Raw genomic sequence first — 144,179 nt, forward strand, 5'->3', positions numbered from 1 at the left:
TCAGAGCGGGCCATACACTTGTTTTGCAAAGTTTGATGCAAATTTGTCTATGGTTTGAGCAACTTAACCATAACTACATGGCCACTAATGCGGGCCGTGTAATATATTTGCCATTCTTTGAATACAACTGCCTGAGTACAAAGTGTTATTATATACATGTATAGATTTTACTAACCTTATTTTATATAAAGAAGCTGTGTTATCAACTATCATAGTGTGTGGACATTCTTTTGTGGGGGTCTCATTACAAGTTAGGTGGAAATTCAGAGGTAAATCCTCAAAAAAAATAGCCCTGAGAAATTACTGTTACGACCACTTGCTGAGGCGGAATATTCGCCTGATTACAAGTGGTGGTGGTGTAATTCCCATTTATTTTGGGTCCATTGGACCCAATGGGTCTTTTTTTGCAGAATTACTGTGGTGGAATTACTGCCACAGTAATTCCTCCAATTCTACCGATTTTTCAGCATTGACTGGCAAGATTTACTGCTGGGGTTTTGCTGAAGGTAAATGTTCCACTCAAAACCAAAACCCATAGTTTGGCGTAGTGGTAAAATTGGCAGTAACTCAGTTACTGCCAATTTTACCTCTTACCACGTAACTCGTAATGAGGCTGTTCAACTGGCCTGCATCACCTCCTGAGTGCTTAAACCTTGGTTGCTCATCCAAGCTACCATATAGAGAACCTTGGCTGGGGTGTTCTGTGCTTTTGTCCCAACAATATAGAAGGCAGAAGTACAAATACCCCCTTCCAGTCTTTACACTGTATATAAACTGACATTTGGAAACTAGGTTTTGTTGTTTTAATTGTTGGTGCTAGTGCTTTAGTGAGGGTGAATTCTTACCCAAAAAGTTGTCCTTTTGCAAACCACAGCAATCTGATCTGATGATGCAAACTAATACTTGAGTCAAAATGGCTAGATTGGAGTGAACCAAGACTACAACACATACCTGCATTCGTTCTTTTAATGAAAGCCCGGGTTGTGAACATGGTGTTTCTGTTGACATAAAGCCATTGGATGAGGATTCTACTTGAGTGGCCAACTATAAAAATAATTCGTATGGTAATTAATTGGCTGATAAAACAATGCACAGATTAAAGGTATGAAGATGACTGCAACATGCTTCGGAGTCTCTAATTCACAGGCTGTGACACAAAACAAACTTGAGTGAATGAGAACATTTTTTAAGCCAAATGAGGAAAGTAGAGAAAAAACGATCATCTATTAGCAGCCGATGATAACATGCACATGAATGCATGGTCTCTTCTTCTAAGGGCCAACCGAAGTTAGATAGGTCAGTGGCTGGGGCAATTTGCATGCTGATGTTGTGTCCAAGTATTCAATGGCGGGAACTGTGAACTGTTTGTATACAAAAGGCTAATGGGCTTTTCTGACAAAGACAAGCCAGTAGTCATTTCCTGTATTAAATGTCAAGCTGGAAACTTCAACTGTCAGGGCTGCACAGCTGGAGAATAAGAAGCAACCCCCTACGTGATTAATCTTAATCGTTTAAAACAAGGAGTTTTGTGACACAATTCTGGATAATTTAGTATCAGTTACAAGTGAAGTCGGGAACTTGTCATGTTTACTTCCAACATTTGAAATCAAGTGGTACCATTGGGGGCAGAAGGCAGGCGATCCATTCAGCATAGATCTCCTGCGACATTCCTGGATACAAACACATTATATCTAGATGGATGGGAAAAAGAAAAACATAGATACATTATCAAAAACCTTTGTCTCAATTCAGAATCTAGGAAATAGTGCACCTGTTTTTAATTGAGAAATAAACTGACAATAAAGATACAGTTGAAGACTAAGTTAAATAAGGCCTCACTTTTCAGGTTTTAGCTCATGAATATTGCCAAGCCAATAACCGCCAGATGAATTTGATATATTCCTTGGTAATGGCTTGTAGAAGAGTTACACGTTGATTATGCTGGGGGAATACATCAGCTTTTTTCGTGCTTCCATGTAGATAGTTAACTTTATTGACCTTTTAATTTGCATAGGAGATACAGTCTTGGTCCAATGTATGATACATTTATATTATTGATTGATAGAAGAATTAGAGAACACAGACGAAAACGATGAATAAATGAATGTTTTATTAAACAATGAGCATTATCTGTTTAAACAATGTCATCTCTTAATGCTTGCCGTAAGGGTGCAGAAGTAAGGCTTGGACACAATGGTGGCATGTTTTGGGATATTGAATATCATTACGAGGTGGGCGGGAAGGCGTTAACGGCACCGGTAAAGGTGCCGGCGCCGTTAACCCCTTACCGCACTATTACGAGACTACTCGTGGGACCCGCATAGGGCGCCTGGTAAAACCAGGTGCCTTTAGCGGGTGCTGCTAGCAGAACAGGGAGCTAATAATGGGCCTGTTATTAACAAGCCTGTTGTTAGCTGCCTCCCTATTCCCATTGAGCCCTATGGGGACTCGAATGGGAATGGGGATGTGTTCCCTGAATGAGGAAATACCGGGTCCTCCAAGGTTGGAATAGCGCTGTATTTCCCCAGTCAGGGAACCCGGACCCGGTATGGGGTATGCGGGTAACCATGCCGCAAAAAGCGGCATGGCTACCTCCAACCTTATAATGACCCCCATAGACTTTTATAATAAAGGTAGGGGTGAAAAAATGCATATCTATCCCTAAAGCTAGCAGGAGCTTCCCTACTTCAAAGGAAACAAGTGAAATGGTCAGGAAGTCACAAACTAAAACGTCTGTCATTGTCGCGTCCCAAAAACCTACTTCTGTCCCTAACACTAATAATCTTAAATAACTGTGCAAGAATGATCTCTTCCTAAAGTAAAAAGTGGTCTTTGTGTTCTCAGTCAACAGAAAAGTTCCCAGTTTCGCTGGTAATAAATGCAAAATAATGTTCCAAAATGCAAGGTTCCAATGTTAGGGTTGTTCCCCTTTCCCCTAGACTTCTTAATATACCAAAGTAGCTTGATAATCCACAAGGATATGTTCCTTAGCTTCACAGTTTGTATATCCTCTCAGCTTGGCATGCTCCTCAACCAAGCATAGGATTCCTTTTTATCAGTCCCAGGGTTCTTGACCCTTTTATTCTCAGCATCTCATACAGGTGTGAGTCGCAGATGCACACTACTTTACACGGCTTGGTTCACTCTCCTGCCAAGCAAGTGATCTCTCTTGGACTGGCTCTTTTCTTCTCACAGGATCCCAGACCCTCCTTGCTTTTTGCATTTGTTTCTCATATGGTGCAGAGTCACAGGATCGCACTGTTGTGTTGTATCCACTTGGTTCACTCTCCTGCCGTGTATACAGAGCTCTCTTGTTTTCTTCTGGATCCCAGATGCTCTCTTTCATCAGGTTCCCAGACCCTCTTTCTCTTGGATGCAGGTTCCAGACTTGCACCCTTGCATTGTATCAGGTTGTTTCTACTGTCTCTCAGTAATTTCAGGGTCTCAGACCCTTTCCTTCCAGTTCCTGAGGTCACCTCGATGTTCCCCCGGACCTCTCACAGCTCCTGGGCAACCTGCATATCTGTTTGCTTCCTTCATGTAGGTACCAACGGTTCCCAGACAGCTGTATCCCTTCTAGAGGCTCTGGCAGCATTCGGGTGTCAAGTGGGGCATGCAGCAGCATTGCAGGCTGATACCTTGCATGTTCTGTCTCTTCTGCGCTTTATGTTGCATCAGCCGGTTTCCTGCATGTCTCTGCCTGAACCTGGACTTCGTCCGAACTCCAGCATGTGGTTGAAATATTGCTTTGGCCCAATCACTGTTTTTTGGAAACTAGAACGCTCACTTGGTTCCTAGTGAGTGATACTTGTACTCCAGGCCATTTCTTTATCACTGTACCAGCCTTAAAGCTATATGCAGGGTACTTTGCCTTATCTGGGTTTTTGGTGTTGTCATACAGGCTGGATGGACTGACTTGATAACAAAATATATTAGTTCTATCCAAGGAGGGGGCAGGAGGATTTAGAGTTGGAGAAGGGGTTCAACATGGTAAAGCAGGGTGATACTACATTCTGCGGTGATGGTTTTACCTAATCCCTAGCTACACACAAATAGCACAGATTATGGAACTGTGCCTTGCACAAACAAAAGATGGATATCCTGCACATATATCAGCATTGCACACACAATCAAGATATCGCACACGGGGAAGGACTACGAGATTATGGGGCGTTTTACATGTGCATCTAGCAATATTGTTTACTTGATTATGTGCATGAAATGTCCCAGGCGGGGCTACTACATAGGGGATACCTAGTAAAACTCTACAAAAACGTATGAACCTTTATTGTCACAGTGTCAAGCGTTGCACGAACGAGAATAGAGTTGGTGAGCATTTTTCAGAAGCTAATTATACCCCTGATGATCTCAAAATTGCTGTACTCCAGGGTAATTTAAGCATTGACAAAGTCACAAAGACCTATGAATTTAAATGCATTCACATTTTCAATACACTAGCAGGGGTCTTGAACAGACATCATAGTTTCATGAGTCACCCTGCCAACTAACAGACTCTTGCTTTTTTCACCCATAGAGATACAGAGATCACAATCTGTGGACCTGCCACTTTTCATCATTTTTCCAAAGACATTCACAGGCATTCAACTGACACTGCACCAGCCCCACCAACTTGTCTAAGGAATATTGGGTCTCATTGTGGGCTGGCTGGCGCAGTTATAACGTGCTGGTATTAACGTATACTGGCACATTACTGCGCTGGCCAACTACGAGTTTGCCGGTGAGGTGGTGGAATAACCTCCAGCTAAAAAGCTGGAGGTCATTCTGCCAACTTATCCGCAAACATCTCATGTAATACCATCAGAATCCAGCTTGTAGTCCAATGTGACTCCATGAAATCGGGATTAATAAATAAATTACGCGGCCCGCCTGTAGCGGCCGTGTAGTTATGGTTTAGTTGCTAAACTCATAGGAACAACACTTTTTCGGTGGCTTATAACTTCGCTCTCCCTGGAGGAATCCTCACCAAACTTTACAAAAAAAGTATATGGTCATTTCTGAATGTTTTCACAAAGTTGGGTGAGGTTTCGTGCAGGGGGTGCAAAGTTATAGGGGGGGGTGCAATTTTTTTTTCCCATAGACTGAATGGGGAAAAACTTTGCACATGGCTATAGCCCGAACGGCTAGACGGATTTTCACCAAATTTGTGGCAGGAGTGGGGGTTTGGGTCAGAAAGCGTGCTTTTGTGTCTTTTGTGGGAATCAGACCAGTACTTTTGTTGCAAACAACTGAAATGTATGTCTCTAAAAATTAGTGATATCTGGGTCCGCTCCGCAGACAGAAGTGTCATTGCCTCGCGGTACGGCGTGCTGTCGGAGAACTTTGGACACAGCAGGTGGTTCGCTGGAGGGAAGCGTGCTGTGCGTCAACAATTTTTGAGAAACGCGGCCAATTGTGTCTCGGAGGACAGTGCGACGGCGGGAGGGTTTGCAAAATATACCGTACGCCATGTTTTGGCCGCAACAAGGGGGGGAAAGAGTGGGGGAGTGAGAAGTGGTTAATATGACATATGTAAATAGGTGAAAGAAGACACAGGAGTGGCTGCAGTATTGATGCGTATTGCGCCAATTCGCGGGTACCTAGACATCTGACAACTGTGTATGGTGATTTCAGGCAGCTGTCGTAACGGTCATATAGCTTCTGCCACGACCTGTTTGCGGCGACCACTTTCCATGGCGAGTGTTGGCAGGTGAATTTCAGAAGGGGAGTAAATTCCACATGGCATAGGGTGGGTGGGAGTACGGGTGCCTGTGCTATGCGGATGGATAGCAGTGGTTGGGGACATGGTGGCATGCATGGGTGCATGCAGGTGGGGTGGGTGTGTTGAAGGATTACACTATTGGGTGCATGGCTGACAGCCGTAGGCCAGAGGCAATGCTCTCAAGAGCCTAGGGCTTCAGCTCACCCACCACAGCAATGCATGTGTGACTCTGTATCCGGTAGAGGTGGGTGCTTGCATAGTGTGGAGCACATTGTAGACGTGCTACAGCAGCACAAGTGTGTTGAAAAGGGTGTTTTGTGCGTTCCATGGTTGTGGTGATAGTTGCAACATGCTACAGTATTTGGTGTACGGCAGGAGATGGTTCAGTGAGAAGTTGTGTAGTGTGGGCACAGGGTGCACTGTTTATGTAATGTGAGAATGGAAGAGGGTATGGTTGAAGTGCAGCTTATATGTGCTTGGTTACTGTGCTGTGTGCAGATTTATTGAAGTAGTACCAATGTTGTGAAGCTGTTGTGCATAGGTTGCCAGTGACTCAATAATTTGTGAATGGCAGTGGGTAGGATTGGTGTAGGCTATGGCATGATTGTGGATTCTGCTAATTGTGACACTTTTTGGTGAATGGGTGTTTTATGGTGTAGGGGAGGTGGGTAGAAGTGGTGCTACATATGTTACATTTTTGCATAATGTTAGGTACCGACATAGTCGCATGCATGGATCCATAGTGTTGTGGTGGGTGTGGAAAGAGCTGCACTGTTGTGTGCATGGTGAAAGGTGTGTTGGGTGCGCCTCAGGATCTTTGTGGATGCTTCAATCATGCATTTTTTGGCAGAAGTATCTGGTGGAGGGGCTTTGGAATCAAACGGAACGTGTAATAAGAGTGTGTAACGGTAAATATGGAGTGGTGTACAGAAATTATAGTGTGCAATGCAGAGGTTTTGTATGTGCTTGCTGCATGTATGTTTGAAAATGTGACAACACCCAATGGGGGAGTGCTGCAAAAATGCCTGTGCAAGGGGAAGAAGTATAGTGTGTGTGTTACTGGGCCGTGGCCTTCATTGCAGATGGCAACGCGCATGTGCCATATTCTGCCATTTTGACCATGGTGCACATTGAAATTGAATTGTGGCCAATAGGCAATTAGGTGTTTAGGGTGTGGTTGACAGGAACGGGTGGTAACAATTCATCCCAATACTGTGTTGTGAGGTTGGTCGAGATTGAGAGACGCACAGTGCTTATTTTCGGTGATACATGTGGCGCCATCTGCACAGGTGCTGTGTGTAAAGAGGAGTTGCTGGTAATGTCAGCTTGGAAGGAGTGGACGCTTTCTGGGGCTGTAAGGTTGACTGCAGTTTCGGCAAGATGGTTCGCCTTTGCAGATACGCGTCCTCCATCACCAACGTTGACTTTGTTGTCATGCACCATGGAAGTGTACATGTGGGTTACATGTTGTGTGGACGTTTAATAAGTCACCTGAAGAGCTTGCTGAATGCATTGATTCAGATTTCTGCTTCGCAAGGTCGTTCTCTCATGCATAATACCAAGAGGGGTATGGGCCCATGACAGTGTAATTTGTCCACAGCCAGAGGTCGGAAGGCGTGTTATAAACAGTATTATGCGTGAATTTATGCAGACGGCTGGCATGTTCTCCACCGACTATGAGATTATTAGGTTGCACCATATGCAGTGGTTCTGTAGAAGTGGCATTTATTTGAGCGCCATTGGTAATGCAGTTTTCTTTTACACTGTGTAAGAAGCATTGACTAGAATGTGGTATGTATGTGAGGAGAGGCAAACAGAAACGCATATAAAGAGAAAAAACAGTAGCTTGCACGCCTGTAAAAAAACAAAACAATCAAAAACCTTATACATTTACGATAATACCCCCAATCCCCTACCCAGCTTGCTATTGCTTACCCCACCACTGCCCCACCCTCACTATCATGAAAAAGATGTGGATTGTGCGGGAGTTTCAGGATTACACGTGCCACATCCTGGGTGGCCATGTGGCTGTATGAGGATGGCGAAATTGTGCATACATTTACTGAACTTTGTAGTGGACGTGCTTTGGAATGGCACGACACTTGTATTGTAAATGTGCAACAGTACATTTGAAGTGTTGTACAGGAGTGACAGTGTTGGATGATGGCGGCTTCGATGGGATTGGTGGATGCGTGTGTGCCTACTTACGCATAAGCCAATGAGGTAGTGCTGCAGAGAAGATAGTGGGAAGGGAAGAAGGACTGCTCCAGCTTTGGAGGGGTTCAGCCCTCGCAGTACTTGGGGAAAGGCACGTGCCACATTCTGCACTTCTTACCATGTTGGTCAATGGCTCTGGGTGTGCTTCACAGGAAACGGCAGCATTCACTTTTTCCATTACTTTGTGTACTGCGGCTGGCAAACATGGCAAGATGCACAGTTTTCGTTGTGGGCGATGGCTTTGTGGAAGATCTGTGCGTGTATGCGCTCCAAGAAGACTTGTCTGGCAATTTCCGTTTGGAGAGAGTGGACGCTTTGTGGCGTAGTGTTGAAGCGTGCTGTTTCGGCGGACTGCTTCTAGATGTCAACACGTGGCCTCTTCGGCAACTGTACATGTTCTGATCGTGCACTTTGGAGCCTTCTTTTTGGGTTACATGCCTTGTTCCTGTGTGTTCCGCCAACTGAAGATTATAATGAAAGCAGTGCAGCGCATTTTTCCTACAGCCAAGGTGCTTTTCTCATGTATACCCCCGAGAATAGTGTGGAAGTTTTCCAATGATTCCTGTCACCAGCCAGAGGTCAGAAGGGGTCTCATCAACAGAAGCATGTGTGACTTCTTGAGTGCTGCTGGGATGTTCTCCTGTGAGAATGAGAACATTGGTTCGCCATACATACACCTTTTCAAGGCAAATGGCATGTCTTTGTCAACCAGTGGCAATGAAATGATGTTTCACAATCTACACACTGCACTGAAGACCTTATTGTAAGAATGTGAGCTGACGTTGAAACTACACATTTACGTATGAAAACGCAACAAAAGTGTTTCTTAGGAAGCACTTTAAAAAAACACCCAAAGGCTCTTTTAAGAGCAACCACAACTAACGACGTCCGCTCCCCTGGTTGAAAGTTATTCCCCCTCGCCCGCGTGTGCACAGCACGAAAAGTCAGCAAATATTGTGATAGTTGCAGGGTGGCACGTGTTCATATGGTCTCTGTGCTCTCTCCTTTCTCCTCCTCTCCCATTAATGGTGGCACCCGTTGGGATGTCCTCTTGGCCCCCTTCCGCTCCTCTAAGGCCATCATTAATGTCTACGCTAATGGGACCATCTTGGTCCAAGGCCCTCAGGCCAACCTTCACCTCTTTGATAGACGCTTCCCACACCTCATCAACTTCCTCTCCTCTCCTGCTGTCCCCCCTCCTCTATCCTTGGCTACCTTGCCTCTACCCTCCCTCCCTGCCCCCTCTCGTGCTCCTTCTTCACCGCCTTCTTCAACACCTCCGCAGGGCGTACCTCTGATCTGTACCCCTCCCCGGAAGTTCTTCAAGGGTGGCAACCTTCTCCACATTGCCACTCTAAATTCTCGCTCTGCCATCAAGCACTCCTCTGATATCTGTCACCTCCTTGAGGAACTGGACCTCAACGTCCTCTGTCTCACTGAGACATGGTTCACAGCCAGCTCTGCCACCAGCTTTGACACACTCCTACCTGACGGTTACAAGATCCTCTCCATGCCCAGGCCTAACCGTGCAGGGGGTGGTGTTGCCCTTATCTTCCCTGAGTGGATTCCTGCCACTGTCACTCCTACGCAGACCTACTCCTCTGTTGAATGTCTTGTCTGCCGACTCTCTCTCTCTCCTAGCCATTCCCTTACCGTGGCTACTATCTATCGGCCACCTGGTCAAATTTCCTCCTTCCTCGCTGAGTGGGCTGACCTCTCCTCCTCACTCCTGTCCTCAACCACTCAACTCCTCTTACTTGGCGACTTCAACATCCACCTTGATGCCTCCAGTCCCCCCACTGGTCTCTTTCGTGACCTCTGCGACTCTCTCTCACTCTCTATTCCCCCGTCTGGGCCTACTCACTCTGCTGGGCACACTCTTGATGCTCTGATCTCTTCTGACCTTCCCCTCTCCGTCCCTCTCTCCACTCCTCTCTCCTGGAGTGATCACTTTCTCCTATCCTCCCACCTCACCCTCCCTACTCCACAGGCAAAGCCACCCTCTTCACTGCCACCCACCTTCTCTGTCATCCGACCCATGAAGCGTGTGTCAGTTGAGGCTTTCGCTGCTACCTTCTCGCCCCCCCCCTGCCCCTTCGGCTGACTCCCACCCTGACACAGTCCTCTCCATGCTCCACTCTGCTATATCTGTTACTCTTGAAACCCAAAGCCAAATGTAACTCCTGGTATGACTCGAATCTCGTCACCCTAAAACGCAAGTGCAGGGTTGCAGAGAGGAAATGGCATGCTTCATGTTCATCCTCTGACAAACTGGCCTGCCGCCTGCTCCAAAGGCAGTACCGGCTCTCCGTTCTCACCAAGAAGAGAGCCCTTATCCAAGCCCGCATCTCTGCGGCATCTAACAACTCCGCCGAACTCTTTAAAATCTGCAAGGAGCTGGCCAACCCTGTTGCAGTCTCTACCTCTCCTGTCCCCTCCCAGGCCCTCTGCACTGCACTGGCCTCTCACTTCATCTCTAAAACTCAGGACATCCTGTCCTCGCTCTCCTCCTTTCACCTCCCTCCCTCCCTTCCCGGCTCTTCCTCTGGCCCTTCTGCGGTCACCCCTCCTCCCTCTTTCTCTGCCTTTCCACTCTTCTCTGCTGACGAGGTTTCCAGACAAGTCCGATCTATGAAAGTCTCGTCTAAACAGGTTCACCCCTGTTCCTCCAAAACTATCAAGGACCACATCGACTCCCTGGCTCCTGCCCTGGCTGACTTTTGCAACCACTCCTTCGCCTCTGGAGTCTTCCCTTCCCCCCTCAAGCACTCCCTTGTGCACCCGCTTCTCAAGAAACCCTCTTCCGACCCCTCCTGCCCGGCTAACTATCGCCCTATCTCCATCACTCCCTTCCTGGGCAAGCTCCTGGAGAAACTGGCCATCTCCCAGCTTAACCTCCATGCTGAATCTGTTGGTAGTCTTCATGACCATCAATCTGGCTTCAGAGCTGCCAGAAGCACGGAAACTGCTCTCCTGAACATCCGTGAAGACCTGCTCTTGAACCTCGATTCCAACACTCCGTGTGTTTTCATTCAGCTCGATCTCTCCTCTGCCTTTGACACTGTCAACCATGCCATCCTGCTCAACCGTCTCCGTGAAAACCTGGGTATCACTGGTCAGGCTCTGGCGTGGCTGACCTCTTTCCTTTCAAATCGACCCTCCCAGGTCCAACTGGGGTCCTTCCTCTCCGACATCTTTTTCTCCACCTGTGGTGTCCCCCAGGGATCTAATCTCTCTCCCTGGCTGTTCAACCAGTATCTGGCACTCCTTGCCCACCGCATCGCCGCTCTCTGCCCTAATTTCCAGTGCTATGCGGATGATACCCAGCTCATTTTCAGGCAAAGTGTATTTGTTGACAGAAATGCAGAGGGTGTGGTTATGGCTGTGCGTTTCACGGGTCACAGAGTTGGGCTTTAGGGGATTCCGACATACATTGACTGAAAGTGATTGGAAAACACTTTGCAGTGGTTACTCATTTTGCAATCTATCATGTGCATGTGTAGGGCTATGGAGTAGCTACAATCAAGTGCCTGATTTTGGTTTCTCTGTGTGCCACTTTGGTGACACTCAATCATGCTGATATTATTATTGTTCTTTGTGCAGGGGAAAATGCCCAGTTAATGCGTTTGTTTCATATCTCTTGCATACGTTTCTATCGCATTATGCAGCCACTGATATGGCAGCGTCATTTTCTATTTGGTCAGTGTATGCAGACAGCGCGGTACACTGCAAAGAAGTGTATTTGCACCTTTGTTCGACATGTGCCAATGGCATACTTCACCCATGGGAATATGATGTATCACAGCCTGAATACTTTTCCACAGCTATAACGTTCATCTAACTATGCCAGCTATCCCGATTTCTGCACACCCCATCTAAATTGGCTTGGTGCCCATCTTGAAAGGAGTGATATTTTTTTGTAGTAAGTGTTGCACAATGACTGTCTAGAAAACGCTCTGCAATACGTACAGAAACCTCTTTGTACAGCGACAAATGGATTGAACTACAGTGTTAACCACACTGCTATGCCTCCCATCCTGCATGCATGCATTGGCAATTCCGTTGTTCATCTGTGAAAGGTGTTTTCTGTATTTACCTTTTTTCCTTTCCCAGTTCATTTTCATTTATTATGGTGTTCTCACACACGCCACAGATGGAACGGAAGGAAAGGTCGGGTGCAGAAGGGGCAGCACCTGCATGGATACTATATGGGACGTGCCAGGAGACAGAATTATTGGGTGGCCCTCACCTAAATAGGCACCGGTCATTGTAATGCTCCTGTAAGGACCATTCCAACGCACTTCCAAGTACCTTCCCTCTGTACAGTAGCGCATTGCAGTACATGCACAATTTAATGCCATTTGCATGGTAAGGGTCTGTAGCAAAGCATATGGTTTGCAAAGGTTGTTTTACAGCTACACTGCCCTACAGGAGTGCCCCTCTTGTTGCCCCACAGCAGATGTGACAAATGTTGTACATGAAAGTACCCTACATAATTGTTAGAAGGGCGGTGGCCTGCCCACTGGGCCCTTGTGCTTTAATTTCAGTTGTCGTCAAATGCAGTACAAACTTTATGCTACGCCATTAGTGTTAGGGGTAGCATTCACGGATATACATAAATTGTGTAATACAAGAATGTTTACAACAACACGAAACACAACTTCATTACATGCAGCAGGAATCCATGTTTTTCTGTGCGCCCCATGCAGCTACAGTGCTTTTCTAACCACCACTAAGATTGTTTGAGCTCTGCATATTCTGCTGTTTCCTTACTTGCCTTTACATGCACTAGTATGTGCGTGAGGAAGGTGAACCAGCTTTGCCATTTTGCAGACTTACTACAAACTGTCCCACCTGCAGTTACATGTTTTCTTCAACCGTATGAACGGCAGGCGACCTCTTGATACTTCACGTCACACTGCTGAGTGCAGACACAATTAATCTGTTTCACGGGTCATGGAAAGGCAAGCAGCAACAAATCAAAGTAATGTGACATTTAACACACCCACGTGACACTGTAGGTTGCTGTTCCTTGTTTATCAGTGGCCGGTTTACAGTTAGGAGTGCTTTAGCCACACATTGGTAGGTTTGCAGAGCCACCCACGAAGTCGGCAGCAGTACTTTCAATGCAGCAGCCTACTGCATGAATCCGTAGGGCTGGCGACAGGGGCGATGTTACCAGCATACAGTGGATGACCTATGCATGGGTCTAGGTGTGGAACGGAAACAAGTGCGCTTCCACAAATACTTAAAAGTGCATTCGAAGATGCGGACATGTGATCACTAATGGAGTCCTACGGATACTTGCAGTGTGCTTGCACATATGCCAACCAGGTGCAGTCTCCCTAGGAAACGTCCATATTGCTCATCTGTAGTCCTCTCGGGCAGTAGTGTGCGGCACTGATTTATCATGCACTGTTAACACAAAAAGAGAGCCTACTAACACACTAAACAACATTTACTATGTACATCTGTAATTGCTACGATACGCCAACACTCTGTGATAAAGTAAGGGGTAGCATACACCAGACAATTTGCCCTTTCTACAGGTTTATCATGAGGGCAGCCAAGGAATCAGTAACATACTGTTGTTAATGGGACATTATGGTTATGTTGCCGTACCAAATACCTATCCTCTTTACAGAAAACGCTATGCTAAAGCAACGTTCTCCTTACAGTGCCCTACTAAAAACCTATGAAATTCACTAACAAAAACATTGTTAAAGGGACGTTATGGTTAAGTTGCATTAGCAAAAACCTGTGAAATTCAATGGAAAAATGTTGTTAGAGGGATGTTATGGTTAAAGGGAAAAATGAAAATATTTGACAATTATGGTAAGCTAAGCAACCATAACTCGTGCCACCAATGTGCACTGCAAGGACTAACACCCATGACACCAAAGAGGCCATCACAAATCTCATTCATGACATCACTGATAAAATCACATGTGCATTTAGCTTTAATAGGAAGCCTCCACAAGGGGTTATTATTGTCATGGTGGCAGAAAACTATCAAAGATTATTGGAAGAACTATCATGAGATAAGTCGGTCATGGAGGAATGTATTGCTATACACACCATTGTATTACACACTTCTTCACTGCACATGAAGGAACTCATGTGCAAACGTAGCCATTGTCTGCACCATGCCTCATGGAAGTGTAACCTTCAAAATCTTTCCATGTTACATAGTGAAATCATGAAGGCATTCGTTTTAGAGTGTCAGGTACTGTTAAAAATGTAAGAAGTAGCTACCATTGTTTTTATAACTACATAATTGCACTGCTGCACAGAAACCATAAAGACACCACAATGCATACATACATGACCATAGGAATTAAAGTAAGCTAAAAAGGAGCAGTGTTATCAGAAACTATTCATAACATAACTGATTATCTTCATGCAAAGAAACCAGTGCTGTGTTTTATGCTTTCCTCTTCCCCTATATGTATATGTATCATATGATGTGAGTGAAGTAAGGAAAGTAGTGTAAGAACAAATGAGAAGGGTGCCATACACAAATATAGAACCTTTTGAATTGTTTGTTCCTGACTGTTACTGAAGAAAAGCACCTGGCCTACTTATGGTAGTGAACAAAACAGAGGGAGCCACACATGTGATTTCATCAGTGATGTCATGAATGAGATTTTTGATGGCATGTTTGATGTCATGCACACTGGTGGCACGAGTAATAGGTGCTTAGCTTACCATAACTGTCGAATTTCGGGTTTTTTCGGTTTTACCTGTAACCATAACGTCCCTATTACAACGTTTTTCCATTAAATTTCATAGGTTTTTGCTAGTGCAACTTAACCATAACGTCCCTTTAACAATGTTTTTGTTAGTGAATATATATATATATCACCATTTTCTGCACCGTGAAACGGCACAGTCTTGAGCCGCACTCCCGGAGTGTCGTGCAAAAAAGTCTCAGAGTTAATCCCAACAAAGAGCCAGTTCTCAAAGAGCCAGCTGTACCATAGTTCAATTTAAAATTTCTTCTTTATTGAATACAAAATCTAAAAATTCCATGTTGAAACCTCCTGCCCTCGCCCAGCAACACAAAGGTAAACCCCGACGATGACGCGTTTCACTATGACTTGTAGCTTGTTCACATGAATTCGATTTTGCAAGACACAGTATTTAAATCCTTCCCCTTTGGATAACAGTCACAATAGAGATAGGACTATACCTTTTTTTTCAGTACCAAATGCCTGTTCACACAGTCAGCCACTTGGGAGTGGTTCACTTACTGCACATAACATTTAGATAAAGGAGTTACACAAATCATTCGTCGGTCATTTCAAAATGTGCACACATTATTACTGTATAAATACAAGTTTAGATATATGTCCTCAAAGTGCTAAATTCTTGCACCTATTGGATCGGATTCCGACCACAATTATGTAACCACAGTTATAGTTTGTGTGTGTGTTCGCATTGTACAATGCGAACCTTTACGCATAACATCGGGTCTGTAACATGGCAAGCATAGTGCCTCACTTCAAAGTATATTCTTGCAAAAGTGCTATTAGACGATGCACGTTATTTAGATATCAGTTTTAACCGCGGCATTGTATTGCAATAAATAACCACAAACGTAAACCATCAACACATTCTTCTAAAGTGTCCAGTGCTGGAAGGATAGATGGCAGCCCTTAATCCACCCTGGACTGAATGCAAGTATTAAAATACGACTTGAAATGGGCAGGCATGAGAAATGACAAATAACTGTATATAGGGGTTGGATAACCTGTGTCTGTACATGATTAAAAACCAATCTCACCAGTGATCTCCATCTGGTTAGAAATAAAACAATTCTCTGGAATAAGAGAATACTAAGGGAAAGGTTGACAAATCTTCAGTGAATAATCATTATTCTGATTTAACAATGACAATTGGTAGGCGATGCAACAACCATGTGTATTATTCACCCAAAAAAGTATAAAGTTCCTCATCGATATTGTGTCCCAATGGAAACTTGCTCATGAAATCGATAATGACTCTTGTTTCTCGTTGTCTCAGTAATTTCTCTCTATCTCCTCCCCTGGGTCCAATCTTTACCTGCTGTAACCCAATGAACGAGACGTCACATAGTTTCCCATCATGTTTCTCCCAAAAATGTTTTGCAATGGGGTATGTGTAATCTTGATTTTTGATGGGTCTGATATGTTGCTGTATGCGTATCTTTAATTTGCACTTGGTACTGCCTATGTACCATTTGTTACAAGTGCATTTGAGTGCATACACTATATACTCTGAGTCACAGGTTATTCTGCCCATGATGGCAATTGTTCTCTTGAGTATGGGATGTAAGTATGTGCTGCACTCTTCCGCAAATTCACATATATATATATATATATATATATATATATATATATATATATATATATGGTGGCCATATAGTTATAGTTATGAGTAGAAGACACACAGGAACCCCTCTATTGTTAATAACCTTTGATTCGAGTAATGGATTTGACCAAAATTGTGAAAGAGATTAAAAGTCTGGACCCCTCCGTCCCAGAATGCAAAGTTTCCCAAAGATTCGTTAAAGAATAAAAAAGATATTAAGCATAAAAAAATGTTTTTTTGCCAAAAGTGCAGCCGACTTCCCCTTCATTTTCCAATAGACATACAAGATACGTTTTTGCCAAAGCGCAGAGTCCAAACCGCTGGACGGATTTGAAGAAGGTCTGAAATAACTTGGCCAGGAAGCATTGACTCGCGATCCCTGCATGGTCTGGGGTTAGTCCGTGCAGTAGTTATTTAAATATTTGACAGAGAAGGAGGTGCCTTGTTCTCAAAAATATATAGCAATATCTTGGGGATTTACCCCAAACCGTTTTTTTTTTTTTTTTTTTTAATGAAACTACCTCCATCTTGTTTTTCTCCCAATAAGAGGCTGTGGCCTTGGCCGAGGATATGGGTAAATTAAATGCAGGAAAAAAGCTATTTGCAGGTCAAAAACATGCAAATGCCATCAGGATATAAGGTGGAGAGGTGGCTTGCGGGCACCAAGTGAAATGTGTAGGGATACTAGGGACTGAGTTTGCAACACAAAGCTTTCTGTAGCCTGAACACCCAACATCTTGAAACAAATTATGTCACAGAAACAGCATCTGTTGTGCGTGGAAAGGGAGTGAGCAGGGAAGAAATCTGTGGATTGGGGGAACTGGCACAGAAGATTGGGGAAGAAAATAATTTTTGCTGCGATGGCCAGTTACATGATTGCATTCCAGGTCTCCCATTTATGCAGTAGCCAGGACAGACCCTGCTTAGATTCAAAGTGAAGTAGAAGCCAGATACCTCAGGCCATGCTGCCCAACAAATAAGTCAACATTACAAGACCACTTAAAGAAACGGGCCGGCCCTTTTCTTGCTTTGAAGGTAAGTATGGTCAGTCCCGCTTTGAAGCTAAGCAGGGTCAGATCTGGCTACTGCATGGATGGGTGACCGAATGGGTATCCAAATGATTGAATTTCTTAAAACCGTGCTACTGTCAGTGCTTGAAAGTTTTGCTCTCAGAGACCATTTCTTTCCTTTTGTTGAATTGGATTCGGGTATTTGTAGTCTCTCTGTAAATAATACAAAATAAAATATATATTTTTACAGCAACAGCGGGTTTCCCATTCCGGCAGTCACTGAGACAAACCCTGCTTTGCTTGAAAGCAAGGAAGGGGTCAGCCCCTTAAGGCAAGGATGTTTAATAAATTAGCCCAAATTACAAGACCACTTAGAGAAACATTGCCTAAGGGGACTGGATCCTACTTCGCTTTGAAACTAAGCAGGGTTGGTCCTGGTCACTGCATGATGGGAGACAGTCCACAGTCCCAAATGCTGTGTGTTTTCTAAGTTTTAAACATCTCATAACACATGGCATCCACATTATTTATTTTTATTCCTGTGCTACTGTCATACCCTAAACGTTTTGCGTTTTGCTGAATTGCATTCTGGTAGTTATAATCTCATAGTCAAGATTGGGAGAATAATGCCATAACTGTAAATGTTTTCCCTAACATAGATCTATAAGGATTTATATATTTGAGTGACACTATGTTATGTGTACTTTTCAAGTTATCTTTATAAAGCATAGTATTTTTAAAAGCTAGACATGGGAATGAGGAGGGGAAATGATGAGAGGGCAACTAAGTCATGAGTATTTGCCCACAATGTGGCAAGAGAGTTTGAAATCCTAGACACTGGTGCATTTATTCTTCACTGATTGTTGCCGCTTTTCAGGGCACCAGTAAAGGACACATGTGGGTGGACAGCGTAACTGTTTTTCAGAGGATGGACACAACCCCTTGAGTTTTTTTGAGCTTGGCAAGCTTGCTCAAATCTTTGGCTACCAGGATTTTACTCAGGTTGTCATGTTGCCAGTGCAGACTTTTACTCACAAGACCACAAACACTTGTTTTGTATTGGGATTTAGTTTTCCTGGGAATATTTCACTGCAGATTGCTGGGTTTAAAAGGTGAGCACCTTTTATACTTTGCCAGCATATTTATTGAACCATTTCCTCTCTCAGATAATTTTTCTGGTGTTCATTACTTTTTTTTAAAGTCCAATGCTACTTTGTCTTGTGCACTTTTGGCTAAGGAGTAGGTCTATTGAACTACATTTTTATATTTCACTTTAGGATATATGTTCACTTTGTGCATATATTCATGGGTACCAGCTTTTGATTTTCGCTAGGGGGGCAAAAGTACCTGGGCATATCTTATTTTTGCAGATGGTCATTTTTTACATGCTGCTTAAATGTGGTTTGTTGGGGTTGTGTGATGTATGACAACAGTCACCAAGAGACCAGCCATAAAACAAGGGACTTGTAACAAGCCATAAAACAAGGGACTTGTAACATGCTGCTTAACCAAAGTGTGTGATCCTCAACAAATACTTTTTTTGCAAAGGGCATTAACTAAAAACATTGCAAGTTCTCAAAACCTGCATTCTTTTATACAGAATAAAAGAAAGATATTTTGAATGGGTCTCCCATACATGCAGTAACCAGTGTTAATGGACTTCAATTCAGCAATCCCACTAAGTCAGTGCCTCGTCTGGGACGCCCAAGGGAAGCCCTTATTTATATATTTTTATGACAAGTTATAATCTGGATAATAAACCCTTATATAACGCCCCTCTCTTTGAACCCCCCTGACCTCACTGAGCCAAGAAGTAGGTTTGTTTTGCAATTTAAAAGGTTTATTGAGAAAATAAACAATATATATATATATATATATCACACTTTTATGAATAAATTAATATTTGATAGCACACTTAGGCATATGACAGTGATCAACAATGGATGATGTTACACTAGCACACTGATTTAATTACTTAGGAGTTAGTATAGGGAGGATAAGGTAGCTGAGAATACTATTATGATTTCAAGGAAATGCATTGATGAATAAAAATGCAGTACAGAAATAAACTGATAGGTTTCACAAGAGATAATATGTTCACTTTTCCCCTTGTGGCAATTCACTCCCCCCCTATGCAATATAAGGAGATGGAAGTAAAGCACACAGTTTTCATGGATGCAATCACAATACAATACGAATTTCAGTTCCCCCTAGCAAGTTTAGAGAAACAGGGATGGTTTTAAACACAGGCAAAAGTACTTTTAAAAGTGGTCTGCAAGGAAGGGAAAAATATGCTAAAAATGATTTTAATTCCCTATAGGAGATTCAGAGTAGGTGAAAGCTACTTAAGATTGGTTCAAGTCCACACTATCAATTATTCATGAGGGATTATTAGGTCGAAAATGAATTTTAGCAGTGCAAGCAAAAGACAGCGATTTTTTTGACAGGTGAAGAAATCGGATCAAATCGCAAATCGCGGCACTTTTTCCGAATGCATTGAGCGCGATTAGGGAAAAACTATATGCCGGGCTTGTTGGAAAGCTTAGATTCTTAGCTTTAAAATGAAAGTTAAATCTCGTTCCTAGCACACGCGGTTCAAAAGATACGGATGATTTTGTGGAGATAGATTTTCAGAAGTAAATTAAAGTTTCAGAATGACAGATGTGCTGTGGAAGGTTTTGGATCAACAGGATGGACACACAATTCTATGATGCAGTTCTAGATAGGTGGAAATGGTTTGAATCAGATTATTTTAGACTAAGAGATTGGTTCTGGCACAGTTCTAGCTGAGTATTCACACTATAAATTTGAAATAGGCCGTCAAGGTCTGGTCAGGTATGCTCTCTCTGGTACTGGTTCTGCTCACAGCGATCTGGTCTGGGTCTGCTAGCGGCACTTCACAGCGGTCTGGTCTCTGGTTCTGGCAAACGTTCTTGGCACTGCACAGCGGTCTGGTCTCTCTGCTGCAAGTTCTGAAATCTGGAGTCTGGTTTTCTAAGTTCTGGAGATGGTCCTTCTAGATGTCTGGTCCGGCAAAATGCTTCGCAAGAAAATGGAAAGTGAGTGTGTTGCCTGTCCAAAGCAGTCTCTTTTTATGTGTTTTGAAAATGGGTGTGTGAGTGGGCATAACTAAGCCTGCCCCTCACAACTTGTCATTGGCCAAGCTCTCCTCTCTCCCTTGATTGGGGGAAGGAATGGAGTGTCATCAGGCATCAATTTTATGGCATACAGAAAGAACACTCCCCTTGTCAATTTGCACACAAATCTATTTTTGACCCAAATACATATTTATCTATGTACCATTTTTCTAATATTATATGTCCAGTTAACATATTTTCTGTAGCACCAAACCATCCGATCCCTGTCTTTGTAAGATGTCGTGTCCACTTATGACAGAATTCTGCCCTTTTCATCAAGAACACAACCTCTAAACTTTTCCAGAATTTACACAAACATGCACAAGGAATATGGGCATCAGATGATAAAGTGTCAGATTTTTAACATACAGACATTCGGAGTAATACCTCATTTTCCGCTACTACCCCCCAGAACATACCAGAGAGTCCTAACACCTCTTAAAATGTGCACAGAAAAATCACACGAATAATGATATGAATTATATAATTTTGACAAGTCCATACTATGAATTATCCATCTTTTTAAAATTATGCTCTGGCCCAGAGGGGTGTGGTTTCCCAAAGCACATGGTGGAATTTCTGGTTTGTCCACTTCCTCCGACTCAGGTTGCTCACAGAGGCACTGCTCCTCCCAGTTTCTTCCAAGAGGAAGCCATTTACGACCCCCCCTAATTTAACATTTGCCTGAGCCAAGGAAAGCTCATTGTTCTGTTTCCCTGCTCCCAGGTGCTCCTCCCCTGATTCAATCAGAGAGGTGTAATCTCCTTTTGGTGGGAACAGCAGAAGGCAGCCAGGCCTGCAAATGCAGTTGCTGGGCAAGTTTCAACTCCTGTCGGGGGTAGTTGCCGGGCAGAATTCAATCTCTTCAAGCCAGGCTTCAGCTAAATGTCACTTTTGTTCCAGTTTTCTTCATTCAAATGAAACTTACAATTTTTACACATGCAGCTAGAATGCTGATTCTAAGTTCAAAACTATGACCTTTAAACAGTTGCAACCTATTTGACACTCAAAAGTAGGTCACTCATTTATTTTAAACATTTTGATTTTAGTGGTTTTAAATCCAATTTCAGTTAAGCTGCTGACATCCACAGCTCAGCCAGTTTTGTTATAAACATTGTTTTGGGCTCTTCATCTTTCCAGATTTTGTATGCACACAAGACTACATTCTGCCAAATGTCTGCTGGTGTTCAGTGAGATTTTTGAATATCGCGCAATGTTCAAAATAGGCATTTTTAGCTTGCATTTCAGAGAAACAAAGGTGATTTCAAAGTGATTTTTGAGCTAACAGGCACTGCTGTTTTTCCTTTGGCACCAGGTTTCACTCATGGCGCTTTTGGCCCATCACGCTCGCACTAGTGAGTGGCAGGTTAGGCGACCATTTTGGTGTGCGCAAAAACTGCACGGTTTTCCTGGATTCTGGCGCAATGTGGGCTTTTCGGCCATCTTGGATTTTCTGAGCCCACAGCACCAAATGTTGTAGCCTAATAATTCAAACGTGGGTCAAGACACCCGGCACCCGGACCAACCCTGCTGCCTCAGGCCATGGTGCCTAACAGGTGAAGCACAGTTACAAGACCACTTAGAACAACATGGCCTGAGGGGGACGGTCCCTTACTCACTTCGAAGCTAAGCAGTATTGTGTGAATACTCATGGGTGCCAGCTTTTGATTTTAGCGATGGGTGCAGAAGAACATGGGCTTGCGGTATTCTTGCAGCCGGTCATTATTTCTCCGTTTTAGTGCTGATTAAATGTGGTTAGTTGGGGTTGTGTATCACAACAGTCATCATGAGACCAGTCATAAAACAAGGGGTTTGGAGCACAGTACAGGACATTTCGGCACAGCCAGATAGGCGCATGCCGTTATGTTGCAACCGTTTCACTGCAGGTCCTGTGTGGGCGCGCCCAGTTAGAAGCAGCCAGTTGGGCGCAAGGGCCTCTCGGCGCAAGGATATTTTGGCGTGGGAGGTTGTAATTGGCACGGGATGAACCTGCAGGCACTTTACTTTTTGTACCTCTCAGCGCAAGGATGTTTTGGCGCAAGAGGTCGCAATTGGCATGAACCTGTAGGCACTTTGCATTTTGTAATATTGATTAAACCTAAACAACATTTATTTACTGCAACATTACAAAATAGGATGGGACATGTATTACACCGTTGTTGCAAAATTTAACACGTATTAAACATGAAACTCATTTATTTATTTCAACATTATAAAACAGAATGGAACATCTATTATACCGTCTCTGGGCAACATTATATAACTGAAAAAATGAAATAAAACCACATTTGTGCTGAACGCTGCCTTTGAGAACCCTACTTGCAGGAGCTTGAGACACAGCACTTAATCATTATGCTCCAATGACACTATTGTTTGGATTCTCACAAGTTTCATACTTAGCCTTTTACAATTGGAAATATTAAATTGTAGGCTGTATGAAATGTATGTACCATGAAGCACTAAGCCATTTTGGTGTAGTGTTTGAATGCTGTTCCTTGAGCTTTGGCAGACCATGGTTCAAGACTTACTTTTGTAAATTCAGAACAGTATATTTTGGTAAACACTCTGTATTATGGACTATGCAGTCTTAACAGGCATGCTGTTGATCCGTGTGGCCTCTTTCATGGAAACGTTCACCCAATCACTGATTTTAAGAAGGTCTTTTGAGCTGCACTACCAATAGGTTAATAATAGCTGTGCATCTTCCATTGCACATGAGCCAGCGTAAACAAGACTTTCTTTGGAGCTCAACGGAGGGACTTGCCATACAGTCCCATTATTCCCTTAATATATTGCGCTACTTCTAGAATTTGAAAACGGCGGGGTCAAGTAGGCACCACTCCTCTCCAGCCCCTTATTCTCACTTTCTGATTCTACACTATGTACCTCCTCCTTCAACAATTTACAGATCCCCTACTGCCATTCAGCCCAAACAAATAGAGGTGCAGGAGAAATCATGAATATAGCCAAGTTACATGTCTTATGTACATTGTTATATGCCATACGTCCCTTGTTATTTGGAAGGTGATCATTCAGATTTCTTTTTTACTTTGCATTTTGAGACTTGTCGTACAGGACTCTTGATGGACAAAACAAAACTACAAGTCACAAAAGGCAAAAAAAAAACAGAACTGGCTGGAAATCTTCCGAATTACATGGAGACATGCACACACACACCAACACACACTGACACTGAAACTCACATTTGACGTGTCACAATGCTCACATACACACATGGGTGCACATGCGTGCACACACACTAATACCCGCCTTCATGGAGCAAATGCACACTGCTTGCACAGTCCCTCACACACACCTTCACACCATGTACACACACACACACTCACATCAAACACACACACATTGCATGCACGCCCTCTCAGATGACAGGCACATCCTCACATCACATATTCCCCCTTACACTGCACATATATTCACAAAGAGGACTAAACCGTCTCTGGGCAACATTATAAAACAGTTGTTAAATGCTGGGCCTTGAAATCTGGTGGACCATGGTCAGGACTGAATTTTTTTTTTTTGTTTTATTTAACTAATTTTATTTTATTGAAAGAAAGCAATGCAACTGGGAGGTGGCAAGGTTTGTTGCAGTACAGTCCTGTGATCTTATTTGGCACAAGGGCGTTTAGACATGGCTGCAATGAGAGCCACATCCAAACATCCCTCGTGCCAAAATAACTATATAATACACAGTGGACACGACCGAAGGCCATGGCTTATTGCCTTTTATTATTTTAAAATATACAGTGTACATGGCCAAAAGATGTACAAACTGCTGAAGGTCAAATGCCATGTCTAGTGGTCCATTTATATGTTAGAATATATAGTGGGCACAGCCAAAGATTGTGGCCACTGGCCAGTATTGTGCTAAAGTCCATGGCTAGTGCCTGAGCACTGTATATAATATACAGTGGGCACGGTTGAAAGCTGTATCCACTAGTAAAGGCCAAAATCTATGGTTGGTAGCCTATTAGTGCTTTAAAATATTCAGTATACATGGGTGAAGGTTGCGATCACTGTCCATAACTGAAGGCCATGACTAGTACCCAATCATGTGTTAAAATATATTTGCTCATTCACACTGATCATGGCTGAAGGCCATGCTTAATGCCAGTTACTGTTGTAATGTAATTAGTGATGTCATCAGTGATGGAATCTGTGATGTCATCATTATGGTCATAGGCTGCGCAACAGGGGCGCAAAGTTATGGTGCCTTTCGGTGCATTTCAGGGTTCTGTTGCATTAAGCTCTCACCTCAATGTCACTGCAGCTAAAGTTTATTTCCTTGAATATTACAGGGTCTGAGGTAGCGGCCCTGTAGTTATGGTTAACTTGCTGAACCCAAAGGAAGAGCACTTTTTGGGCGACTTATAACTTTTCCTTCCCTTGACGAATCCTCACGAAACTTTGCAAAAAAAGTATATGGCCCTGTCAGATTGATCCTGCGAAGAATGGTGAGGTTTCGTCAAAGGGGGGGCAAAGGTTTAGGGGGTCCCAAAATGTGTGGTTTTAGCCATTGACGCAATGGAAATATATTCACATCTAGAGCCCAAACCGATTGACGGATTTTCACCAAATTTACAGCAGGAGTGGCGACTTGGTCCGGAAAGCGTGCTTTTGTAAATTTGGTGTAAATCCATTCAGTAGTTTTTTTGAAAATGACCAAAAGTAGGTGAAAAATAATTAGTAATATCTGGTTTCGGCCCACAAACTGACTTTGGTCAGAGGACTGGCAGCCGATTGACTGAGGGGCGGGCATAATGTCTGCAGACATTGGACACAGTCACTGATTGGATGGTGAAGAGCGTGAGGCAGGTCAGATTTTTGGAGATGCCCGCAATGTTGGATTTGCGGACATTTGCCAGTGTCCATGGACATCGCGGTACAAACAAATAAAGAAACACAAAATTTCACTTGTCAAAGTAATGAAACAATATCTGGGGAGGTGAGGGGTGGTATGATAGGTTACTTATAACACGCTTAATATCCAGAGGTTTCTAAGCACAGACCCAGGGATCGAACCTGTGGTGCTCTGTGTCGTTTTCAGCTTCCAAGGCGAGCACGTTGCCCCTGAGCTATCCTCCCAAGACAGGGGTGACGAGGATGGGATGGGATTTGGCCTTAAAAAGTCAAAAAACATGCATGTTTTTTCTCCGATGTCCACGAACAACTCGCAGATATAATTTCGAATGCAGGGAAGTGGGGGTGAGTTTCATTAGTTCACCATGTATGATACTTACTTGGTATGCAGTTAATTGTATTGTGGTCAGTGGCTCCTAGATTATGCGCACTGGGCACAATAACTACAGTAGTAGTATGTATATTGTAATTATAGGTAATGTAGTATGAGTAAGGCCAGAATGATCATAGTAGCAATATGTGTAAAGTAATTTTTCCGTAATGTAGTGGGAGTATAAAGTATTTGTAATATGAGGTATTATGAAATTGAGTCAATGGGGGAAAAAACGTACTGTATAAAAAATAACAAATACAAATATTACAAATAGTTGCAGGTAACAGTTGTGAGACACTTCTGTAAGTGCACTACACGCTCAAACATATAAGCATACTGTTGCATAGTGGTGTGTAATAACACATTCATTGGTCTATGGCACTCGCCTTACCCTTACATACTCCGCATCTAGTATCAATGCAGTTGGCAGCTGTGCTGGTGTGCTCGAAAGGGGGCAGGGTGGATGGAGACGCTGAAGGTGTGGTACACCATGTGCACCAGAAAGGTATCTTATGCACTGTGACTATTGTGGAAATGGACTCCGTAGTGCTGGTGTGTGCAGACCTTCCTTTGAAGACCTTGTTCCTGCAATGACCATATATGTATGAGTCCATTGAATGTTGTCCCAGGCCTATTGCGCTTACCCCATAAACTGAGGATCAGCGATAACCCCCTGAGCCTCTTGTGTTATTACCCCCTACTCCCAACTTTTGATTTGACTGCACAATTACATATATCATAATAAAATGTAATTGATTACATTTTGCAGTAAAAACATGAGGGCAGTGGGTCTATGCCTGGCTTGTGCCGCTTTCTTTTCCCACGACTGTGTGACAATGTTTGTTGTACTTTCATTCTCTTTTTTGTGTCCGAGTTTCATTTTTTTTATTCTTATTTTTCCGTGTGGGTGGGTTGGGTGAAAAAGTAGAAGTGTTCTGCGGTCACAGAATGGCTCCTTTGCACTCCATTCAGAGTGATATGCGAATTGGAGACCCTTGCTGGCAGGGCTCCTTGTATTTGCTTTTTGTGGCCTTAAGCCATTTGTTTGGTCATGGCCTTGCTGCCCTTTGCATATGCATCTGTCCCCCCCCCCCATCCTCCTATGCCACACTTGATTCCCTTACTTTCTTCTGCAGAGTGACACCTGGGCACTTTTGGCACCATGATGTGAGATCCTAACTTGCGTTTTAGTTCCCCCGTTGGTCCCCTTTTTGTATTGTGGCTAAAGGAAAGGGGAGGGGAAGACAAGAAAATTGGACCTTAAGTGGGAAAAAGGGGAATAACAACCACTGTCGGTGTTCTATACTTATTGGCCCTCATTACGACCCTGGCGGAAATTGACTGACCGGTCCGCAACAGCGTAAATAGCGTTTCCGCCATTGCACGAAGGAGCAAAGTGCGGCCAATCACGACCCATCGGGCACGAGCATTACGCCATGGCGGAATCCGAAAGGCTGCGATGGCGGAAATGACCCCAAAACGGCCCTTACCGCCGCCGTACGCTGCACCAGGTGCAATACCGCCACCCATCTTAGCGGTCACCGTAATGAGCGGTCACCGTAACGAGCGTGCACCGCAAATTACGGCCACCGTAAATATACGGAAACGGAAGTAAAAGCATGTGGCCGGAACGGGAAACAGCACGCCGCACAACTATAAAATCCGAATCCCAACACAACCATAAAAAATCCGACCCTGACACACATCCCAACCCGTTAGCAACCCCAGTTAAAAAAATAAATATGGGAAAGGTAGCCAAGAAAGCGTGTGACCGCAAGCGGCAGGTACACTTCTCCCGAGAGGAACTGACCGTGCTCACCGAGACCCTACAGGAAAATTCCGCCGTCGTCTTCTCCAGTCAAATGACCAGGACGGCCCTTGCCAACAAGAAGGCCATATGGGTCCTGGTGGCACAGCGCGTAAGTGCGGTGGGGACAACACCCCGCACGCCACAGCAATGTCGCAAGCGGTGGGACGACCTGCGGATCCGCGTACGCAGCATACTTTCTGCGAACAGGAACATCGCCACAGCTACCGGGGGGGGTTCAGAGTCGCCCATCAAGTTGACCCCCTGGGAGGAAATCTGCGCCTCCACCATAGGAATGGAGAGCATAGAGGGAGTCGGAGGGATGGAGAAAGGAGTGCCGACATCCGGAGAATCAGGTAGGTTGGCCAAGAGAAACAATGCGAAATCCACAAACCACGAACATGTGCAGTACCATGTGACCCCATAGTGCAATACATACTTAGCCCTGACAGCGCCCTCTAAAAGTCAGAATGAACAAACAAATCAATCAAGAAGCCATAAACAACCCCTACATGTGCAGCATGCACCCCCTAACTGCAGGCAGCCAAATGAATGCATCCTCAATCCACACGAAAATGAGACCACCTCCAAGGCCCAGTCCCAAATCAGCCTCATGTACCACCCCAATGCATTTGATACGTTGCCATTCCAAATCCGACAGACCCATAACTAACGCTCGCCCCTCTTTACTCCACCACAGGGTCCGATACCAACGACGAGCTGCAGGACACCCCTACCAGCACGCCTGCAAAGAGGGCCAGGACCAACGTCCCAAGAGCCTCCACCTCAGGTGCAAGGATCAAGACACGGCAGCAGCAGGAATCAAGTGGCAGCACACTGGAGGGGACTGCAACAGGCACCCCAGCAGCCAGCAAGTCCACAACCCCAGCACCACAGGTCCCCCCAAAGAACATATCTAATGGCACCGCCTCTGGTGGTAGCAGCACCATAGGTGACACAGCTGTCATGCCAGCATGCTCCGACACGGAAAACAGTGCTGGCGACGTAGGTACCATCCATGACCTTTCCCAATCCCCCTGCATGTTCCATCCCCTACACCATGACGAAACCACGCAGGGGCACCCTGAAGACGACGACTGGCCAACCCCCACAAGTCCTGTGCCAAGGCAACATGTGTTGAGCAGCCCCCCTGTCACACCACCGCAAATGTCCATGGCCCAGCAGAGGCAACAGTCCCTCGACCTGCTGATCGAGCAACAGCAGGAAGCGTCCACGCTACTCAAGGACCATGCAAATGAATGCGGGGGTTCCAGGGCAGCCATGGAAACATCCACCGAGACACTCAGGGCACAAATAGAGAAAAGTAGTGAGAGCCTCAGGGGAGAAATGGAGAGAAGCACCGAGAGCCTGAGAGCACAAATGGAGAAAAGCACCGAGAGCCTGAGGGGGGAACTGCATGCGACGTCCAAAGACGTCTGTGCTGAACTTGCTGCTGTGCGCCGTGTGCTCTCGGAGCTCTCACAAACCCTCAGAGACATGCATGGACGCGAGCAGGCAGAGACCTCATCCGTGGCAAGTTCCGTCCAGGGCAGCCCCCAACGCAGATCTGGCAGGAACCTGCGCTCCACGGGCAGGGGTGCCCCTGATACCCGTAGAGGGGGCTTGCAATAGCGTCTACCCACGGACAGCATGCATATTTGGACACTGGTGTTGGGGGGGGAGGTAGTAGGGTGGAGGGGGTGTGTTGGGCTTCACTGGGTGGCGGGTCCATAGGGTGTATAAATCAAATCACATTAACAATACAGCACCTCATTATCATCCAATGACATGTGTGGACATTGATATTTGCGTACGAGGCCTTCATAGGCGTACAGTCCACAATGTGCCTGTACTACACACACACAGTGCCACAGGTCCCCTTTCCGTGTAATAGGCACCATGCGTGGTTGCTAGAAGCATGCATCTATGATGCTCTGTCGGATTGCACGTGCATCCTGTGCCTCATGGACTCCTTGAGGTGCCTCCACATCCCCACCCTCATCATCATCATCATCTTCAGGTGCATGCAGTACAGCGTCAGGGGGCATGGGCACATTCCTACGTATGCACATGTTGTGCAGCATGACACATGCCATGACCATCTTAGAAACCTTCTCATGGCTGTATATGAGTGCCCCGCCAGACCTGCTGAGGCTGCGGAAACGAGCCTTCAGTAGGCCGAATGCCTGTTCAATGACCACACGGGTACGTGAGTGGGCATGGTTGTAGTCCTCCTCATGCTCGTTCTGTGGGTTCCGGATTGGTGTAAGGAGCCATCTCTTCAGTGGATACCCGGCATCACCTGTATGAGACGAATAAAGGGTGTCAGTGGAATGATAGTGCTAAGTAGCCCCCCCCCCCCCTGCAAGGTCATTGACGCATCAAATGGGCCACGATGTCATGCATGAAATGAGACTCACCGAGTAGCCAGGATCTGTGCCCTGCGTGTCGCTCCATGTAGCGTGGTATTCTTGTGTTCCTCAGGACCATAGAATCATGGGTAGATCCTGGAAATCTGGCACAACAATGCGTAAATATCTTGTTGGAGTCACACACCATTTGCACATTGATTGAATGAAATTGTTTCCGGTTGCGGTACTGGACCTCCATGGCATGTGGGACAACCAATTCAACATGGGTGCAGTCGATGGCACCAATGCAACCCGGGATGCCGCCAAGTGCATGGAATCCCACTTTAGCGTTGGTAATCTCCTGGTACGTGCGTGGTAGTGTGATGTGGTCGTCGGCGTGCTTCAGGAGGGCATCGTGCACTTGGAAGAGTGTCCGTGAGAACAGTGGCTGTGAAATGCCATGCAACTGTCCCACTGTGTGCTGGTAGGTGCCTGTGGCCAGGAAGTGGAGTGCAGACACCACCTTCAGTAGGGGTGGGATGGCGGTTGGGCTATCTATCATGCTCACGAGGTCAGCATGTGTCATGTCCACAATGGCGATTATGGTGTCCCGGTCCAAACGGTAGAGGGTGTGGATCTGCTCAGCAGTGAGGTTGAACGGATCGGCTCGGAGGCGTGGGATTGCGGGCCGCCTGCGTGGTGGTGGTGGCAGTGCTTGTGGGCCTTGCTGACCCTGCCTTGCCCTCCTCCTCCTCCTCCTCCTCCGTCTCCCCTGTGCGCCCGGTTGTTGTACCTGTTGTTGTTCGTCGTCTTCTTGTAGTTGTAGCACTTGCAGTGCTATCTGGTACCCCAGGCCCAACATCGCTAGTCCTGCCGGTAGCATTTTGGAGTGGGAGTGGTTGTGGGAGGGGTTTGGGTCTGCAATATATGTGCTGTCGGCCTGTATGGCCTCCACCTGTGCTGATTGAATGAATCTGTGGCAGATGCAATCCCTTCTGGTCGAGCACGTCCCGCACGTAAGGCTGCATTTGGCCGCATGGCATCTTGGGATTGGAATCATGTATCTAATCCCGATGGCAGTGTGATGTACTTTGACTGATCTTCATGGTATGCTCCCATTGTTACACATGCTATGATTGCAGCCGCTTACATACCTGTGAAGAGTCAGTGGTATGTAGGGCTCGATCGATGGCCGACCCTCATGCAGCACAGTAACGTACTTCACCGACGGGCGTGGCGTCCCATTTGTGATTGCAGCCAGTTAGCATCATGACACACAGCCGCACTACATTGATGTAATTGTGAATGCAAGCGTTCACAGAAGCCTTTTCGACGTAATGTTGCAAGTGAGGAATTCGAAGGCCAGCATTTTTGGTTTTGAAGTAGCGGCGAGGATACGCCCACAGGTCTGGCTGGAAATGTAACGTTCTATTGTAGAATGTCCTTGGGACATGGCCCATAACGAGCAGGCAATGAATGATATGAATTGATTGGGATGCGCAATAGCGTAGTGGACGATGAGGCAGGACGTTCCCAAATCCATCTTGCTTCACAACACTACAGATCCGGCCAGGGGCACAGTGGTTTTTGCGGACTGCATTACGCACAGACGCGATGGAAGTTTCACATATTATGTGAGTGAATATTCATGCGTTTTCATTGCGGGATGAGGGAATGATGTGTGGATGCATGGACTGATGAATCCGTTTAGGGTCTGCCATGTACATGGGTTTCTTGGTTCACTCCCCTTCCCCTGCGTTATGTGATGCAAGGCTGCCATAGTGGGACATACGTCTCTCTGCCCTTGTCGGATCCTCCCTGTCTCGACGCGCCTTCATACACTTGTGTCTAGGCACGTTACTAATCCCATGTCATGGGTTCTATCTTGACGGACGCATGCACAGTAACCGACGTTGCCAATGGTGTATTTAGCTCGATTGGTTTCGTTGTGATTCGATACTGGATTAGGGGTGTGTATATTCCTTTGGAGTGGGCTAGCATGCATATGGGTGTGGATTTGGTGTGTTGAATGAAGATTGTAATGCATCATGAGTCCCGTAATGCAATCGGTTGATTTGTGTTTCTTTTGGGTGACAGGTATCTCCTGCCCTATTGCAGATGCCATCTCTACGCCACTCCTCCAGATGGTTTTTACTCTCGACTCCTGCAGCTTCGGGTGAATCAGTGGAGCACCATTTCGATCATATGGGACGATCGCCAATGGGCCACATGCCCTTACGCTGTACTGGTGGCTAGGTGCAACATTTCGGCCTTTCAGCTCGACTAGTGCCTGCCTCATGGGACGGACCTGCGGTTCTTGCCGCTTCCATGTTGCCTTTTGGAACGTTGATGTAAGCCCTGTGTGCCATGATGGTACAGGGCGTCACACAAGTGGAAGCCGGTCAATTATTGCAGATGCAGCCCTCGGTGATGATGGTTGTTTTGGTGGGATTTTGCAAATTGATGTGGGGCCTTTGTCATTTGGATGTGCATTTAAATTGTATTCCGATATTTGTCGTGTTGCGTTGTTCTTTGCAGGTGATGTGGCGATTTTCGCTTTGTGGCGGTATGTATTGCGTGATGATCTGCTTTGTGTTCCGCCTTCTGAGTTGAGTTGTGTGGTACAGTACTGGCCGCGTTTGCCTACGTAGCACAGTATGGTCACGGATAGAGGCTGCCATTGTGTCTGTTTACATGATGTGCTGTTCAGGGGCGGGGGATTGGCTTTTGGCCGACTGGTGCCTGTCAGCCAGGTCGATTGGTGGAATGATGGGTTGTTCAGAATGTGGCTGGTCACAGGTGACTGTGTTTGCGTGCGTTTGTTGGAGGGGGACTGGGGTCATGTCCATTGGAATAGCTTCTGTATTGATGCCATCTGTGCCCTGCAGCTCCCATCGGCCCCTCTTGGGATGGGCCTGGCTGCTCAGTCACTCTGCCGACTTGTGTGGTACATGCTTCTGCTGATGGTTGGTTTGTTTACTGGCATGAGTACAGGGCTGGTGCAATCCCCCTCAGGATGCTGTTGTGGATGTTGCCTTGCGCTGGTGGCAAGCGATGGGGGACTACTGTTGTTTTGTGTCATGTGTTCTTGATTTTCATTTTGATGTGTTGTACCTTCACATGCCTGTGCTGCGTCAGTACGGCTATGGTGACATGCCGTACATGGATGCCCACTCACGGGGCGCTTTGAGCCCCTGCATGCTTTTCTACGTTGGCATGCATGGGTGAATAGTGGATTTCACTGGTTGCATAGTGTGAGTACATTGCGCCTGCCAGGAGTTGTGCAATGAGGCCAGGGAGTGGAGTACAGGCACTCAGTGGGCCATTTACGGTTGGTTCGCGTTGCCGTATTTCTCGCCATGGCGGAATGGTACTTTACGACGTGCTTGATGGCGTTCAGTACATGTCCGCTAGGGTCAGAATTCGCGTACCGTTGCGCCATGGCGGTGATTCCGGTTTTGCAAGGCGCGCGTGCGCGTACTTGGTGCAGTTAGCGTTGCCGTTCACTGCGGTGTCGCTAATGGCATCGTACTTTACGGTGACGGGTCATGATCGCAACGAGCGGTGTTCGATGGCGGTATTGCATTTCCGCCATCATTTTTCCATTTCCGCAAGGGTCGTAATGAGGCCCATTGTGCTGTACTGTACAGCTTCAGCACCGCTGTATTCGACATATGGGTCCCCACAGCCCCCGTTTACATTCTTGTATCTTCTAGCTACATATGGTGCCCTTATTTTGCGGCGCTGGTCCTTGTTATAGTCCTCCTCTAACTTTTATCTAGAAGCTGAACCTGTGCAGAGCAATGGCACTGTGCAGGCGGCCTTGGTGGTTGCTTTAACTATGAAATTGAAGATCATTGTATTATTGACAAGGCTGTGTGGCATGTGTTTCCAGAAACGAAACTGACTTGGGCACGCTGTGAACAGTACATGAAGGGTGGCATTGTTATGTGGCCTTCAAAACAGTGGACTAAGAATTTGTGGGAGTAAATTTGTCGACAATCCGCAAACAAATGATAAGATTCACTGCATTAAAAGCAGACATTGGAAAGTAAAGTTTGTATTTTAGAAAACTGTGTTGTCAAGCAGTTTGTCGTGTACATTGGAAAAATTGATTCGCAAAATGCAATGTAAGCATCATTTTACGTGAAAGCTATTGAAGTGTGGAAAGTGAACTGTCTGCCATATGATCAACGCTGATAAACGCTGTGACGCATGAATGTTGAATTTCCCGCAAAGAGTAGATGTACTACATATTACGAGAAACTTTACTTTATATCCAAAATATGAATGTATTTCTATATTGATTTCTAAAGTGTTTACCGAAATATGTTTTTCTGTCCTGTATTTCACATGGTTATATACTCCCGCTGTGTGCGTGTCATGGGTTCAGTCTACCGGCTGACGTTTTTTTCAACAGTGTTTGGAAAATAATTATCAATAACGGATGTGTGATAAACATTGTGTGGGATGATCGCCAGACAACAATTTGTCCTTTTGCCGTTGCAGTAACAAGAAGCAACATGGTTGCATTTAGGTTCTAAAAAAGTACGGATGTGAAAGTATTACATTTATTTCAATTTGAAAGCAGTGATTTGTCCTCTGTAATGGAGTGGCATGTGCAGAGATTATTAGTCGCTTATGGAAAATAATTTTTGGAAGAGAACACAAATACTTTCATTGATGGATCGATGATTGGGTTTGGCAGTAGAAGATTACAGTTTTTAGTTTCAGTGAAAATGTAAATGCTGCGACGTTCGGCAATTATGAACTGGGTTCGAAAAAGTTGACAAACTTTTCATGGACTTACGTGAATGTTTTCATCGTTGTGTCAAAATGAAAAGTATTTTTTACGGTCCCCACTACTGCTGTTTTCTTCAAAATAAAATGTGTCTATCATTTCTGTGAAAAAAAGAACAAAGGTTTTGCGTTTGTTGTGGATGTTTGTGTTTAACTTCCTTGTTCTGCGTAACATAACTTTATGACGTTGGTGATGACCGTGTACGTTTGGCTACGCTGCCAACTAGCGTCATTGAGGTATGTAGAGCTCATTTTGAGTATATGTGATGTTAGCATTAGGGGTGGGCCAATGTAATCAGTGATGCACGGCTCTTTGAAGTTCGGCCAATGGAATCTTATTGAGTTTATATACTTTATTGAACATGCAAAGTAGATGAATTCTATAAGATTACTTTTTTAGTTTTATTTTTTAACTGTGAGAGGTGGTTCCTACCGGAAGGATTTTTTGTGGGTTTTTTCTCATTATTTCCTTTTCACAAAAGGTCACAATGTAAGATGGGTCGGGAAATGAGGGAATAGGCATCAAGCAGTAATATGGAGGGGTAGGTGGACAGGGGAAGATGTTGCACATGTGTTACATCTAGGGCAGGGGGCAGTGCTTTTCATGCTCTTTGATTACAGCTTCAAAAGCACTTTGAAATTACTCCTCCCTGCAGAGTGGTGTGTTGCAGTATATGCAGAGGACTGTTGTCTTCGAAAGATAAGTTATGTTATGTTACTTGGCATTTATATAGCGCTCCATATATCATTGGTATGATCTCAAAGTGCTGGTAGGTTGAATGCCCTTGGGAACCGCAGTTCTGGTCAGTAGAGAGAGATACTGTTGTAGGGTGCGTGTGTGCAGCAGTTATGTGTGCAACTGATGTAATTGCCGGATGGTAGCTGCATACTAGCGTTAGGCGTGGTGCTGAAGATATCAGCCTGGATGTGTGCAGTCTGGTGGGTGGACACCCAGACTGGGTTCTGGCGGCGTTAGGCCTGAAGGACGCTTATGTGATCAACTAGGCTGGAATTTCATGGGATAATTGCGTTTTATTGGGGTGATGAGGTGTTCATGGGGTAGTATTCGTATGTGAACAGCTAGGCCAAATTTATCAGGGGTATAGCTGTGTTCTAGATATGTGATGGTGTTTAGTAGTGAGTAAACGTAGTGATGTGATATGATATGATATGATGGTTCATCTTTAAAGCACCTGAGACCAGGCACGTGAACAGGTTGGCCAGGAGCACAGCGACACACAGACACAGTGTGATAGGGGGCAGGGTTTATAGCAACAGGAGGGGCGCATACGGATATATAGCAACAGCATGGGGAACAAGAAAGCAGGGTGCACAGTGACTCATGGATCAACAGCCTCTTGTATTGCTGGCAAGGTAGCTGGTGAAGTTTTGTGTCCCACAGAACGAGGCTGTGTGGTTATAGTACTGGTCGACAAAGATGAGATGGAGGAAGACAAGCTACTACTTGCTAAGAAAGGAATAGCCTTTCTGAAAGCCTTGCAGTGGTTGGATTGGGTGTGGTGGTGCATGGATGTGGTCCCGTAAGAGTATTGTTAAGGGTAGACCGTGACTGAGAACAACATTGCACTCAGTGCATTTCACTTTGATAGCTTTAGCCTTTGGTACATTCCCAACATTGGTAAAGAGCTGTCACACTCATGATTTTCTCTTGGTGGTAGAGGTAGGCACTTCCTCTACCTAATTTTCTTGGTCCTCTTCCTTATCTTTGGAAGTGTAGCGTTTTCTTTGTTGTTCTCTTCCTGCAGCTCTTGGGGAGGACGGATGCCAGTAGATGATGCCATTTTTAAGATAAATAGTAGGTTTGTTAATATTCTGTGTGCTAGATTGTTAGTGGATAATGAGTAAGAATAGGTGTAGGAGCTGTGCAAGGATACATTTTGAGGTTCAAAGTTACTAGATCAGTAGAAAGTGCAGTTACGATGGCGAAGTGCAGATATGTTCGCAGACACGTCAGCATGCCGCGTGCGAGCACATGTTCACGTGACACTGTCCGGAAAGTTCCACGATGACATCATACGTCCGCAAACGTTGACAGATGCAAAAACTGTGGAAAAAGTTGAAAAATGTTTATAGAAGTGTTAAAATGAATGCTAGAAAGTGGAACATTTGACAAAAATGTTGCTATATTGGGTAAAGTATATTAGTAAGATGTAGGAAATTAGTAGGCACTGGTAAAAACCCATGAAATTCACTGAAAAAAACATTGTTGAAGGGACGTTACGGTTACAAGTAAAACCGAAAAACCTCATAAATTCGCCAGTTATGGTAAGCTAAGCAACCGTAACTTGCACCACCACCGTGCAGTGCTAAAACTAACACCCACGACATCAAAGATGACATCACAAATGTCATTGATAACAATCATACATGATAACAACGATAATATATGTTTACATGCAGACTAATGTACACTTCCATACAAAATGCCCACACCGTAAAAGCAGTGAACATACCCAGTTAATGGTACTTTTCACAGACAACAGTACATTACTGTAAATACAGTGAATTAAGGCACAGGATTTGTTAATCTCCCTGATTACAAGCAAGAGGAACATTGCCAAGGAAATCCCTTGCCTCAAAAAACGGAAAAGTCCAACAATGTACCTCTCACACAGGGATTAAGCAATGGACAGCACAGCATTCTCCAAAATGTTCTTGTCGATTACAGGCTCGTCCAGGGGTTTTAAGGCACAGTGATGTCACAAGATAATGATACATGATACAAAATCTAAGGTGGACTAGGATTGGTTAGTGAGGTAGATTACATCTATAAAATATAGGGTATTAGTACATGGATTGGCTAAAACATGTCTGGTGACTCCTCCTACGACGCCTCCTAAATGTTTCAACTACAAATATTTCAGGTTAAAACAATGTGATTGGGTGTGAGCTTAACGTGAAAGGTGAATAGTCATTAGTTAGATAGAGTCTTCTTAGCCTTTGCGGTTCGGAAAGGTACCAGCCAAGTGCAACTATTCAAGGTGATGAGAACAGTCCCAGAAGGGGCTGCATGTTCGCATCAAGTTGCCATCACCAATCCTCTAGGCCTTGAAACAGAACATTTAGGCTTTGAACCTGGTATTACTGTTGTATCACATTCTCGAGTCCTTTCAGTACCTCCCATTCACTTCAGTGCGACTGTGGCTTCCATCTTGATTTAAATGTTAGTTGCATTTAGCATCAGCAAGCATTGTGTATGTATTGTTGTGCAATTTGAGGTTACTGCATAGCAAGAGTGTGTCCCTCCTGTATCTCAGAAGGCCACAAGCCTGTTCTTCATGTCTGCCAGTGATTTAATCTAAGTGTCTGTGTAGTTTTATGCAGGGATGCATATATGCGTCCTGTCTAACACATCTACATCATAGTCTTTATTGTGACATCATCAGCTTCTGCATTGCCACAGTCAGTCTACCTGCTCCATTGACTGCAAACCTATATCTTCAGTGATGTCATTAGGATAGGTTCTAAAGGGTTAGGGTGAATAGCGTTTCTCACACCTGTGGTACATCGACGATGAAGGTAAGAAGGTCAGGAAAAATGTACAACTCTCATTTCTCTGCCACCGAGATGAGAACGGGATAGTTGCAACGAGGGCCACGTTTAGATCTCCATCTTCAACAGCGAACATGCAGCGCACAAGTAGGTGTACAGACACAGTATGTTTGTCAAACAGGTACACTTAATTATTCGCAATGCACACACAAATGTAAACCAGCAAGTAATGCTTCCATTATGTTTTCAACAAACACTATTGATAAACCCATTTAAATGTACTGTATATGGACATAGTACCGTACAAAAGGCATGCCATGTTCCATCATAAAATTAAACATACATCTATTCACTGTAAATCATGCAACTAATTTTACGGTGCCGTACACTTCCGTGCACTTCCGTGCATCCAGGTTTCACTTGCTGCTGTAGAGAAGCTCAACGCTCACACCAGAAAAAATATAAACCAGTAGGGAAAAAGGCTCAGTAGACCTTTTGCAGGGAGAACAGGGTTTATTCTCATAAAAAACAAGTATGCAAAAAACAAGTCTGCTGCCATGGAGCGCTCTGAAGAAATCAGCACAAGCAATAGTTTTTAAAGTAAAAAAGCATCACAACTGATGTACATCACATAAGTTAAAAATTTAGCTAGCTTTTAGGTGCGACCCTATACATAGGCAGCCTGCCCCATAGGTGATGCCTGGCCATTGGTCCCAGCTTCATCTGCTCATCTTCTTCCACATGGGATTCTTCTTCATACGTCATCAAGCGCTGAGCTCCTATTTGCCAATTTAAACCAATTCGGTAGATCTCCTATCTGTAGCCTAATGTGCACGTGGTACTGCCGACATGGGTGCATAGGCTACTTTGAGTTCATGATAGATCGAAACCCCTGCTCGATCCCAGACAAGTCAGAGCCATTCCAGTCCTTCCCACCCGGAAAATAAATGTGTTACTTTCCTTCCCTGGCACCTCGCTGCACAAATCACAGGGACCCCAGGTGGAGTCAACTCTCCTTTCTACTGTTATCTTTCTAATGGCTTAGCACATTAACAGTTTTATGGTCGGTGGTCTGGGATTGACCGGTACACTGGAATGCTGGGATCTTGAGACGAGAGCATCTGGACACTATCATTTACAGTTTGAACGGTTGAAGGTTGGAGGCTTGTGTCCTCCTTCTCGTGGGATAACTCTTCGCCCCCTTGTGGCCTTGCAGGGCACATTCCTTCTGAGATACAAATGCTAACAGTGTGAAACAATGAGAGGTTTACGAATCTTTGCAGGTTTGGTCTTTCTCACTGATGCCTACGTTACAACTCGACCCAGCATGCACACGTGTATTTCTCTGTTCTGGGCCTGGGTCTACCACCCTGGCGGCAGCACAGCGCTGGGGCAAGATTTCAAAATGGCTACTCTTTTCTAAAATGGCATTTCATTCCCAGCACAATCTACACCAAAGCATATAATAATCTGGCCATGGGGCAGTTTATATCAACATCCCCTGCCACCTTTGGGCTTTCCAACCACTTACAACAGACTTTTATGCCTCCGCCTCATGGAAACACACCAAATATGTGGAACAACTATGCCTTTATTTTTTTAATAAGGTCAGTGCCTTTGATATATCCTAAGTAATTTTTGGGAACATAAAACATAATTTTGTCTGGAATTTGTCCAGTTATGTAACACCAATATAAATACTATGTAATGTTACCCCGCTTCTCCCCAGGATGTTCATGCCAATAAACTGTTGCATTATGTAATTACCACAACCCCAACACTCGTAGGACATAAAAACCCAAAAGTCACTGATAATAAAAATCTTTTGTTCACAAATCTACATAAAAAAGCAAAAATAAAATGACTGCATATATTACGTGCAATTAATTTTATATATGGCAAAGACTACACATACATTTATAATAAACACGGAAACGTATGTGCATGAGCAATACCAAGATACATAACTTCCATTAATGTAAGCACAACTATTATGTCTATATAGACATTGTAGCTAATGTACATTATAAAAATAGAACACTCCTCAAAATGTGATCAATTGTATAAAACTCGTACATATTTAATGTATGTTACTGATCTACATAAACACTTACATTTTTTACATTTTATGCACGCTATGAACAAAATGCACATACATTTTTAAGGTACTTTACAAATGTACACAAACAGTCATAATTTAATATATGACTTTATAGAATTCCCTTTACACAGCATAACCAAAACCGTGCCTACAAACCTAACCAATCAAAATACAGGAATACTCTGAGTCACTTCATTTTTGCAAAATGCACATGCAAACACTGTCGAACTATGCCCACTGAATTAGACTATGCAGAGGAGAGAACTCGACATAAATTCAGCTTCATTTTAATTTGTAACTGCTCTTATATAACATTATACAATCTAATTTACATTAAAATGCATTACATTTTACAAACGTACCTCGTGTTTAATTTTGCATTTTATTGGAATTTGAAAAGACAGAAATGGACGACCCAAAAATATCTACAACACCCAATGCAGGTTAGTACATTTTAGGTTTTTCCCTGCATGCTTACAAATGCTACAGTATCTGTATGCAGGTCTAACACAAAACATACTTGAACTATCCTTCTGAAAATGCTGCATGCCTGCTTCACATGAAAGCATTCACTTTAAGTATGAACTTCATTTAAATTGTACATTTTACATGTAATTTGTCGTTCACATGCGACAACACAGAAGCATCAAAAATACCGCATATATACATTTGTTCTTAAATATCCCATTAATTTAGAATATACACATGCCCCATTATTATACAACATATGCATTACCGTTGACAAACTTACCTCCTGTTCCATTTTTAATTGTAGGTGATTTTCATCATTCGCCAATGTTCGCCACAATAATTTTGATTGCACTCAATGCAGGTTAGTAAACTGTTAACATGTTCTCCCCGTACGATCACAACAAGATTGTGTTCCATACACACAACTGATTACATCATTACTTACTCTATGTTACAGTAAATGCATTAAGCTGTGCTCTACACACACACAAGTACATACCCCTTCTTCATCACACAGAAAATAGTACAATTTTTTACTGTAGTTTTTGAGTGAACATTAGTATTCACAAAAAAGCAAAACACAGAAGTATGATTGCATATAAGCATAGCACATGTTTAAAAAGACTAAATTATCAGTGTGTATGCCTAACACCGTGAAGTTATTTTGCTGCTGTAGACCGACTTTAGATAAAGCATATGCTTTACGTATGTACACCCTGTTAAGAACATGCAGTTTGCATTTGTTGTAAAATGTCCCATTAGCACAAAATGTACGCACCACCCATTATAATACAATGTAAGCATGTGTAAATGCTGTGCCCAATGTTAACATTAAACATTATGCTTTATGTATGACCGCCCACTTTAAAACGTACATTGTGCCTGTCACTTGTAGTTAGAATGCAAATGCTCATAAACAGTAAACATATGGCAAGTATACATTTATTCTACCACCTCCTATTATTAGAAAATATACGCTCATTTTATTTTCATATAATTTATGAGCGTTTCCACAATTTATAAGTACGCTTCATTTCACCATGTATATGTGGTTAACATATGTATCATCCCATCTGTATAATCCCATGTGTTTGCCATTTGTTTAGTACGTTCCATTATAAGAACACATGCGCACGTCTAATTAATAAAAGATGTATGGACCTTTCTATGTTGCATAAGTATGCAATGTTTTTCCATGTATGTGTGGTTAACATCTGTAATCACATTTACGTGCCAAATATCAGAAGTATTAGTAAGCTAACACAAGGTATACTATTTTATGTGTGGCTTGTAAATTTTATCTTCAGGCATATAAATACAAAATATAGCCAACTTTCATTCAGTAAGCACACACCGATTATTTAAAAATGTATGCGCCTTTTGCCCTTTTATATGTATGCACTATACGTTCATGAACATTTTTGGGGAAAGTGGTTAACATATATACAGGGTAATTCATAAGATTTCGCACAAAAGTGGCGCACGCGGCTGGCGCACAGTGTCCCCGTGCGATACACTGCGCCAGCCGCATGCGATAAAATCCATTTCATCGCACAGCGTATTCATGGATTTTAGCCTCCAAAAACCAGCGGTGGCGCAGAGTGGCGCAGCAACCCTGCAGCAGCGCCAGTTACGCCCTCGCGCAAGGAAAAGCCATCAAAATCCCCAATTCATCGCGAATGTCTGCGCTAACCCTGGACCGGTTCACAGGGCTGCCAAACAGCAAACGCCAAGCGTGGAACGTGTATTTCAGGGGTGCGCGGGAAGTTTCACACGCGAATTCAGCAGGGTACGTGTATTTCAGGGGTGCACGGGAAGTTTCACATGCGAATTCAGCAGGGTACGTGTATATTAGGGGTACGCGAGAAGTTTCACACGCGATTCCATCAGGGTACGTGTATTTCAGGGGTGCGCAGGAAGTTCCACACACGATTGTCCTGGGTATGTGTAGTCCTGGGGTGTGCGGGAAGTTTCACACGTGAATTCAGCAGGGTATGTGTATTTCAGGGGTGCGCGGGAAGTTCCACACGCGATTGTCCTGGGTACGTGTATTCCTGGGGTGTGCGGGAAGTTTCACGTGCGAATTCAGCAGGGTACGTGTATTTCAGGGGTGCCCGGGAAGTTTCACACGCAAATTCAGCAGGACACGTGTATTTCAAGGGTGCGTGGGAAGTTCCACATGCGATTCCATCAGGGTACGTGTATTTCAGGGGTGCGCGGGAAGTTCCACACGCGAATGTCCTGTGTACGTGTATTTCAGGGTGCGCGGGAAGTTTCACATGCAAATTCAGCAGGGTACGTGTATTTCAGGGGTGCGCGGGAAGTTCCACACGTGAATGTCCTGGGTACGTGTATTCCTGGGGTGTGCGGGAAGTTTCACAAGCGAATTCAGCAGGGTACGTGTATTTCAGGGGTGCGCGGGAAGTTCCACACGCGAATGTCCTGGGTATGTGTATTCCTGGGGTGTGCGGGAAGTTTCACAAGCGAATTCAGCAGGGTACGTGTATTTCAGGGGTGCGCGGGAAGTTCCACACGCGAATATCCTGGGTACGTGTATTTCGGGGTGCGCGGGAAGTCTCACACCCGATTACAGCAGGGTATGTGTATTTCAAGGGTTCCGGGGAGTACTACACGTGAATTGGCCGTGTGGGTCCTCCCAGGTGTTCGCTCTACAACCTCCACGGCCCCTGCAGGCAGCCCACACCACGGGGGACTACCCTGCACCCCTGCACATGTCCCGCAGGCAGAGCATCCACCATGGGCATGCCCCCCAGCCAAGCCACATGTCACCTTGCACTACTGATCAACAACGCATGTCTCCCAGCACCCCCACCCCCCAGCAGTGCAGGGCACCCTCCACCATGCCCCCACACATGTCTCCCAGCACCCCCACCCCCCAGCATCCACGGGCACCCTCCACCAGGCCCCCACTCATGTCCAACTCATGTCCCCCTGCACCCCCACCCCCCAGCAGTCAGGGGCACCTGCCAGCAGGCCCCCACACATGTCTCCCAGCACCCCCATCCCCAGCAGTGCAGGGCACCCTCCACCAGGCCCCCACTCCTGTCTCCCTGCACCCCCACCCCCCACCAGTCAGGGGCACCCTCCACCAGGCCCCCACACATGTCTCCCAGCACCCCCACCCCCCAGCAGTGCAGGGCACCCTCCACCAGGCCCCCACACATGTCTCCCAGCACCCCCACCCCCCAGCATCCAGGGGCACCCTCCACCAGGCCCCCACTCCTGTCTCCCAGCACCCCCACCCCCCAGCAGTGCAGGGCACCCTCCACCAGGCCCCCACACATGTCTCCCAGCACCCCCACCCCCCAGCAGTGCAGGGCACACTCCACCAGGCCCCCACTCATGTCCAACTCATGTCCCCCTGCACCCCCACCCCCCAGCACTGTGTGGCACCTGCCAGCAGGCCCCCACTCTTGTCCCACTCATGTCCCCCTGCACCCCCACCCACCAGCAGTCATGGGCACTCTCCACCAGGCCCCCACACATGTCTCCCAGCACCCCCACCCCCCAGCATCCAGGGGCACCCTCCACCAGGCCCACACTCATGTCTCCCTGCACCCCCACCCCCCCAGCAGTGCAAGGCACCCTCCACCAGGCACCCACACATGTCTCCCAGCACCCCCACCACCCAGCAGTGCAGGGCAGCCTCCACCAGGCCCCCACTCCTGTCTCCCTGCACCCCCACCCCCTCCAGTCAGGGGAACCCTCCACCAGGCCCCCGCACATGTCTCCCAGCACCCCCACCCCCCAGCAGTGCTGGGCACCCTCCACCAGGCCCCCACACATGTCTCCCATCACCCCCAACCCCCAGCAGTGCAGGGCACCCTCCACCAGGCCCCCACACATGTCTCCCAGCACCCCCACCCCCAGCAGTGCAGGGCACACTCCACCAGGCCCCCACTCATGTCCAACTCATGTCCCCCTGCACCCCCACCCCCCAGCACTGTGTGGCACCTGCCAGCAGGCCCCCACTCTTGTCCCACTCATGTCCCCCTGCACCCCCACCCACCAGCAGTCATGGGCACTCTCCACCAGGCCCCCACACATGTCTCCCAGCACCCCCACCCCCCAGCATCCAGGGGCACCCTCCACCAGGCCCACACTCATGTCTCCCTGCACCCCCACCCCCCAGTAGTGCAAGGCACCCTCCACCAGGCACCCACACATGTCTCCCAGCACCCCCACCACCCAGCAGTGCAGGGCAGCCTCCACCAGGCCCCCACTCCTGTCTCCCTGCACCCCCACCCCCTCCAGTCAGGGGAACCCTCCACCAGGCCCCCACACATGTCTCCCAGCACCCCCACCCCCCAGCAGTGCTGGGCACCCTCCACCAGGCCCCCACACATGTCTCCCATCACCCCCAACCCCCAGCAGTGCAGGGCACCCTCCACCAGGCCCCCACACATGTCTCCCAGCACCCCCATCCCCCAGCAGTGCAGGGCACCCTCCACCAGGCCCCCACTCCTGTCTCTCTGCACCCCCACCCCCCACCAGTCAGGGGCACCCTCCAGCAGACCCCCACACATGTCTCCCAGCACCCCCCAGCATCCAGGGGCACCCTCCACCAGGCCCCCACTCCTGTCTCCCTGCACCTCCACCCCCCACCAGTCAGGGGCACCCTCCACCAGGCCCCCACACATGTCTCCCAGCACCCCCACCCCCCAGCAGTGCAGGGCACCCTCCACCAGGCCCCCACACATGTCTCCCAGCACCCCCACCCCACAGCAGTCCAGGGCACCCTCCACCAGGCCCCCACACATGTCTCCCAGCACCCCCAGCAGTGCAGGGCATCCTCCACCAGGCCCCCACTCCTGTCTCCCTGCACCCCCACCCCCCACCAGTCAGGGCTATCTGCCAGCAGGCCCCCACACATGTCCTCCAGCCAACATGTCATCACAATCTAGATCCCTGGGCCTAATGGGCAGCCTCCAAATGCCAAACACCCACCCGAGTATTGCATCCACCCACTTAGAAATGGCAATTACATGATACAACCGCAATGGCAAGTTTGTAAATGAACACATGTCCCTCACATACACATAATGGGTGTCAGTGAATGTCAAAACCCATATCATGATATGCATGAAACCAATGAGATGATACTACACATTGAAGTTTGAAGAAAAAATATGTATTAAAAGCAACATAAATTGAATCAAAAATAAACAAACGAAAATGGGAATAAAAAAAAAAGAAAGCAGCATGTCCGTAAAATAATGTAAAACCACAAATCATAATCCAAAGGAAAGGTGTCCAAAGTCACAGTTCACAAAAGTAAATCCAATGGAAAATTAAAATCGAAAACCACTGCTCCATGGGTAAATCATAAAAAAAAAAAATAGAAAATCCAACAGTCAACCATATACAGATAAACAATCCAGGGTCCAGGATCCCAACAGAAGAAATGAAACCTATCTAATAACACTACCTAATAAAAAAAAACTATATACAAAAATGTGGCCCATTGTCCAAAAGGTCAAAAAAAAAAATGCAAAACCAAAGGAAACCTAACACTAACTACAGAACTATTTACAAGGGCAGCGGGCCAGTCCGACGGCTCACTTCGGGATTTTACGGGCCAGGGCATCATCGAACTCCTGCTCAATGTCCCGGAGGCGGTCCTCCTCCATGGCCCCGAGGGTCCGCAGGGCCGTCAACATGTTCACCTCCAACTCCCTGCGGATTGCCTCGAGGCACTCGGCCCGCCTCAGGGCCCTCTGCATAGAGTTCTCCGCCCTGACCATCGTGAGCCGTGCCTCTTCCGCCTGCTGCCGCTCCTCATCTATGGCGTGGCCCAACCACTGCCACACGGAAGACACTTCCCGTCCTGGGTCCTCCTGCCCTCCGGCCGATGCCTGCCCCTCCGATGTCGAAGGCCCCGAGCCATCATGGCTCCCACCTCGTTGCTGCTGCTGCTGTGCCTCTGCCCGTGCCCTGGCTCCTGCTGCCTGCACATCCTCCACCGGCTGGGGTGCAGTCATTGATGTGGCCACCCCTGCTGGACGTCCGACTCCCGACTGTGGCAGGGATGCCTCCTCCACCAGCCTGGCCGCACCGTCAGAGGCAGCTCCACAGGGCACCCAGGTGACTAATGGGTGGGAAGATGGCACGGAGGACGACTGGCGCATAGGGGGTTCAGTTGAGGAGGGGGTTTGAGCAAGCCCCATCAAATGGAGGAATCCGGCCTGGGTGACCTGTCCCAGTAGGCCAACGCGGTCAACGAGCCATTCGAGATGACGTGCAGTCTCCTCATGAAAAGACTGCAGGTCAACTCGCATGGCCCGTTGATGCAACGCCACACCAGTCAGGACAGGCTCAACCTGGACCCGGATATCCACGTCCGCAGGCAGAGGAAGGCCAGTTGTTGTGAGCTCATCCCCTGCCTGAAAACGGGTCTGGACGTAGACATCCCTGCTGGTGCAAGATGATGCAGTGACAGGATTGCACACAGGCACCTCCGCGGCGGCCTGTGCTGCCTCCTGTCCCTGGTCCTGCACTGCACCACTAGCACCAGTGGAATCCCCACCTCCAGAACCCGTCTCTGTTGCTTGCACGGCCTCCTCCTCCACCAAACACGCCACCAACCTGGATGACTCCGTGCCATCTTCCCCCGTTGGGCCCTGTGGGGTCCCAGCTGCCCCTTCTACTGCCGAGGAGTCCAACTCCGACCTCCGCCTCTTGGACCTCCCCCCGACAGCTGCGGCTTGGGACGCGACACCGGACTCCTCACTCCCCGACGAGATCACAACCTGGGAGGGGAGCCGGGCCTTGCGTCTCCGGCTGGCAGTGTGATCCCCGCCGCTGTGCTCCACAGCACCTTCTCCGCCCTCTTCATCAGTTGACGCTGCAGACAGGGAGAAATAAAACACAGGCATCAGGGCACTGTACAATGGACACATACACACATGACAGTTGTACATGAGTGGCATTGGCAAACCTCAGACATGGCATCACAATCGCCAACACACATGTCATTTCAACTTGCACACATGAGCCATACCACAGCCATATCGCAACTGCCAGCACCATCCATACAAACACAACAGCATGAGCAGGCAAAGGTGAGCCAGACATCACATGCAACACAGGGAGTGCACTACACATGTACACACACCACCACACTTGCATGCATGTGTACACCTCTGCCAACTGTTGCAGTGTTCAGATCGGCATCCATGTCACATCTGCCAATCAGGCTTCCACATCCCGCTGTCACATGCATCCATGTTGCATCACTGTTGCACCCTTGTCAAATACACACACATGCACATGGACACAGTGCTGATTCATGCAGCTGAAAACAACATCCATGTGTGACATCACGAACATGCCTACTTACATACACATTCATCCAAACATGTGTGCCCACACAACTGCATTTGGCATGCAAGCCTACACACACAAGCACCATCCATGTCTCACACATGACAGCCCTCGCATGTGTTAGCCTCACGGCCCTGTACACCCCCACCCATACTTGGCCCCATACAAACACATGTGCAACCTGCACACTACTGGCACATCACCACACGCACAGTTTACAATCATGATGCATGTACACTTACCGCTCGACTCCAGACGGGTCTGCCTCTCAAGGACCTGGACGTGGAGCGCTGGGGATATGCGTTCCAGGACCCTCATCTGATCGTCCGACAAGTGGCCCCGGCGCCCCTTAGCATCCGATGCCTTCAAGAGGCGCCAGTCCTTGTTGAGGGTCCTGGACCTGAAGTCCTCCCAGCGCTTCTTGACATGTTGGAAGTCGCAGACTGCCACCCCCTCCGCGTTGATGGGAGTCACGATGTCAGTCCAGATCCGAGTCCATCCTTCCTTGTCGGCACGCAAACTTCCGAAGAGGGCATCATACTGCCCCAGGACTTGCTCCACCAGGACACCAACTTCAGTGGCAGTGAAGCTGGTGCCCCTCTGCCTCTCTGGCTGGGGGTTGTCAGTGGTGCCAGATGTTGCAGTGCCGACATGACAACCCCAGAGGCAGGAGTGGGTGGGCAACTGGGTCCTGGGGCTGGGCTGTGGAGCGATGGAATCCCAGTCGGGAGTCTTCGGTTCCAGCAGGGGTGCTCACAGCAACAGCACCCCTGGCTGATGTGCAGGCAGCAAATGGCAGCAAATGGCAGGGCACGTGGGCAGCAGGCAATCAGGCAGCAGCAGATGGCAGGTGGGAGCGTTCTCGGGGCTCGGGGCTCTGAGGGGCAGTAATTCGGCCTTCTGGGCAGGAGCGTGGTCTTCCGTGTGCTTACGCGTGGCCAGCTTGATACAGAGTGATTTGGCACGTGAAAATCCAGCACGTCTGTGTGTAATTTGAGGAAAGGGCCTTAGCGCGTAAGCGCGTCAGCACACGTACGCGAATTCATTGGCCCCCAGCGTGTAGGCGCGTCTATGAGGTTACGCGCACGTGCATTTTCCATGGCGCGTAGAAAAAATAAGCACGTCAGAGTGTCATAGCGTGTAATTGGTGGAAAGGGCCTCAGCGCGTATGCCTGTCTGTGTATTTTTCACGCGATATTTCCTGGCAGACGGCGAGTCGTGCACATATTTGACATCTGTGCTTGCCCCGTGTGTTGCCTACCCCTTCAGAGGTCAGTCTAGGCTGCGTGTGACATGCATACGTTCATTTTTGTGTTTCTGGGTGCCACAGCGTAGTGCAGGTTTTTTTTTCCACGCACGTGGTCTAGGAGGGGTTGCGTGCACATTATCTCCCTTTTTCGGGGTGCCTGTGCGTTGCGTGACCCGTCATCTTCCCCCAGGGGTCACATACAGCCTTGCTAGAGCACTAGGGTACGGACTCCATCTAGTACCTTACCCCTTTGACCCCCAATTGCCCAGGACAATAGTTTACTGCAACTCCCATACGCACAACAACATCAGTGCCATGGTTGGGAGGCGAGCACGCGGTAAGAGTGGCAAAGGTGGGCGAGCCACAAGAGGTGGCCGTGGTGGATACGGTAGGGGACGTGGCCAGGACTTGCAGGGTGCCCCTAGTCCCCCATGTGTGGGTGACCAGTCAGGGACACCCATGCCCCCCCCTGGTTGAGGGTAACGTGGCTGACACCATCCCTGCTCAGCCCTTGTTGGACCAGCCCATTGTGGCACCAGACCTGGCACTGGGTGACTCCATGGCTGACTTCCAGGTCAGCAGGTCTAGGCCAAGTGTGGCGGTGCAAGTTGGTGTCACCAGCCCATGTGGATCAGGGGCAGCCATGTCATCTGCTGCCCCGAGAAGGCAGGGTGGGGAGGCTGCAGGGGCAGCTGCGGCTCCATCCACCCAGCTCTGAGTGTCCCAGACAGGACAGTGTCGGTCCTAGTCCATCCTGCTGAAGTTCCCCCTGACTACATCACACTTCAGCTAATGCCTGCACCAAGTCCCATGGTGAGTGTTCATTCCCACACTCCTAGTCCACAGTCCACCGGGGCTCCTGCCCCTAGTGTCCAGAGCAGCGTAGGACACTCAGTATCACCACCACCTTCCAAGCGGAAGAGGAAGAGTGCTCGTCCAGTACAGGCTGATGCCCCAGACACATCTAAACAGTCCGGCCCACCAAGGAAGCCCAGCTTCAATCAGGTCGAACTTGATGCACTTGTGGAGTATGTGTCCGCACATGACAGCGAAATCGTGATTACTGCAGCATGCAAGACCACACCTGCACAACGTCAGGCACACTGGCAGACCATTGCAGAACTCATAAGTGCCCTTGGATTCGTGAGGCGCACAGCTAATGATTGCTACAAGCGCTGGAATGACCTTAAGCGCAGGGCAAAGAAAAAGCTGGCCTCAAGTCATGCCGCAACTCTAGTGACTGGAGGTGGGTCTCCGGCAGAGGACATAGAACTCACTCCACATGAGTATGTTGCTGGGACCTACGTCATGGAGGAACAGATCCAAGGCGTGGGAGACCTGCCAGATTATGAGGCATTGTCCGGTGAGTGCACATGCATGTGTGTGTCATCCATGTGCATGGCGTGTGTGTGAGTGCTTCTGATTGAGTGCCAGGTGAGGGGGTGTGTGCCTGAGTGGTTTGGGTCACCCATGTGCTTCATCCAATACATTCTGCGCACCAGGATTTGGGTGTTGCAGTATCCCTTCTGGCAACAGTAGACATTCAGCCCAACCTCACGCCAGTTGCCCTTGAATTGTCATCTTGCCACAACATAGTTGCATGTTATTCTGTGTTCATTCAGGCTGATTGTCTGCATTCCACCACGTTTACTAGGCATTTCTCAGTCCTATTGTCACATGTGTGACATGGCTAGGGTGCATGCCATCTGTGTGATGGCATGTGTCATGTATGTGTATTGGACATGCCAATCACAGGCCAATGTGTGATGGCACTGCTAGGCAGCATGCTGCAAATTTGTTGGTCTTCCATCTTGGTGTCATCAATGTGTGCCATTTGCCTCCCCTTTATACGCAGTGACAGTGCATGCATGGGAGGGTTGTAGTCATGTGGTACATGTGTCAATGAAGTACTGTTTCTGTTGCTTCTCAGCCTGAATTGTGTTCCATGGTGCTAATGCCTGTTCCCATTTCTTTTCTTTCATGTCTTTGCAGGGGATGACGCACTTGATACTGCTGGGGTTGTGGAGATGGTGCAGACCCAGGAGGGGTCTCAGGCCCGAGCGGGCACCAGTGTGGGACGTGGTGTGGTGGTGGGTGAGAACCCACACTTGCTGCAGGCCGTCATCTCAAGGGGTGTCTCTGGGTGCACCTCCCCCGAGCACTATTCAGGTGTCGATTCGGATGATGAGACCTATGTGCCGTCGCAGGTAAGTGTTTCTGGGAGGGATTCTGTACTGTCCAACCCACCTGCACCAGGGGTAGAACCCTCAATGGGGATGTCAGTGTTGGTAGGTCCGCCTTTGGTGGTTACAGATGCAGGGTCACACTCCGCTACATCTGATCCTGTTCCTGGGCCAGCAGATCAGAGGGGGAATGCAGTCCTGCAGCCTCAGGCAGTGCCAGCACAGCAAGGCGCAGTTCGCCTTGCCCCAGACAGGTGTGGTGCCCGCCGACGCGGTGGCTGTACGCCACCTGGCAATACCGCATGGGAGCAATCCATATACTGTATGGCAAACCAACAGGCAGCATCAACTGAGATGATGGCTCAGGCCATGGATAGGGTGGCCACTTCCATTGTCCCCCAAGAAAGGCTAATTGAACAACTACAGCAGGCAACAGACTCCATTAGCCAATCACACAGGGAGGACATGTTGGCGTCCAACAGGGACAGGCGGGCAGCACTGGAGACTCTGCGGGAAGCCATTTCTATTGAGTCCCAGGGCCACAGGGAAGCCCTGAGGGTGGAACCGCGTCAGCTCAGGGCAACTCTGGTTGAGCTTGAGGCTTCAGCTAACACGAGGACAGAACAGAAGCTGGAGCGGCTCACACGTACGCTCTCAGCTGAGATGCAGGCAACTAGGGCGGAGGTCCGGGCATCCCTTGAGTTGTTGCATGGGGACCTACGCACAATTATCCTCCAGAACCAGACCTTCCACACCTGCATGCTTGCTGCCATGGAGGACCAGACTAGGGCTTTGCGTGGGCTGCCTCCCATAGTGCCACCACCTCCTGATGCAGCTGCAGAGGGTGAGGAGAGCGACAGCAGCGATTCTCCCAAAATAGGGTAGCCGTGCAGGCCATGAGCCCATGGAGGTGTTTTTTGTTTTCGCAAGATCCACACAGGTGGGTTTTGGTGTGCACCCTGTCCTCGGACCTCCTGGGTGGCCTCCCCCACCCCCCGGGCCCATTCATGGCCATTTTTGATTTTTGATTTTTTTTTTTTTTAATTTCTTTTTGAATCTTGATTTTTTATGACAGCGTGTTGCCTTGTCTGGCTCCCGTGGGCATACGCTGTATTGTGGCTGGGCACATGCAGGCTTGTCCTGAATTTGGGTCAGATGCTTGGGTTTGTGTGACACACCCCTCCTGCTTCCCGTTTCCATGGGCTTGCAAAGGGTGTGCCCAAGTGACATTGACTTACACGGTGACGTTGGACTCCCATATGATGTGTGGCCAGTCAGTAGTCAATACTGTGTATACATTCCTAGTGCATATTGTGGTTGTATTGTACACTGCATGGTGTATTGATATGTGCCTCTGCATCCTTCTCATCCTCCTAATTTGCAGGTCCATTTCTCATGTCTTCACAATGCGGTCTACTTTGGAACTGGAGTCCATGTTGTAAGCAGTGCACCTACACTCTTGCGTGGCGCTAACACTGTATAGTTGGAAGTGTTCGAAGTGCTGGCATTATCAGGTAGTAAGGCTACCAATTTTTTAAGTCCGTACTGTCATGTTTATGGTAGGTTGGACTTTGTGTAGGTGATTGGTATTATTGGTAAGTGTTTGCTAATGTGTGTTGTTGGTCCTGCATTACTGTGAGCATTTCATGTGTGGCCAGTTTCCATTAGGGACACTGTAGTTGGTGACACTTGGGTCATGTTGTGGGGAATAATTTGTTTGCTCTCATATTACATGACATGCCATGGTGTGTTGTGTGGCCGTGCCGGGGAGGGGTTGGGTGACATGGCACTGTTCTCATGTTGTATTTTGCAAGTGGGTATTCATTTTTGCTGCATGGAAGTGTGTCTTTTGATGACACTGCATTGGTGGTGTTTGTGTAGGTAGGGATGCACACATTGTGACACTTCCAGGTGAACAATCTCAGGCTGCTATGGTTCTGACAGTTGACTGTCCCTTGATTCATCAAAATTGTCAGATTGAGTCATCATTGATTGTCAGATGGTATGTGCCAGGGCTGTGTACACTCCACAGGGGTGTGCTTTCTATGTGAAGTAATTAGCCACCAGCTGCGTACGGGCTGCCTCACCCCGTGCCCTTTCCCCTCCCATGCGCAGCGGGCGTGCATGTGGTTGGGGATGTGGGGGCACCACCATGTCCACAGCCAGGCCCCGGCGTGTTGCAACATTGTGCAGGACACATGCTGCCACTATGATCCTGCACACTACTGGGGGAGCGTATAACAGCTGCCCACCAGAACGATCAAGGGAGCGAAAGCGTGACTTGAGCACTCCGAATGTGCGCTCCACTATGCCCCGTGTTGCAATATGGGCTGTGTTGTATCTAACCTCGGGAGCCGTGATGGGCTTCGGAATTGGCGTCATCATGTGTGTGCTCAGAGGGTAGGCACTGTCCCCTGGGGAGGTGGTGATGGGGATCATTATTGGGGTATTGGCATTACTCTGTATCTGTCATGCATGCGTGTGCTGTGGCATTTCTACTCACCAAGCAGCCATGCATCGCCATGCATCGCCATGCCGCCCAGCTTCCATGTCCCGGTTTAGGGTTGACATCCTGTAAATGAAGCTGTCCTGGGTGGACCCTGGATAGTTGGCATATACTGAGGTGATGATTCCCTTGGCATCACATACTACCTGGACGTTGATGGAATGCCAGTGCTTGCGGTTTCTATAGATGTGCTCAGATGCCCTGGGGGGACGTAGAGCCACATGGGTGCAATCAATGGCACCTAGCACTTTGGGGAATTGTGCCACCCTGTCAAAATCCTGGCTGACAGCCTGCCTTTCTGCAGGTGTTCTGGGCAGGTATATGTGCCTGCGGACAGATGGATGTGCAGTGATGATGGCCAACACCTCGTGTAGGCGCCGTGACTGCGTGTCCTGTGACACCCCCCCACTATGGCACTTGTCCGCTGAAATGATCCGGTAGCCAAGAAGTGCAGTACATTGAGGACCTTCTCCAGGGGGCTGAGTGCTTGGGAGCACAGGGTGGGTGATGCGAGGTCATCCACCCACTCACTGACCAGGTCGAGTATTATGTGTGGTGGAAACCTGTACCTCCCATACACCTGGTCATCAGGCATACCAAATAGGCTGGTTCTGGGTGTGAAGATTCTGGCCCTGACTATCCTTCTCCTCCTCCTGCGGTATCCCACGGCCACTGCTGCTAGGAACGGTATATTCATCCTGGCGTCTGATCTTGTTTGTTGTTTGCACACTCTTTTATGCTGCGCGGGACGTGCGCCAGATTCATGCTGGTGTACGTGTTTCAGGATTGGACCATTTATTTTTTGGCGCGTTGTAGGCGACCGTGTGAATCTTCCCGCCCACACCAGGAATACACGTAACACGCTCTCCCAGGCCCAGTCGCGAGTAAATATTCCCGCCCACCCCTGGAATACACGTACCCCACTCTCACAGGCCCAGTCGTATGTGGAACTTCATGCGCACACCGAAATACACGTACCCTGCAAATTTGCGTGTGAAACTTCACGCGCACCCCGAAATGCACGTACCCAGGGCAATCGCGTGTGGAACTTCCCGCGAACCCCGTAATACACGTAGCCTGCTGGTATCGCGTGCGGAAGTTCACGCGGACCCATGATACACGTACCCTGATGGTATCGCGTGTGAGACTACCCGCGCACCCCTGGAATACACGTACCCAGGCAAATCGCACGGCTGGGGGGGTGGGGGTGCTGGGAGACAGGAGTGGGGGCCTGGTGGAGGGTGCCCTGCACTGCTGGGGGGTGGGGGTGCAGGGAGACAGGATTGGGGGCCTGGTGGAGGGTGCCCTGCAATGCTGGGGGGTGGGGGTGCAGGGGGACAGGAGTGGGGGCCTGGTGGAGGGTGCCCTGCACTGCTGGGGGGTGGGGGTGCAGGGAGACAGGAGTGGGGGCCTGGTGGCAGGTGCCCCTGACTGCTGGGGGGTGGGGGTGCAGGGAGACAGGAGTGGGGGCCTGCTGGCCGGTGCCCCTGATTGGTGGGGGGTGGGGGTGCAGGGAGACAGGAGTGGGGGCCTGGTGGAGGGTGCCCCTGGATGCAGGGGGGTGGGGGTGCAGGGGGACAGGAGTGGGGGCCTGGTGGAGGGTGCCCCTGACTGGTGGGGGGTGGGGGTGCAGGGAGACAGGAGTGGGGGCCTGGTGGAGGGTGCCCCTGGATGCAGGGGGGTTGGGGTGCAGGGGGATAGGAGTGGGGGCCTGGTGGAGGGTGCCCTGCACTGCTGAGGGATGGGGGTGCAGGGAGACAGGGCTGGGGGCCTGGTGGAGGGTGCCTTGCACTGCTGGGGGTGGGGGTGCTGGGGGACAGGAGTGGGGGCCTGGTGGAGGGTGCCCTGCACTGCTGGGGGGTGGGGGTGCAGGGAGACAGGAGTGGGGGCCTGCTGGAGGGTGCCCTGCACTACTGGGGGGTGGGGGTGCTGGGAGACAGGAGTGGGGGCCTGGTGGAGGGTGCCCTGCACTGCTGGGGGGTGGGGGTGCAGGGAGACAGGAGTGGGGGCCTGGTGGAGGGTGCCCTGCACTGCTGGGGGGTGGGGGTGCAGGGGGACAGGAGTGGGGGCCTGGTGGAGGGTGCCCTGCACTGCAGGGGGGTGGGGGTGCAGGGAGACAGGAGTGGGGGCCTGTGGAGGGTGCCCTGCACTGCTGGGGGGTGGGGGTGCAGGGAGACAGGAGTGGGGGCCTGGTGGAGGGTGCCCTGCACTACTGGGGGGTGGGGGTGCTGGGAGACAGGAGTGGGGGCCTGGTGGAGGGTGCCCTACACTGCAGGGGGGGGTGCAGGGGGACAGGAGTGGGGACCTGGTGGAGGGTGCCCTGCACTGCTGGGGGGTGGGGGTGCAGGGAGACAGGAATGTGGGCCCGCTGGCAGGTGCCCCCGACTGGGAGGGGGTGGGGGTGCAGGGGGACAGGAGTGGGGGCCTGGTGGAGGGTGCCCCTGGATGCTGGGGGGTGGGGATGCTGGGAGACATGCGTTGGTGGACAGTAGTGCAAGGTGACATGTGGGTTGGCTGCGGGGCATGGCCATGGTGGATAGGCTGCCTTCGGGACATGTGCAGGGGTGCAGGGTAGTCCACTGTGGTGTGGGCCGCCTGCAGGGGCCGTGGAGGGTGTAGAGGGAACAGCTGGGAGGACCCACACGGCCAATTCACTTGTGGGACCCCCAGGCACCCCCGAAATACACGTAGGCTGCTGGATTCGCGGTGGAATTTGCCGCGCACCCGGAGTACACGTACTCTGCTGAAATTGCGTGTGGAACTTCACGCGCACACCGAAATACATGTACCCTGCTAATTCGCATGGGAAACTTCCTGCGAACCCCGTAATACACGCACACGCTATTTTTCACACAACGGGTGTCCGTGTTTGTCGGTACCCCTTTCCACCTCATTTGTCCTAGAGGGCCACTGTATGGACCATTCATCATAGCTGTATATGGGTGCTTTTTGTTAGCGCACATTTTGGCGCACATTTATTTCAGGCGCAGAGACGCTACCGCCTGCTTTCTTGAGGCGTACTTGTTTGGCCCTGTGCGCGTCTTTGACCGTGCGCTGGTTTGCCCTATTCGATTCCATGAATACGAGTTGTAGGCGAGCGTGTGGGCGTTCCGCGCACTTGCCTCCTGTACTTCCTCCCTGACGCCCATATTTTCACGCATTGTTCCCCATTCCGAGTGTTACGCCCCGTGTTCCGCCTACTTTTGTAATGTGCGCCGCGCTATGTGCGATTTCACAGAGGCCGTGGCGCACGCCGTTGGATGACCTGTGCGCCAGCGTGCGCCGCGCACTTTTTCAGTGCACATCCAACATTTTTCTCGCGCACGGACTTCCATGAATCGATGTGCGCTGGTTTCCCTGCGATTTTCGCAGTTCCACTGCGAATTTCGCACTTTTACTGCGAATCGCACGTTTTGGCTCCTCTGCGCCGGAATTTTCGGCGCACATTAATTCCTTGAATCGGCCTGATAATGTACACATATTTGAAAAGATTTGAACAACCTTTAACAACATAGTACTAATATACGCATTGTGTGTGTATATACATTTTCCCATACTGTTTAGGTAAGCATTGGTGCCCTTAAAAGCACCTGAATGCTTACAAACACCTCTTTTGTACCTGTAAGTGCACATGCTCTAAGGCTATGCATTTATATAGCCTCTACAACTATATGGGCCTCATTCCGAGTACGGCGCTAACCAATGGCGCTATTAACGCCTTGGTTGACGCCGTACCCGGACCGGCAGCGCCTTGGTGGATGGCGGAATTACCGCCCCATTCCAAGGTTGGCGGGGCGGTAATTCCCCATTCACCAAGGCTCTTCCCCATTCCCAAATGAGCCCCCATAGGGCTCAATGGGAATGGGGAAGATGCAAATAACGGTGACCGTTCATTACGGTCACCGTTATTGGCTTGGAGGCCCCTTTGCGCCCTCGACTTTAACACCTGCTCAAAGCAGGCGTTAAGGGCGAGGGCGCAAAGGGAACCTCGGAGTATGGCGGTAAGGGATTACCGCCACCGGTCTCGTTAGCGGTGGCCGCTATCCCTTACCGCCATACTCGGAATGAGGCCCAATGTGTTGTTAGCGTACTAGCAATTATACTGTTTTCAATTGTAGTCAATTAAAAAGACACAAAAACACATTTGGATCACAAATAATTAAACAACTCATTGTAAGTGTAAATAACACTTCATTATGTTAAACGGGTGTTATTCATGTAAATACGTTCATAAGTAATATTATTAACATTTACAACCTATTTTCAAAGCATTTATATTTTAAAATTGGAATTTCCAAGAAAGTACAACTTGCACGTTTTTCCTGAGGTCCGGTTCTACAGGGCTCGACCTTGGTTCCATGTAAATTCAGGTAAGTTAGCAACATTCAGCTTGTTTTTCCCCAAGATAGATCTTATTTTACGCTCGTCGCATATTTGTACATTTTTTCAAGCCTGCAAGTATTGTTCCTGTGTTCTTCTTTTAAAGCCTGATTACTGTTTATGAGTAGCTGCTGTGAGTAGTTGCAGCTGTTTCGAAGGTCTCAGTCAATAAGAACAAGTGCATGTGGGGCAATTACGTTAGAATTTTGTGGGTGAGTGGGGGCACATGATGTGTGGATGCAAGAGAGCAGAACACCAAATCAGACATTCCAAGCAATGAGAAGCACGCATGCTTTTTAAAGGCAGGACAAACAGTGAAAGGAGTGTAGGACACAGGACATTTATAGGAGGGGGAATATGCCAAGCCATCTTAAGCACACATGGTTTTTTAAGGCAGGGAGTGCCCTAAGGCAATCTTAGTCATGCATCATATTTGTTGGCGGTCAAGAGCACGCAAACAGTGTTAGGCACACATGAATTTTGCTGGCAGGAAAGTATTTAAAAGTAGTGTTGGGCACTAATGCCTTTTGTAGGTGGGGATAAAAGGTTGAGCACGAGAGCACAGGACAAGCAAGGCAAACCGCATGACATGAGGGCTAACTCAGCATCGCAGTTCAAGAGAAGGCGAAAGACGGTGATTACCGAGAGGGTGATAAGAAGAGACATGACCTTGCTCTTACTGATCCAGGCCCATGAAACCTCTGCAATCAGAAACATAAGGAGAGCCTCCTCTGTTGATAACCATGCCGGGGGGAGACGCTTGTCTCGGCGGTACCAACCTTGACTCGAAGGAGAAGAAAGCCAAGCGGTTCATCACAGCCGGTGAGTCAAGGGGAGAGTCGATAAGAAACAAACTGTGTTGAACGAAAAGTAGCAAGTGCTGATTTGAACTTTGAAAGGAACTATTGAGAAAAGGAGGGGAAAACCCGTAACAGAGGTGACCGACACCAAGTGTGTGCACACACAGGAAAATCTGGGTGATTACACGAGGATAAGAGACTACTGTAACAAGAAATCCTTGGGAAGATGTGAAGAGAGGTCAAAGTGGTCATCCAGGGGTCTTGTAAAATTCTCTGTACCGTTGAAAGTCTTTAGCCGACCGATGAGTGTGAAAGAAAGGGAAATGATGGTGAAAACTAGTACATGAACTGTTTGTTAAAAGTTGGCAAGCGTGAACCCAGTGGAGGGATGCTAACGAGACAGGGCGAAGTCTAAAGTCCCACAGTGAACTGTATTTAAAAGTTGCAGAGAGTGAACCCGGCAGAGGGAAGCTAACAACTAGAATAGCGCATTAAGCAAAGTGAACCCGACCAAGGGGTGCCCATGGTGAACTGTGTGTAAAAGTTGGAGAGTATGAACCCAGCAGAGGGAAGCTGACATTCAGAGGTGAAACCTGAAGAACTGTTTAAAAAGACATTTATACACATGAAAGTAAGAAGCATTGGAAGACATGGGGAAGTGAATGGTCCCTCTTGTCAAGTGGGTTTGAGCCCGGTCGAGGGAGATGAAAGGGTGAAAAAGTCCTCTCCCAAAGTCCATTGACAAAGGAACTTTTTGCTTGTTTGTTTGTTTGTTGTTTACTACATCAGGCCCTTGAAGGCAAGAGACTATTTATTGAGAAAAGACGTATCCATCAAAGAACCTGATAACTGGAACAGAACTATTAGCTCGTACTGAGAAAGCTCGAGCGTATACTGTGCTCCAAGGTCCCACCTTGTACCATGCTGAAAACGTGGGGATGTGAACACCTCTCTCTTTATTAAACCCTTATCCCACACTCTTTTTGTAATTAGTTGTAAGGAATTGGCAATAGGTTTTTCTTAGTATAGGCCCTTTTAGTTTGACACAACGCCACAAGGACTACCTTATTTTTCATTTGATGGTCAACGTTTTCTCCCGTCTTAGATTTAGGTTTAGATTAGGCGTTTAACCACCCTACATTTATAGTTTAATGAACACCCTTGAACTGTGATCACTTGTGTTTGTCTCTACTGTTGTCACCATGAGTTCCTAACAGCAGGTACAGCATGAACGCAGTCATAGGCACATTTACATTCTTTAGGTGTCAAGAGTGCACCAAAGCAGTGTTTTTCACACATGTATTTTGTTGGTGTGGCAGTATGCAAAAGCAATCTAAGGCACACAAGCATTTTGTGGGTGTGGGAGTATGTAAAAGTAGTCTTTGGCACACACAGAATTTTACAGAAGTGCCTCACACCCTCCTACTTCGGGGATGGGGCCTGAGGTGCTCTCCATTGATTGTCTTCATCCCTGCTCTAGGGCCCTGGCTGCTTGGACTCTTTTGCCCCGAGCCTGTCTATCATAAGCTCACTGACGACTCTTGCTAAGATTGCACTATCTTGTACCTCCTCTTACTTTATAGAGATACCTGCGTTTCTCCACTACTCCCCAATAGGTCTCCTCCTCCTGGTGAAACGTCTCGCTTGCTCCAGCCTTTTCCAGACTCCCTCTCTAACCCCTCGGACTCTCACTGTGATCTTCTCTTAGTACTTCTTGCTCCTGCCACGCTTCAAGAAAATCCTTCCTTTAGGTCCTACTCAAACTCCTGGCACTGCCAGACTGAGCTTGCTGCATTATATAGAAGGGCCTCTCCACCACAGAGAGGTGTTCTGAGGGCTCTACTTGACTGCGATTGAGCCCTCAGTTTAAGGTCATGCATTTTGTAAGGGGGCTGGCCTGAGATGACATGAAGGCCTGCCACCATAATGGAGTTCAAAAGGGCTATTGGCAGTGCTGGAATCCCCCTCCCTTCCTCTAAAAGCCCTCATGTTATTGGGCCCCTCTCTACTAGGGTGTGATTCTGAAATCTGAAAAGCTCTTGGTAAGAAGAGGACATTTATGCTACATTCAAACCTCCTTCATCCTAGAAACCTTGCAAGGTTGTAACCCCAGTGATACAGAGAGTGTGCTGTTTGTTTATTTACTTCTTTGTTTGTACATCTTGCAGAAATCACCTTTGGATTGTTCAGAATTGACTTTGCAAATACAGGACCTTCGTGGGCAGCGCAAGCGTGAGTCACAATGCAAGCTGATTCCCCCAAGCACCCACACTGAAAGAGATCATGTATTTCCTCTCTCGTTGGGGTTTATAAAGTTGTATGATATGCCTTCTTTAAATGCAGAAACCTTGCATTGTAGAAAAAAAATAGGCAGACATATATTTATCTTTCTTTAACATTGACGTTTTATTGATTTCTCAAGCTAAAAAAGCTCCCTTATTTCTCTTCCAATCATTGCAACATAGCACAGTTCTCTGTTATGTTGCATACATTAAACTAAATCTTTACACAGTTAAAAAGTAAGCACACATATGGGCCTCATTGCAAACATGGCAGAGCAGGACAAAATTGGCAATAACGGAATTAACACAAATATTCCTGCTCTGCCATACTACGAGTAGTTCCCTGGAGTGGGGGATTTACCTCCAGCATCATGCTGGCGGTAAATCCTCCAAATATATGCTAAACAAAAGGCAAAATGCACGATTGAGTCCTAAGGACTTAATTAAATGGGGATTTACACCACTGCCACTTGTAATCCGGCGGTAATGCTGCCGTACCAAGTGGCGGTAACAATAATTCAGTTTGGTGGTACCTGGGCAGATTTACCACCCATATACCACCAAAGTTTGCAATGAGGCCCATAGTTACTAGTTTACAGTTACCAATGTGCGTACATTTTGTAATGAGTTGTCAGTTTCTTAATGAGTTCACATTCTAATGAGTATGAAAAATTCAACAGTAAAAAATGATACTTGTGTATTCATTTTCAAAATTAACGCACAATCAATTGCATAAACGCAGTTGACATTTATTGTAGCATCATCCGATTTATAGTGTCTGCTCTGTGCACATTCTAAGGGCCCTCGGAGGTTATTGGCCCCCTAATCCCTTGCCAGGAGACTCATCTTCATCTCTTCATAGTGCTTCCTGGATGGTTCACAGAAGCAGCTTCTTTTAAATCACCGCCCACCTTAGCTCCCCTACCACACTTGTTCACATCAGACTGCTGGCCCAGGGGTACAATATTTGGGCAAACAGGGGTACTTTGTGCTGCGTTGCATCCCAAGTAGGTGGCACTACTTTCCCTCCAGAGTTTGAATTGAGGTCCTCCAGGTGAGCCCTTACATAGCCTGGCAGCACAAAAGTAAGTACCATGCCATGTAAACAGCTGCAGTTTGTCGACAGTGTTAGGACCCGAGGGGATTGCCATGGAAAGGACAATAGCTCAGAAGGAGAAAGAGAAGAACCCAAAAGGCCAAGAAAGTATTAGTGCCTCAAGAAAGAGCACAGCCCAGGGGGGCGCTGTTGAGCAGCCTGCAAGATGGCTGCCTAGTGTAAGAGCTCCGTGCCTAGCCGCCTCTTATCCGTTGACATCTGCGGTTCTGCTTTGGATCCTGTGTCCCTGCTACGATCCCTGCACTGCGGTCATCGAGCTCTATCCGCACGTCGAGCTCTGGGAGAAATCTGACTCTCGGAACTGGAGATTCTTGTCCCTCAGTGCCTCGCCGCCATTGGGCCTTCGCTGGGCCCTGTTCTCATCGTGACCTGACCGGGTGCCTCCCGTCGGACTCGCTGCTGGCTGCTCTGCCCGTGGCACCCTGGGCACACACTATACTCGTGGGCCGGCTCGCTCCTGCCCCGGCCCATCCGGACAATCCTTTCCGCTGGGGGCCTAGGCCGCTGACGACCGGGGCGCGCCGGCGGCCCATCTGCAGCCGCGGGGGGCCTGGGCTGGGATGAATGGCGCAAGCCGGCGGGGACGGCTGTCGTGCCCTCACGGGATCTCTTCAATACCCGACTCACTGGCTGAACCGACCGAGCTTTATCGTGCCCGCGGCAGCCCGGTACGCCGCCTGAGCCCACTCCCTTCATCTTGCTACCTCCCCCTCTGGTTCCGGCCATGTCGAGTCGCTCCAAAGAATCTGCTAAAGGGGGTGCCATGGACAAATTCACTAAGACGGTCCCTCGACCGGAGGTGGGCCACACGTAGCCTCCGCAGGAAGAACTTGACAACGACCCTAATCCGGGGGTGGCGGCGCCGGATCTCACTGCCATGATGGAATCAATGGCTAAAAACTTTGCCTCCTTTCATGAGAAGCTTGACGATATCAATGCGAATGTCGCCTCGCTCAAGACCTGTGTAGATCAGGCTGGATCTAGAATCACTGAGGCCGAAAACCAGATCTCCACTAATGAAGATGCGATACACGTACTCCAGGACACTGTGGCCACCTTATCGCGTGACATGAAGATTGTTAAAGCAAAATGCGATGACTTGGAGTCCCACTCCCGCAGAAACAACCTTTGCATCATTGGGGTCCCTGAAACTGCCCTGAAGGGGCACATGGAAGATGCAGTCAAACAACTAATCAAGGACTTGCTGGGGGACCCAGACCTCTTCCCCTTATTTCACGGTGGAGCGGACTCACCGGGCCTTTGCCCCGCGACCCCGACCTGGCGACAGCCCCAGACCCATTATAGCCAAGATTCTTAATTATCGTGACAGGGACCTCATCCTTCGCCTCTCACGGGAGAAAGGGGAGCTGCGACTGGAGTCTCACATCATCAGGATCTTCCCAGACTTTTCGGTGGCGGTGCAGCAGGAGAGATGCCAATTCCTTGGCGTCAAGAAAATGCTCAGGGAACGCAATGTACGGTAGTATGCCATCTTATTCCCGGCTCGTCTCAAACTCACTCATAAGGGCAAACTGTACTTTTTCACAGTCCCAGACGAGGCAGTGAAATTCATTGAGATGCAAATACCGCTTCAGGGCTCTGGAGAAGGCTGAGTGGACCTTAATCAACTGTGAATGGCACGGACTGTGGACACTTATTGAACTTGTTTACTTAATCTGCACTGTGGTACTGGTAAGGCTGCTCTGCTTATTGCGACGTTCTGCCCCTGCAGTCCTTGCGAGCTGCAGCGTTTGTGTACACATCCTTACTACGCACTCCACAGATCTGGTCTCACATTGTTCTGTTGTCCTACCTCAATTTCTGTCTTCCTATTGTTCAGGTCCTTAATCTCTCAGTTATATACCCCGCTCCCTGCATATGAGATGCAGGGATGTACGATATTTGACTGTCGAAACTGTTTTGGTTTATTTCGGAACCGTGGGGATCGTGTGCTGTCCCCGATTACCCGCTTCGTGGGCGGGGCCTGCGCCATGAGTCCGCCACCACTGTTCGTTTTTGCAACTGAGCCATTTGGCTCCAAGCGTGCTGGTGCACGGCAACGGCGCACCCCATTGCGATTGCACTGTTTTTTCTCAATTCTTTGGTGTGTGTTGGCCCCAGTTGGGCCTCGGGGCAGATTGAGCCAGGTAAGGGACGGCCCAACTGCACGCTGTTAAGGGTGGGCGATGTTCACACTGCTGATCCATGGTTAGTGGTGAGGGTGGGGGGGTGGGAAAGGGGTTGTTTTACAAAAAGGCACATGAGGTTTCGCGGCGCGCATGCTGAGGGGCGACATGCCCACTTGCTGTTCCAACTCTGGGAGCTCATACCATCACGGGAGCTGGGATGTTCACTGATTTGTGGGTACTGTGTCTGTAGATACCTACCTCTGAAATTTCTACTGTCATAATGTCCTGGAACATTCGGGGGTTGAGCAACCACACTAAGGCCCGCAAGATCGTTGCATATGCTAACAGACACAATTACAAGATATTGCTTCTACAAGAGACACACTCCGATGGCCTCATTCCGAGGGCTGTTGCCCCATCATGGGGTTCTGCCAGGTTCTTTACCTCTTACTCCACACAATCTAGGGGCGTTCTCACAATGATCCACAAATCAATCAAGTTTGTGCTGCATAAAAACTATGTTGATCCTGACGGTTGTTATGTTATAATACACTGCACACTGGTCAATAAAGAGTACTTGCTGGTTAACACTTACTGTCCCAACGTAGATTCTCCGGAATTCTTTGACACTGTAACTACCATACTGCTGGGCTTCGTGGGGGTGCAGATCATATGGGGGGGGGGACCTGAACCTTATTCTGGACACTGCCCTGGACAGAACTGCCACGGCACCCAGAGCTCTGTCTGGCGCGGCGCGCAGGCTGCATGGCCACATGCAGTCGCTCAACATTTGTGACGCCTGGAGAACACTTCACCCCCAGCAGCGGGATTACACTTATTACTCTTCAGTACACAATAGTTCGTCCAGGATAGATCTGTTTTTGGTCTTGAGAGAGGTCATGGGTAGGGTGGAGGATAAACGCATTTTGCCCCGCACATTCTCGGGCCACGCTCCAATCACATTGTCCTTAGGGCTGGGAATTCCCATCTCAACACTCTGCACCTGGCGCTTTAAGTCCAAAGCTCTAAAAGACATTGGGCCTCATTACACGGTAGGCGGTAAGGGTTTACCGGTACCGGTATTTTACCGGTACCGGTAAATCCTTACCGCCTTACTACGAGGTCCCTTTGCGGGTTGGGGAATTTAACGCCTGCTTTTTTCAGGCGTTAAAAACCAACCCGCAAAGGGACCCAGGGAGCTAATTATGGTACCGCAATTTGCGGTGCCGTAATTAGCGCCTTCCCCATTCCCATTATGCCCTATGGGGCAAAAATGGGAATCGGGAAGGGCAATGGTGGAAGGAGGAATTACCGCCCCGCCAAACTTGGAATTGGGCGGTAATTCCCCTTTCCACCAAGGCGGTGCCGGTATTTTACTGGCATGAACGATGGCACTAATAGCGCCATGGTTCTCCGCCTACCGTGTAATGAGGCCCATTGTGTTTAAATCTGAGACACTAGCTGACATTGAGTCCTTCTTTGAGCTTAACTCTCTTCAAGACACGACCGCCGCGGTCAGATTGGAGGCCTTTAAGGCTTACATTAGGGGTATGTCTATTTCCCGGGAGGCGGGGGTGTTGAAAGCTATTAGAGCCGCTCTTGGGCGATCCGAGGCCAAACTGAAAAGGTTGGAGCAATGATGCTCCTCCGGGACTGACCCCACCACTCTGGCCCACATCTCTGATGAGCTCCAGGTGTTTAACACTCTAGCAACCAGCGAAGTTCATTATTTCAGCCGCCCGCAGGCCGCTAGGAAATATGGGGAGGGGGACAGGCCCGGTAAGACACTTGCGACACTTGTGAGGGGGGAACTGGGCCACACGCAGATCACTTCCATAAAAGATCAGAATGGTGACGCTCAATGGGCGGACCATTGGATACTGGATATATTTACAGAGTTCTATAGATCCCTTTACTCCCAGCCCGTAGAGCATACTGAACAACATATGCGAGAACTCCTTGACCAGATCCCCACCATGGAAATTTCCCCAAAGACCCAGGACCAGCTGGATGCCCCGTTTACGCTAGACGAGATAGTATCGGCTATCTCAGACTTACCTATAGGCAAGGCGCCGGGACCTGACGGCCTCACTGCGGACTTCTATCGAGAGCACGTGGCTATTCTGGCCCCCCGGCTGTTGGAGGTATGGAATGAGGCACTCCGAGCCGCTATCCTTCCCCCTTCCATGCGGGAAGCGGCCATCAAGGTACTGCTCAAACCAGGTAAACCTGAGCACGAGTGCGGGTCCTATGGACCTCTCTCCCTCATGAACCTAGACACAAAGATCTTTGCTAAGATCATTGCTAACCGCTTTCTGCCCATTATGACGCACTTGACGCACTTGGTACAAGAGGACCAAGCAGGCTTTGTCCCCGGCAGGTCCACCTCCCATAACATCAGGAGATTATTCAATGTCATGTCCCGTATAGATCAAGACGTCCAGGCCGTAGCGGTTACGCTGGATGCTCAGAAGGCCTTCAACATGGTCTCTTGGAAATATATGTGGCTGGTCCTCGAAAAAATGGGCATTGGCCCTAACATGATAGGGTTCATTAAACTATTATACACTTCCCCCGTTGCGCGGGTACGAGTCAACTCACTAACATCTGAGATGTTCACTCTATTCAGCGGCACCAGACAGGGCTACCCCTTCTCCCCAATCCTTTTCGCATTGGTGATAGAACCGATGGCGGACTTTATCCGAGCACGGCACTCGCGTAAAGGAGTACGACTGGTTGACGATCCTGAAATAATATCTCTATATGCTGACGATGTCCTACTATACGTCAGAGATCCCACAACCCATCTAGATCCCATACTGAGAGACATCACCCGGATCGGCACCCACTCCGGATTTACGATTAACTATTCCAAACCAGAGATTTTCCCGCTCACTAAGGCTACCCTGCAGCCCACCACCGAGTATCCCCTGCACTGGGCCCCTGAGGGTGTGAGATACCTTGGGGTACAGATGTCCCTCACTAAGCCCACCTTGCTTGCCGATAACTACTCGGCTGTAGCACGAACAGTTGAGACCAAAATTTCACAATGGCGCACTCTCCCGTTGTCCGTCGCTGAACGTCTATCCCTTATTAAAATGATCTTGCTCCTCAAGCTCTTATACACCTTTTGCAACATTCCTATATGGCTTGCGAGGGCTTACTTCACTAAATTGCATACGCTCTGTGCACAATTTCTCTGGCACTCCGGTGCGGTGCGCAAGAAGTGGACTGACATGGCACTTTCATACAAACGGGGTGGTATTGCTGCTCCGGACCTAGAACTATATTGGATCGCGGCCCAGGCCCAGCATGCTACTCATTGGTACCCGGGTTCCCCAGTGCGCCCACATGTTAAACTGGAACGGCTTGCCTCCGCTGGTATTAACTTGATGTCCCTGATACTACATCGACGCTACACATCTGATTCCCCCGTCGACCCCATTGCTGCGACTCTGTATGCCTGGTCACATCTGCTACACTCGACAAGTGGGCCCTCCCCATATTACAAATGGCTTCCCGTGTGGGCCTTTCCGGGCCTGGAGCCCACGCTTGATACCGCTTTGGCCCGACACTGGGGTGCACTGGGGTATCGGGCACTGTCCGACTTCTATCCCGAGGGCAAATTCATAGGCCCCCAAACCTGGAGACCGGGGCACACCAGATCCCCCCTAGAGACTCTTCAATACTACAGGCTTCGCGCCGCGTTCCGCACCATGTGGCCCTCCATTCCGGATGAGCCCCCAGATAACCAGGCGATAGCCTACATCGCCAACTCGGGCGGTGCACGTGGCGTCGTCTCTTCACTGTATCGAATCCTACAAGACATCATCCCCACTCCGGCTCTTGGGGCACACGACGGATGGTCGGCTGAACTGGGTCTAGAAATATCTGATGAATTGTGGGAGGACATGTGCTGCCACACACAAAAAGTTTCCCTCAATTTCCGTTTTCGTGCCATGCAATACAAGCTCCTCAATAGGCTTTACTATACGCCACGCAGGACATCGGGGTTTGCTCGCTCTGAGGTGCACCTCTGCCCGCGCTGTAGGGCGGTGGATGCTGATCACTTGCATATGTTCTGGACCTGTAACAAATTGTCCGGTTTCTGGGACAGTGTCCTTCACACACTAAGTGCAGTAACTGAAACTGTAATTGATCCCAATCCTTTGGCAGTTCTGTTTGGGGTCTGGGGGTCTGGCGAAACTAAGCGCTTGAAATAGTTTTTGAATATAAGCTGCATGATTGCCAAAAAATGTATACTTCAGAACTGGAAGCGCTCCTCCCCACCGGCCTCTCCGAAATGGCTGGGTATGCTCACATGGTCGCGGAACTGTGAGGAGGAATACCGGACATGCTGCCCGCCCAATCTCGCCCCAGGAACATCTGGAGCGAATTTAATACATATCTTAACAATCAAAGTGAGAACATGCCCGGTTCTGGCTTGTCTCCGGTCTCCATCCATGCACCGTGATTTCTGCTGTGTACTTCTGTATTGTTGATGCTCTATTACCACTGTTGGAACTATATCCTGTAACCATTACGATGTTTTATGCTATGCTTGATTTAATTGTTTGTTGCCTTGACGTATGTGCCTTGTGAACCTCTGCCGACAAAAATAAAAGTTTAAAAAAAAAAAGAAAGAGCACAGCCCTCTTCACTGCCGCGAGTAAGTTGCTGTGCTGTACGGTTGTCTGTTTCCTTTCTCTTTCCCTATTATACCCCAGTACATGTATCTTTGTCATTGGAGGAGCTTGATGTGGAGCTAGAGCACTTGTTGTGTTCTTACCATAACCAAAGGTGCCATTCCGTTTCTATTGGTTTTGGAAGAGTTTAATAGGAGGAGTATTATGTTATGTGTTCTTCACATCACCATCAGATTGGAAAAGGAGCAAGGATAGAACCTGGAGAGCAATGTGCTCAAGTGAAGTGCAACTGTGCGACTGTACAAAAAGAGTATGGGGATTTATTTGGCTGCACAGGTCAAGTGGCAGGGAGAAGCCTACAGGTCCTCATAGTGGTCACCTATTTTTATAGGTTTACTGTATCACTGAGGAAAAACCTCAGGAGTAAGAAAACAAGACTTTAACGGCTGCTTTCCATGAATTCCAACTAGGCGCCATAGCACCCTTAGATATCACTCCCATCGCTGATTGGACATTCTGCACTTGAGGATGGTGATGGGCACTTTTTTAAAGGAAATGGATATTTGCCTATTTCGGGAGATTTAAAGTCAATATTATATAGAAGACTTTAGATATGTTACTTTTTTCTCCCTGGCAGATAAAGGGGAAAAAGTTAGACACAAGTTGATGTGATTATGGGCACGTTTCGGATCAATGATAAGGAAATAGTGAAAACAATGCTGCATCCTGTGTCTGAAATACACAATACAGTGGTGGGAGAGGGTATCTCCATTTTTTCATAATTTGTATTTCTCTCGATGGGCAAGATACATTTTCTCGTGCTGGATGGGCTGGGTCTGTTGTGGATCTAACCGAAAAATGTCCAGATGGTAAAGCCATGGATTGTGTAATAGGGGATGATTTTGAATTGAATTGTGAGTGGTTTTAATATCAAGTAAATACTTTACAAGGCGTGTTTGTCATCCTGTCATCCTGTCATCCTGTAGGTATTATGCTTACTCCCCTTGTACACCAAGAATGGGCTCAGGCAAGTATATACCAAGGTTTCCCTAGATGAACCCGTTAACCTTATCTTTGTGGTTTTTCTCCAGTACAACAATTAGCTATTGTTTATAATTTCATCTGTGCTCTGGAGTGAGATATCCATTATGAAAGTAGCTCTCGTAGAAGAGATGGTCTACAATCACTTGATTAGGAAACTGCAAATGTTGGAAGAGTAATCCCATGCTGGGGTGAATGCCAGAGGGGAAGCCATCAAGCTTTCACCCTTGGGGAAAGGATTAAGTGGAATGCTGAGCATGCTAGTACTCTTTTAGGTGTGCTATTATGGAAGTGAATCCCTGGATCCATAGTACATGAAGGGAACATTCTCTTGATATACATTTTCAATGCACATGAGAACCTAGTAGGCAAATGTAACCCAGGGGCGTATAGCTTGACTGGTGCCTTGAGGTTTGTCTAAAGGTGTGCTGTGATGTTATCTTCCCAGCTCTTCCCTTGCCCAGTTCCCTCTAAGCTATACATATGGCACAGGGCCCATGGTTCAGTGCTATCTCATGTCTGATGACGTAAACTTGCCTTCACATGTCCTGTAGTGAGGTCAGTGACCATTTACACAGGATATTAATTGTGATGACTCACACACTTCTATTTACATCCTGTCAATCAATAACAATGGGATCCACTAAACAAACTTTCTACACTTAAGGGGCGGGGAAGATAGCTCGAGAACAACGGGTATGTCTTGGAAGCTAGGCAACACAAAGCGGCACAGGTCCAAATCCTGTTCCCGTGCTTAGAGGCTGGTCTCCAGCATGAAGCATGATACAAAATTTAGGTATATATAAGGTTCGTTTAGAATGAATAAAGGAGTCTCAGCCTTGAAATTCAAATAACACACCATGAAATATCGGTACACCTTTGAATATGATCCATTAGTTCACACTTAAGATCCCCATAAGCATTACATTATCGTCAATCGTTGGCCAAGATCTTTGAAGCTTTTTTACTAAAACACACAAACATACATTTATAAGGTATTGGCCTTATTACCTTTAGTTGAAATATACCTTCCCCTCCAGGAGGAAATTCAGTTTTGTCTATATCACAAGCCAATTGAATGGGACAAGCTGACCAGCACTGGGAGCTTATTCAGGTCGGAAGAACTGGCCATAACAAAAGAGTTGTGCACGTGCACCCTATCACATTTGGTTCTCTTGGAGTGAGCAAGAGGAACATTCCCATGAAGAAAAGACATTCAAGGGCCAGCCACTTTCAGTTCTCTAGGGGAAAGCTATGGCAGTCTATCATACGGAAATTCCTCAGGAGATATTCTTATTTTCAACTGCTTTCTGTCATGAGTCCGGTTCTTAGACCCTGGACTCCACTAGATGCCAAAATGTCTCCAGAAGGTTCAGACGAGGCAAACTCCAATCATCTAGGGTGATTCTCTATCTCAGCGAAAGCAATGCTGGTTATTGGATTGAAGGATAAATTGAGGCCCCTCTCTGTTCTAGCAGCGTTAAAGGCTGTTTATGTGCCCTTGCCTCCTTACGCAGAAAAACCCATGAGATCCATTCTGTGACACCCCCTGTCGCACTTCCTTCCCTTCTTCCCCTCTAGGCTTTGTGACAAGTCCCTTGCATTTGGCCACAAAGCAGTCACAGGAGGACCCGCAGGGACCATGGAATCAAGCAAACTATGTGTAGAAGTCCCCTTTGCTTGGAAGGAGTGTGAAGTTTCCTCCAGTCAGACACCAACCACTGGAATAGAAAACAAAGCGTTTCCATTTAAGGGAAATGAGTTTCAGCATTTGAAACTCTCTGACAAGGGAATTTATATAACACGTTTCTCAGCACAGTTGTCAGAGGAACCAGCTGACTGGGTCGTAAAATCAGCACGGTCAAACCAAAGTTTCAGCATTAAAAGATCAGTGCAGTCTGCAGCACTCACACCGTTGCATCTAACATAGAGGGAGAAAGAATGAAATCGTACACGCATACTACACAAGTAAAGACAACAGTACTCCTCATTCCTACCATTGTTGCAGAATTACAGTTTAGTAAATTGGCCGCAGACCCAGGTATAACCTCAGACTAGCCCCCTCTCAAGCCAAATATAGCCAGAGGTATGGCCCAGGCCCAGGGCATTCCAAAAAGTTTGTACATGATATTCGTAATTTTCAGATTGAAATCTTCTTGATCGATAGTTTACTTAGAATATCTGACTGTAACCATCTGTTTATGTAGTGGTATATATTGTACATACCTCAGTTTGATAAGACAACAATTCCTTACATAGGGCCTCATTACACGGATGGCGGTAGGGATTTACCGGTACCGGTAAAATACCGGTACCAGTAAATCCCTACCGCCTTACTATGAGGTCCCTTTGCGGGTTGGGGGATTTAACGCCTGCTTTTTGCAGGCGTTAAAATCCAACCCGCTAAGGGACCTCGGAGCTAATTACGGCTCCGCAAAATTGCAGTGCCGTAATTAGCGCCTTCCCCATTCCCATAGAGCCCCATGGGGCAGAAATGGGAATGGGGAAGGGCAATGGCGGAAGGGGGATTTACCGCCCCTCCGGTATTTTACCGGCATGAGCCATGGCGCTAATAGCGCCATGGCTCACCGCCTACCTGGTAATGGGGCCCATAGTTTTGTTCAACATTTGCTCAATCAACACAAACATGTTTTACAAAAATGTTTTACAAAAAATGTTTACAAAATAAAAGGAGCTTGACGCGTTTCGAGAATAAGTTCTCTTCTTCAGTTTCCATATTGCACACACATTTCAATAAGAAAACATTTTAAAAAATTCAGATGTTAATCTGAACTCAGTTTTTCTAGTAGTTAACTGACTATTGTCGAGAGTTAGTTATCTTAATGGGTACTTCACCTCAACTGATTCCTCTTAGAGATCGTGGACTCGGTTTTATAGTACTAAAGTTAAATACTCGGGCGTTACCTATGTAGCATATATTCACAGTATATTACTATTCGGGTATTAGACTCTTCTATAATCTTTTGGTTCACTTTCTCTGCATGAACCTGTTACCTTGATGGTGTCCTCGGACTTTCATAAGAGTAGCTTCCCCTCTTCAGAGTTCATCCGCATTAACTGGATGATAGGGCGCCTTCTTTTGATTGTATACGCCAAAGCGGTCTCCTATAAAGGAGGTTTGACATTAGAGACTGCTAATGTTTTAGCGTTATAGTTAGAGACTCTTCAATTGGAGTCCCTGGTTGATACTCACCAACATACAGTGGTGTCGATATTCCTGGTTACTGTGTGAATGTGGAGGATAGAACAACCTCGTCTTCTAGTTCGAATATGTTAGTACCTGTTAATAAGTTGAACGCATAACGTTCTTAGTGATACGTTCTATTTTCTGTCATTAACACAACTCATGATTATAATGAGTTACTAAAAGCTTGTATAAACTTGTAACATGTATGTACTCACCCACAAAGTAGGGCGAGGATAGTTAGACTTCTTATTGAGTAGTGGGAACTTAAATCTCAATCTCCTTCGTGGTGCGTTGCGTTTCCCTAAGGGCAAACACACGTGACATTTTTAGCTGAGTGATCAGCATTGTAAAATGAAGACCTTACATTTATGTATGTAGTCCTCAGTTTTAGCGTGTTCTTACCTAAGTTATAGTGGAATTGCAGAACAGTCTCCAGAACCGAAGCTGACTTGCCGCAGTTGTTCTCTGTTGTGGGCCATTGCTAAGCAACGGTTCCCTTTTCTATTCGACGTGTGTAGTGCGTCTCTGTCTGGCGGCTCTCATCAGAGTTATGTCAGTCTAATGATATAGAAGTCCTCTCTAGTGGCTTTTATACTGTTGATGGCTAACACTTAATTCATTATTGCCCTTCACATTCCTATCCTTCACACACACATTGTTTCATTGAATTTTTACTTATGATACATCTTTTAACCAACAATAAAAACAATAGCAACAACACTAGAGACAACTTTTATGGACTTGCTATCTTGAAGAACTACATTACTCCATGCTACGATACCTGGTAGTTTACAAAAAGATCACATTGTGTAATTGAATTAACATGGATGTCACCCACATTCAAATGACAGATCATTCTTATGATAAATATACAAGGATGTTCAACACATTAAAGCGACTAATCATTTACACAACTCAGTCGCTTTAATCACGAATATCATGTAAAAACTTTTTGGAATGTTGACTGAATTTTTTTTCCAGTAAATATAGGTGTGCATGGGACGGGAGTGCCCATGAAGTATGGACACTTTGTTTCTAATCCATGTTCTTGACTTTTGATGCCAGAGTCATTTATCTCTCCCTCGCACCCTTAATGCAGTAGAAATCCCTATCAGCTATAACATAGCTTTAAATACTTTAAGAACAATAACCTACAGTCCTTGATCTTGGTGTGCTCAGCCACTTCCCAATCTTGTCCAGTCCCAGAGCAGCTCGGGTTCAACCAATGTACCTGAAAAGTACCGTAAAAGAGTGGAGTCTGGCTTTGAAAAAGCAGCCATCCCAGCCAAAATGTGTTAGTCCTTGGAGAGCTGGAAGGGGAAGATGCGTAGCCAGGATTGACTACCAAGTGTGGCCTGAAGCGAATGTAGTTGGGCCTACTGCAGTGAAAATAGCATCTGTAAATGCACACACAGGACGGCTGAGTGGTAATTTCCAGATTTTGGATGGGCCTTGCCTGCCCAAGCCCTACCCTGCCTATGCCTCTGGAAGGGGAAGAACAGTATACTTTTAAAGAACCCAAATGTGGAGAACTGAAGTGTAGAGTTCCTTAAAGTGGAGACTTGGAAGGAGCTAATGGTCTATGGTAAGGCAAGAGATTTGTCAGTGGAGATTATTGTGGCAAAAGGGAATTATCTTGCTGGGGAGAGAAAGTAAAGAAATACATATTTGGAGAAGCAGGGAGGGATTGAAAAGAAGACTGCAAGAGGAATCACTTTGGGGAAGACACAGAAGGATGTCAGAAGGATGTCAGCTGATGGAGGAAAACAAGGAGTTTCATCTAGAAAGAGGGAAAGGATTTGTGGAGAAGCCGAGACTATCTGGTAAGAAGAGAAGGAGAGGAATATTGGACAGGAGATCATCTGGAAGGAGGCAGTGGAGGATATTTTGTCACTGAAGGAGGAAGGGAAGATACATTTAGAGAGGAAGGAGGGGGCGGGGGCAATATGAAAGAAGGAGGTAGATACCATCTCATAGAGGAGAATTGTGTTGTAGGTGTAAGAGAGAGTTGGAGATTGAAAGGAGAGGGGTTATTGAAAATGGAATAGGAGGAGGGTTACCATCAGAGGGGAGAGCATTCTGGGCATGAAAAGGAAGCAGGATGTTATCAGAAGTGAGAAGTACAGGAAATCAGTGTGCAAATGTGTCTTGGAGAGAAGGCTAATTGTGATCTAGGGGAAGATCATTTGTCTGACGGGGAAGAACAATCAGAGTTGCAGTCGATGGAGGAGTGCATTAGAAAGACAAGCTATCAATGGATGGGAGGTTATTGGAAGGAGCCTGAAAAGCAGGACCATCATGAAAGAAAGCTACTAGAACACTAGGGAGGAGGACAGAGCTGAACCTTAGACAGAAGGGAGGGAGAGACCAACCCATATGTAATAAGGATAGGGTCTTCCACCATCTTGGTCTAGTGGACAGATTATAGATAGGAGGAGTTTTAAATGGGGTTGTTAAGCCTGGATTTAGGGAGACCAGCGCAGGCCAGAGAAAGACCCAGTAGCAACTATCAAGCAGAAAAGGTGAGCAGTAAGAGCAAAGCCATAATTATCCATAAAAACCCCACCAGGGACCCCAGAACATAATGCAAACACCAGGTTTGCATCCACCGTAGTTGGAAGAACCCACTGGTCTGCCAGGAGAGATCCCAGAGGATGTGATCTAGGCAGAAAAGGTCTGAGTATGTCCAAAATACCTATCAACCTTGGTGCTGTGGGTCTCCAAACCAGGGCAGCCTACTACCCAAAGAGGAGATTTGAGTACACAACAGGCTTTCTCCAACTGATCCCTAGTCATGGAGACACACCCTCCTTGAAGAAACACTTTTGTTTATAATGTATGTTTTGTGGACAGTTCTTTTGGAGACATTTGTTTTGCACCCATCACCTTATGTGGATTGTGATGAACTTTGGAAACACTGAACACATTTCTTTTTAAAACCCTTTGAAAATTTAGGGTGAAGCTCTGTTCTTTTTGACCTTTGTTTGAATACCCCACTGACCTGTCCCTCACATCATATCCTGACACATTATATCATTGAGTTTTGGAAGCATCTTGACACCTTATGTTATCCTTCAAGAGCATTTGTTTTACTAAAACCTTTGAAAGGAACTCCTTGGGCCTCATTATGAGTATGGAGGTAGCCATGGTGCTATTAGTGCCATGGCTACCCCATACCGCCTACTGGGTCTGGGATCTCGGTATGGGGACTTACCGGGTCATTCCAACCTTGGAGGACCCGGTAAATCCCCATTCTGAAAACCATTCCCCATTCCTATTCGAGCCCCCATAGGGCTGAATGGGAATGGGGAAGGAGCTAATAACGGGCCCGCAAATAGCGGCCCCGTTATTAGCTCCCTGATCCTTTAGCGGGTCCCGCTAAGGGCGCCTGGTAAAGGACCTTGTAATGCAGTGGTAAGGGGTTAACGGCAACGGCACCCTTACCGTTGCCGTTAACCCCTTACCACCGAGCTCGTAATGAGGCCCCTATTGAGTCTGGTCTCATTTCTGCTAACCCAGTAACAGCGAGACACTCTACCAACTTTGTCAGAGCTCTTATATTTTTCTGTTATGAGGAATTCCTTACAGAAATGGGCTGATACATTCTAAAACAAACCTAGCTGATCTCCAGGAATGATCTACCCCATATCTGTATAAATTGGCAAGGAAAACAAATGTATCCCGTTGCTCTCAGGGTCACTTCATGCTGTTTTCCATTGTCAATACAGGCTGTACAGATATACAAACCATTAAACTGCATCCCACAACTGTAGTTTACTCGAAGCATGAAGACTACTGTCAACTGGGTGTCGAAACCATTTGACGTTAGGGGCAAGTTTGTTTGACAAAGAACAGTGAGATGCCAAACTTATAACCACATTGGGGTGTCAGGACTTAATTACAAGGAAAATAAAGGATGCACAAAGTGAGCTATGCACGGCGCTAAACGTTAGTTAGGTGGATGGTCTGTATCAGGAGACAGACACAGTTTCATCTCATCTGAATGGGTCTTTATATGTTTTACCGAAAACAAGGCCTAATCTAGCTCTAAGTGTGCTCTAAGTGTCTCAGGCGCTTTGAACCACAATTTCTGCTGTATAAGCGCCTTACAAATGCCCCAAAAAAAGAAGAAAAAACATAGTCTGAGAGTCTGTGCCCTACTCTACAAAAACGTAAAAGAGTGCTTGTCAGGATGTGTTACATGAATGAAGTCCTCGGCCCAGAATCCTATTCTAACTGAAGTTCTGTCCCACTTCGTAGGAAAGCACAAATCCAAAAATGACATACTTGGGGTCATTGCCTGAATAAAGGGATGGGGGCTGGCTTCCGACCCCCACCCTGGTGTCTCTTTACCATAGGCTCCTTGCCTAGGTGCACAGTCCCAAACATGCACTGATTGTTTTCTCACTCTCTTTCCTTCCCAACTTGGGTTTATCAAAGTTTTTCTGCCTCTAGTCCAGATTGTTTTAGTTTCTGTCACCGGTTCTTTTCCAAGACAGGCATTTATCTTTCTCCCCCACATTATGGTTTGTCACAGTTTATTGTTTCCCACTCCAAGTATGTCCTTTTCCTCTTTTCCCACTCAGGGACCTCCTGCTACTTTCCTCGCTTCGGGGTTTGTCTCACTCTCATCCCCACACTGGTGCTTTCTGCATTTCACCATGCTCGAGGGTTTTCCTTGCACTCCCCAACTGGGGGTCTCTTTGTATTCTCCCCACCCTGGGGGGTTCCTGGTATTCTCCCTGCCTTGGGGCTTTTTGGTTCTTAACCCGCCTCGTGGTCTCTTAGTATTTTCCCCACCTTGGGCCTTCTCAGTGTTCACCACTCCTGGGGGTCTCTTGGTATTCTCCCTGTCTTGGGGCTTCTTTGCTCACAGTAGGTGCGTGTTCTCCTGCGCTCCTCTGTGCCGGCCCTGCAATCTTTTGACGGTGCCAACCACCTGTGGGGACATCACACCTGCATGACTAGAACAATTGTCTGATTCTGACTATGTTTCTAGCCAGAATCAGAAAAGCAGCAGAATGAAGTGAAGTAGCCTGTAGCAGTGCGAGGAAGGAATGAAGTGCTGTTGGGATTCTGTGTGAAGCACTGACAATAAGTATCAGGCCAGGCAAAATAGGGACACAAAGTTAAAGCAGCATTATTGAATGAACTTTAGGGTAAGTAACTGGAGCCCTTGGTATTAGTTTGTCATAATTCTGGCAGGATAACGTCAAACTGACCTACCATTAAAGGTGCCTGATATTCTGGAATTTCTGGGATATTACAGGTGCCCACAATGGCTGTTAAATCCCCATTCCATGGAGTCCAAAGAATTCTATGGGGGATTGCCAGTATAACCGGCACCGGTAATACTGGCTGTTTTTTGCCACTGGGGACTGATTTAAATCAGTTAACCCCCACCGACAAACGTGTAGTTTGGTGGTGCGGCAAAAGTAGCAGAAACTGAATTACCACCACTTTTTTCCCATACCGCCAAACATGTAATGAGGGTATAGGACTTATACGAGATGTTAGCTTTATAGCAATTTAATTGTGAAGCGAGAGTACAAAGGATGCATAACAGGGTTAGATGGAATAAGTATCTAATGGTAGCAGAATGGGAGAGGTTATGTTAATGAAAGTGAGTTGCCAAGTTTAATAATTTGTGGCATTATGAGTTGTGCATGCCCAGCATAAAAGACTATGGATTTATTGTGATTGAGATATGCCAGTGCTACTTATGCTTGGATGGCTAGATTTCAGGTATTGAGGCACTATAGATGTGTGCCAAATGTGTCACTATGTATAGCTATGAGGTACTGAGGTACTATTGATGTGTGTTCCAGATGTCTATGGATTTATGGCTATTATTTGTTATTGAGGCACCATAGCTGTGTGCCAAATAAATATGGGTGTATGGCTATAAGGTTATTAGACATAGTATCAGGCGATCTGGGTTTCCAATAACTACAAATGGGGTAAATGCATCCTAGGCCAAAGAATATTGTGAGCGGACTGGAAAACTCTGAGAGACGCATTTAGATAGAGGTGGGAAGAGATCCATCCTCTGCAGGAAGCCATAAACTCTATGGCTATGCAATATTTTGAGTACAACGTGGAAAGGTGCTTTAAATCACATATCTATTTTCGCCTGTACCGGGTGATGAAGTGTGTGACGCTCCATGCCTTCACTTGGGGACTAACAGACGGGTGGTTCAAGGGGCTATGTGCCTCCCAGAGCTAGTATATGCTGGGCCCATAGGATGAATATGGTGGATCCTCAGAGCACTCTCACAGGGTCCCTGCATTTAGGCATGTGGCTGTCATGTGAGCACTCACATTCCAAAAACCCCACCGACACCAGTCGCCATTACAAGGAGAGGGGAATGCCCAAAACATTAAGGGATCAACATTACAACATGTCAAAGTTACTGACCAGTGAAGGGATACATTTCTTCCTTTGGCACTTTTGCCGAAAGAGACACTGTCCAACCTGCAGAGGCCCACGGATAAAAAAGTGGCACTTGGACAATAATGAATTGGGTCACTCAGACAGCAACAAATAAAAAAAAAACTAACAAAAGTTCTCCGAGCCTCGCTAGCATCACAGGGACTACAAAATTGAGAAATCCCCAGGAAAAAGGCACTGTGCATGTAACAAACAGCTTCCCATGATTGGTGGTGGATTTTCTGACCCAAGGTTGACACGCTGAGGAAACAGGAAGACTCTGATTCAAGCAGGCAATAGTAGTAGGGGATCAGGAGGGAGGGAAAGAAGCCCCAAAATGACCTTTCTGAAATCTCGGCAACGGCATCCCTTCAGGTAACTTTAGGCCAACTCCCTTCCAAATCACATGACCACCAACCTATGGCCGAATACACAAATGAGCCCAGCCCTCAGTGCAGAGGTGTCACTCATGTCCTTTAGGACCAAAAAATGTTGGAAAGAGCCTAGTCTGAAAATCCTGCAATATTAGTCTGGCAGTATGGGGAGTTTAAATAGGAGCTGGAGGAAGGCATTTCGCAGAGAGTGAAGAGAAGCAGGAGGAGAGAGTGCAGGGTTGATGGGATAGTCTTGAGGAAGTTGGAAGAAGAGGCGATGGTTGAAGAAGTCACCCAACTGTGGGCCTCATAACACGGAAGGCGGTAACCATGGCGCTATTAGCGCCATGGTTGCCGCCGGTATTTTACCGAGTCAGCCATGGTGAATGGCGGAATTACCGCCCCATTTCAAGGTGTGCGGGGGCGGTAATTCCCCATTCACCAGGGCACTTCCCTATTCCCATTTTTGCCCCCATAGGACTCAATGGAAATGGGGAAGGTGGTAATTAGGGTACTGCAAATTGTGGTACCGTAATTACCTTCAGAGTCCCTTTGCGGGTCCCATACTTAGCGGCTGGTTAAACCAGCCGTTAAGGTAGGGACCCACAAAGGGACCTCATAGTAAGGCGCTAAGGGATTACCGGTACCGGTACCCTTACCGGTACCGGTAATCCCTTACCGCCATCCGTGTAATGAGGCCCTGTGTGTTGCCACCATTGTTTCTTTTGGATACCTCTCCTGCCACTTCACGCTCACCACAACTGACACAGTCACCTTCCACCTTATCTACAGATTGCCCAAGTCCACTGCATCCTTCATCAGAGACTTCATGGACTTTGTCACCAACATGTCTCTAATGCATGCCAGCAACATCTTGCTGTGTGACTTCAACATCCCTGGCAACCCAGCAATTAAGACCTTGAAGGAAAATCTCCACTGCTTTCTCGACACCCTAAACCTCACAGTACAAAAAAGCACCAATGCACAGGAAAATAAATATTGACTTCATCATCACTTCCCTGTCCACCCTCTGTCACAGCTCTCCATTCCTGCTCGACTGGTCAGACAATCTGGCAATCTCCTTTAACATTAGTCACACTGCACCAGTCAAACACACCCTTCAGGCCATTGAAGAACTTCCCAGTGGAATATCCTATGGAAGATCCCACCAACTTCCACCTTACACCGGCTAATTTTCCTCAGATGAACCAGGACTGCAACACGATATTCCCGGAACTCAGCACCATCTTCGACACCAAAATCAACAGCTGTGCTTTTTTGAAGCAACACATTCTCAAAACGAAATTATCTGCACGCTGGCACACTCAAGAACACAGCCTCAACATCAGAAAACAACAAAAAACATTTGGCGGCAGTCCTGCAAAGCATCCGACCTTGCCCTGCTCAAGGAACTGGGAACTACTCGCAGACAACGAATCACCACTGCAAAAGCCAACCAATACCACAACACCTTAGTACTGCATCAACCTTCTTTCTGGCCCACCAATGCCACACTCCATCGGAAAAGTGCACCGTCTTCAATATCAGCATGATCTGCCAACACATAGACGACTACACCACAACTGACAACTCACCACACATTCTATCTCTCTTAATGACTACTACCCGTACAACATTCAAGACACTCATCATGGAAGCCCTGACTGCCACCCTAGAATCCCTGAAAGCTACAACATCTTCCCAGCCTCCTTACTCAAGACTCTTACGGATTGAAGCGCTCCCCGTTTCCTTGCAATAATCAACAGCTACCTCACTCAAAGCACATTCTCTTTCATGCTTAAGACTAGAAACATCTCCTGCTTCTCAAGGCACCAACACAGAACCCAGTCACCCTCTGCAATTACTGCCCAATCACCCATCTTTCCTTCCTAGGTACAATTGTTGAGAAAGTAGTAGTTATACAATTCCTCCAAAATATTGATGCCAGCAACCTCCTTCTGCCCTAATAATTTGGCTGCAGGCCCAGATGCAGCATGAACATAGCTACCATCAAGGTGATCAACAAAGCCATTAAAATCCTCATTTATGGCCATCCTTGCCTCTTGGTTAACCTCAACCTCTTAGCTGTGTTCAACAGAATAGACCACCACATAGTTACTGATATTCTAAACTATTGCATGGGGATCAGCAAGATCATCCTCTGCTGGTTCAAATCCTACCTTCCTAACTCCCACCATTTCATCCAAATGGATTTCTCCAGATCACCAATTCTACCATCACCTGTGGAGTCCTATCCTCTCCCATTGATATTCAACCTTTACAAGGAACCTCTAGAAGCCCTGTTTGCTCCACGCAACATTCACATCCACCAATTAGAAGGCGAGACACAGCCCTATCTCAAGATATCCTCATCAAAGACACCAAAAGACTCAAGGCTTGCTTCACTTTGATCCAGTCCTTGATGACCAGTGCTTACCTGAAGTTCTACCTCTTCACAGAGGTCAACACATTTTTACTGCTAATCAACAACACTGAACGCCTTGACATTCAGACCTGGCTCTCTGCTATGAACCTCAAGGTATTCACAGCCCAGCTGGCCAGATGTAAAAAGTTCCTTCGGTTCTACATCCATATAGACCTATTCTTCAAACAACACATAGCAAGAAAGACATAAATAGCTTGCTACCAATGTTCCCTCTTGCGAAAAATAAATCCCTTCATCCTAGCAAGCAACTTCAACTCTGCTGTCCAATCCTTGGTTCTCTCCTATCTGGATAATGACCTTGTGGGATGCCTTCCAGAGACCACCCTTGTATCTCTTCAATGTGTCCTAAATGCTGCAGCATGACTCATCAAATGTCTCTACAAATTATACCTAATCAATCTGACCCTCATTCAACCGCACTGGCGCCTACTGCAAGCATGTATCACCTTACATTTCTGCTGCATGCCCTGCAAGGCTGTTGCTCTCAAGTCCCCATGCTACTTTACTGAGGAGCTCAGCATCTTCAGAGGCCTATGTTCCACCAGAAGCAAGGACAGATGTAGATCTGGACTCTGAATTTGCAGGACGGAAAGACTCAGAAGACAGACCTTTTCTCTTTTTGCCCCAGACTCTGAAACCTCCGACCCATCAACATCAGACTCGCCCCCTCACTGCTCAATGCTACATTTTAGGAAGGAGCTCAAGACCCTCCTCTTTAAGAAATGCTTTTCCCTTACACCTAGTTCCACACACCATCCAGTCCCCACCTAACCAGAAGCTGGCTGATCTGCTCACCCTTGTTACAACCCATGGTAGCAAGATCCCTTGCTAAAAAATTGCCTATTCTCCCCAACCCTATTGTTAGCTCCCATTCCCTTGTATTGATCCCTGGAGATCCACTGCCCTCTCTGGGTACATCCCCATGACTTCTAAAGCACTCTGTTACTTCCATAGGTTCATCCTCAATATTCTAACAATAATAATAATAAGAGAAGAGGGAGTGTCATGTCTGGGTGAAATATTTGGTGGTTGAAGGGAGAGACTGGAAGATGCTGGAGGAAAATGTGATACCATTTGTAGAGGAGAAAATGGAGAGATAGGCAGTGTTGAACCATCAAGAGCACACAGGCAATAAGGGAGAGGAGACTAAAGTCTCTATCATGAGTTGGATGGTATCCCGGCGCTAATTGCGATGCAATACCATCCAGCGCAATAAGCGTTACCACAACTCAGTCTGGTGTAATTTGCACCGGATCCCAAGTGGCATTTGGTGATATATCCCCATTCCTATTGGGTTCATTGGACCCAATGGGGTGGGTGGGCACTATTATCACCAGCTGTAATAGCGCTGCTGTAATGGTGCCGAAAAAGGCCTTAAAGCTGGCACATTCACATCCAGCTCAGAGCTAGGATAGGATTGGGTGGAGTGGTAAATGTGCTAGTAATAGTGTTACCACTGCTTTTTTTTACCGCTCCGTCCAACTCGTGATGACCCCCTTAATCTTTTAACATCAGCAGTGAAGGAAAGACATGAGTTGGGTGGTATCCAACGCTAATTGCAACGGGATACTGCCCAACACAATTAGCGTTACCGCAACTCGGTCCGGCGTAATTTGCTCCGGATCCCGAGTTGCAAGGGAGGGCTGTAAATCCCCATTCCCATTGGGTCCATTTCACCCAACGGGGACTGGGGGTGCTATTACTGACAGCGGTAATAGTGCCACAAATGGCCTTAAAGCCGCCACATTAACCTCCAACTCAGTGCTGGAGGTGAATGCCCCGGAACACGGGATTGGGCAAGGCGGTAAATGCAGTGGTAATAGCGTTACTGTCACATTTTCCTACTCCGCCCAACTCGTGATGACCCCCACAAGCTAAAGGGGCAGATACAGCTGCAAGAGCCAAGAGACTATCAGGTACCCATTATACAAAGAGCAGGGAGGTTGCGCTGGACAAGTCAGGTCAGATTTCAGAGGAAGTGGAAGGAGGTACAAGATGGTCCAATTACACTGGGAATCAGGGGGGATCAGCAAGGAGGTGTTCTGTGGACCAATACCCTAAAGGAGGGAGGTGGTCATCTGACAGAGAGTACCCTAGGGCTAGTCGTGAGAACCTGGGAGAAGGAATTACAAATAAGGCAAGGGTACCTGCTACAGAAAATCCAGACTCATCAGCCCTGGATTTCATTGGCATCGACCATGATGTAATCCCTCCGAAAGTGTTAGCCCTAGTCAGACACGTCCTCCTTCGGAAGCAGTGCTGAAGGGAACACTTCAATCCCAGTGCAACCGGTGGAAGTCCAGTGTAGAGAAAGGTCGTACTTAAAGATAACGAATGAACCACCTGAAAAAAAACAATAGTCTCCCAGCTTCGCTGGCGTTGCAAGGAATATAAAGTTGCACATTCTCTGGGACAAAGGCATTGTTCATGTTACAAAGACCTTCCCAGGCTTACTGGAGAATTGCTCGACCCAGATTTAGAAGATGTGACAACAGAGGGACTCAAATTAAACAGGCAATGGGATCTGGGTTCAAGAGGGAGGGAAAGAAACCACACATATATAAATGGCATTTTGAAAAATCGAAGATAGCAACAGGTCTTCATGCAATCTTGGTTCCATGTGTTTTTATCGTAAAATGTAACACTGCATTGTTTTTACCTCAAATATGTAACTGATTATTTGCTTCAAAATGCAGAAAGAACCTCTATACCCACCATTATACCCACACGAGACCACCCCAAACAATCATGCCTTAGCCAAACCTTCTCCGTGCCTTTTAAAGCAAACAAAATTCGAGTAATAATGTGTGGTAACAAAGTCCACAGTGAGTTTTTCCCTAGTGAAAAGATTGGATACCGTAACCTTAAGCAAAAGTCCTTCTAAATCACATGACCACCAGCAAATGGCCCAATCACAAAAAAGCCAGCCTTGGGTAAATAGGTGGTCCCCCATATCCTTAAAAGCCCATCAAGGAGGGACAAAGACACTCCTTTAAGACGCTGACAGTTCAGTCTTGCATTGTGTAGAGTTTGAGTAAGAGTTGGAGGAAGGCGTTTGGTTGAGAGTGGCAAAAGAGAGGCGTAGTGAGAGGAGAACAGTAGGATAAATTTGAAGCTTGGAGGGAGAGTCGTGAGAAAGGTAGACGAAGATGGAGTGTCATCTTGGAGTGAGTTTTTGAGTTTAGAGGGAGAGTCTGGAAGAGTTTGGAGGAAAATGTAGTACCATTGGAGAGAGAGCTAGTGGAGAGTTTGAAGTACCAATAGAAGCAAAGCAGACAAGAAGGGGGAAGGAGACTGCAGGCAACGGAATATCAGCAATTTGAAGGCTCTCTTTAAGCCTCTCTCATTTTTATTCACTAGCTTGGCAAGCTTCCCAACTTTGCTGTATTTCTTTGAAACCCCATCAGGGAGTTCCCATCAAAGCTATTCTCTACTACTTCCCATGCGGTCCCCCAACCAGCTTGTAACAGAGTTTGATCATTACCTTTCTTCTGTCTCATTGAATTATGAGACACTTTTAATGTTAGGCGATTGTAATATTTAGTATGACAACCCTGACATTCCAGATTCAGCTAGATTACTCGAAACACTTTATAGCTGTGTGCTCCAATCTTGCACTACTTCCACTTCACATTGCCATAGCCACTGTCTAGAGCTAATCTTCAGTAGAGAATTGAATAGTGCACCAATTGAGACTCTTCATGGTCCCTGGTCCCTGGTGTGATCACTTTATTAAAGAAACTGGTCTGAATTTTGCTACTCCAATCGCAAATGTCGCTTGTGGTTTACTAATGTCTAATGAATATTGCTTGAAAAGTATACTTACTCAATGGGCCTCATTACGACCCAGGCGGTAAGTTACCGCCTGGGCCGTGACTTTACCACCATGGCATAAACTATGTTTACGCCATGGTGGTTGGCGGACTTACCGCCCCATTCCGACCTTGGCGGGGCGGTAAGTCCCCAATCCCCATTTACCCTTCCCCATTCCCATTTTTGCCCGATAGGGCATAATGGGAGTGGGGAAGGCGTTAATTACGCCACCGTAAATTACGGTGGCGTAATTAACTCCATGGTCCCTTAGCGCCATGGATTTTAACACCTGCTAAAAGCAGGTGTTAAAAGCGCCATGGCGCTAAGGGACCTCGTACTCAGGCGGTAAGGGTCGGCGCTGTTAACGCTGCCGTAAACCCCTTACCGCCTGGGTCGTAATGAGGCCCAATATCTCTTTACAGGACCTTATCGCCTCTCCGCCCTTCTGTAAGCCTGACAACCCTTAAAAGTGATATTTAAGTCAGCGCTAATCTTTTTTCTTCCAGGAAGTTGTTCACTGTAAAGCCATTTGGGTGTCATGATACAGTCTAATGCAGAGAATCCTTGGCACTCTGCAGATTCCAGTGGTCTTAAACAGGAACTTTAGGAAATAAAAAGACTGGCAGCATTTTAGGGATATTAACTCATATTGCAAAGTACAAGAAGCCCTTCTCTTATATAAAAAGTGATTCTTAAGCTAATGCTTCTTTTTTCCAAGATCAAATCTCTATAGCTATTAACAAGCCTATAGAATTCTTTTCGATCATTCAAACACTTGCAAAAGAAAAACTTAGGTCACAAAGTCCTGAGTCCTCTTTTCAACTAGCTAATCATTTATTTTATGAACCTTTCAAATAACACCATCAATTTCTACTTCAATCAATGCACCATCCAAATCTCAATACAGTCACGTAGTAAGTTGCTCCAACCGCCGAGTCTCCCCTCGACTTCCCACCCTCTCAGGATCCACCATTTGTTTTCCACTAAGTCGCTACATGTCTAAGGTCACTTCTAAGGTCTCATTCGTCCATAACCTCTAAACTATTTTGGGTATTTCTATCTAAATGCAGTCAAGACCATCTCTACATCACTCGTGTTGTCTTGCAGCAACCTCTTGAGGTTCTTCATTTCATACATTTGTTGTCCCTTTGAGCCCATTCCTTTTTAGAATGTAAGATCTCCATTTTCCAATATGTCGCCAGACAGCCCTTTGCCGCTAAGAGTAGGAAGTGCACCATGTGAGGCACCTGTCTTCTCGCCCCCTCCTCCTACTCCATTCCAAAGAGCATCAGCTACAGTTTAGATTCCTGGCAACCCCTTCTAGGTCTCTTATCCACCCCAGCACCTCCTTCCAATATCCATGCTCCTTTTCAGCTCCATCACATGTGCCAGAAAGACCCCACCTCTCGACAGTTCCTCCAACATTGTGGATTCAGTATTGGAAACATCGTTGAAAGCCTCAAGGGGTCATATTGCCATCTTTGCAGGAGATTCACACCAAGCATTTTATATTGAAAAGAGATGGACGTCTTAAAAACCGCTCTACTAAGCACAGACCACTCCTCATCATGCAGTTCTGTGTGAAGTACTCACTCCCACTTTCTTCTCAGCCCTGTGTCTCTGCTCGATCTTGCCCCATTAGATGCCTATACAATTCCAATATGAACCCTTTCGATCCAAAGCATCTATCAAGAACTTTTTCAAACAGCTTGAGCTCCCTTTGAATTTCCTCTTTCAAACCCCTATCAGTCAGAACCCCCTTTAACTGCATGTATACAAAGTCTGAGATTTTCCCTATTCCTAAATTGTCTTCCAGCCTGACTATGGTTTTAAACTCCCCCTTGTCCCACAAAATCCCAACTTTCTCGAATCCCACCTCAAATCAGCGTTGGAACTGAAGTGGTTCTACAATCGCATCCCTGATCAGTGGTGCCATTTATGACAAAGAGGGAATGGCCAGGTTGTAATCCATTTTATCTTTTTCCCCTTACCCAGCCATCCCACAGTCCTCGCAATGTCCAATGATCTCTCACTCTTTTGGGGACCCTGTTCTTTCCAACCAACATCCATTCTCCCAGTGTGACCAGAGGCAACAGCTGATTTTCTAAATAGACTCACTGATTCTCCCTGTCATCCCTGAGATGTGCAACCACAACCCTCAACTGGGCGGCCATGTTGTAGTGTTCCAGGTCTGGCAAGCCCACCCCCCCCCTTCTTCCTTTGGAAGTATCAACATCTGGTAGCCAATCCTGGGCTTTTTCCTTTGCCATAAAAATCTTTTTTTTTAACTCTTTATTTCTCATTTTCAACATTATACAACAAGAGCATCATCAAAAGTCATTGAACTGCAGGACATACAATGGCGGGAGCAAAACAGCAGAATATTACACCATAACCCCATAACCCACCAAATCACACCGTAAGATTAACCAAAACCAAACCGAATGCACCAAACAAACAACAGACAAGCTAAACTGCACAAACAACCACATATACAACACAAACCCCCACCCCCATACTTATAAAACCTAAAGTAAACCATTACACTCCACTCCACAACTCAACCCAACACTATCCATAATGTTCATCAAAATCCTCCCACATTTCATCATAAATGTCTGCCTTACCCTGTTTGCGGAACATAGTTTTCTCAAATCTAGATAACACTCGAACATCCAAGATCCACTCCTCCACCGTCGGCTTTTTCAGCGTCTTCCAAACCTTCAACACCTGCTTAGCCGCCACCAACAAAACCTTACGCACCCCATACAGTGCCACCCGACTTACAGTACACCCACCACCATACAACAGAAATATAACTGCCAAGGGATTGCGTGGGTAGACAATGTCCCAGATCTGGTCAATCCTGTCAAGAACCTCCCTCCAAAAACGTACCACCCTTTCACAATGGCACAACATATGTAACAGTGTACCCTGTTCTCTCCCACAACCCCAACACAAAGCATCATCAACTAAACCCAATGTGTACATACATGTCAGAGTCCAATAAATCCTGCCCAATATCCTTTGATGTATGTAGCGTAATTGCAAATCCACTTTAGATGTCGTTGGCACTTTCCAAATCCTATTCCATTCTCCCAATGTGAGTTCCCTGCCCAACTCCTCCGTCCACGACAACCTCAACATCTCCCACGAATCCAACCATTGTCCATTCGGAAGCATAAACTGCATACACCTTTTGAAATCCCATCTCCAACAAACCAAAATTCTCCGGCTTTTTCAAAAATGGAGCACCCAACATTTCCCTTCGTTCCAAAAGTAAAGCTACCAAAATATCATACCTCCTCAATTCCCTGTTCCATAAACCAAATTTCTCAACCAAAACCTCAAAAGGCACTACCCCTGCTTCATTCCACACATCGCCAATAGTCGAAATTCCTCTCTGAATCCAACTCTTCCAAGACAGAACCCTAGTTTTAAACTGCAGACCAGAATTAAGCCAAAGTGAAGCCTCCTCATAAAGATACAATCTCTGACCAGTATCCACAATCCACGACGACAACGCTTCTTTGGTAGCCAACACCGATTTCAAGCCTTGTACCCTCTTAGGTAACTTCCCAAAAGAAAACAAAGATTTTATATCATAAGGTAAAAACCGCTGCCTCTCAATTTGTACCCACCACGGCAACCGAATCAGATCCACACCAGTGTAACTAGATACTTTCTTTAACAGGAAACCCCTACAATAACTTTTCAAAACCCGATACCCAAATCCCCCATCTTTAACATTACTAACCATAATGTACCGGGGAACCTTGGCCCTCTTCCCAAATCCCCACAAAAAACTTGAAACAATCTATCTATACGTGCAAATGCTCCTTTAGTAAAATTTAAAGGTAGAGATTGAATGACATACAGAACCTTTGGCAGCAACATCATTTTAACAGCAATCCCTTTGCTCCAAAGAGTCAGGTTAACACGTCCCCATCTCAAAATATCCCGCCTAAGAACTTCAATGATTTTATCTACATTAAAATTCACTAATTTCCCAAAATCCTGAGTAATATAAACACCAAAATACTTCACACTAGTATATTCCCACTGACAATCCCTCCCCAACAGCTGTTCACATCCAGGCGAAGGCCTCACCGAAAATATCACTATTTTACCCCAATTGATCCGATACCCGGACAGCTTACTCACCTCCTCAAAGACCTCCCGTAACACTGGACCTCCAACAACAGGGTCATTCAAGATGACCACCACATCATCTGCATAAGCCAAAGCCTTTACTTCCCCATCTCTGACCCCAAACACTCTGATCCATCTCATCTGACGTATATACGCCAACAAGGGGTCTAACACCAAATTAAACAACAGCGGTGACAAGGGGCAACCTCGACGGGTGCTCCTAAACAATGAAAATGACGTAGAGAAATTCCCATTCACCCACACCTTTGCCGATATGTCATTCTGAAGAGCTCAAACTTACCGAATAAATAAAGGACCAAAACCCAACTTTGACAGCGTATAATTCAGAAAGCCCCAATTCACCCTATCAAAGGCCTTCTCGGCGTCTAAAAAAATCAACAAGATATCCCTTATCTCTGAGTCTGGCAAACTCAAAATATCCAACACTATCCGAATATTGTCATATCCATACCTTCGCTCCATGAATCCTGTTTGAGAATGCTCCACTAAATCACCCATATATTTTTTAAGCCTTTCTGTAAGAATTTTCATAAAAATGTTGAGATCTACATTAAGTAAAGAGATAGGCCGATAATTATTGCACTTAGTTACATCCTTACCAGGTTTCGGGATCACCATGATAATAGCCTCTTTCATGGAATCACACAACCTCCCATCCCTCAAAAAACAGTTATATAATTCACACAAAGTAGGTGCCAAAACCACATCAAATTTCTGATAAACCTCTACCATCAATCCCTGGAGATTTACCTACATTCATCTCCCCAATTGCTGACAAAACCTCCAGGACAGTAATTGGTGCCTCCATAAAACATCTGGCATCTTCAGAAAGCACAGGGAGTTCAGTTTTTCCAAAGAATCTATCAAAATCACTTATTTGTGGATGAATATTTTCCGTATGCAGTTGAGCATAAAAAGAGCGAAAACATTCCCCAATTTTATCCCTCCTAATCTCTAGATTTCCAGACTCAACAACAATCTTTCGGACATACACCCTTTCCGAGTAACCTTTCAACCTACTTGCCAACAATTTCCCTGCCTTATCCCCTTGCTCCCAGTATTTCTGCTTTACGAAATACAATCCCTTTTCAACTAGTGAGTCCACCTAATTTCTCAGTAAATCCTTAACTTCCAAAATCCTAAGTTGAATATTTTCCCTCTCTCGACAAAACATAACTACGTTGTAAGTCGCCAAGTTCCCGTTCCAGGTCCATCAACTTAGTTTCACCCACCCTACGCAACCGTGCAGTCCAGTTCATTAGTTCCCCTCTAACAGAAGCCTGAAAGACATCCCACACCACCATGCAATCTGCCGTTCCCCCATTTATCTCAAAGAAAGTTGGTATGAAATTCATCAATGCATCAGCAGCATCCTGATTGTTTAACACAACAGGTTTCAACCTCCATCTACTAGGCCTCTGCCTTCCCGCGAATAACATCAACTTAGCAATGACCATTGAGTGATCTGAAATGCGTCATTCTCCCATAGACACCTCTCCTAAAATCTTAATAGCCTATACTTATCGTCGTCTCTGGCAGCACCACCAGGACCATTTGAAATTGCCAAAAAATACTCATAGGCACCCCTCTGTGAAAAAACACAGCTAAATGACCAGTTCTTTGCGAAGGTACCCACTCGGGAGTCTGCAGCCACACTTTAGCTCACTGTACCTTTCACAGAAGGAAAATGGCCATTTGCATATCAGTCGTTATCCCACCTACATGAGCAGTCCAGCACCGAAATGCTATGGCAGTTCTCTTCTGAACAAAAATACCAACAGCAACCCCAGTCATATGTTTCAGCCTTCTTGGGCATCCTCAGTGAGGTGGCACTGTGCCTGTCTGAGCACAGTGGGCAAGGGGTTGAAGTCTGGATGACCCCAGGAAAGTTAGTGTGACTAAACCAAAGTCCCTTACACAATCAAAACATAGACAAAAGCGCCCCTCTGCGAGAACGAACACAGGAAAATTACCTGTTCTTTGGGAAGGTACCGACTCGAGAGTCCACAGCCAGACTTTAGCTCACTGTACCTTTCACAGAAGGAAAATATCAATTTGCATATCAGTCTTTGTCTCACCCACATGAGCAGTCCAGCACTGAAATGCTATGGCAATTCTCTTCTGAATAAGAGTACCAACAGCAACCCCAGACAGGTGTTTCAGCCTTTTTGGGCCTCATCAGTGAGGTGGAGCTGTGCCTTTATGAGCAAAGTGAGTAAGTGGTCCATGTCTGGATGACACTAGGAAACTTAGGGAGACTACACCTAAGTCCCTTAAACGATAAAAAAATAGTCGTAGGCGCCCCTTTGCGAGAATGAACACAGCTAAATGACCTGTTGTTTGGGAAGGTATCTCGAGATTCCACAGATACACTTAATCTCAATGTACCTTTCACAGCAGGAAAATATCCATTTGCATATCAGTCTTTGTCCCGCCCACACGAGCAGTCCAGCACCGAAATGCTATGGCAATTCTATTCTGAACAAGGGTACAAACAGAAACCCCAGACACATGTTTCAGCCTTGTTGGGCCTCATCAGTGAGGTGGAGCTGTGCCTCTCTGAGCACAGTGAGCAACGGGCCCACGTCTGGATGACCCTAGGAAACTTATGGTGACTAAACCTAAGTCCCTTAAGCAATCAAAAAATTGTCATAGGTGCCCCTCTGCGAGAACGTACACGGATAAATGACCTATTCTTTGGGAAGGTACCGACTCCAGAGTCCACAGCCACACTTTAGCCCACTGTACCTTTCACAGAAGGAAAATATCCATTTGCATATCAGTCTTTGTCCCGCCCATATGAGCAGTCCAGCATCGAAATGCAATGGCAATTCTCTTCTGAACAAGAGTACCAACAGCATCCCCAGGCACATGTTTCAGCCTTATTAGGGATCATCAGTGAGGTGGAGATGTGCCTCTCTAAGCAAAGTGAGCAATGGGTCCACGTCTTGATGACCCTATGAAACATAGGGTGACTAGTCCCTTTAACAATATAAAAATAGTCATAGGCGCCCCCCTGCGAGAACAAACACAGTTAAATGACCTGTTCTTTGGGAAGGTACCCACTCGAGATTCCACAGACACACTTAAGCGCAATGTACCTTTCACAGAAGGAAAATATCCATTTGCATATCAGTCTTTGTCCCGTGCACATGAGCAGTCCAGCACCGAAATGCTATGGCAATTCTATTCTGAACAAGGGTACAAAGAGCAACCCCAGACACGTGTTTCAGGCTTGTTGGGCCTCATCAGTGAGGTGGAGCTGTGCCTCTCTGAGCACAGTGAGCAACGGGCCCATGTCTGGATGACATTAGGAAACTTAGGATAACTAAATTTAAGTCCCTAAAATAATCAAAAAATTGTCATAGGTGCCCCTCTGCGAGAACGAACACGGATAAATGACATATTCTTTGGGAAGGTACTGACTCGAGAGTCCACAGCCACACTTTAGCCCACTGTACCTTTCACAGAAGGAAAATATCCATTTGCATATCAGTCTTTGTCCCGCCCATATGAGCAGTCCAGCATCGAAATGCAATGGCAATTCTCTTCTGAACAAGAGTACCAACAGCATCCCCAGGCACATGTTTCAGCCTTATTAGGGATCATCAGTGAGGTGGAGATGTGCCTCTCTAAGCAAAGTGAGCAATGGGTCCACGTCTTGATGACCCTATGAAACGTAGAGTGACTAGTCCCTTTAGCAATAGAAAAATAGTCATAGGCACCCCTCTGCGAGAACAAACAGGCCTATATGACCTGTTCTTTGGGAAAGTACCCACTCGAGAGTCCGCAGCCACACTTTAGCTCACTGTACCTTTCACAGAAGGAAAATATTCATTTGCATATCAGTCTTGGTCCCATCCACATGAGCAGTCCAGCACCGAAATGCTATGGGAATTCTATTCTGAAATAGAGTACCAACAGCACCCCCAGACACGTGTTTAGGCCTTGTTAGGCCTCTTCAGTGAGGTGGAGCTGTGCCTCTCTGAGCAGAGTGAGCAAGGGGTCCATGTCTGAATGACCCTAGGAAACTTAGGAAGACTAAACCTAAGTCCCTTAAAAAGTAAACAAATATTCATAGGTGGCCGTATGCGAGAACGAACACAGTTAAATGACCTGTTCTTTGGGAAGGTACCCACATGAGAGTCCACAGACACACTTTAACTCACTGTACCTTTCACAGAAGGAAAATATCCATTTGCATATCAGTCTTTGTCCCGCCCATATGAGCAGTCCAGCACCGAAATGCTATGGCAATTCTCTTCTGAACAAGGGCACAAACAGCAACCCAAGACACGTGTTTCAGCCTTGTTGGTCCCAATCAGGAGCTTTGCCTCTCTGAGCACAGTGAGCAAAGGGCCCTACGTCTGGATGACCCTAGGAAATTTAGAGTGACTAAACCTAAGTCCGTTAAACAATCAAAAAATGGTCATAGGTGCCCCTCTGCGAGAACAAACACAGAAAATGACCTGTTCTTTGGGAAGGTACCCACTCAAAAGTCCGCAGCCACACTTTAGCCCACTGTACCTTTCACAGAAGGAAAATATCCATTTGCATATCAGTCTTTGTCCCGCCCATATGAATAGTCCAGCATCAAAATGCTACGGCAACTCTCTTCTGAACAAGAATACCAACAGCAACCCCAGACACGTGTTTCAACCTTGTTGGTCCTCATCAGCGAGGTGGAGCTGTGCCTCTCTGAGTAAAGTGAGCAAGGGGTCCATGTCTGGACGACACTAGGAAACTTTGGGTGACTAAACCTAAGTCCCTTAAACAATGGGAAATAAGAAAAAGTGCCCCTCTGCGAGAACAAACACTCCTGAATGACCTGTTCTTTGGGAAGGTACCCACTCGGGAGTCCGGAGCCACACTTTATCCCACTGTACCTTTCATAGAAGGAAATTATCCATTTGCATATCAGTCTTTGTCTCGCCATCATGAGCAGTCCAGCACTGAAATGCTATGGCAATTCTCTTCTGAACAAGGGTGGAAACAGCAACCCCAGACAAGTGTTTCAGCATTGTTGGGCATTATCAGTGAGGTGGAGTTGTGCCTCTCTGATCAAAGTGATCAAGGGGTCCAGGTCTGTATGACCCTAGGAAACTCATGGTGACTAAACCTAAGTCCCTTAAACAATGGACAAATGGTCAAAAGGGGCCCCCTGCGAGAATGAACACTCCTAAAAGACCTGTTCTTTGGGAAGGTACCCACTTGAGAGTTCACAGCCATACTTTAGCCCACTGTACCTTTCACAGAAGGAAAATACCCATTTGCATATCAGTCTTTGTCCCGCCAAAATTCGTAGTCCAGCATAAAAATGCTATGGCAATTCTCTGCTGAACAAGAGTACAAAGAGCAACAGTAGACACGTGTTTCAGCATTTTTGGCCATTATCAATGAGGTGGAGCTGTGCCTCTCTGAGCATAGTGAGCAAGGGGTCCATGTATGGCTGACCCTAGGAAACTTAGGGAGAACATAGTAATAGGCGCCCCTCTGCGAGAACAAACAGGGCTAAATTACCTGTTCTTTGGGAAGGTACCCACTTGAGAGTCCGCAGCCACAATTTAGCCTCCTGTACCTTTCACAGAAGGAAAATATCAATTTGCATATCAGTCTTTGTCCCACCCACATGCGCAGTCCAGCACTGAAATGCTATGACAATTCTCATTTGAACAAGAGTCCCAACGGCAACCCCAGACATGTGTTTCAACCTTGTTGGGCCGCATCGGCGAGGTGTAGCTGTGCCTCTATGAGCAAAGTGAGCAAGGGGTCCATGTCTGGATAACACTAGGAAGCTTTGGGTGACTAAACCCAAGTCCCTTAAACAATGGAAAAATATCAAAAGTGCCCCTCTGCGAGAACAAACACTCCTAAATGACCTGCTCTCTGGGAAGGTACCCACTCAGGAGTCCGCAGCCACACTTTAGCTCATTGTACCTTTCACAGAAGGACAATGGCCATTTGCATATCAGTCTTTGTCTCGCCATCATGAGCAGTCCAGCACCAAAACGCTATGGCAATTCTCTTCTGAACAAGAGTACCAGCAGCACCACCAGACACGTGTTTCAGCCTTGTTGGGCCTCCATCAGTAAGGTGGAGCTGTGCCTCTCTGAGCACAGTGAGCAAGGGATCCCCGTCTGGATGACCTTACGAAACTTATGGTGACTAAACCGAAGTCCCTTAAACAATGGAAAAATAGTCATAGGCGTCCCTCTGCGAGAAAGAACATTCTTAAATGACCTGTTCTTTGGGAAAGTACCCATTCGAGAGTCCGCAGCCACACTTTAGCTCACTGTACCTTTCACAGAACGAAAATATATATTTGCACATCATTCTTGGTCCCGCCCACTTGAGCAGTCCAACACCGAAATGCTATGGCAGTTCGTTTCTGAAATAGAGTACCAACAGCACCCCCAGACAAGTGTTTAAGCCTTGTTTAGCCTCTTCCGTGAGGTGGAGCAGTGCCTCTCTGACCACAGTGAGCAAGGGGTCCACGTCTGGATGACCTTAAGAAACTTAGGGTAACTAAACATAAGTATCTTAAACAATCAAAAAACAGTCATAGGCGGCCCTCTGCGAGAACGAACATGGTTAAATTACCTGTTCTTTGGGAAGGTACCCACTCGAGTGTCCGCAAACACACTTAAGCTCAATGTACCTTTCACAGAAGGAAAATAACTATTTGCATATCAGTCTTTGTCCCGCCCACATGAGCAGTCCAGCACTGAAATGCTAAGCCAATTCTCTTCTGAACAAGGTTGGAAACAGCAACCCCAGACAAGTGTTTCAGCATTGTTGGGCATTATCAGTGAGGTCCAGCTGTGCCTCTCTGAGCACAGTGAGCAAGGGGTCCACGTCTGGATGACCCTAGGAAACTTAGGGAGACTAAACGTAAGTCCCTTAAACAATAAAAAAAAATGTCATAAGCACCTCTCTGCCAGAACGAACACAGTTAAATCACCTGTTCTTTGAAAAGGTACCCACTCGAGGGTCCACAGACACACTTTAGTTCAATGTACTTTTCACAGAAGGAAGATATGCATTTGCATATCAGTCTTTGTCCCACCCACTTAAGCAGTCTAGCACCGAAATGCTATGGCAATTCTCTTCTGAACAAGGGTACAAACAGCAATCGCAGACATGTGTTTCAGCCTTGTTGGGCCTCATCAGTGAGATGGAGCTGTGCCTCTCTGAGCAAAGTTAGCAATGGGCCCACGTATGGATGACCCTAGGAAATTTAGGGTGACCAAACCTAAGTCCTTTAAAGAATCACAAAATGGTCATAGAGGCCACCAGGGGGCGCAGGCAAGATGGCTGCCTGATCTTTAAGCTCCCCTGATGGCTCCGGGAGACACGCAGAGTAACGGCTGAAAAAGGACCGCTCCCTCCTCCAAGTGTCGATAATTAGCACAGTGAAGCCACAAGGAGTCCAGGGATATCCCATTGGAGTCTGAGGCCGCTCCTGTTCCGCAGATATTGACCGGTTAAGTTGGGTACTTTCCCCTCCCCCGCCAGGGGATGCATGCGAGTGAAGAGCCTGGTGCAGCCTCGCACCCAGCGGAGGGAGAACCGCGCACTTCAGTCGGCGCATCAACTGGCCCAAACGCGCTCCAGCCGGGGCATCCATCCAGCGGGGGGAGACGGAGCCCCGGGTACTGTGGTCGCAGGACCTTCGGTGGGCTCCTCGCCCTTTGTGCCTGGCGCGGTGCAGGAGAGAGAGTTGGCCTGAACAGCGGTGCGACCAGAGGCACACGGGGCCCCCGCTGGCAAAGGGGGCCCTCGCAAAGTTTACCTCGCCCTCCCTCACTTCCATCGGCGGGGTCACCGACCCGCCTGGGCCATCGCGGGAGCGCACACGGGACCCTCCTCCTCTCTCTGACATCCAGCTGGGCCTTAACATCGTCTGTCACCGGCTGCCGCTGTAGCTCCCTCCGAGCTGTCTCCTCCAGGGCCAAGGCCGATGCAGGAGCGCGCCCAGGGCCATTCTTGGCCCGCCAACACTTCCTGGTAAGCGCCGCACAAGGTGAGTGCCTGCAGGCAGTGGAGCCCCAATTACAGATTTCACAGGAAACTCCACTGGGGGAGACCCCCGCATCACTATCCTGCTCCAGCCCTGTGGCGATACCCTCAATCACTGGCATACACACCTGGACCTGTGTTAACACCCCTACAGCTCCACAATAGCCCTTGTGCACCTCCGGAGGCCCAATTGAGAGCACCATCAGACAGTGGGACGGGGGACACACATCATCCCCCCCGGGCCACTGCCTCCCTCTTGCCACACGGGGTAACTGCAGACAGGGGGCCACCAAAGTAGGAGGTGCCCACAGCACCGAACTCTGAGGTGCTAACAGCTAACCGCCTGGAGCCCCAAACGCACAGACATAGAGAACACAAGGACACTATTAAGGGTCCAACCCAGGAGACCTCAAGAAGCAAAACATAACAGTGGTTGTGGAATTGGGCCCAGGGGATAGTTGGAACCCCCAATAAGTGTAATTGACTGCAAGACCTCACCAACCATATGATGCACCGTGCCGATTAGAGTGAGGAAGTGGGGTGAGCTCCAGATCCGGAGAGAAACCACAGGGGGCGTTGAACAAATACGGAGACGCCGAGGGAGAAGCAACCCATGAGTTGGAAAGAAGCTCTAGTGAAATACCAATTTACACCTGGAAACTCAGCGATGGAGACCGGACCCTCCCCCGCCCAAGCCTCCGACATGAACACTATGCAAAACAACATCCAACCAATCCTCGAGGAAATTAGAGGGATGAGAACGGACAGGGGAGCTAAGCTGGCTGACCTCACTTCCAAAGTTTCTTCCCTGGAGGACTGAATGGAGGGGGTTGAAAATAACCAGGTATCTACCGCCCTCCTGGAAACACAAATGGAGGCAAGGTTCAGAGAAATACAGCATCAAGAAGGGGAACTCCGTCGCAAGGTGGACAATAATGAGGACAGCGAACGGAGAAGCAACCTCCGGATCTTTGGCCTGGCGGAGGAAGAGGGAGAGACCCAGACGAGCTTGGAGCGCAAGGTGCAAGACATCATCAGGATTGTCCTAGGTACCGACTCTGGGGAGACGGTACTGATCGACAGGGTCCACTGGGCTGGTGGGGGTGGAAAGGGTCCGCGCTCGTTCCTCGCCAAATTTCACTACTACAGAGACAAGGCACGGATACTTGAGAGGGCGAGGACTCTGAGGGACATACAATACAGCAACTCCAAGATGGCGATTTACCAGGACCTGTCCGCCCTCACGCTACAGATGAAGAAAAAGTGTGCTACAATCACCAGGTGGCTGCAAGAAAAGGGGGTCCAATACCGTTGGGGACATCCGTTCCATCTGGCATTCGAATGGCAGGGGGAGCGCCACCACCTTGTGACCGAGGAAGATATCCAAAGAGCCACTGATGAACTAGTTGGGGAACCCCCGGGATCATCTAGAGATTGGAGTGGGACCGATAGAGACCCTACTCAAGCCCCACAAGGCCCCGATTGAACGCAAGGGAAACACAAGGTGAAGGGTACACGGAAGTTCCAGAAAATGAGACATCCGCCGACGGGCTGCGGTGGGCCCTCATGATTACAATGGAAAAGCCACAATGTTATTCTCTGTAACACACTTGTTTATACAACCTCCAGGAAACTCCCCAAGTTGGGGGGAACCGCATGTTGTCGGTCGATATTGCCACGGTTGACGAGGCGTCTGCTCAATTGATGTGACATAAAGTTTGGAGCCTACCGGGTGGGAAGCTCGGGGGGTGTTGTGATTCGGGGGGCACTTGCACCTGCCTTCTAATGTTGGGGGGATTCCCTCTGATTCATAGCGAAAGCGCAGGTGGCAAAACGTCCACAGTGGGCGTGGTGTAATGCATGACTATGGGCATAAGGAGGGAAACACATGAGGGAAGCCTCCCCGGGGATCCTGATCTTAACCGTAACTGAGATCAGCCTTTGAATTGGGGAGGGAAGGGAATGTCCTGCATTATTAGCTCTCCCGGGGCCAGGGTAGTAACCCTGGTGGTTCGTCATCTCACTCCCGACGTTTGTTGGGTGACAGTGACGATCGCCTTAGAAAATGGGTAAGGGAAACAGGGGACAAGTGTTAGGGAGGGGGAGGGATAAACGGGATGCCACGCCATGAAACCATGGGTTAAGTAAGGAAAAGGTACAGGGTGACCACACTGCAGTTTTTCAGGGCAAGGATAGTTATGATCATGGTTGAAGGTCGGGTTGGTACGCTCAACGTGAAGGGCCTCAACTCTCAGAACAAGCACTCTTTCACAAGCAATATGTTCCGAAAACAAAAACTAGCAGTCCTCTTCTTGCAAGAACCACACGATAGGAGAGGTGCAGAATCAACGATAAAGGGAAAGGAGATAGGAAGGAACTTCTGGGCCTCACACAAGTCCTCTAAGAAGGAGGGAGTAGGCATTCTACTCGGAAAATCAATGCACCTAACCGATGTTGAGACGAAAAGGGGTTTTGGGGGAAGATTCGTGGGGATCAAGGGACTGTCCAAGGGCGTTCGAGTCACACTAGCCACTCTGCATGCACCCAATGTTGGCCAAATTGGATTCATCCGCAGGGTATTTAAAGTTATGGACGAATGGGCAGAAGGCGCAAAGGTTCTGGGGCAGACTTCAACCTCATCACAGTCCCCCGGCTAGATTGGTGGTCCACTAAAGGGGTAGGGACGAAGGCACCCACTAAGGACAAACGTACCATGAGGGACCTCTTGCAAGAATACTGTTGGGTGGACGTATGGCGAAAATGCTGGCAAGCACCCGGGGGGTATACATTCTTCTCAACCTCCACACCAAACATATACCAGAATTGACCTTCTACTGGTGTCATAGGGAATCCCACGGTCGAATCTGTGACCTGGTCGGATCACAAACTCCCTCCTATGGACTGGCGTCTACAGTGCGCCCCGAAATCATATAGATGGCGCTGTAACGACACCCTCTCGAGAGATCAACTGTTCAAAGAATTATTACAAAAAGAAATAGAAGCCTTTTTTGTAACAAATGACACAGGAGGGGTCCCAATGGCCACAGTTTGGGAGGCTGCAAAGGCAACCTTCCGGGGTCTCCTTATTGCAGAGGGCTCGAGAAGGAAGCGGGAGAGGACACTTATCCAAACTTCGTGAAGACCTAAGGGCGATGAGGGCACAGCTTATTAAGGGCAATGTAGACTGTGAAGATCTCTTGGGTGAAATGAGAGAAAAAAGACAAGCCCTACACACAGTCCTAATCGGAGAGGTTGTAAAAAAAATTTGATATACAAAACAGAGATACTACGAGAAGGGAGATAAAGTGGGTTCCTTACTGGCAAACAGGCTGAGGGGAAACAGAGCCGACAGGTGGGTGGAAGGCAACAGAGATGGGGTGGGTAATATCCAAACAAAAACCACACGGATAGCTGAGTCATTTGCAGAGTTCTATGAAACACTGTATAGTAAGCAAGATGGGGAATCTCAGGAGGAGATCCAGAGATACCTCGAGGCCCACCCCCTCCCCAAACTCACAGATCTGGAAAGAGGGGCACTTGAAAGGGAAATATCGGAGGAAGAGGTTGAGGGGGCCATCAAACAGCTGAAGGTGGGTAAGACTCCAGGGGGGGACGGATATACAGCCGATTTCTTCAAACAATATCAGTCGGGGCTCATACAACCGCTGACTAAGCTGTTCAACCAAATTAAGACCCCGGAAACCATTCTGCTGACATTCTTACAGGCTATGATCACGGTAATACCCAAGCCTGGCAAGGACCCGGCGGAATGCGGCTCTTATCAGCCAATCTCGCTCTTGAACACAGATGCTAAGATCTTCACACGGTTCTTGGCGACGCGCCTAGAAAAATGTCTTCCCGGCTGATCCATTCAGACCAAGTTGGCTTCGTACTAAATAGGCAGCGGGCTGACAGTATGCGTAAAACCTTACATGTGTTAAGTACAAAAGGGGTCAGAACGGAGGGCGCTCTTCTCCTATCCCTAAGCGCGAAGAAGGCATTTGATAGGGTGAGCTGGGCATTTATGGAGGGGATCTTGTCATCTCTGGGGATGGGGCCCAAGTGGCAAGGATGGATGGCCGCCCTTTATTCCAACCCTTCAGCAAGTTTGGTGGTAAATGGCATGGATCGGAACCCCTTCCATTGGAAAGAGGCACGAGACAGGGGTGTCCACTGTCCCCCCTTATATATGCACTGGTAATGGAACCCTGGGCCATAGCAATTAGGGGGAACGACAAAATCCAAGGCATTCAGATGGGGGACACCAACTGTAAGATAAGCCTATTTACGGACGATGTGCTGTTATATCTCTCCAACCCATCCCAATCAGTCCCTGAGGTACTGAGTAGCCTGGAACGATATGGGTCCCTCGCGGGCTATAAGGTAAATCTGGGAAAGTCAGTCGCATTCATAGCAGGTCAACTTGGGGAGGGAGGGAGGCGATACGTTGAGAACCTCCCGTTCTGTAAACGGGCCGAGGGACTCTGCCACCTAGGAATTCAGATACCACCAGACCTGTCAGACCTCATCGGGGTAAATTACCCCCCCCTTGTGCAGGCAGTCAAGCGAGACCTAGAGCGGTGGACGAAGTCGTGCCTCTCCTGGATGGCACGCCTCAACTCCATCAAAATGGTTATCCTCCCAAAGTTCCTGTATTTGTTCCAGATGCTGCCGACCCAATCACCGAAACAGTGCTTCCAGGAGGTTAAGCGGGCCCTTCTCCTCTATCTCTGGGCGGGGAAATACCACAGAATCGCCTATGAAACATTGACAAGACCCAAAGATGAGGGGGAGTTAATTTTCCAGACCTAGAAACTTACTATAAAGCATCACAGTTGCGAGTTCTGGTCGACCATCTAGCGAGGGGCCCAAAAAAAAGGAGGGTAGCATTGGATAATGTGCTCTTCTCCCCGGTTACACTAGACGAGTGGATGTGGGTCCCCAAGACACATATCCCGAGGAGAATATTGAATCATCCGGTCCTGGGGGTAGTGTGGTCTATATGGAAAGAGGGGGGTTATCTTAGATGGCTCACGACATGGCTCTTGCCCCTAAGCTGCATTTGGGCTCCTCCACTCTGGGAGGGAATTGATGAGCCAATAGCCTTCCAACATTGGTATGAGGCAGGTTTTAGTAGGACAGGCAGCTCTGGGTCGATGGAGAGTTCATGTCCCTTGGAGACCTGAAGGATGCCCTGGGCCTTCCCGGCCTCTCTCACTTCCGATATTTACAGCTTAAGGGAGCCCTTACCGAAAGCAGATGGAGATACTCTCAGGAGAGACCTAACGGATTTTGAGAAATTCCTAATTACATACAAAGGGACAAAAGGTGTGATATTGCCGCTTTACGGTCACTTACTGTGCTCTGTCCCACGAGTTCCCCCGTCTGCTCAGGTACAATGGGGAGGGACGTGGATACCCCCATCACTGACAGGAGATGGACTAAGATATGTAGACATGGCAACCGCTCCACAGCGGCACCCCAATACCGCCACCAAGCCTTGAAATGAATCCATAGATGGCACTACCCCCCACAGAGGATAGCCAGGATGAGAAGGGACTATGACCCTCACTGTTGGAAGTGTCACACTGAAAAGGGGGACTAAGTGCACAAGTGGTGGAAATGTCAGGTGGCGCAAACCTACTGGGGTGAGGTGCTGTCTTGGATAAAAGAGATTGATGGGATTGAAAGAACCTTATCCCCCTGGCTGATGTTTTTTGGCATTGAGGAAGACGGAGGTCCAAGGGTGAGACACGATCACATGGTGCAGGTCATGCTAGTCGCCGCCAGATCTTGTTGAACCCAAAAGTGGAAGTCACCCCACCCCCCGGGGAAAGAGAGTGGGTCGCCAAACTACGGGCCATATACGATATGGAGTTCTTGACCCACCTGATCGACGAATCTAAAACTAATATTGAGGGCCTGTAGCTTCCCTTCTTTGACAAATACGGGAAAGCAACCTGAGGGACATGAACAATGTGAGACACACCGCAGGACCCTGCCACGGCCGTTGGGGCAACCCCACCATCTAATTGAGGGGGCCAGATGATATAGAGGACCCATTTTCTAAGCTGTGGGGCCCCGCGATTCAAGCGTTCCTATGCTGTCTACCCTATATACACAATGTACCATAGACTTCTGTGTTTGACCCTGCAGATATTATTATTACTTAGAACTCCCAGGCGTGGAAGAGGGAGGGGGGGAGGAGGTGTGGGGGGATGGGAAAGGTTGTAATGGACTTTGTATGTATCCCATTGGTTGTATTCTCGTTTCTTGTATATTGCGACCTTAAAAAACTTTAATAAAACAGAATTTTTAAAAAAAAATTGTCATAGCTGCCCCTCTGCAAGAACAAACACTCCTAAATTACCTGTTCTTTGGGAAGGTACCCACTTGAGAGTCTGCAGCCACACTTTAGCTTACTGTACCTTTCACAGAGGAAAATATCCATTTGCAAATCCTCCTTGGTCCCGCCCACATGAGAGTACAGCACCAAAATGCTATGGCAGTTCTCTTCTAAAATAGGCTACCAACAGCAACCCCAGACACGTGTTTAAGCCTTGTTGGGCCTCATCAGTGAGGTGGAGCTGTGCCTGCCTGAGCACAGTGAACAAGCAGTCCACGTCTGGATGACCCTAGGAAACTTAGGGTGACTACACCTAAGTCCCTTAAACAATCAAAAGTGCCCCTCTGCGAGAACAAACAGGGCTAAATTACCTGTTCTTTGGGAAGGTACCCACTCGAGAGTCCGCAGCCACAATTTAGCCTTCTGTACCTTTCACAGAAGGAAAATATCAATTTGCATATCAGTCTTTGTCCCACCCACATGCGCAGAAAAAGAACTAAAATGCTATGGCAATTCTCATTTGAACAAGAGTACCAACAGCAACCCCAGACACATGTTTCAACCTTGCTGGGCCTCAACAGCGAGGTGGAGCTGTGCCTCTCTGAGCACAGAGAGCAACAGGCCCACATCTGGATGACCCTAGAAAACTTAGGGTGACTAAACCTAAGTCCCTTAAACAATGGAAAAATAGTCATAGGTGCCCCTCTGCGAGAACAAACACAGATAAATGACCTGTTCTTTGGGAAGGTACCCACTCGAGAGTCTGCAGCCACACTTTAGCCCACTGTAACTTTGACAGAAGGAAATATTTATTTGCATATCAGTCTCTGTCCCGCCCCTATGAGCAGTCCAGCACCGAAATGCTATGGCAATTCTCTTCTGAACAAGACTACCAACAGCAACTCCAGGCACGTGTTTCAGCCTTGTTGGGCATCATCAGTGAGGTGGAGCTGTGCCTCTCTGAGCAAAGTGAGCAATGGATCCATGTCTGGATGACCCTAGGAAACTTAGGGTGACTAAACCTAAGTACCTTAAACAATAAAAAAAGGCACCCCTCTGTAAGAACAAACACTCCTAAATGACCTGTTCTCTGTTCTTGGGAAGGTACCCACTCGAGAGTCCCCAGCCACACTTTAGCTCACTGTACCTTTCACAGAAGGAAAATACCCATTTTCATATCAGTCTTGGTCCCGCCCACATGAGGGTCCAGCACCGAATTGCTAAGGCAATTCTTTTCGGAAATAAACTACCAACAGCAACCCCAGACACGTGTTTAAGCCTTGTTGGACCTCATCAGTGAGGTGAAGCTGTGCCTGGCTGAGCACCGTGAACAACCAGTCCATGTCTGGATGACCTTAGGAAATTTAGGGTGACTAAACCTAAGTCCCTTAAACAATAAAAACATAGTCATAAGCCCCCCTCTGCAAGAACGAACAGGGCTAAATTACCTGTTCTTTGGGAAGGTACCCACTCCAAAGTCCGCAGCCGCACTTTAGCGCACTGTACCATTCACAGAAGGAAAATATCAATTTGCATAACAGTCTTTGTCTCTTCTTCATGAGCAGTCCCGCATCAAAATGCTATGGCAATTCTCCTCTGAACAAGTGTACCAAAAGCAACCCCAGGCAAGTGTTTCAGCCTTATTGGGCCTCATCAATGAGGTGGAGCTGTGCCTCTCTGTTCACAGTGAGCAAGAGGGCCACGCCTGGATGACCCTAGGAAACTTAGGGTGACTAAACATAAATCCCTTAACCAATCAAATAATAGTCATAGGGGCCCCTCTGCGTGAACGAACACTGTTAAATGACCTGTTCTTTGGGAAGGTACCCACTGGAGAATCTGCAGACACGCTTTAGCTCAATGTACCTTTCACAGAATGAAAATAACCATTTGATATCAGTCTTTGTCCTGCCCTCATGAGCAGTCCAGCACCGAAATGCTATGGCAATTATAGTCTGAACAAAAGTACAAACAGCAACCCCAGACGAGGAAGGCCTGGGGCGATACTGCAGGCATTGCGGTCCGAAAAGCGTGCAGGCACTAAAGCACAGACTAGACTGATCGGTTAATGAGTATGTGGAGAAGGGGTTTGTGGCCAGCATAAGCATACGCAGCCCTTAGCCCAGAAGGGATTCCTCCCATTCGTGGAGAGTGGCAAAGAAATTAGAGGAAGAAGGAAGGAGCCGGTCCGTTGGCCGCAAAGCCCAGAGGTGAGCGACTGGTATGAGCCGATGCCGGGGCTGCCGAGGCTCTACTCGTCCTGCCCCCCCTTCTGAACCGTGGGAGACCACACAACCCATTCTCTCTGTGCTGGGTGGGAGACCGGAGGAGGAAAGGCTGCTTTGGCATGCCTGTAGGTGCGTCCCCAGGAGGAGACGCTATGCGAGTAGCCGTCATCTGAGGCACTCACGCAGGGACAACCTGGAGAGTTAGACCTAACGCAGCCTAGAAAATATGGAATAGGCATCAGGGGAAGTGCAGTGATCAAGTCTCCTAGTGCTGATACTCAGGCAACACAGTGAGTGTCGGAGGAGTGTATGGGGACAGGAAAATGATCATAGCCCTGCAACAAAGGGAAACATTTTTCAAGGGACCGACTTTAGAGGGACATGGTAGTGGAAATAGTGACAAGTAGCATCCAGACCTCTTGTAATTCTTTGAAGAATAAAAGAAGACATGAACAGACCCGTGGCTCGGTTTGGGAGACATAGATCTCATCAAACAACCCCAAACATAAACCACAAGCTACTGGCAGAACGCATGTTGGGTATTGATCTATATACCCACTTGCTTACTTTGCACTTCGCCCCAGAAAGAGAGCAGTTCCCTGGGAAGAGAACTACTGACAAGTCTCCACTCCCCTATTCTAGATCACTGGTTGGCCTTGGAAAACTCTCTAGAACTTACTGGAAAGGGCACAATACGACAACTTGCGGATGACCTGGAAGGATTGGCCATAAAGACATTTCAGTATACCAGTTGTGCCCCTACAGACGAAGACACAGAGAATTACCTCACAGCAGGAATGGCTGAGGATGCTATGTGTACAAAGAAGGATATTGCGGTGTTGCTGGAGGAAATAAGAGGCATTTGTTCCGACATTGGACATAGATTAGACAAACTTGATAGACAAGTAGACACATTGGATGACAGAATTCAGGGTCTTGAAACCAATCAGTCTGCTGTGGATATTATGGAGACTCAAATAGGTATGAACCTGTCGGAAGTAGAGAAACGTGAAGATGAATTGGCCTTAAAAATGGATGATATAGAAAATAGAGATGGAATAACCTGCGATTTTGGAGAAGACTCTACCACTGAAACCACCGTTGATAGAGCTCACAGTGCAGAAGGAGGGGCCAGGGGACCTCGATCAGTGCTCGCCTGCTTTCATTACTATGTGGAGAAAGCAAAGATCCTGGAGAAAGTAAGAAAAGTAGGCTCTACAGATTATAAAAATGAACGTATCTGAATCTTACAGGACCTCTGAACATTCACACTGGCCAGGAGAAGGATGTGAATTCCACTTACCCAATGGCTTAAAGGTAAGGGGGTTCACTATCGGTGGTGATCCCCAGCCTGGGAGCATTGATGTGCTGTTACAGGAATATGGGCCTCATTACGACCCTGCCGCTAAGTGTTTAACGGTGCCGTAAAAGGCTGCGGCACCGTTAAACACTTAGTGCCTTACTACGAGGTCCCTTTGCGGGACCCGACCTTGACGGCTGGTCTACACCAGCCGTTAAAGTAGGGACCTGCAAAGGAACCTTGGTGCTAAGTACAGTACTGCAATTTGCAGTACCGTACTTAGCGCCTTCCCCATTCCCATGGACCCCTATGGGGCGAAAATGGGAATGGGGAAGGGCCATGGTTCAATGGGGAATTACCGCTCCGCCAACCTCGGAATGGGGCGGTAATTCCCTATTCCGCCATGGCGGAGTCGGTAAGTTACCGGCATGGACCATGGTGCTATTAGCACCATGGTCCAACGCTAGGGCCGTAATGAGGCCCAGTGTCTTGAGATGTTTTCGAAAGGACCAGTAGGATTGTTCTGATCGTAATTCAAGGGGTAGTGAGTTCTAATTCTTAGTGGCAAGGACCAGGAAAGCCAGCCCGCCAGATCTCTTTAGTCGGAATCTTGGGGCGATAAGCCGGTGGGTGTGAGAGGAGTAGGTGGGTCTTGCAGATTGTGCTTTTTAAATTTGTTTAAGAAAGGTAGGTGGGGCGGAGTCTGAAAGGCAATTGTGGGCGATGGCTGTTTTCAAGATAATACACTCAAATATAGGTAGCCAATGAGCATTTGTTCTGGCAGCTGAGATCTGCTTGTGGCTTGGGATGTTTAGAGCGGCCGTTAGTACATTGTTTTGAATAACCTGGAGTTTGTTAATGTTTGATATGATATGATATGATATGATAAATTATTTATAACGCACTTAATACCCAGAGGTTTCTAAGCGCAGACCCGGGAATCGACCTGTGTTGCTCCATGTCGTCTTGCTTCCAGGGCGAGCACGTTGCCGCTGAGCTATCAACCAGAGGAGATGAGGTGCCAGCAAATAAAGCATTACAATAATCCAATCTGGAGCCAATAAGCACATCCGCGATTGTTAGCTGTCAGAGGAGAGGAATGGTCTTCTAGCATTGATTAGCTTGGTGGTGTTTGCTGTTGAGGACGCAATGGCATTGACCTGCCGCGTTAGAAACAGGGTGGCATCTAGGTGAACACCAATGTCTCTACAACGCTGGATACTGGGATGATGATGCTATCAATGGTGAATGACCTGTAGTTTTGGTCGAGCTTGCAAAGAAGGGCTTGAGAACCAACCTGAAGAATATCAGTTTTGTCCTCATTGAAGCAGAGGAGATGGGAGGGAATCCAGACCTGGATGGTTTGGTAGACAGTGTGCAATGTGTTGTAGTCAGTAGAAAAGTTTCTAGTTAGAGGGATGAGGACCTGTGTGTCATCAGCGTAGTTGATGTAGGAAATGTCCAGGTTATCTAGGAGGTTGAATAAGGGTTAAGTGAAGATATTGTGGCGTGTAGGGGAAATTAACCAGCCTTGGGGCACGCCGCAGGTAACTGGGGAGGTGTGGCCAATGCATTATCCGCGAACACTCTCAAGGTATCCCTGGATCTGGATGTAGGCCTCCCGATCCAGAATTTTGAGGAGGAAGGGGATGGTGGTGATAGGACAGTAGTTTGTGGGGATGACTGGTTCTTTGGTGTGCTTTTTCATCATTGGGAGAACCCATGGATCCTTTAAGCTAGCTTGCACTGAACAGGCTGAGAACAAAGCGTTGATTGGGCCAGTGATGAATGGTGAGAGGGCATCGCCTCAGGCCTTGATAACAACGGCACACCACACATCCCCTTGGCATCGGGATGGTTTAATGCCTTGGATCATGGATCATGGTGACATCATCTTCCCGAGGCCGGTTTGAAGTTAAATAGTGGTAGGTTCGGTGGGCGGGCATGGGGAGAGGTTTTGGGGGACCTACTGTGTTGCTGCTGAATGCATGTTTTATGTTTAGAATCTTATTTTGAAGAGTGATTAGGTGGACCTTTTGGATATTGGTGCACCAGGTAATGTCACTGGTGCAGTAGATCAGTGGACGAGTGGGAGATTCCAACTCACGCAAGATCTCGAAAGAGTTTGCAAGTGCTCGATTTGGCTTTTGAGATCCTTGTAATATATGTGGTGTTTTTGGCTTGTAATATGGCCGGTTTGTAATCTCCCGCTATGGTGGCAAAGCAGGCTTAGTTGGGCTCAGAAGGAGTTTTCCCCCCATTTGGTTTTGGCCTCACATTTTTTCAGGCAGAGGGTTTTGATGTCAGTGGTGAACCAGGCGTTTAGATGTGAGGCAGATTTAGCTTTGCGTTGGGCGAGGGGCGCTAAGGTGTCAACTGCATGTTTGAGGAAATTATTGTAAATGTCTACCAATCGGGCTGGGTCACTAGAAGGAGGCTGTAAGGGGAGCATCTCATTTCAGTATTGGAGGAGGCAGCCTTTTGTTAGGTTGCGTGAGTGCCCGGTTTTTGTGAGAGGTAATGCCAAAGGAGAGGTGGTAAAGGGGTTAGAAGTAGGTATGGTGAATTAGATAATGTTCTGATCGGTCCAAGGGTTGGGTAAATTGGAGGTAATTGAAACATTGCAGTTAAGGTCTGCTAACCTGCCCAAGATACGCCCTTTGGTATGCATGGGGCTGAAAATGTATTGAGAGAAGCGTAATGTGGATTAGAGAGCTGGCTAAGGATGTGGCGTTAGAGTCAGCCTCATTATTCAATCCTAGATTAAAGTCACCAAGGAGGAGGTCTTAGATGTAGGTTTAGTATTGGTTTTAGAGGCAGTGCAAGATATCCCCTTCAAAAGAGAGGAATGGGCTTAGAGCGCAGTAGAACAGGTGCATGGTTATCGTGGCGGTATGGCAAAGGCTTAGTTTGGTAGTAAGTAGTTCTCCATTTAAAAGGGTTGAGGTGCAGATTTTTCTAATGGAGATATGATCTCTTACTAGTAGCGATACCCCCACCTTTAGAGTCTATTCTATCTTTGCGGAAGATGGTATATTTGGACAGTATAGCGATGGACAGTGACAGGCCAGATGCAGCACGCAGCCAGGTTTCTGAAATGGCTAAAAGGTCAAGATTGTTTGATGTGATAAGGTCTGCGATATTCAGCGGGTGGGCTTGGAATGATCAAGGCTCTTTCTAAGGCTACCTTTAGAAATGTGTCATGAGTTCCACAGGCTCTTATTGTTGTGCTCACGCCTTTGGCAGGAGGAGCTCTTGTTGAGGTTATTTGTGGCGAAGAGGAGTTGTCGGGTGCTGGGTTGTGGTCATTGCAAGTGAGGTAGTGCTGGAGGCGCAACTCTGGTTCGTGCTCATCCTGTTATGCTGGCTGGCTATTAAAAGGAAATCACAGATTGTACCAAAGTGCAGACGCTGTCGTTGATCCGAGGGCAGTTCCTATCTGTTGTTTGCAATATGCTGGTAGGAAGTGCCCTGAGAGGGAGCACAGAGGTGCTGTCTTGGTTCAGTCGCACAGAGTATACTGGGGTGAGGTCCAAGGTATTACTGGTGGACGAGGACAATGCAAGGCTATGAGGGCAGATGCCGCTGGTGCTTGCCATGATGACTTGGTGGGTGTCTTCAATGTATGTGCCTAGGGATGTGTCCAAGTGCAAGCTGGCTGTGTTTGAGCCTGTGCGTAGGTGCCGGTTCCTGCTTTAGAGAGACATGGTCCTTTACTGGGAAGGACTAGCGGGGGTAGTGCGCAGTGTCAGATGGGCCCATATGGCCGTTTCCAAGACAAGGCACCAAAATATATCTAGAGGCTGAATCGCATCGTGTTGCATTAGGTTGGGCAGCAAATGTAATGCAGGCAATAGGGCCTTGGTGGGCCGGGCGGCAGGACAGTAGAGGGCGGAGCGGGAGATTTTGGGGCGTTTTGAGGTTGTTTGTGCTGTCGGAGGGCAATATCAGAACGTACCTTGGTATAGGAAGCAGAACCTCTGGGCAGCGTTCCATGGCCTTACAGGGCCAGTCAGGGAGAGAGGGCTTAATGATCAGCCTTGGTGGGAGGGCAGCTTCACCTGCTGGCTCCCACACTCTGGGGTCATGTGTCTTGGCAACGGCCAATCTGCTGCAGTCATAGGCGGGGTGGTGCTGACGAACATTAGGGACTGTGTTGGCCTCTGCACGGCAGTGGCCAACACAATCTGAAGCTATTCATGGCTTATAGTCAGGACTGGAGGCTTGGGAGGGTGAGAGAGGATCATGTTCAGTTGGGGTGGAAGGTGACATATGTTCAAACGTTATAATGAATCTATTTTTGGGAAATGTATTTTTAAAAACATGCAGAGACCAAGATTTGTGTACAACACAAAGGAGGGGACAGAGCAGACTTTTAGGGGGAGAACTCACGTTATTAAATTATGCCAGGATCTGTACTAGACTTAGCGATAGGCTCCCTTAATACTAGAGGAGTTAACTCCCCTACAAAGAGGTCATTGATTCTTAAGGAATTTCATCAGAGTAAACTGGATATCCTCTTGGTACAAGAATCTCATTGGTTAAACTAGAAAGAACGAGCTCTTAGATGTAAGGCGGTGGGTAACATCTTCAGTGCTTCGACTTCAACAAAAAGGTGAGGGGTGTCTATTGTGGTTTCTAATAGACTGGGACGGATGACAAATGATAAATTAGTTAATCCAGAAGGCTGATACCTTAATTGGCATTCTGGGAAGAGCTGAAGGAGAAAACTCAAATGTTAATGGAAGGTCCTTTCATGGTGAGGGGGGACTTTAACATGGTCTTAAAACCTTTCAGAGACAGGAAGAAGATGGGGAGGGACATCACTGCTCAACACAAGGAGGGGGACCCTCATAGATTCCGTTGATTAATTTGGAATTTGTGCTCACTGATTCTTTGATAGAGAGGGATACGGGAGACCCGCAGTATTTTTCATTACTCACATATGCATGAGTCTTTCTTTAGAATAGACATTATCCTGGTAGATGATTTTCTGAAGGGTCACATCCAAGGTATTCTCTGTTCCATGGTTGGACCATGATTTGGTTCGAATAGTGATAGGAGACTGGCTGGGAGCCGTGATGATGGGGAGATGGGTGTGCCACGACTTCTTATTGAAAGATAAGGTAATCTGTCAGATTCTCCATACGGAAATTATTGAATAATTTTAGTTTAATGACAATAGAGAAGTAGGGATTTAATCACTGTGGGATGGGTTCAATGCATCCATAGGGGGTGTGCTCATTAGGATGGCTTGGTCAAATAGCAACACTTCAAACGGGGCCTGGCGGAAATAATACAATGACTCCTACTACGTCTAAAAATCTTAAAAACCTTGAATCACAACTTAAATCTCTTCTAGTCTAAGACACAGAAAGGAAATTGATGCTTCTAAAACAGAAATATAATGAAAAAGGGGACATGGCGGACAAGATTCTGGCCAAGAAACTTATGGAGGGACGTAAAGGTAAAATTGTGTTGACGATAACATCTAAAGAGTTCCCCCTGTTTATAATAATGACAAAATAGGACAGCTCTTGTATGCACTGATGATGGATCCCTTGGCCATATCTATCGGAATCAACCAAGGAATAAGACATATAACCTGTTGACGGTGGGATTTTAAATTATCTCTTTTTGCAGATGACATTATTGGTTACTTGATTGATGTGCACACCTATCTCCCAGAATTATTAAGACAGATTTCAGGGGGTTCCTGTTTGGACACTTGAGCCAGGATTCATTCCCTGAATCTAAAGCCAGGATTCAGGGAATGTGAGTTGAAAAATCAACAATTAAATACCTTTGCTTGATCATGATTAAGATTAATGCCCTTCTGTGATTTATATACTTGTTTGGAGCCATACTTTCGATTCTCCCTGAATCCTTTTTTATCGAACTCCAATCATTAATTAGGCGATTTATCAGAAGACAGAAATGTCCCAGAGTGAAAAGGTCTACTCTTATGCTCCCTAGAGGCTGTGGAAGGTTTGGTTTCCCAGATTTCTATATATACTACCTAGCCTCTCAAGTGAGAGTAATATTGGAGCACATGAGGGATGCCTAGAGGACACACAGGTCTTACCTATTGTGGGGTTTAATCACAGCCCCAACAGACATAACTGAAAGGCCAGCTTAGGCCTTACTGCAAATTAAATTGTTCTTATGGTTAGGCCCACTGGTGGATAAAAATCCTGCCTTAAAATGTTGATACTGCTAAATTTACCTAGCAAATATAAATACAGGTATTTCTGCAGTTGACAAAAGGAACATTGTAACATGGAAAAGGCACATCACTGGGCCTCATTACATGGAAGGCGGTAAGGGTTTTATTTTATTTTATTTTATTTTATTTTTTTTTTACATTTATAAAGCGCTCACACAGCCCGCAGGCATCGAGGCGCTGTTACAGGAATAGTTTGTTTTTCTTAGTTGCGTAATTGTGTTTTTTTTTTCCTCTTAGTTACGTATTTATAACGCGCTTAAACACCAAGAGGTTTAAGCGCGGACCCGGGGATCGAACCTGTTGTTGCTTCGTGTCGTCTTGCTTCCAAGACGTGCACGCTGCCGCTGAGCTATCCTCCCGGGTTAACGGTCACCGGTAATGCTACTGGTGACCGTTAACCCTTACCGCCTTACTACGAGGTCCCTTTGCAGGACCCGACTTTAACGGCTGGTTTTATCAGCCGTTAAAGTAGGGTGCCGCAAAGGGACCTTGGTGCTAATTACGGTCCCGCAATTTGCGGTACCATAATTAGCGCCTTCCCCATTCCCATTATGCCCTATGGGGGAAAAAATGGGAATGGGGAAGGGCCTTGGTGAATGGGGAATTACCACCCCTGCTCACCTTGGAGTAGGGCGGTAATTCCGCCATCCACCAAGGCGGACACGGTAAAATACCGGCGGCAACCATGGCGCTAATAGCGCCATGGTTCCCGCATACCGTGTAATGAGGCCCACTGTGTTGGCTGAGAGACAAACAGCAGCATTTTTCATTGAAACTGCCACATTTCAAATTGCTGTGTACACCGGCAATTAAGGAAGACTGGGCCTTGAATGTGAAAGTCAAGGCCAAGTAATATCTTTCATTTAAAGTGACTAAGGCCCACCTTCCAACATATAAACTGACATTGGACCTCATTAGGACTCCGGCGCTAAACCATGGTGCTATTAGCACTATGGTCCATGCTGGAGTCCGCCATGGCAGAATGGGGAATTACCACCCCATTCCGAGGTTGGTGGGTCGGTAATACCCCATGCCGCCATGGCCCTTCCCCATTCCCATTTTTGCCCCATAGGGCTCAATGGGAATGGGGAATGCGCTAATTACGGTACCGCAAATTGGTCCCTTTGCGGGTCCCTATTTTAACGGCTGGTAAAACCAGCCATTAAGGTCGGGTCCCACAAAGGGACCTCGTAATTAGGCGCTAGGTGTTTAACGGTGCCGCAGCCTTTTACGGTGCCGTTAAACACTTAGCGCCTGGGTCATAATGAGGCCCATTGTTTTGAATGGAAATGCACATTGTGAGTGACCAAAATGAACTGTAGCAGCCCTTCACTTTTAAAATGCCTCATTGAAAAACGAATACTGTGTGTAAAGAAAAAGAAGTCCACTGATTCAAAAGCTCATTGAACTATTGATAGTAAAATACATAGGGCCTCATTACACGGTAGGCGGTGGACCAAGGTGCTATTAGCACCTTGGTCCATGCCGTTAAAATACCGGCACCGCCTTGGAGGAAAGGGGAATTACCGCCCTATTCCAAGGTTGGCGGGGTGGTAATTCCCCCTTCCCCATTGCCCTTCCCCATTCCCATTTTTGCCCCATAGGGCATAATGGGAATGGGGAAGGTGCTAATTACGGTACCGCAAATTGCAGTACCGTAATTAGCATCCTGGTCCCTTTGTGGGTTGGTTTTTAACACCTGTACCAACCCGCAAAGGGACCTCGTAGTAAGGCGGTAAGGGTTAACGGTCACCGGTACCATTACCGGTGACCGTTAACCCTTACCGCCTTCCGTGTAATGAGGCCCATAGTTATTTCATGGAATAAAGACTGCATAGGGAAAAAAAAGGATGTGCCCATTGAGGAGGCTGTTTTCTTTCAGGTCCTACACATAGGTTTCTCCTGATTTCAGGAAAATGAAACCAAGAAATGGGAATTGTGATGGGAAACTAAATATTATATATGTTAATTATGCAGTAATTGGCCCTCATTACAACCCCGGCGTTAACCATGGCGCTATTAGCGCCATGGTTATCGCCGGTAACTTAACGATTCCACCATGGCGAAATGGGGAATTACCACCCCATTCCAAGGTTGGCGGGGTGGTAATTCCCCATTTACCATTGGCCCTTCCCCATTCCCATTTTTGCCCCATAGGGCTCAATGGGAAAGGGGAAGGCAGTAATTACAGTACCGCAAATTGCGGTACTGTAATTACCTTCAAGGTCCCTTTGCGCGTCCCTACCTTAACGGCTGGTCCAGACCAGCCGTTAAGGTCGGGAGCCACAAAGGGACCTCGTAGTAAGGCGTTAAGGGGTTAACGGCGCAGCAAACTTTTACGGCGCTGTTAACCACTTAACGCCTGGGTCGTAATGCCCCACATTGACTTTCATTGCAAATGTTATTGTATATAGTAATTTGGAGACCGAGAGCCTTACAGACTTGGGATGGTTAACATTGGTAAAATGATTTCAAGGCAGTGGTATTGATATAATTGAAATTCTTGAAATCGCACATGAATGACAGTTACCACCTAAAATGTGTTTTTAGCTTCCCCCGAAAATGACCTGAATCTAAAAATTGGCGAGCGGATGGCTTGTTATATTAGGTATCTGGATAATACATTTCATATTTATAACTATTATACTTTTTGTGCGAAAGGGCAAATAACTACAGTGTGCCAGTGCAACATGGTGCGAACAAAGGAGTCATTACATCCGGTCCGTCATGATTTGCTAAGTTTAGAAATATTTATATTGCTGCATGTAGATGGAAAATCAAAACAGTTGTGACTTTTTGAGTAAAAAGCTGACATGTCAAAACAATTCAATTGATAGGAGGTGTGTACCACTTCACCTCTCTTCAATCACAGAACTCCCTTACCCTATCTGAAGGGAGCGGTTTCTTCTTGAGGAGGAGGAGGAGAGAATGATCCTCCAATGGGAAAGTTAGTACCAATAAACTGGCACCTCATAACCATAATACCGTAATAATTGGAGGTGTAGCTTATGCATAGTACTTGCTCTATAGAGAAGGGGAATAACAAGGGATCAGAAAAGGAGAAACATATGCCTATAAAAAACATCCTTGTGGGAGAGCTGCAAACATCTTACAAGACTTGTCCTTAATCCACTTGGAGGTATCCAGAAACAGCTGCCTGACATCTTAGGTGGAGAGGCCTTAAACTTTGCCTGTGAGAGAGAAACTGGGGGAAGCCACAGCTGACTAGGCCCTTAACCTTAAGAAGAGCCTGATCAGGGAGATACGCTGGTGATGATTTCTGACTGAAGTGGAGCTTGGCTGGCTACTACGAGCCCCCCAAAAGAGAGGTCCCATGTAAGTAGAACTGATCCATTTGAAACCAAGTGTGTGGGGAATCTGCCTGCCTTAATATCTTCCCTTCATAGTGGGAGGGGAGGCAAATTGGTAAGACCGTTAGCATATTTGAGAGTATATTATTTTAATTAACTCCCAAACAGATTGACGCAGGGGCAAGCTTAGAAGAGTTTGAAACTTTCACCCACTCCCCTAGTGAGAATAATGTTATGGTAACTTAAAGTAATTGGGGTGTCCGGGCCACAAAAATGAAATGTGTAATTTGTTATTGGCACCATTCCCAAACCTTGCATTGCATTTAAAACAAAAAGGTGTTAGTTCCACTTCTAAACCTTGCCTATAAATCAAAAAGGTCCTTGTCACTAAATTGAAATTTCCAACTGATACCCCTTCCCTAAACTTGCTTTTAAATAAAAGGTATACTTATTCTAAAACGATAATCTCAATTGTCACCACTCAGTAAAACATCATTGTATTAAAAAAAAGGGTTCCCTTTGCCACAAAGAAAATTGCCCTAGACCTGGCCTTTTAACAGAGGGCTGCTGCATATCACTGATGCCTGAGTTTCTAGTGCGGGGGGGAGGCGAATATTATACATTCTCTCCACAGAATAAGTGACCCTACTAGCAAGACGATTTAGATAATCTTGGGGTGAAAAGGAAACAGGGTGCTCTTTTCCACATGTATTTGTCCAAATCAGTGTTTCCGAAACTGCAAGCATTTTCTAACAGACAGGGAAATTAACCCAACCAAGGCTGCTGTAAGATTGCTTTGAACATCGAATTGTGTATGTGCTTCAAAGTAAACCCTTCTCAAGAAGGGCTGATGTTTATTCTCTAGTCATGCTTCAAAGTATTATTTAATTTGATGATAGGGGTTTGGGGGACAAGAGGGTTTAAAGGGTTATTTAGCATATGTTCCATGTTTGTGTGGCAAAAGTAAAATGCAGAAAAGGTGTGTTTAAAAGCAACATCCTAAAAAAGTGTCTTTTGAAGAAAATAGGATTGCCAAAGGATTTCCAGTTTGGTTTCAGACCTGGCCGTAGCACTGAGATGGTCCTACTCCATGTGAAGGATAGCCTCTTACATATCATGGACATGCTGGGATGAGGAGTCTTAATGAGTGGGTAAATTAGGATATGGTAGGAGGAGTCTGGGAGGATATCTAAATAACTGAATTGTCACTCACATTGAACATGCCCTAGTGTTTGTTATTTTACTTTTAAATCCTGGTGGACACTGCATAGGGAAGTCACCATGTATTGGCTTGAGGCAATTCTTGTCTCCAAGGACTCTCCAAAGAGACAAGCGGTTTAGGACTGCTGAAACAGCACATTTTCTGAGGCTTGCTGGTTGAAGGCCACCCAGTCGCCATGTTTGGAATAGACTTGCCTGTACCAGGCAAAACAATGGAGCCTTATTCTTTACCGGAAACAAATAAGGTGGTGGCGGCCCTATGCCCCTAACCTGAGGTAATGTACACCAAATATTGTTAGAACTAGAGCGACTGACCTGGAAGCAGAGGACCATGTGATGATGGAATATGAGACAGAAACAGAAGACCGACCCTGGACATATGCAAGACCTGGGATTGTGATGTTTGGGGCAGGAAAGTTCAAACAGAAGTGACATGTATTGTAAGGGGGCGACCATGAGGGAATATAAAGAGAGGTGAATTGGAGGTGGGTTGGGTTGGTTTGGGTGGTGGGCTGATGAAATGCTGTCCATTTATTCGCTTGCAAGACCATAATAAATGATATTTTGACTTGTACATTTCCAACGAGGCCCTTAATTCTTTCATTTTGTTTTACTTTGGTAGTATCTACAAAATCTAAATTACCCAATGGGCAACTGCTCCTAGATGATGCTAATGTTGCTCTGTCCCCAGTTGTGAGAAATCTAGGAGTGTATTTGGACCAACAGCTTTCCATGAAGAACCACGTAAATGAAGTAATCAGCGTGACTAGCTTTTACATCAGGATTCTAAGACAAATCAGACAGTATGGCCCTCATTACAAGTCAGGCGTTAAGGGTTTAACGGCGCCGTCGGCGCCGTTAACCCTTAACGCCTGATTCATACTTTAAAGCCTGTTTTTTGCAGGCGTTAAAGTCCAAGGCGCTAAGCGACCTTGGTGCTAATTACGGCACCGTAATTTACGGTGCCGTAATTAGCGCCTTCACCATCCCCATTATGCCCCATGGGGCAAAAATGGGAATGGGGAAGGGCAAATGGTGAATGGGGAATTACCGCCCCACTCACCTTGGAATGGGGCGGTAATTCCGCCATCCACCATGCTGAACTCCGGCATGGACCATGGTCCAGCGCCGGACTTGTAATGAGGGCCTATATATCAGAAGATCAGGCTGCCAGTATTCCTGGGTGGTCATAAACTCACAACTGGACTATTGCAATTCTTTATTGCTCCATGCATCCAAATACGCTGTAAATAAATTACATATGATTTAAAACACAGCGGCACTCGTAGTCTTTGGATTGCCTCTTAGCTTACTCCCTGCTCTGAAAAAACCTAATTGGTTACCTGTTACGAACAGAATTCAGTTAAAATCATTACACTCGTTTTTAAAGCACTGCAAAACACTGGCCCATGTTATCTCACTGACAGATCTCAGTGATACTCTATTTCTTGCAATTTACGTTCATCACATGCCTCTCTTCTGGTTGAGCAACATTTTAAATGTTCAAAGGCTTTGGGGAGAACCTTCTTAGTCCTGGCAGCCAAGCTTTGGAATGTTTCAGGACCGAACTTGCACAGCAGTCGTAACATCATAACGTTTATGAAGGATATGAAGACCTTCCTATTTCCAAACATCTTTTTAACCATGGTACACACTGCTCCGATTCATGAAAAGCACTTTGGCCCCACCCCAAAAGGGGAAGTCCAGCCCGAACTGCTAGGTCACATCCCTTCTGTACTTTCGGTTGCGGGATCAATCAAAGCCACCTGGCCGGCCTTCCCACAAGCTCCCCCGATCCCCCAGCTTTACAATATGTGACCACACCCACTTCGGCCAAATCACTGGTTTTAGCCATGTATAAGATTATTAGAGCAAAAACAAAGAGGTGATGGCTGGAAGGTTTAGACTGAATCTTGACCACTGGCATTGCTCGGGGCAACCCTCCAGACCATCGTTCTTCGCCTGCCAAGCCATTACAGAAGGGGAAAGACCATATGCAAATCAGGCTTGGCCCCACCCCAAAAGGGGAAGTCCAGCCCGAACTGCTAGGTCACATCCCTTCTGCACGAGACCACAAGCATCCCCAAACATGTTTCACCCTTGTTGGGGATCATCAGTGAGGAGTAGCTTGGGTCTCTAGGCCCAGCAGGCACGGGACCCACGTCTGGGCATACCCGTCCCACTCGGGGTGACAAAGCAAAAACAAAGAGGTGATGGCTGGAAGGTTTAGACTGAATCTTGACCACTGGCATTGCTCGGGGCAACCCTCCAGACCATCGTTCTTCGCCTGCCAAGCCATTACAGAAGGGGAAAGACCATATGCAATTCAGGCTTGGCCCCACCCCAAAAGGGGAAGTCCAGCCCGAACTGCTAGGTCACATCCCTTCTGCACGAGACCACAAGCATCCCCAAACATGTTTCACCCTTGTTGGGGATCATCAGTGAGGAGTAGCTTGGGTCTCTAGGCCCAGCAGGCACGGGACCCACGTCTGGGCATACCCGTCCCACTCGGGGTGACAAAGCAAAAACAAAGAGGTGATGGCTGGAAGGTTTAGACTGAATCTTGACCACTGGCATTGCTCGGGGCAACCCTCCAGACCATCGTTCTTCGCCTGCCAAGCCATTACAGAAGGGGAAAGACCATATGCAAATCAGGTTTGGCCCCACCCCAAAAGGAGAAGTCCAGCCCGAACTGCTAGGTCACATCCCTTCTGCACGAGACCACAAGCATCCCCAAACATGTTTCACCCTTGTTGGGGATCATCAGTGAGGAGTAGCTTGGGTCTCTAGGCCCAGCAGGCACGGGACCCACGTCTGGGCATACCCGTCCCACTCGGGGTGACAAAGCAAAAACAAAGAGGTGATGGCTGGAAGGTTTAGACTGAATCTTGACCACTGGCATTGCTCGGGGCAACCCTCCAGACCATCGTTCTTCGCCTGCCAGGCCATTACAGAAGGGGAAAGACCATATGCAAATCAGGCTTGGCCCCACCCCAAAAGGGGAAGTCCAACCCGAACTGCTAGGTCACATCCCTTCTGCACGAGACCACAAGCATCCCCAAACATGTTTCACCCTTGTTGGGGATCATCAGTGAGGAGTAGCTTGGGTCTCTAGGCCCAGCAGGCACGGGACCCACGTCTGGGCATACCCGTCCCACTCGGGGTGACAAAGCAAAAACAAAGAGGTGATGGCTGGAAGGTTTAGACTGAATCTTGACCACTGGCATTGCTCGGGGCAACCCTCCAGACCATCGTTCTTCGCCTGCCAAGCCATTACAGAAGGGGAAAGACCATATGCAAATCAGGCTTGGCCCCACCCCAAAAGGGGAAGTCCAGCCCGAACTGCTAGGTCACATCCCTTCTGCACGAGACCACAAGCATCCCCAAACATGTTTCACCCTTGTTGGGGATCATCAGTGAGGAGTAGCTTGGGTCTCTAGGCCCAGCAGGCACGGGACCCACGTCTGGGCATACCCGTCCCACTCGGGGTGACAAAGCAAAAACAAAGAGGTGATGGCTGGAAGGTTTAGACTGAATCTTGACCACTGGCATTGCTCGGGGCAACCCTCCAGACCATCGTTCTTCGCCTGCCAGGCCATTACAGAAGGGGAAAGACCATATGCAAATCAGGCTTGGCCCCACCCCAAAAGGGGAAGTCCAGCCCGAACTGCTAGGTCACATCCCTTCTGCACAAGACCACAAGCATCCCCAAACATGTTTCACCCTTGTTGGGGATCATCAGTGAGGAGTAGCTTGGGTCTCTAGGCCCAGCAGGCACGGGACCCATGTCTGGGCATACCCGTCCCACTCGGGGTGACAAAGCAAAAACAAAGAGGTGATGGCTGGAAGGTTTAGACTGAATCTTGACCACTGGCATTGCTCGGGGCAACCCTCCAGACCATCGTTCTTCGCCTGCCAAGCCATTACAGAAGGGGAAAGACCATATGCAAATCAGGCTTGGCCCCACCCCAAAAGGGGAAGTCCAGCCCGAACTGCTAGGTCACATCCCTTCTGCACGAGACCACAAGCATCCCCAAACATGTTTCACCCTTGTTGGGGATCATCAGTGAGGAGTAGCTTGGGTCTCTAGGCCCAGCAGGCACGGGACCCAAGGCTGAAACATGTCTGGGGATGCTTGTGGTCTCGTGCAAAAGGGATGTGACCTAGCAGTTCGGGCTGGACTACCCCTTTGGGGGTGGGACCAAGCCTGATTTGCATATGGTTTTTCCCCTTTTGTAATGGCTTGGCAGGCGAAGAACGATGGTCTGGAGGGTTGCCCAGAGCAATGCCAGAGGTCAAGATTTATTCTAAACCTTCCAGCCATCAACTCTTTTGTTTTGCTATTGTCACCCCGAGTGGGAATGGTATGCCCAGACGTGGGTCCCTTGCCTGCTGGGCCTAGAGACCCAAGCTACTCCTCACTGATGACGCCCAACAAAGCTGAAACATGTCTGGGGATGCTTGTGGTCTCGTGCAAAAGGGATGTGACCTAGCAGTTCGGGCTGGACTACCCCTTTGGGGGTGGGACCAAGCCTGATTTGCATATGGTTTTTCCCCTTTTGTAATGGCTTGGCAGGCGAAGAACGATGGTCTGGAGGGTTGCCCAGAGCAATGCCAGAGGTCAAGATTTATTCTAAACCTTCCAGCCATCAACTCTTTTGTTTTGCTATTGTCACCCCGAGTGGGAAGGGTATGCCCAGACGTGGGTCCCTTGCCTGCTGGGCCTAGAGACCCAAGCTACTCCTCACTGATGACGCCCAACAAGGCTGAAACATGTCTGGGGATGCTTGTGGTCTCGTGCAAAAGGGATGTGACCTAGCAGTTCGGGCTGGACTACCCCTTTGGGGGTGGGACCAAGCCTGATTTGCATATGGTTTTTCCCCTTTTGTAATGGCTTGGCAGGCGAAGAACGATGGTCTGGAGGGTTGCCCAGAGCAATGCCAGAGGTCAAGATTTATTCTAAACCTTCCAGCCATCAACTCTTTTGTTTTGCTATTGTCACCCCGAGTGGGAAGGGTATGCCCAGACGTGGGTCCCTTGCCTGCTGGGCCTAGAGACCCAAGCTACTCCTCACTGATGACACCCAACAAGGCTGAAACATGTCTGGGGATGCTTGTGGTCTCGTGCAAAAGGGATGTGACCTAGCAGTTCGGGCTGGACTACCCCTTTGGGGGTGGGACCAAGCCTGATTTGCATATGGTTTTTCCCCTTTTGTAATGGCTTGGCAGGCGAAGAACGATGGTCTGGAGGGTTGCCCAGAGCAATGCCAGAGGTCAAGATTTATTCTAAACCTTCCAGCCATCAACTCTTTTGTTTTGCTATTGTCACCCCGAGTGGGAAGGGTATGCCCAGACGTGGGTCCCTTGCCTGCTGGGCCTAGAGACCCAAGCTACTCCTCACTGATGACGCCCAACAAGGCTGAAACATGTCTGGGGATGCTCGTGGTCTCGTGCAAAAGGGATGTGACCTAGCAGTTCGGGCTGGACTACCCCTTTGGGGGTGGGACCAAGCCTGATTTGCATATGGTTTTTCCCCTTTTGTAATGGCTTGGCAGGCGAAGAACGATGGTCTGGAGGGTTGCCCAGAGCAATGCCAGAGGTCAAGATTTATTCTAAACCTTCCAGCCATCAACTCTTTTGTTTTGCTATTGTCACCCCGAGTGGGAAGGGTATGCCCAGACGTGGGTCCCTTGCCTGCTGGGCCTAGAGACCCAAGCTACTCCTCACTGATGACGCCCAACAAGGCTGAAACATGTCTGGGGATGCTTGTGGTCTCGTGCAAAAGGGATGTGACCTAGCAGTTCGGGCTGGACTACCCCTTTGGGGGTGGGACCAAGCCTGATTTGCATATGGTTTTTCCCCTTTTGTAATGGCTTGGCAGGCGAAGAACGATGGTCTGGAGGGTTGCCCAGAGCAATGCCAGAGGTCAAGATTTATTCTAAACCTTCCAGCCATCAACTCTTTTGTTTTGCTATTGTCACCCCGAGTGGGAAGGGTATGCCCAGACGTGGGTCCCTTGCCTGCTGGGCCTAGAGACCCAAGCTACTCCTCACTGATGACACCCAACAAGGCTGAAACATGTCTGGGGATGCTTGTGGTCTCGTGCAAAAGGGATGTGACCTAGCAGTTCGGGCTGGACTACCCCTTTGGGGGTGGGACCAAGCCTGATTTGCATATGGTTTTTCCCCTTTTGTAATGGCTTGGCAGGCGAAGAACGATGGTCTGGAGGGTTGCCCAGAGCAATGCCAGAGGTCAAGATTTATTCTAAACCTTCCAGCCATCAACTCTTTTGTTTTGCTATTGTCACCCCGAGTGGGAAGGGTATGCCCAGACGTGGGTCCCTTGCCTGCTGGGCCTAGAGACCCAAGCTACTCCTCACTGATGACGCCCAACAAGGCTGAAACATGTCTGGGGATGCTCGTGGTCTCGTGCAAAAGGGATGTGACCTAGCAGTTCGGGCTGGACTACCCCTTTGGGGGTGGGACCAAGCCTGATTTGCATATGGTTTTTCCCCTTTTGTAATGGCTTGGCAGGCGAAGAACGATGGTCTGGAGGGTTGCCCAGAGCAATGCCAGAGGTCAAGATTTATTCTAAACCTTCCAGCCATCAACTCTTTTGTTTTGCTATTGTCACCCCGAGTGGGAAGGGTATGCCCAGACGTGGGTCCCTTGCCTGCTGGGCCTAGAGACCCAAGCTACTCCTCACTGATGACGCCCAACAAGGCTGAAACATGTCTGGGGATGCTTGTGGTCTCGTGCAAAAGGGATGTGACCTAGCAGTTCGGGCTGGACTACCCCTTTGGGGGTGGGACCAAGCCTGATTTGCATATGGTTTTTCCCCTTTTGTAATGGCTTGGCAGGCGAAGAACGATGGTCTGGAGGGTTGCCCAGAGCAATGCCAGAGGTCAAGATTTATTCTAAACCTTCCAGCCATCAACTCTTTTGTTTTGCTAAGATTATTAGAGCACATAAATCTCCTCAGACCAACACACCCCGCTTAAGATGGGAATCGACACTGGGTAAAACACTATCAGACTCCTAATGGAGGCAAATAAGTTCACAAAAGAAAACTCTTTCATTGAACCACCGCTTCCGCCTAATTCACTACAAATTTCTTCATCAGGTATATTATTCTCCCGAAAGGCTACATAAATTCTACCCAGAGAGGCCACCCAGTTGCACTAGTTGCTGCCATGACCTGGACGATTTTCTCCATGTGGCATGATCCTGTCCTTTAATACAACCATTTTGGGCACCAGTGGAAATGGTTATGCGCTCTATGTTATGTGAATCATGGCAATACCTGGAATTTTGGTTACTAGCCATGATGGAAGCCTGCTCCAGAACTGAAAAAAGTCTGGCTGGGATAGCAACAATAGTTGCCAGGACATTGATCACCAAGACATGGGGGAAGTCTACAGCACCGACAATGCGTGAATGGTTGTCCCACATGAATATATGTAAACAAAAAGAAACGCAATATGCCACCACCTTACCTATGAGAAGCAGACCATTTTTGATTACTGGCCCCAATTACAAAACTATATGCTGAACACTGCCAATGTAAAGACTGCCTCTCTCCAAGAGGAATGTAATGTTGACAGCGTATTCTTGATCCACATACTAGAGCGTAAAATAATCAAATCACGGTTGAATGTGTCTTAGTGGTATTTAATTTGACATTCACCTTTTAACGTTGCCACACTGTATTGCTGTAGCTTTGCTGGTGGGTGTGGGACTGACTGTTTGGGGTTTTCTTTTGTTGGTATTAGTTGTAACCATAAAATAAATAAAGACTGTGCCCCTAGTGCTCCGAGCTTTAAGCACCTTAGGGAGAGCGCAATTGGTGCGTGTAACCATCGCTCTGCGGGTGTTCGCCCAAGAGCCAAGCCCAGGGGGGACAAAGTGGGTCCACCATATTTCTTCATGGAGTACCTAAACTGGCTCCTGATAGGCGAGAACCAACGGATGCCCTCTTGAATAAATGCCTTAGTTGGCTCCATTCTGTCGAGGATTTTGCCTTTGTGACTCGGGAAGCAATGGTGGGGTGCCATAGATTGATCAGTGATAACCCAGGGGATTCTGTTAGATTCGTTTTTAGGAATGGACCAATGGTCAGGGATGCTCTGGGAAGACTCAAGCGATTTGGCCGGTCCATCAATAGTGGGATTTCCGGCAGCCTGTCCCTCGCTCCTGGTACTCTGGGCCCACTCAAAAAACATTCCACCAACAGAGTTTTATTTGGTGCAAATCTTATCCCTTTGGGCACTCAGTGATCAGGCAAATAATCCGGAACTGGGACTGTGTAAATGAGCTCAGAGAATTGTCCCATGCCACTAAACAAGGGTTATGTTTTGCTCTTTTGTAATGGTTTCAGGGCTTGGCTACGTAGATCTCGATTAATGGCTCTAGAATGAACCTACCCCTGAAGCCTATGGGTGTTTTAATGCTTTTTTATTCCTCCCTGATGCACTTTCTTATTGGGTATGTCCACTGTATTATTATTACTCTGTGTATGTGTGTATGTGGATGGCAATTAAATGCTTTTATGGTTTCTACAGCTGAATAAAGTTATGTTCAAACACAAAAAATAGTAGGAACCACTGTTGCGCCCACCATCCAAGCAATATCTTTCCAATTGCCTAGCCAGGAAATCCTGGGTATGGCATTCCACATTTATCCACACACATTTGACTAAAGAAATTACTCATTCTGAAATCACCCACACTCCGCATTCACCACATAGAGTGGGAATAGGTACACAGCCACAACACACCTCCGTCATTTCCCACGCACACAAACATGCACACATATGCACACACCACACCTCTTTTGCACCCCAAGGGCACACACACAACATAATGGGGAAAAGCACTATCATTATTCTAGAAGATTCCCTAATAGGTATACTCAACCATTTTGACAAGAGTTCGAAACATAAAGAGTTGCTAAGAGAAGACATTTCTTTTTGTAATTAAACAGGCATGCACAAGCAGGAGCCAGAGCGCTGATGATACAGAGCCCCTCTCTGAATCACTCTGTTTGTATGTGTGCAGAGGCTCAGTAGCAAACACCTGCAGGGGTCCTTCACCTCCTTCACCTCCATTAAGGTCCCAGATACCAGTGTATCTGACAGACAAGCAGGTCTTGGTCCAGCATTGGGTCATGATGGTTCCGCTCAAGGGCTTGCCTCTGCTTTGGATCGCCTGCTTTCAGCTAACAACTGGAAGACTTTGGGAAGGACTGCTCTCTCAATAAAAAAATTCTTCTTCAAGGGTTGAAGTCCAGAGATTAATCAATGAAGGAGTGGGAGACCCCTCCTTTATAGGCAAAAGTCTGCAGGTGATTGGACAAAATGAAGCCCGCTTTAAGGGGTCCAATCCCTGTCTTTACCATCTGGCATCATAACCAAAGTGTTTTGTGCTAAAGGAAGGGGGACAGGAAGGAAAGAGAGGTACAGATGGAACCTAGATGGTGGAACCCCACCTCCAAATATGTTGAGCTCCCTCTGTCTACACTAAATCCTTCCTTTCAATTGCCCACTGAAACAAAGGCCCTTTGGTATGCTAAACCTGGGCTAGTCCTTTTTTGAAGGGTGTGCTCTTTGATTCCTGTTTCCCAGGACAGCTCCTGCTTTGGGGATGTTATGCTGGAGAGCGGTGTTACCCAACCACAAAAAGGATCAAAGAGACGCAGCCTCAGGACTATAGTCCTGCTGGATGCAGCAGAGCCAGGCCATCTGGGGGGAATATACACAGCCTGTCCACCACTGGCTTGCAGCCACAATGTTCGCACACGTATGATACCAATTAGATGTGGCTTTAATATTTATGGGGAATGATAGCCATTATAGCCTACAGTCAGGTATGGCTTTTATTTAAAGTTTACAACTATCACCAGGTTAGTAGCTCTAATAATTAAGTGGTTTCAGGAGAGAGGTGCATGCTTAAATGCAGCTTATGTGCTGTAGTGACTTGACAGTCACAACAGCTGTCAAAAAGGGCATCTGTGATCTCTAAACATGCTCTGTACCACTGGAGATTAGGAACTGTAGATCAGGCGACGGATGCAGCAGGAGTCTACAGTTACATTATATGCTTGTGCCACAGGGCTTATGAAAATGGGGCATCTGATTAGTAGGCCCCCCTTACTGAGATGAAGTTACCTGTATCAATTTATTAATTAATAAAAAAACAAAAAAGCCACGTCTTCCGCACCCTTGCCAGATGGCAATTCCTCACAGCCTAATTATGTGTTTGGTGGCAAATCAGGAGTAAATCTGCTGATTTACCGCCAATCTCATTTACCGTTCTCAACGCTCAGTCCTGTGGCATTACCGCAGGGTTACGAGAGGTGATAGGATGCTATAAATTCCCATTTAGATGAGATGTTTGCCCATTGCGCAAATGTTTGGGCTTTAAATGTAAGATTTACCTCTAGCTTCCTGCCGGAGTTAAATCCTGCACTTCACGGTCAAACAACAAATTCAATGGCGCGGTAAAGATGGCAGCAATTCTGTTATCACCAGAAAAGACACCACCACAGTCACAATAATATGTTGAGATGCGTGCCAAAAGGTTGGTGTCCCCATGGAAAATCAGGACAGCAGAAAAACTATTTCCAGAATTCTAATTAGTATATTGGCCAATTTACAAAATGAAGGCAGAGAGAGTATAACATGATGTCTGAAGCTAAAACCAACATAACGCATTTTGCAGCTGCTCATGACTTCGACAGAGAAGCACCTAATCTTGAATTGAAAGCTTCTGATTGTGTGACGTTGAGGCTGGCAGTGGCACCATGATGTCCTGAGCCCCAGTCTCCAAATCATCACCATGGTGATATGCTCAGCGTTTGGTGGTGTGGCAGGGCTGAAGCTAGGCCAGTTCACTGAACAGTTTCCACTTCATGATTTTGAAATATCACGGAATTTGGGCTGCAGCATGCAGGAACTTTATTATTTCCTTATGTGCCACACCCACAAAACAGCCTTCAATGCCAGTTGGAATGGCTCAACGTGAGTGATATTTGGTATGTGTTGTATGTGCCCTGGATAACCTTATTTCACCCATTGATGATTTATGTTAACGTGCATATGTATACCAGATGTACGTTTTCTGCTAACTTTCACACCAAGAACCTCTGTCAATGGAGAGAGGAATATAAAACAGAAAGAATTTGCGTGGGACAATTAATTTACACTTTTGGCTATTAGATGATGCTTGGACGCCCTCTATGAGTCAAAACTATTGCAGTGGAGTACAGATAGGAGAGAGATGGGATGTGAAGAGTGCAACACAGCCTATGGGAATTGTTGGGTGTTAGGGAGAATTCTCATGAATACCCTTCACCTTAGAGACCACCAGCAACTTTGCTGGATTTTGAGGACTCGGTTTTTTTATTACCTGCAAAGAGTGTGAGCCTTTTTCCCCCACTCTTTCATGTATTTTGATGTGTGTTTTTCACTTGTGTTCTTTTATTATGGAGTTTTAGAAAACTCCATAGGCATCATCTTTTCACGTGTGTTACACAGCACCCTCAGTGCAGTGACAAAGGTATGTCTTTTAGACTTCCCAAAGGTTTAAATACCTTCTCTGGGATAAACTACTGTTTCCCAGAGAATGTAAAGTGAAATTGACTTTACTAGTCTTTACAAATTCCTAGACCCAGCTCACACCATCTTACAATGGAGTGCTGGAGGGGTTACATATTATACCGTGTGTCTAAATAGTCATGTAGCAGTGAAATGCTACCCTTTCCTATTGAAAAGGCAGTGGCAGTGGTTTTACAACGAACTAACATGATTTTTCCCGACCGCGAACACCGGTAGCTAAAAATCACAGGAGCCATGTTTTGCAAGATGGCGTCTTAAGCCCCTTTGTTTAAACAGGTCCCAGTCTTCTTTTTTGCCGTTTCTTTTTGGAAAGGTTCTTGCGCGCCAAACCAGATTTGGTCACTTTGTTCGTATGCCTTTGTCGGGCTTCAGGACTGAAGACCGCCTCTGGCGTCTGAGTGTCTATTGTGAGCGGGAAGTGAGGGAGGTGCACAAAACTCCCTGTGCTTAGTCTCCTAGGAGACCCAAATGCGCTCTGGTGTGATTGGCTTGTTGACTGTCCGGTTGTCACGATTCCTCCCACGCGCACACCACTGGCCCGGGATCGTGTGGTCTCCAAAGCGCTCCCCCGCCCCCCGTCTCGCTCATCCCTTTCTCCCTCTCCTCTCCGGGACTCACGTGGATACTCACATGCCGTGCGCGCGCGGCCGCGTCTGATCCGTAACAGGACTGCTCTCAGGCTACGGCCTTTTCTTCACTGGCAGTTACCTTGGCGCCTGGGATCACGAAGGACTAGCGTTGCGGGACTGTAAGGTCGCGTGACGTGCTTGCCCTTTCACGTGACCCAGCTGCGCATCACATGACCAGAAGCGCTCATCACGTGACCAGAAGCGCGATTACTTAAACACAGGAAACCAGGTACTCGCTGCTTCACAGCTGTGCTCTGCATCCTGTTTGGCGTTACGTACTTCGGATCATTGACTAATCACGGAATCGACCTGGCCTGCTCTACTGGACTCTTCTTGGATTTCCCCTTGGATTTGTTACTTGGTGATTATTGGCTTTCGACCACGGACTGTTTGGACTGCCTCACGGATTCTCCCTCTGGCACTTCGACTCTTTGGACTTCTTGTCTCACAGCTCCACAGTTTACTCCTGCTAACAGGCGGATAAGCCGACTACTACTCCTTTTGGGTTAATTCAGTCCACGTGGGTCCCGGACCTCCCCATTAGTGTCATCAACTCTACCTTGACCTCCTTAGGTAAGACCTTTACGTTTTTCCTAACACTGTGGTTTATTGCTTATTGCTTGGTACTTAATCCGCATTTTCTTGCAGCAGCTTGGGGTCCAAGAGGTTCGCGATCCCGGATTTGAACATTTCCGCCTGTGGCCTCAACGGCTGCACAGAGAGTGACTTTGGGTTCTCTCCGTGCGGCATTTGGGGACAGAGGCCTCTTCTGCCTACACGACACTCAAGTCACAACAGACTGTGAAGCCTATTGTCGTGTAGGCAATGGAGGGGAACGCTGAAGATCCCATGACTGCTATAGTCCAAGCCATCACAGTGCTACGAGCCGACATGGCAGGAGCCAACACGGCTATCCATCAACACGACACTCAAGTCACAACAGACTGTGAAGCCTATTGTCGTGTAGGCAATGGAGGGGAACGCTGAAGATCCCATGACTGCTATAGTCCAAGCCATCACAGTGCTACGAGCCGACATGGCAGGAGCCAACACGGCTATCCATCAACGCCTTGACAACATACAGAGTCTCAGACACACTTTGCCCCCAGATACGGAGTTCAGAGATACACCCCCTGACCCTCAACCCGTTCCGCCACCGGTTCCCTCACCTCAGAATCCCATTCCCGTGGTGTTACCCACCCCGTTCCCGCTGGCAGCTCCTGAGAGATACTATGGGGATCCCAAGAAATTCAGGACCTTCCTAAACCAATGCAAACTGCACTTTCTGTGCCGACCTCAGGCTTTCCCAGATTCCACCACAAAAGCAGCGTTTTCCCTTTCCCATCTGGCTGGTGTGACTGCTGCATGGGCCAACCCCTTGTTGGAGAATGACAACCCGGCCCTATATGACTTCGATCTCCTTGTCACTGAAATGCCCAGGGTCTTTGATACCAGATGTTAGGAAGAATTCTCTGTTTAGGCTGAATTTCCTAACCTAGTGAGTCCCCCAGCAGCTTTGCTGGATTTTGTGGGGTTTATTGTTTTCTCCTGCCAAGAGTGAGACTCTTTTACCCTCACTCTTGGACATGACTTGAGAGTGTTCTCTGTGACTTGCTATGTGCTTATGCTCTAGGGGGTAATTTTCCCTATAGGCCATCATTGGTTTTTGAATGTGTGTTACACAGCACCCTCAGTGCAGTAGCACAGGGGTGTCCTAGAGACCCCCAAACATAGACTCCACACTCTGGGACTGACTACTGTCTCCCTGGGTCTGTAAAGTTACCATTGACTTTACTAGTCTTAATTTAGGAACTTAATCAGTACAAACCATCTTACTGTGGAAGTACTGGTAGGGGCAATTAGATTGCCCCTGGGTCTGTTGTCGAGGGGGTACTGTCCTGTCCCCCCTCGCCGAGTTCTGGCTGGTGGCAGTGGATACCACGGAAATATTCCACCGGAATATTTCCCAATGGGATTTCCCATTGGTTTTTGATGCACCACTTTTTGGTGCAATGTTAAAGTACCGCCGGTTTATTTATTTTATATAAATTCACCGGTTGGGATCTTTTGCCAGAACTCGCCGCCAAAATGGCGTCTAGGTTCACTTCAGTAACCCTGAACCCGAGTCGAGCCTTTGTTCCACTTTTGGCGGGCTTCTGCACAGAAGCCCTCCAAAGTGGTGCCATTCTGTCTGGGTACCACAGGGGGTGTGGGAGGGGGTTTAGGCACCCTGGACCGAGTTGCCTTGCCAACTCAGGTCGCACTCTAGTGTGATTGGCCCAAGTGGTGAGCCACCCCGCTCACCACTTAGCATGTTTGAGTGACAGCTAGGCTGTATGAATGGGGGGTTGCTGCATAAAAGCAGGGTTTTTGGGACTGGTCCTTCAGAAGTCGCCACAGGACCTAAGAAGCCGAAGAGGGAGAAGCCGAGCTGACCTGCCAAGACGACACCACCGGTGAAGCCCTGCAGAATCGTCTCACCACTTTTCCCGACGACAGAGGAGATCTCCCGCCGGAGAGTCTTCTTCCCTTAACTGGTGGGGACAACCAGTTGCTGCCTTCTTTTCGCCGTCCCGAAGCATCTTGTGGCCGCCTTGCCTGTGCCAAGCACCCCGGCAACCGGGATACCACTTTTTACCTCAACCGCGAAAGAGGGGTAAAAATCCTTTGTGACCGGAGAACTCCACGGCTGGCCTCATCCCTGGTAGTGCAACGACCTGCAGCCTTCCTCCCCGTCGAGATCACCTCTTCCTCGGGACGATGCCGCGACTTGCACCCACTACCAGGAACGACTACCACCACTGGAGTAATCTTTCCACTTTTAAAGGTACTGTGTTCCGCCTGGCCTCCCTTGCCACCGATTGTACGGGGTAGATTTAGCCCTCGGCTCTCGAACCTGGGTAGGTCTGGGACACCCTAACTAAACTTTTCAGAACCATAGTAAAACCGTTTTCTACTCACCTGCAAAGACTTGTGACATTGTGTGATCTTGGGCACATTTTTGCCTGGCTCCCTCTAACGCGGGCCCCGAACTAATTCCCCTTGTTCCACCATTGACTGTCTTTGCTAACCTTATGTGAAAAGTGTTTTACCTTACTGCTCTCTTTATTTCTGCCTTTTCCCTCCCTTTTGGTAATACTTGTTGGAGTACCATCTAACGTTAAGTGCTCACCTCTGGTTGGAAATAAGTGGTGTTAACTTAGAATTGTCCAACAAACGATTAGGGATGTACATATGAGTAATAGTAACTGTGTTTGACTTTCTTACCTTTTCTAATGTGCTAGTGTAATTTATGAGTGTACCTTTAATAAATAAGTTTATACTTTTACACCTAGCTCTGGTCAGTGTTTGCTTGTGCTATTGTACCTCTGTACCTATTATGTATCCTCTGTATACTGCCTAACTCTTCTTGAGGGAAGTCTGACTGCTCAGCCACAGCTACCACAGTGAATCTGTGCGGTGCAGACTGCTACCAAGTGGGTTTACTGCCAACACCTGTAGTCTTAAATCTTTTGCAGTGGTCCCAGAGGGAACTGCACAGGTTTCTGCCTAACACTGGTGTACAGCGGTGGGATCTGTATTGAGTATACACTTTAGAGTACTTTTGAGATACCTTAGTGCAACTAACCACAAAGCTTAAAGCACAAGAAAGAAAAAGTCATTTTTAACCTGTCTACTATGGAAAGTTATAGTCAAGAGTCCCTTGCTACAAAAACTGCTGATTGTCTAAGACTTCTCTGTAAGCATAAGAATCTCATGACTAAAGGAAAGAAAATAGAGCTAATAGAAAGGTTGTTAGAAAACCAAAGTCTGGAGGATGGTCCAGAGGAACCTATCACTCCAGCAAATGTAGAAAGCAGCAATGATCTTGATATGGAACAAAGTATTGATGATCTTGGGTCAGAACCAGAAGAGGAGGATGAAACTGTTGTAGATAGTCCCTCTAGGCCTCTGTCTGCTCTGCAAGCTGTACCTACTGGACCTTTGCCAGGTCCCACATTTAGCCCTCAATACTTTGAACTGGAGAACATTAAACTTGAATTAGAGTACAAGAAACTTAATGCTCAAACTGACAAAGAACTAAGGCTAAGGGAAATGGAGCTTCAGTATGAGCTAGAAATGAAGAAATTGTCTGTTGAGAATGCTTCTCTCTCTGGCTCCTCTAGAAGTTCCAGTCCTAAAATACCCCGGATGCCTAAGGAATTGATTGGTATGTATGAGCCTAAGTTGGATGTGTTGGATTGGTTGTCTATGTTTGAGTATAATCATGGGCTCCAGAACATCACAGGTAATGAGTTACTCACCTGGTTGTTCTCTAGGCTTCCCCCTGTTGCAACTGATGTGGTAATGGAGTTGGGGGAGGAGGATAGGAAAGAGTATGAATGTGTGAAACTAGCTTTGATAGCTAGGTTTGGGAAGACCCCTTCCCAGTATCTTAAGAGGTTTAGGAGCCTCAAAAAGCATGATGGTACCCCTTGGGCTACCTGGGTGTGTGAAGGGTTGAAAAACTTAGAGGGATGGATTAAGGGTTACAAGGTGAACACTTATGAAGGAATGAGAAATCTTGTAATGATGGAGTCAATTTATGATGCCTGCTCTCCTGAGCTCAGACAGCACTTGGCTGATTCACAGGAATTAGATACTAGGAAACTAGCTAAGGCTGCTGACTTGTGGGTTGCCAACAGGGCTACTCACAAGGATTCTGGGGTAACTCAGAAGAAGGATGAGGGAAGACAGCCTAAGAAAGACTCCAAAGAGAATTCTAATAACCCTAATTCCAAAGAGGGCCCCAAACAAAACCATAAGGGTAAGCCACCTTGGAAACCACAGCAGAGTAGTATACCTTCTGGTGCTAAACCAGAAGGAGGTCAGAACAAGCCTCCATTCCAAAGGACCTTTGGGGCCTATTATGTTTGTAAGGCTACTGACCATGTGAAAGGAGATCCCAGATGTAAGGGTAAACCTTCCGGGGTCCAACTTGTCTCCTTAGCCTTCGCTCCAGAGGAGGAAGTCACTATGGCAAGTGGAAACTTTCTACTACTGGCTGACGAACCCACTGGAGTCTCAGCCAGTGTTTCTTTAGTCTCTCTGGGGTTGTGGGAACAGCAGAATTTAGATGTATATAATTCTATCCCAGATAATACTAAAGAGTATTATAAAGACAGTGTCCACGTAAATGGTCAGGAGACTCCTGCCATCAGGGACACTGGGGCCAGCATAACTGTGGTGGATGAATCATTTTTCAAGGCAGAGGATGTTGCTAAGGCACCCAAATGCCTCACCAAGTTAGCTGGAGGGCCTGTGCAGATGTGTCCCCAGTTACCAGTTCTCATCCAGTGTAATGATATGGCTGTGAAGATACCTGTCAGTATACAATGTGAAGTGCCAGGAAGAGTTCTGCTGGGAAATGACCTGAAAGCTCTTGGAGTTGTGTCACATACCCCCAGACCTCCTAGTAAAAGGTTACGGGAGCTCACCAAGTCTGCAAGAGAGAAAACCCTGCGAGGTTTATCTCAGGAGATGATGACAGAAATCACTCCTCTCCCACTGGAGCAACTTACTGCAGTAACTACCAGATCAAGAGCAAATGGGCAACCCAAGACTCCTAGAAAAAAACCTACAGCAAGCACTCCAGTGCTTCCAACAAGGACTTCCCCAAGGTTGTCCCAAGTTACACCTGTAACTCCACCTCCAGCTGAGGCTGAGAGGGAGGTACAACCCTGTTTGGTTGAACTAGACTCCGAAGAAGAGCTAGAAGGAGGTCCAGAACTTATTGGAGACCTGGACCCGGCTGACCATCCTGAGCTGCAGTCTTTACTGCCAGAAGGTGGACCCAGCAGGACAGCTTTCCGTAAGGGACAAAGAGAATGTCCAACTCTGGAGGGTCTCCGCCAGCAGGCGGCTTCTCAGGCTGATGGGCAAGAGCCTGGGAAGTATAGGTTACACTGGGAAGATGGCCTCTTCTACAGTGAACCAACCAAATCTGAACCTGGAGCATACCAACGCATGGTAGTGCCCCAAGAAAACAGACAACAGTTCCTGCAACTAGCCCACGAGATTCCTTTGGCTGGTCACTTGAGTTTCAAGAAGACCAAGGAAAGGCTCTCTCTCTACTTCTATTGGCCAAAAATGGGGGCTGAAGTAGATAGGTATTGCAGGAGCTGCCATACCTGCCAGACTTCTGGTAAGGTTGGTTCCAAGAATGTGGCACCTTTAGTGCCTTTCCCAGTTGTGGGAGTCCCATTTGAGAGGGTAGGGATTGACATTGTTGGTCCCCTTGATCCCCCAACCTCCTCAGGCAACAGGTTTATCCTTGTTGTAGTAGACCATGCTACTAGGTACCCTGAGGCAATTCCTATGAGGACTGTTACGGCTCAGGCTCTGGCTAAGGCCCTCCTTGGTATCCCTTAGCGGCATGGATTTTAACGCCTGCAAAAGCAGGCGTTAATATCACCATGGCGCTAAGGGATCTTTACCAGGGTTGGGTTTCCTAAGGAGGTGATCTCTGACAGGGGGACAAATTTTATGTCCAACTACATGAAAGCCATGTGGAAAACCTGCGGAGTTACCTACAAGTTCTCAACCGCCTACCACCCTCAGACAAACGGGTTGGTAGAAAGATTTAACAGAACCATGAAGAGCATGATAGGTGCCTTAGAAGAACCCCTTAAGAAGAAGTGGGACCTTCTTCTGCCATGCCTTCTATTTGCTTATAGGGAAGTCCCTCAGGAGGGAGTAGGTTATTCTCCCTTTGAACTTCTCTATGGCCATCCGGTCAGAGGCCCCTTGGCCCTGATCAAGGAGGGGTTGGAGAGTGCTCCTTCCCCCAAGCCAGTCAGAGTGACTGACTATGTGATAGGTCTCCGAAGGAGAATGTCACACATGATGGCAGAAGCAAGTGATAACTTGAAAGCTGGCCAAGCTCTGATCAAACATTGGCATGATCAGAAGGCTAACATGGTTGAGTTTACTCAAGACCAGCTAGTTCTAGTTATGCTCCCAACAAGGCAGAGGGCCTTGCAAGACAAATGGATGGGACCCTTCAAGGTTGTGGGAAAACTTGGAGAGGTCAACTATCTGGTGGATCTGGGCAAGCCCAGGGAAGCTCCCAGAGTCTTCCACATCAACCGCCTCAAAGCCTATGTCTCTAGACCAGAAGTAGGAGCATTGCTTCTAGCTTCATCGGAAGAGGAGGAGGAGAGTGACGCTCTACCTGACCTCCTGAGAGGCTTACCTTTGGACGAAAAGGTTGAAGGAGTTAATCTCTCTTCAGATCTGACCCCTGAGCAACAGGAGGAGTGCAAAGCGATGTTAAATCAGTTTGCCCCCCTGTTCTCACTTTCGCCAGGCTTGACCCCTTGGGGACAGCATGAGATACTCACTGGTGACTGTCTGCCAGTCAAAAGCAGAGGATATAGAATGTCAGAACATGTCAGAACCCACATCAAAGGTGAGGTCAAGAAGATGCTTGATCTCGGGGTAATAGAGCCCTCTACTAGTCCATGGTCTAGCCCAGTGGTGTTAGTGCCAAAGGCAGGATCCAAAGAGTTGAGATTCTGTGTGGACTATAGAGCTGTTAATGCAGTCACCAAGACTGATGCCCACCCTTTGCCAAGGACAGATGAGTTGGTGGATAAACTTGGTGCAGCCAAGTACCTCAGCACACTGGACCTTACGTCAGGCTATTGGCAAATAGCCCTGACAGACCATGCCAAGGAGAAAACTGCATTTTCTACCACAGTTGGCCTATACCAATTCAAGGTTATGCCTTTTGGACTGAAAAATGCACCTGCAACATTCCAAAGGATGGTGAACCAAGTTCTAGCTGGGATGGAGGACTTCTGCATGGCATACTTGGATGACATTGCAGTCTTCAGCCACTCCTGGGAAGAACATGTGACCCATTTAGGACATGTTTTGCAGGCTCTTAAGCAGGCCAATCTGACCATAAAGGCAAGCAAGTGCCAGATTGGTCAGAGTAAAGTGGTCTACCTTGGACATGAGGTAGGAGGTGGAGAAATAAGGCCTTTGCTCAGCAAGATTGAAGCTGTGCAAAATTGGACAACACCTACTACTCAGACCCAGGTGAGAGCCTTCTTAGGCCTCACTGGGTACTACAGTAATTTCATTGAGAACTATGGGACCATAGCTTCTCCTCTGAATGTGATCTCCTCTCCAAAATTCCCTAAGAAGATCAAATGGACTGAGGAATGCAATCAGGCCTTTGAAAACCTGAAGAAAGCTCTCTGCCAAGCTCCAGTACTCAGAGCTCCTGACTACCACCAAACTTTCATTGTACAAACTGATGCTTCCAATGTAGGTATAGGTGCAGTCCTTAGCCAACTGGATGAGAAGGGTAGGGAACACCCCATTTGCTTCATCAGTAGAAAACTGAAGGATCCTGAAACAAGGTGGGCAACAATCGAAAGAGAATGCTTTGCTATTGTGTGGGCACTGAAGAAGTTTAGGCCATACTTGTATGGTTCTACTTTTGTCATTCAGACTGACCAGCAACCCTTGAGATGGTTAATGCAAATGAAAGGGGAAAATCCAAAACTATTGAGATGGTCAATCTGCCTCCAAGGGTTTGATTTCACCATTGAACACAGGTCAGGGTGTCACCATCAAAATGCTGATGGACTCTCTAGGATGTATGTCATCGACTAGAGGTATGAGGTTCATCCAGGAGTGGATTAAATCCTCCTGTCCCTTAGTCTGGGGGGGGGCGAGTGTTAGGAAAAATTCTCTGTTTAGGCTGAATTTCCTAACCTAGTGAGTCCCCCAGCAGCTTTGCTGGATTTTGTGGGGTTTATTGTTTTCTCCTGCCAAGAGTGAGACTCTTTTACCCTCACTCTTGGACATGACTTGAGAGTGTTCTCTGTGACTTGCTATGTGCTTATGCTCTAGGGGGTAATTTTCCCTATAGGCCATCATTGGTTTTTGAATGTGTGTTACACAGCACCCTCAGTGCAGTAGCACAGGGGTGTCCTAGAGACCCCCAAACATAGACTCCACACTCTGGGACTGACTACTGTCTCCCTGGGTCTGTAAAGTTACCATTGACTTTACTAGTCTTAACTTAGGAACTTAACCAGTACAAACCATCTTACTGTGGAAGTACTGGTAGGGGCAATTAGATTGCCCCTGGGTCTGTTGTCGAGGGGGTACTGTCCCGTCCCCCCTCGCCGAGTTCTGGCTGGTGGCAGTGGATACCACGGAAATATTCCACCGGAATATTTCCCAATGGGATTTCCCATTGGTTTTTGATGCACCACTTTTTGGTGCAATGTTAAAGATACCGACGGTTTATTTATTTTATATAAATTCACCGATTGGGATCTTTTGCCAGAACTCGCCGCCAAAATGGCATCTAGGTTCACTTCAGTAACCCTGAACCCGAGTCGAGCCTTTGTTCCACTTTTGGCGGGCTTCTGCACAGAAGCCCTCCAAAGTGGTGCCATTCTGTCTGGGTACCACAGGGGGTGTGGGAGGGGGTTTAGGCACCCTGGACCGAGTTGCCTTGCCAACTCAGGTCGCACTCTAGTGTGATTGGCTCAAGTGGTGAGCCACCCCGCTCACCACTTAGCATGTTTGAGTGACAGATAAGCTGTATGAATGGGGGGTTTGCTGCATAAAAGCAGGGTTTTTGGGACTGGTCCTTCAGAAGTCGCCACAGGACCTAAGAAGCCGAAGAGGGAGAAGCCGAGCCGACCTGCCAAGACGACACCACCGGTGACGCCCTGCAGAATCGTCTCACCACTTTTCCCGACGACAGAGGAGATCTCCCGCCGGAGAGTCTTCTTCCCTTAACTGGTGGGGACAACCAGTTGCTGCCTTCTTTTCGCCGTCCCGAAGCATCTCGTGGCCGCCTTGCCTGTGCCAAGCACCCCGGCAACCGGGATACCACTTTTTACCTCAACCGCGAAAGAGGGGTAAAAATCCTTTGTGACCGGAGAACTCCACGGCTGGCCTCATCCCTGGTAGTGCAACGACCTGCAGCCTTCCTCCCCGTCGAGATCACCTCTTCCTCGGGACGACGCCGTGACTTGCACCCACTACCAGGAACGACTACCACCGCTGGAGTAATCTTTCCACTTTTAAAGGTACTGTGTTCCGCCCGGCCTCCCTTGCCACCGATTGTACGGGGTAGATTTAGCCCTCGGCTCTCGAACCTGGGTAGGTCTGGGACACCCTAACTAAACTTTTCAGAACCATAGTAAAACCGTTTTCTACTCACCTGCAAAGACTTGTGACATTGTGTGATCTTGGGCACATTTTCGCCTGGCTCCCTCTAACGCGGGCCCCAAACTAATTCCCCTTGTTCCACCATTGACTGTCTTTGCTAACCTTATGTGAAAAGTGTTTTACCTTACTGCTCTCTTTATTTCTGCCTTTTCCCTCCCTTTTGGTAATACTTGTTGGAGTACCATCTAACGTTAAGCGCTCACCTCTGGTTGGAAATAAGTGGTGTTAACTTAGAATTGTCCAACAAACTATTAGGGATGTACATATGAGTAATAGTAACTGTGTTTGACTTTCTTACCTTTTCTAATGTGCTAGTGTAATTTATGAGTGTACCTTTAATAAATAAGTTTATACTTTTACACCTAGCTCTGGTCAGTGTTTGCTTGTGCTATTGTACCTCTGTACCTATTATGTATCCTCTGTATACTGCCTAACTCTTCTTGAGGGAAGTCTGACTGCTCAGCCACAGCTACCACAGTGAATCTGTGCGGTGCAGACTGCTACCAAGTGGGTTTACTGCCAACACCTGTAGTCTTAAATCTTTTGCAGTGGTCCCAGAGGGAACTGCACAGGTTTCTGCCTAACACCAGACACAAAGCCCAGTCCCTGGACCTGGAACTCCTGGACTTGAGTCAGGGTAGGGGTTCCCTCATTGAATTCATAACCCGTTTTAACCAGCTCTCCGCTGAAACCTCCTGGCCCGAGAGCAAGAAGGCAGTGGTGTTCTATAGGGGTCTCAGTAATTCCATGAAGGACTCTTTATCAGTAGTCCCTTCGTTACCCACTGCATTCCAGGATCTGGTTGATTTGTCTCTTCAAGTGGTAGCACATAGGTCCGAAAGAAGAGCGGAAGCGGGTTTCGCTCAGTCCACCACTCCTCACACGACAGTTCCTTCCCCTGACTCCTCACAAGAACCCATGCAAATCAGGGGCATCAGGAGCCCGATAACTCCCCTAGAAAGGGAACGTAGGAGGGTGGATAACGCCTGCTACTATTGTGGCACACTAGGTCACTTTGTTAAGGAATGTCCGTGACGCCCCAAACTCAAGCCACAGGTTTTTCGGATAACTCGATCATAGTACCGGGGATGGGATCGAGCTATATCACTCACACCCCGGACAAAACACCCGCTTTCGGGCAGATCCGCCCCATCCATGTACAAGCCACTCTACAGCCCACAGCATCTGTCACGCATCCTGTTACCCTGATTATCGATTCGGGGGCAACGGGTAACTACATCGACATTTCCTTGGCCCATTCCTTGAATCTGCCCCTCGTGACCAAGACTAGGCCCGAACCAGTACATGCTGTAGATGGCTCTTCTTTGATTTCAGGCCCGGTAAAACAACAAACAGCCACTTTGCTATTGACGATTCAATCCAAACACAGGGAGACCATAAGTTTTGATCTCATCACCATGCCACAGTTCGGACTCGTACTGGGAATCCCTTGGCTTCAGGAACATAACCCTCTCATTGATTGGAAATTGGGTTTGGTTCACTTTGAGTTGGACATATGCCAACATTTCTGTCTTCCCACAGACACCATCAGCGATAACCCTGCTCAGGCTATAGCTCAGTTAACGGTGCTTGACCCGCAGGAAACATTATCGGATCACGTAGTCGGACTAGTAGCGACAGACGTTCCCCAAGTCTACCAGGATTATGCGACTGTGTTTGATCGTGGCTCCTCCGAAAAACGTCCACCTCATCGTCCATACGATTGCCCCATCGATCTGCTCCCTGACGCTGTGGTTCCCTCAGGGCGAATCTATTCCCTCTCACCATCCGAGGAATCGGCCCTCCAGGAGTACATTCGGAAGGCCTTGAGACTAGGCCACATACGGCCATCCACCTCACCGGCAGCGAGCCCTATATTTTTTGTGCCCAAGAAAGAAGGCGATCTGCGCTCATGCGTAGACTATAGACGCCTGAATGCGGTCACGAGGAAAGACCGGTACCCTATTCCCCTCATCACGCCCTTGCTTGACCGACTCACACACGCTACTATCTTCACCGAATTAGACCTCCGCAGAGCCTACAACCTGGTCCGCGTCCGTTCTGGGGACGAATGGAAAACCGCTTCCTGTACCCAGTACGGCTTATACGAGTATACAGTCATGCCCTTTGGGCTGTGCAACGCCCCGGCGACCTTCCAGAGGTTTATGAATGACATCTTGAGTGATATCCTA

This window comes from Ambystoma mexicanum, chromosome 1p (genome assembly GCF_040938575.1).
Source record: "Ambystoma mexicanum isolate Mex_15411 chromosome 1p, UKY_AmexF1_1, whole genome shotgun sequence".
In the NCBI taxonomy this organism is placed as follows: Eukaryota; Metazoa; Chordata; class Amphibia; order Caudata; family Ambystomatidae; genus Ambystoma; species Ambystoma mexicanum.